Source organism: Aegilops tauschii, chromosome 5 (genome assembly GCF_002575655.3).
Source record: "Aegilops tauschii subsp. strangulata cultivar AL8/78 chromosome 5, Aet v6.0, whole genome shotgun sequence".
Lineage (NCBI taxonomy): Eukaryota > Viridiplantae > Streptophyta > Magnoliopsida > Poales > Poaceae > Aegilops > Aegilops tauschii.
Window position 1 is genome coordinate 233,502,056 of NC_053039.3, and position 144,179 is coordinate 233,646,234.

A 144,179-nucleotide genomic window follows, 5' to 3' on the forward strand; every position below is an offset into this window, starting at 1 on the left:
ATTGCCATTCTCCCGCTACATTAACTTGAGCCCCAGCTCCCAGCCATAGCCAAAGACCCACACTCATTCTCCTCTGATCCCTTCCTTCTGTCGGCACCACTTCAACCATGGCCTCCTGGCACTCCAAAGCTCTCTTGGACATATTGTCGCAGGAGCAGATGAAGGACATCGGCGGCTCCGCTCCGGGCGCGCTCCAAAGCTCTCTTGGACGTACTGTCGCAGGAGCAGACGAAGGAGATCACCGGCTCCCCCCAGCCGCCCTCCGCCGCCACGACCACAAAGCCGGCGCGCGTGCGCGGGCGCAACCGGCAGCGAGGAAGAGTAGTACACGGTAGGTCGCCGCCGCTCTGGTCCCAGGAAGGCCACCGCTCCTCCACTCAGTCGACGCCAAGCTTGGTGGGATGAACATCGGCGGCCGATTAGCCGCTTGACGGTGACGTGGAGGCAGAAATCTTCAGAACCTTGTGCTTCGGAGGAGGAGGTTATCGAGGCGGATGAGGAGGAGGCAAATGCAATGGCTGGTTTTCTCGGGTTCATGGCCGGACATGGTGGTCGGGCGCCGGCGATCGTTTAGATTAGGTTTACAGTAGGTTTTAGTACGGTTTGTGCGAAATATGTAATGAATTTGGTCCAGTTTGTAGGAAAAGTTTTCAAAATGTAATGAATTTCATCCGGTTAATTTGGAATTTACTTTGTTTGCACGAATTTCGTCCGGTTAGTTCATATAGTTGTCGAAAGGTATGCAGGTAGCATTGGATGGTATCCATCAGTGTCCTCGGACAGATGCCAGTGTAAATTTGTGGCCCAGCGCTGGGGATGCCCTAACTATCATGCTATAATCGCTAAAAGTGCTCCATTATTTCGCAGGGAACAGTTATCCCTCGATCAAAGTCAGATCCGCCGTGTTTCGCACTCCTCCCACGTAAGAGTGTAGACTCTTGCTTACATAAAAATGGAGCAAGTGGACGGCACTGTAGCACGTCATATCACTCAAACTAGCCCGCCTAACGCGCGGGAAAGCATCGCCCTCATCATTTTGTTCTGGATTTCTATCGATCGATCCCACGAAAATGTTACGGTTTGCAAGTTAAAAAGGAAAAGGCGGCACACTTACAACTCATACGCGTCGCGTTCGCGTCGCACCCCCGACAGTCCGGCTTGCACGCCGCTCACCAGAAGGGACACGCGTTGTCTTGCATTTTCACTGACATGTGGCACTGCAATTGAGTAAACCGTCGATAGCCGAAATCTAATCGCTTGGCAGGTGTCGGCTGAGAAGAGAGAGACGGGGGAGGGAGAAGAGATCGCCCGCCCGCTGCGCACGGACTCCAAGAAATATAAGCCCGTCTCTACACGTGGTCCTAGGTATAAAAAACTAATTCTAAAAAAAAGAGGCATAGAAAAACAATTGTGTCATTCGCCGACATGTGGGATGTCGACCATCCTGGTCCACCTGCCATGCACAAAATTATCCTGGTCCACCCCGGTCGTAGCGCAGGCCCAACCTTTCCCACTGTAAGTTGGTCGGACGAAGGAACCATCATGACCTCGTTGAATTCCGCTTCTTCAAGAAAACTTACTGTACCCGCAATACTGCTACCACACGCAAAGACTGGACGACACTGTACCACGTCATATCACTGAAACCCACTAGGCCAAACTAGCCCGCCTAGGATTTGTACTCCCTCCGTTTCAAAGTTAGTAGTACAAAGTTGAGTCATCTATTTTGGAACGGAGGGAGTACGTCTCTGTACTGCTATGATTTTGTGTTGTACGTCTCTGTACTTTTGCTACGATTTTCCTACCCTCTGAACCAAATGAGGCCTGAATGTATCCGTGTCGACTATTGTCTGATCGATCGCTAAGCCTACAATTTTAGGAGCTTGGGCTATTGGCCGATCGACGACAGATCAATAAAGCGTACCATGAGCTCATCAGCCCCAACATTTCTCTTTGGTGAGTGTTTTGCAAGTACTATAGCTCACACAGTAGCTAGGCTACTAACACCAAGAATCATCAAACAAGCCCTGCTGATATGATAAACAGTTCAAACTTACATATAAGCATGCCATATATTACATCAAAAGCTGGTGAGGATACATCTGTGTCCACAACTCGGAGAGGGTTCGCATGATTCACTATCAAACAAAAGTAGCAAGTACCGCCCACACAAGGCAGTGCACTAGCCGTAAGATGGTTTAATAACACGCATCGTTCTGGTAATTAAACACAATGCAAACTACCCTGAAGGATTAGCGCGACCAACTATTTCTTTTCATCGATCTCTCGGCAATGACCATAGCACGGACAGCGGCATGGGAATCAATCTCTGGGGCGATGTCCATAGGACGGACCGCGGCATCAGAATCGATCTCTGGGGCGATGTCCATAGGATGGACAGCGGCATCAGTATCGATCTCTGGGGCGATGTCAACGGGACGGACCGCGACATCGAAAACGATCTTTGGGGCGTTGTCCACAGGACGGGCCGCGACATCGGAATCATCAAGGACGTCCACCGGCACCTGCACAACCCTAACATATTAGCAAGTACATTGCAAATAATCAAAAACCACAACTTTGGTAAACCATTATTTTTTACCATGTGCAGCTCACCGGGGGATCCCATCCCTCCGGGGGCCATCTCCTCATCCTCGATGGGGGCCATCATCTTGCCAGGGGAATACTGCTTCTCAACGGCAACTATCTCCTCAAACTTGGCCTTGAGGCTCGCATAGGTGGCCATTAGAGTTTCTGGGGTAGGCACGGTGGGGCCCTTTCTGTTATTCCAACTTTCTTTGAGGAGTTCGTCCGCCAACGTCGTCAACTCTTTGGCCAGTGCTTGTTTCTTGGAGTTCTTCATCTCCATGGGTTGGCCCGCCAACATGGACAACTCATTGGTCGGTGCTAGCTTCCTGGAGATCGCTGTCTCTAGTGGGTTGTCCGCCGGCAACTCTTTGCCTAGTGCTCCAGGATCCATCAATGAACTGACAAACAAAAAAGGAATTGAAAGGAAACCACAATCGCAATGAAAACGGGAAAAGAATCGGCTGTGAGAATCGGTCGGTGCGTCGCAAAAAGAAGTTTCTTGGAATGAAAATATAGTAGCATCACTGATTCGCCCACCTTTCCTTCATCGGTACAGAAGAAAAATGGCAGAAGTGAGTAGCCTGGAGTGAGGTTTTCTTCAAGAAAGGGGAGAAAGGGCTTCAACGAGCGTTCTAGTGAAATGATGGTTGCTTCGTCCAGTCCAACTTCGAGGCCACTTTACCACTACTGGTAAAGGTGTGGGTTTTGTGATATGATGGGTCATGACGGCCACACCGAGGTGACCGATGAGTCTCGACTGTAGCACCTCGCTGTGATTTGGTGGATGGCACGCGTGCCCGGATGCTTTGATGCGCCGCATGTAGATAGAGCGGCTAGTCATATGGGAGTACTCAATATTGTGCACCGCAACCAAGGCGGAGAGAAAAACGAGAGAACTATGTATTTATTTACGGTGTAGATTCACTCATTTTGCTCCATATATGTACTACTCATTTAGGGTGTAGTCTAGTCACTAGTTGAAATCTCTAGAAAGGCAAATACTCCTTTCCGGTTTACAGGGCTATACTAGCAAGTAGTACTACAATAGTGGGCTCAAATAGCAATTTTGTCTCATGCAAGAGCCTGGCTATATGCGTGCTCCAAGGCACCGCACCATGCCCCACCCCTACACAAAGAATGCCACGCGAGTGTTCGCAACTGCCACGTTCGGGTTGCGCTTGGCTCTTCACCTCTTCGAGAAGACGAACAATGATGCTACTACTACTTCTACAGTATCGAATCCACTACTGCATGTCCGTCCACCGCGTGCAGGAGGGACAGCTTGTTGTAGTACTCTATAAGGCTAGTTGTAATGGGAGTATCATAGGTAGTACTCCCTCTGTTCCTAAATATTTGTCTTTCTAGAGATTTCAACAAGTGACTACATACGGAGCAAAACGAGTGAATCTACACTCTAAAATATGTATATATACATCCGTATGTGGTAGTCCATTTGAAATCTCTAAAAAGACAAATATTTAGGAACAGAGGGAGTATCATGCATGCCAACTAGGTAAATTTGACGAGGTGGCATAGAATTAAATGAAGAAAGAGAGGGTTGAGTATCATATCATGATACCGTATCATATTAAATGTTGTGCTACTATGTGTCATGCATTCTATTAAATGAAGTCATCTATGATACTAACATATGATACTATGCACTACGGATGTGTGGTATCATACACTAGTATCATATGCATGATACTAGTATATGATACTTTCCATTACGACCAGCCTAAGAAAAAGCCTGTCCTCGTCTGCGAGCCACCGCGCACATGGGCGAGGGAGAAGGTGTGTAGTAGTAAAATCAAGCTTCTCCTTGTTGTATGAGTTGACGCGACACATCATAGCACTGGCCCCACATGGTTGCCTCTAAACTTGGCTGAAAGACCCGCAATGTACAATATATTTGCGGCAATCTCTAACATTTACGCCACCACAAATTAAAATATATATTCTTGTCTTGACCAGATGAGCGTGCAAACTACAATCACCAGGATGACAGGTAGGGCCAGAAGATTATTTTAATAAAAAAAAGCATGGAGCCAACCCCAACGATTTTAAGCTTACCGGCACGGTACACGCTATCCTAGACTACTCTACACATGAAACTGCCACACAAGCGTCCGGGCTGCGCTTGGCTCTTCACCTCTTCGGGAAGTCAAACAATGATGGAGTACTACTGCAGTGGTGGAGCACTACAGTATGCTTCTGCCCACCTGACACCGAATGAACTGCTGCATGTCCACCGTGTGCGGGAGGGAGAGCGTGTAGCGAAAGCTTCTCCTAGTCCTGCCAGCCACTACGCTCATGGGCGAGGGAGGGACGCAGCTTCATTGACTTACTGCTCCTGCCTTTGCGTGTATGACAGTCGGGCCCAACAGGTGGGTGGCCCACCTGTCATGCAGCCAAAGGCAGGTGTAGTTAAGGCACCGGAGCTCAGTCCGCGAGGGAGAAGGCGTTGTAGTAATCAAACTTCTCGTTGTTGTACGAGTTGACGTGACACATCAAAGCACTGCACTCGATATATTTCAATAATTTGCATTTACCGATGCATTAATTACAACGCATGCATGCTTGCCGTGACTCTCCTTTTGATACTTGCATGTGTTGATTTAATGCACCTTGCCAAATTTTGACTATAAATTTAACTAACCAAATGTTCATGCATGTCACAAAAAATTACATCATTGAAAACTATGTTCAAATACGAATCAAACGATATAATTTTTGCTAACATGCACTAACATTTTGTCAGTTAAATCTTTGGTCAAAATTTAGCACCAATTACAAAGGGGCCCAATAAATATTGTACTCACATTTTTTTTGAGGATACTCCCACATAGAAAATATAAATAATAATGCATGTTGGGGCAGCCCAGGTTTCCGATAATTTTAGTCGTGGGCTTGTTCACAAAGTTTACGAGGGGGTGGTTGTTCATTTAATGGAGGGTCTTGTACCAGACTTGAACGATACAAAGTGCGACCTGGCACACCATAACACCACTTGGAATAAGCGGGTAGCTATCTCAAAAAACAATAAACAACTAAAAAAACGGCGACCTGGCATGTACACAATTTTAAACGATTGGTTTGATGGAGTGAAAAAGGAAAAGTACCCCACTACGTATATATAGGCCGGAGCCTCCGCGCTTGCTTGCTAGGGTTGCTCTATTCACACACTCTCATCCTCTCCAGATCTAAACAAGATAGCGGTGGTAACACTGTCTTTCTCCCTTCAAAAAACATTGTCTTTCTATCCTCACCGCTGGTTACAGATCCAGACGTATCCCCCTCCGCTGGTGAAGGGGAGGAGGGGCAGCGTTTATCCCGTCGTTGACAGCGAGGGAGGAGACCCACTGCCGGCCACACCGTTATCTCTGGCCGAGCGCTGGCGCGGGAGGTCCTCCGATCCATTCGTCGTTGCCCTAGTGGGGCGGATCCGGCCTCCCGCCGCCGACCTATCCACATCCTGACGACCTTCAGGTATATCTTCCTTCGAAACCGCCCTAGCTCTACTTCCCCATTTCGCTGCGTCGCTGCATGTGCATCATTTTCTACCTCTCAGCCCCTCTCGATCGGATGGTCCAACGTCACCTATTTTTTTCTTCTATTGTTAGAGGTAAAGCTACTTCATGGATTCGAATCTTGTACTTGGTTCAAACAAGAAATAAAGTGGGGGTGGGGTAATTTAGTATGTACATCAGACTTGGTACAAACAGGAAGGAAAGGGGGTGAAAGTAGTACAGACTGGTCATCCAACCGGTCTCTTGGTCGAAAAGGGAAATATAGGGGAAACGCTGTACATAGTGGTATGACCAGGACTAGATTTGCTATCCACACATAGGAGTAGGTGGCTAGAGTGAACAAAAATGGGACCAACCCAGATATGTTTCTTGGATGTTTGTTTCTCGGGGCAAAAAATTCTGAATCACTACTTTATGCCCCGGTTTAGGTACATGGTGCTGGACTGCTGGTGCACCCACTGTCCCATGCCCTTATACCAAATATTTAGCTGTTCTTAATCTAATGCCCCTGATAAAATGAAGCCATGCCACTGTTATAAGACATGACAAGTTTAGCCAAATGTTTTTGCCTGTAATTGTATGAGACTCTGACTGTTTCCTCTGTAGCTTTTTGTGCAAACAGGGATATCCATTTCACCTGGTTGTTGTTGTGACCTTTTGGTGCACTACACAAAACACTTCTTAAAAGAAGTGACTTTTGTGTTGTTTAACTGGAATGTCAGAATGGAACAGTTGGTTCATTTTGATGGAACTGCACAAAGGGAGATCTGTGTTCCAATCCTCATCATCCATATTGGCACCATAACCTTCCTTTAGGTAAGAATGATATTTAATGCATGTGTTCATCTCTATTTTGCGACTGCCATGAGAAAATAATGCTATTGTTTACTAGTACACTTGTACTCCCTCACCGACAAAACCAATTCTGAAATAGAAGGCCAAACATGTACTTTGTTTCACCAACTGGTGAGGAGAAAGAGAAACAGAGCATGAAGAGGAGGAAGAAGAAGAATAAACAGTGCCAAGGTGATCTTGCTGAAGCCAAGGCCTCAGTCGAGGACATTCAAGGGCTCCTTCAACGTTTACCTTACATGTGAGATGATCCTCCAGGGATCCCTTCCACTTCTGCTGTCTCTCCTGCAAGGTCACTTAATTAATTAGGAGTACTTAAGTACCACTAATTTATTGCTGCCTAATTTTCCTGTCGGAGTTAAACAAATCATTAGTAGCACCCTATGCTGAATCATGTACATGTGTATGTTTGCCTGTGGAGGTGAATCATGTGGTGGAGTAGGGAGGGAATCTTGGTAGTGTCATGACATAATAGTGCTATTATTTTGCATGTCAGTTTATTGCCATTGGTTCAATGATGCAATGGTTTGCATATTGTCCATCATGAATTTGATGCTACTGTTAGAGTTATATGCTAATGTCTTTCTATCCTTTCTCACTAAGCTAATGAATGTTTCACCTTGTTCCTACTTGTGCAAACAGGGATCATGTTGTGCCAATCATACATTTTAGTGGAACTACACAAGACAATACAATGAACTGTATCCCAGCCAGTGCTTTAACTCTGCTGGAAGTTCTTGATAATCTTTCGATATAATCTCAGCACTGGTAAACATGAGTGATTTCAACCATACATTTGAAGTGCACAAAAATATATACTATTGAGTGATTCCAGTGAGTGCTTTATCATCTCTTCAGGGACTACATGAATAAGCTTTTTTGCTCAGGTTGGTACCGGCCTAAGGCCTTCATCCATATTAGTTTGTTGTCATCTCTATTTGTATCGTGCTACTGTCATGATAAACTCCTTTATATTTGCACGTTAAAGTTTTGCAACCTATGATGCATGGCAATGCTTTGAGTGTTGAGCTAATTGGCACTGATTAAATAAACTAATACCTCTCTTTAAGCAAGACTACTATGTTGCTAACTTTACCCATTAAGATAATGAGGGTGCTTCTATTTGTTAGTGTATGTTTCGTCAACTAGTCCCACTATTACAGTAATCTCACTCTCTCAATATATGTGCCAACAGGGATGCTCGATTTTGGTGGAACTGCACAAAAACTTTGGGTGCTTCATTGCCTCGACAGCTTCCTTCCTTTCCCGTCAGTCGCTAATCTGGGCTTGCTTCCTTCCTTTGCTGTCAATCGCTTCGCTTATCTCGGCTCCCACTCAAACAGAATAGTAATTGATATGCTACCTCACACAAGTTGGTACTAGTCTTTATCCTTATTATTGTGCTTGTCATATGTATTGGTAATTTGGTATTGTGCTACTGCTTGCCGATTTCATAAAGGAGTAACTTGGAGCCTGAACTCGCAGGCAAATCATTACATTGGTGATATCAGTAGAACTGCACAAAAAGATCAGATGGGCAGATACTTATGATGCTGCTATGTACTCCAAAGTTCACTCAGACAAGCATCGATGTTGACAAGAAGAGGTGCCTATATTCATTCGAGTATCAACTGGTGTCAACCAGTTGTCAAACTCCAAGTATTAGGAGAGTGAACGCCAAAAATATTGCTTGGCGCACAGCCCAGAAAAACGCAGTCCAGTCTTTGGTCCCAACTTGTGCCTTTTGGTTATCGGCACATATGGTAGCGAACTGTATGGCATGGAGTCTAAAGATTCCAGACAAGTTGGTTGACGCGTATATTCATCTGGAACTTAATCAGTCTGCACGCAGGGATGCTCCATTTCAGTTGAACTGCACAAAAAATTTGGGTGGTTCATTTTCTCAACCACCTCCTTTCTTGTCTGCAATGTAGAATTTTGGCGAGCTACAGGACCAAGATGAGCCAGTAAACTAGTTGGATGAAAGTAGTGGCCAAGTTTCTCAAACCTCCCTCGGCACGAGGCCACTATTTGAGGATAAACCTACAAGCAAAGTTCAGATTGTCTGTGCTGCCTCTTACGTACTCGAAAGTTTACTCGTACAAGCATTAATTTTAGCAAGAAGTACCTCTGACTGAACACCATTTACCAATTTGTACCCTAGGTATTAAAGTTCGTCCATGGATAATATTGGCTGTGATCTCAATCATTTGGTTGCATAAACATACTGAACATGTGTATATGTGAATCTTTTTGTGAATTATCTACGAATATTGTCGTGTGATCTATCAATCATTTGGATGCATAGACATGCTGAACTTGTGTGTATATGAATCTTTTGAGTTGTTGATTGTGAATGTTGGCTATGAATATGAACGTGTCCTGTGAACCTGAGTTTGATACGAATGTTTACCTCTTCTGTTGTACTTGTGTCTGAACTTGTTAGTATGTCTACTGTGGGATTTGTGACATGTGGGTGTCAATGGCACACCTCTTCCCGAGAAGAATTGCACCTGCTTTGTTAGGGTAGCAACGGCGCATCAACTCTTATTAATCTTTTTGCTCTGTCTTCCCCCCTCCCCCGCTCAACCCCTACCGTAATGTCTTCGACCTTAAAACAAACATAGTATTGCGTTGTTTTTGGGGCTTGATGAAAAATCGAGTGCTGGTTTCTGTAGGTCGGACCGCCCAGCAAATGGGCTGCTGGTCCACCACGGACTGGGAGGCTAAAAATACAAGTTGTATGGTGTAGAGGCAAGTAAAAATTAGCCATCGAGAGCCATCCACTAAAGAAAAAAATTGTGTCTGATGTGCTTCTTCAGTCGCGCCGCCGGGCCCCTCTTTAATCCAGTTCGCTCGGGCATCTAGCTGGTATCATTGTTTTCTAGAGGGCGAACAAGTATCAGCTAGGCCTAGGTTTTCTTTTTTAACATGCGTAGCCCACGACATACGGAGACAGTGGTTTCAACTTATTTGAGGTCCATACCGGTCTATGGGCCTCCCAGCGTAGGTTTTACTTTTTCTTAAAGATCGGCAGCCCAATGTATTTTTTTAATAAAACGCAGATCTCTGTTCTATTTATCTATATATATAAGAATAATAATGCCGTGTCCAATTTATGTTTTCCCTTCTAACCACATTATATATATTTATATTATTACTATTGTCGTATATTTTATAGAGACTTTTATATACATTATAAAAACATCCCACGTGTTATTAACTTATAAGAGTAAATGTTTAACAGAAGTTGGCAAGGAAAATCCTGGTTGTTTTTGACTCACAGGCAAGGAAAATCCTCGTGATTGCGTATAAAAGCTCGCGAAGATTTTAAGGACCAATGTAATAATAACGCGCTCATTTTTATTTTGAGCAATAACTCGCTAATTTGTTAATTATATATATATAAAATGTGTCGCTCTGGTTTATTTTTTGATGTTAATTGCTCCTTCTACCCTAACATTATATATAGAACGAGCCCAGCTAATTCGTGTATTTCAAGAAAGTGCAAATGGGCTGGGATTTCTTAGAAAATATTAAATGGGTTGCATTGACGCGAAATTATTTGTTCACCCAGCCCAGCAAATGGACTGTACATTCTAGAAAACATGTGTTATATATATGCCACATTTTTGCAGGCTGACATGTGGGATAATAGGTCGAAGCCTACGCGGGGTGTTGTCAACTTGGTCAACAAATGATTATGACATCCACAGCCATTGGATTTATATCCAACGGCAGGCATGCACCTTCAATCTCTCGTCTTCTTCCTCCAGCGTCGCCGGGACCGCCTGGTCTGGCCTCCGGCGGCTAGCGGCTCTGCTTAGCACGCATCACTGTGAAGCGCTACCCCGCCGACGGCCAGGCCATCCCTCCACTCCGCACCTCCTGTTATTCTCTGCCGAGTGTAGGCCCACCCCGCACCCGAACCAGTCAAGTTTCCCACTCCTCTCCGTCTACGACTCCACTACCGCGTCTTCCCCATCTCCGGGTCATTCCAGTCCTGGGCCTCTCGGCGCGGCGTGGTCAACAAACGAGAGTCATCGGAAGAGGACTGTACGTGGAGAGCCTGACGGCTGGGACCCACGAGGTCCATGGTCGCACACAAGGAAAGTTCCTCCTTATTAAGCTGGAAAAAAAAGTTTCCTCCCCCTGACAGCTGGGACCCACCGGCTGTATCTTCGCACGGAAGAAAGTGCCACCTTGTTATGCGAAAAAACTATTCCTCCCATTAACATCTAGGACCCGTCAGATTTGGTGGCTGACTTGTGGGCCTACTTAGCGGACGTGTACGCAGGTCTTTGTCAACTTAGTCAACAAATGATTCTAGCAGCTGGACCGTTGGATGTTAATCCAACAGCCGTGCTCCTTCTTCAACCTCTGTTCCTGCTCCGGTCTCCCGTGGGCGGCAGTGCTGCCGCGCACCCGAACCAGTCAAGTTTCCCACTCCTCACCATCTGCGACTCCACTGCCGCGTCTTCCCCATCTCCGGGCTGTTCCAGTCTGGGGCCTCGCCGTCGTCCATCGGCCTTGGTGCGCTCGGCACGGTGTGGTCAACGTGCTCAACAAACGATGACTGTACGTGAGAGGCTGACAGTGGGGACGCACCACGCCCATGGACGCATGCATGCAACTGCATCCTTTTTACCCTGAAAAATAATGTTTTCTCCCCCTGACTGCTGGAACCCACCAGCTACATCTTCGCACGCAAGGAAGTGCGTCTTATTACGGGCAAAAAATATATCCCCCCTGACAGCTGGGACCCAGCAGCTATATCTTCGCACGCAAGGAAGTGCGTCCTTATCCTCCCTGACAGCTGGGACCCACTCGGTCGAAGCGTACGTACCGTTGTCTGTCTTGTCAGAACGTGTACGTACATACTGGTCGATCGGTCGCTCTGCAACGATGAACCGTGGTCGAGTAAGTAGCGGCACATGTCACAGTAGAGCCCCGCACGTAGCAGTCCAGGCTGTCCCGTCTAAACCGTGTACATGTACATACAGCCACACGCCAAAAAATACGGCCACGTACATACATATGGGGGGGACGCTCGAACGCCTACTCGCGCATACATACGGCCAGGGCTTGTGTACATGGCTGGGTCAGAATGGAGAATCTGCGTCGTCGTGTTCATCGGGAGCCAACCGGCTAGGTCGGAACGGAATGCATCGTCATGTTCATCGGGAGCCAACCGGCTTGGATGGAATAGCCGATCGAAATGAGGCCTGGCGTACCGCAAAATGGAGGAAACGGCCTTGCGTTCGACCGGCCACGGTCGAAACAGGATCCTATTCATCGGGAGGGGTCTGGTGTACCGCAAAACAGAGGAAACAGACTTCTCTTGGACCTCCTACCGTTGAAACGGGGTCCTGTTTATCGGGAGGGGTGTGCTGTATCGCAAAATGGAGGAAACGGACTTGTATTGGAGCGCTACGGTCGAAACGGGGGTCCTGTTCATCGGGAGGGGTGTGGCGTACCACAAAACGGGACTCCATGGGATAATGTTCATCTCCACCGTCGACTGCCTCCACGGGCTACTGTTCATCCACCGTCGACCTCCTCCAGCCTCCACCTGCGTCTGTTCATCCACGGGCTCCTCTTCATCGAGCCTCCACCGCTCCTCCACCGGCTACTGTTCAACCAGCCCTCTCCATGGGGTCCTGTTCAACCAACCCTCCATGGGCTTCTGTTCATCCAGCCCTCCACCGGCTACTGTTCAACCAGCGCTCCACGGGGTCCTGTTCATCCACCCCCAACCGGCTCAATCGGGGTCATGTTCATCCAGCGGCAACGGCCTCTACTAGCATGGAGTACTGTTCATCCAACCCCCCACCGGGAATTGTTCATCCAAATCCCCCCAACAATGCTCACTGTTCATCTAGAGGCAACATCGATCGGCTTCAGTTAGCAGCAGTAGCGAAGGAATCGCTCGATCGGGTTCAGTTAACAGCCATCGATCGATCGCTCGGGTTTAGTAACGCGTAGCCTATAGTGCAATCACTCGGGTTCAGTTAGAGCCCAATGCCTCACACCCACGCGCATACATGTATGAGAGAAACACGCATCGCTCCGGCCCCGACCACCCACCGTAACCGGGAACTCCCTGGTATTTTCCTCGCCCTCGCTTCTACCACGATTTTTTCCGTCATGGACGGCCCAAAGAATGTCATGCAGCTGCGTCTCCGGCCCGCCCAGGATGAAAAGCCCATTTTCTGTCATGATTTTTGTCATAGAAGTAGGAGCCCACCACATCTATGATGATACTGGATTTTGTCACAATTATAGTCATAGAAGTGTCATAAGCATGACAAAAAAAAATTCGTTCGGCCCAAAATGTCATGGATGTGTCTTTTTTTTGTAGTGCAGGCGATGGCGCGAGGCTCCTGGAAGCCCCCAGCCCCCTCGTCCTGGTGGTGGTCGTCGTTCCTTCTCGGCGCTGGTGGCTGCGGAGGGAGGCCAGCGTTGTCCTGTGGATGGTCCTCACGAGGCTGGCCCTACCAGCGTTCCTCACGAGGCTGATCACGCCACTCCTGGCGGGGGCCGCGGTCGTCCCAGCGTCCTCCATTTCGGCCTCCTCCACGGCTGTAGCCTCGATCGCTGCGCTCGGGGCGACGACCGAGGCGCCCGTCACAGATGGCCCTGAGCTCCTGACAGTCATTGGTGTTGTGGCTGTGTACATTATGGAAGACGCAGAACGGGCGGCTGCCCTTGGATGACTCCGGGTGGTCGTAGCCGTGCTTCATTTCTGGCTCAGCCGTGAGCACGGCCGCCCCCTTGCGCTTCACGTTCTTGGCCTTGGCCTTCTTGTCCTCTTGGTCGGTCTCTGGGATCTCGAGGAGGGAGAGGCGTCCTTCCTTAGCTCTCGCGCACTTGGTCGCCATGTTGAACATCTCCAGAGCCGTGCGCAGGTCCTCGTGTATATGGCGAGCTCTTCCATCATCTTGACGTCGCGGACACCATCAGTGAATGCGGAAATGATGGCCTCGTCCAACACCTTGGGGATCTTGAGACGAACGCTGTTGAAGCGCTGGATGTACTTCTGCAGGGTCTCCCCTGGCTGCTGCTTGATGCGTCACAGGTCACCCGCAGCAGGCAAGCGGTCGCGAGTGCCCTGGAAGTTGGCGACGAAGCGCTCGCGCATCTCGCTCCAGGAGGAGATCGACCCCACGGGCAGGTTCAGGAGCCACGAGTGTGCGCCATCCTTGAGGGCCATGGGAAACCAGTTCGTCACGACCTTCTCGTTGCCGTTGGCCGCCTCGATGCTCAACTCGTAGAGCTACAAGAACTCAGCAGGGTCGGGGTGCCGTCGTAGCGTGGAGGCAGGTCGGGCTTGAACTTCCCTGGCCAGATGACACTGCATAGGTCGGGAGTGAAGGCACGGCAGCCCGCGGTAGTCACGGGATCCGGTCATGGAGGTGGAGCCTTATTTTGGCGCTCACGCGCCACCACCGCTGGCGGCGCACGGTCTTGACATGGTGGTGCTGGGAGTGCGGGAGCATGTTCTTGTGGCCGCTGGACCTCCTGGCAGCTTTCTTCTCCACGCGCGGGCACCCTGCGCGGAGGGTCGTGGAGTGGGGCCGCGCACCTCCGAGGGTGGCGTCTTGACAGGGAGGTGGCGAAGGTGCTCCATGGGCTACGTCGCCCACGACAGGCGGCGGGCGAGGCAGTGAGAGAGACGGTACAGGAGAGCCCCCAGCGGCGCTGGCAAGCTCGGTGATGCGGTCCAGCCAGTCTTCATAGAAGTCGTCGACAGGGCGGTAGCACAGGAGATCGCGTGCCATGAGCAGTGCAGCCTGCGTGTCCGCCGACCCGCGACGAGCGTGAGATGACGAACCAGCCGGAGTTTGCGACAAGGAGGCTGTGCGTCCATCACGCCGCACGGAGGGATGCAACAACGAAGCTTGCTGCTTGTGCCCCGTCGGGCCGGTGGCGGCATTGGCGGCAGGCGATGGAGAACGACAGGGAGGCCCACCGGCAGGTGCCGTCTGGGCGACTCGAGCAGCGAGGGTGGCCCGACGCTCAGCACGGGCACGACGGGCGTCAGCCATGGAAGCGGTGGAGCAGCGGTGAATCGATCGGCGGAAGAGAGGCTCTGACGCACCCCTACCTGGCGCGCCAAATGTCAGATTCAGGGTTCCACAGACCCTTGAGAGGTTCAAACTCTGGGGTGTGTGCAAAGAACTCGTCCCCCCAGTCTTCCTACACATGATTCCACGGCCTAGCTCGACGAACCAAACGGACTAGAGACACGACAGTTTACCCAGGTTCAGACCACCTTGCGGTGTAAAACCCTACTCTTACTTTGTGGTGGATTGGCCTCGAGGGGCTGTGGATGAACTAGTATAATGGTTGAACAGCCTCAGGAGGTGAGGTTTTCTTGTGCTCGATGAGCTGGTGAGTGTGAGGATGATCTAAATCATTCGTCCCCTTCTATGGAGGTGGCTAGGTCCTATTTATAGTGGCCCTGGTCCTCTTCCCAAATGTAGGCAGGAAGGGATCCCACAACGGCCAAATTCAAAGGGATACAACTAGTACAAGTTATCCTGACAAAAGTAGTCTTCGCCTGCAAAAGCCTCTGGTGGTTACACCGTGGTGGGCTCCCCGATGACCTCCGTCCCGCTGTCCTGGTGGTCTTGGTCTTGTTGCACTGATATGGAAACCTTTGCTTGATTCCTCGGGACTCCGCGCCTGCGCTTGCCTCCTTAGCACCAAAGAGGAAACTGGTACACTGCACCCGCTGGCGCCCGCCTGGCCTTGGTCGTCATGGCTCACGTCATATGAACCTCACGAGGTGCAGCTTGCATAGATATCTCCGCTCCTCGGGAGCCAGCCTGGGGAGGCCGCCCCCCAGGGAGGTCTTGGTGTCGCCCGCCTCGCGAGGCTTGGCCCCTCCTGAGGGTCTTGGGTTGTTGTTGCTGAAGCTGGGCCGTACCGAGCCGTTGACGGAGCCACGCCGTGGGCCACAGACACGCAAGTCTGGGTACCCCCGTTCCCAGAACGCCGACATCAACGACCGTGAAGCAAGAAGAAAGTTTAGGCAACTAGGCTCAAGGAAGATCAAAGCAACCAAGTGGGCTTGCGTGACCACAATCACGAAGCTAGGTATTACTATTGATTTAAATTTGCTTTGTCATAATGCCGGTTGCATCATTTTGTTTATCAGGGATGTGAGACATATGAATGCATGACGCTTGAGTTTCTTTGTACTCTCTCGCATAACGTTGGTTTGGTGAAAATGCCTATGATGAGGAGAGGACCACTTTCCGTTTCCTGGACCAAGATTTCAATGTCACTTTTGAGGAGTGGTGTAACTACGTTGTATTCACCAACAATGATGATGACATCCGCTATGTTTATGATTACACTAACGCGCACCCGAGGCAATCCTTCTACCGTATGAGTCATCATGGCTCAAGGCAAAGAGCTAGTTGCATTGAAAGTCTTGTTATACATTATTTCTAATATGTTATTACTAACTCGTTGCAGGCACAAGGAGAAGTTTCTAAGGTGAATGATGAGAACATGCTAGTTCTCGGGAAAGCAACGAACCTTGACGGCGGTTATTCGCCCAGCCTAGGGGCAATGCTTTTTCTACACCTTGCGCATCAAGCAAATCATGCACAAGGAGATATCGTGTGTGGAGGAGTGATCACCATGTTGGCCAACTCCCTTGGTCTCAACTACAATCATCTTCGGTAACACTCTTGTTAATATTCACCTTCTTACTAGCGCTGGAATGGTAGTAGTTCGTAATGGTCGTCATTACATTATAATTCCTGGAGTGGCACACTTGTCGCCTACTCCAATGCCTAACCATTTCTCCATCGAGCATGGACAATTGCATTATGTTGCACATGAAGGAGATGCAACTTTTGACCAAGAAGGCCCAAAACTAGAACAAGTAGATGAAGAAGAACTCGCCACCGACAAAGAAGAGGAGCAGCCCCAAGAGAAGCCACAACAAGGAGACCACACCACCTACACGGACCTCAGTAGCCTTCAGGGCTCTATTGATGATACGAGCAACCTTGCCACATCCCTTCGAGGCACAACCGCCAATATGAACACAAACTTCTCTAACTGGAGCCAAGAGTGGGCTCCTGACCAACCACCGCAATGATCTCGCCGGTTTGGGCTTGCAAAATCCTAACCTTGGGAGAGGCTATCACCACTTCTACATCAAGATGTGGCAGTATTTTAATAATTGTAATGAGGTTGTACTTAACCTCGTGGAGCTTCCAAACACTCGAGTTGGTTTTTTCCAACACTTTGCTTTTATTTGCCTTTTGCCTTTGCGGTTTCCGTTTGCAAGTTAGTTTTCAAAAACAAAAAATAGAATAAGCTTTGCTTTGGTCTTGTTCTTTATTCTAGCCCCTCGGAGTTCATTTGCATTTTGTTTCCATAGGATTTGATCTACGCCGGACAACGAGGAATGCAAGAGTAAGGAAGAGAAGTGTGTAAATTCGCAACCGTGAATGTATGTCCTATGACCCCCTATCTTTTGCACTTGAAATACTTAGAGTAGATGTAGTAGTAGTATGTGTGTTACGTGCAGATGGGAGTAAGTCTTGATAATTAAGACAAACGTTTTGTTCTAGTAGCTGAAATAATTTTGTAGCCTTTGTTCTATTTAGTTTAGACAACCAAGAATTGTCGTGGGACTATTTTAAATGAAATGATATTAACCAAGAACAACTATGCACAAGAGAAAGTCTTTCAAGACTTGTGAGTTGAGAAAATTGTAGTAGAAGTGATGTTTGAATTGCTCAACCCCATGTTGTTAATTTTAATAGACTTAATAACACTTGTGGATTAAATTGTTTAGAGGAACTTAGTTGAAGGGTGAACGAGCTTATGCCAAAAATCTGTGTTGTATCTCCTACGTGGTTCTTCAGGTCCTTGCTGGTGCCATGGCCTTGCTACTATATGCACGTTTACATGTGTAAATATTGCTTTGTCACCTTTCTTGATATTATGCTAAGGACTCCACTTGCCAATGAACGATCCACCAAGAGTGATAGCTCGGATTTCGGCTATGGGTTTGTTATCATACATAGTGCCAACACTACAGACGCATATTATTCAACTTTCGCTTGAAATGGTGTGTATGTGGTAAATAAAGGGGACTGATCAAAAGAGCTCGAAAGATACATATATCAGAGGCCTATTGTTCCCAAACATTAAGCCACAGTGAAAACCTATGGATAATCATTTAGTTGGCATAATCCCTTCACGTGACAATCAAAGTTATAGCAAACAATGATTGAAATAAAGTGCTTGAGAACCTTGAGGAGGAAATGATTGTGGGTGTGCTTCTGAGCATTAGAGCATCATGTTTTACTACATGCTTTTCACTCCCTAACTTTTGTTTTAATGGCTCCATCAAAGAAAACTCTTCTGTGCATTCTCCGGCCCTTGCATCCTATGATAGGCGCTCCCACCCCCACCCCGGTGATCGCCACCACCTCCGGTGATCTCCTCCCCTAGCCACCAAATTTCATTTCCTCTCCATTAGATCTCTCCGGCGCACTGAGATCTACGTCCTAATACCCATCTCCATGGGTTCTGCTGATGGATCCACCCTTGGCTTGGACTTCTTCAAGGGTCTGGGTTTTGCGGAAAAGGTTTTTCAATCTACGGGTTTTCCGGTGCACCCCATGGATGACACGGGCTTCTTCACCATGGTAATTTCTTTTGGCCGGCACGATTTTCGTTTGACCGAGGATTCGGTGGCAGCGGCACTTGAGGCGGCCATCGGAGGTTCTGCTATTGAGTTCATGGTTTTTATGATCAAGGATAGGGTTTTTGGTTTTCAAGTTTCTTGCAAGGCTGTGGCTTTGATCATTCTCAAGCTACGTTCTCTCTCTTGTGATCATTTTAAATGTTTCTTTCATCTTTGGGGTAATGGTGGCCGAAATTGGGGCTGTGAGTTTAAACTTTGGAAATTGGAATGTGATGCCGAGTGGATCATTGTTAGTCCTTCCAAATGTCGAGCTACCCTTGGCATGTTGGCTATGCACACCAAGCCCCGTAAATCTTCGATAAGATCATCTCATGCCCCTGCCAAGAAGCTTTCATTTTCAAAGTTCCAGAATTATCCTGCTTGTCGTGGTTATCGTTATCCGGCCACACAAAATTGCATTCAAACTGTTGAGGATGCGGGGTACACGCTTTCTGCGCATGAAAGGGTGGTCATCCATCCCCCGCCGCCGGCTGAACTCCGGTGGACGTCGACTACCCCCTCCATTTCTTTTGGAACGGTTAGGGATCTTCAAACAGCTGCGGATGGGTCGCCGTCTATCTCGGGCGGAAATTTTGGCTCTCTGAATGTGGACGTGCCATCCCATGTTGGGCCGTCATCTTCACGTTCCACGGTCCAAGTGGAGCCGGTGTTATCTTTTGGGCCTTCTATTCCTTCCTCTCAGCAAGCAGAAGAAGATTTTGATAACTTGGTATCGGGTATGGTGGATGAAATTTTAACGTGTCAGATTTGCTTGTCTAAGGGCCATTTTGCTGTGGCGTGCACGTCTAAACTGCATTGTACCTCTTGTCTGCGGGTGGGGCATGGTAAAAAGGATTGCAACAAGTTTGCAAGGATCTTGGGTCTGGTTTGGAAACCGAAACCCGGTAACGTTGCAACTTCCGAGGATCGTTCAGCTCCCACCGAGAATATCTCCTTGACACAGCTTTTACCAAACTTGGACTCCTCTTGCACTTCCGCATTTACTGCTTCGCCCTGTTCCATCAGTCCTGGTCCCAAAACACCTTCGACCGCGCCGCCTGTGACCCCTCCTCCGCCGGAGTTCTCGCCGTCTGCTCCCAGCCCGGGTTGTACCCCTCCGATGGCCAACTTCCCTCCCGACCCCTTGCTGTATGTGCCGGCAGGCCATCACATTGTGGATGGCGGTGATGCTCGTTTGCCTCGGACCTATGTGATGCCACATACCCCACTTGTGCGCCGCCATGAGGAGTTCATGCTAGCTGAGGTAATGCCCATCCCCCCTCCCGATCAGATTGGTGTTGCTAGAGAGGAAGTGGTTCAATGGTTGCAAGCTCATGGGGTGTTGGTGAGGTCTGCTCAGCCTTGGATTAGATCGGTGGGTCTTTTTGAGCTTCGGGATGCTGCAGTCAGGTTTTCTCTTCTTCAGATGCCACCCCAACCTCTTGGCAACGATCGTTTTGTGCGTTTTATGAAACACGATGAGGGTGAATCTTTTAGAGGTGCTCAGGGTTTTCGTCAGAGACTGCTCATGTTCTTGGGGATTCCGCTTGATCTTCGCAATGAGGAAAGTATTCGGGCAGCGGTCAACACATTTGGGAAGTTTCATCATTGGATTAGTGAGGATCCATACCTTGTGCGCACTTTGGTCTTTGCGTCCTTTCCAGAAGATATTTTGGTGCCAAGAGATGTGGTGTTCATGGATTATGCTGCCTGGGGTGGTGCCAGGGTGTCTTGGACGGTGCCTCTGTATATCCTTGGGGCCAATTTTGCTGAACAGATGCCCCAAGATGAAGACTGGATGCCCATCAATGGCAATCCTCATCCCCTGCCTGGTGTACCCTTCCCGGAGATGCCACCTTTTATTCTGCCTCCATTCCCGGCTCTGGGGTGGAACGATGTGCCGCCACCTCCGCCTGAACCTGCACATAATGAGGTGCATGAGGACAATTGGGGAAACTGGGAGGAACCTGCTGCGGAGCCTGCTGTAGAGGATCAAGAATCCATGGTGTTGAATGCCTAGGCTCAACCCAGTTCGGCTCACCAAAGTTCTGATGTTCAACTTCAGGTGCCCCCTGCACCTATCGTTCTTATTGATGGGGCTCCACCTGATAATCTGAATGATCTGATGGAGATTGCACCGGACCTGGAGGATGCTAGTAACTGGGCAATTGTGGTCTATCAACCTCCTCTCATTGATGTCCAAGCCTTGGACCAGCCTGCGGTTAAGATCCCCTTTAGTCCCCCTCTGCCCCCTGAAATGATATGGAGGCGATCGTTTGAAAACCTGCTGAATGCTCCAATGGTGTTTGAGGTGCCAAAACCTCTGCTGCCTAAACCCCTGTCGCCTGTCATTTTGACCAAGAGAAACTGGGACTTTGCTTTCCAGCAAGATGATCTTCCTTTGCTGACATGGAAGGAGCCGGTACCTGCCCGACCTGTGGCTAGAGCGTTATTTGTGGATGATGCTGAGAGGGCTGCGCCTGTTGCCCCTTCTCCTCCTGCGCGTGTACCTACGAGGAGGCCATGCAAAACTCTGGTGCCAACGCCTCTTGTTGAAACATCTGTTCGAAGGTGTACCAGAAGTTCGGCCCAGCGTGATGGGTTTAAGCCCACTTTCCATGAGCTGGTTCTGCAGCCCAAGAAGAAGAAGCCCAAGGCCAAGCCCCTTTCTGCAGAGATGTCTGATGACCCTGCATTTGGAGATGCTCCTCCACCTACTCCCATAAGTCATCTGCAAGCTATTGGCAAGGAGCTGGAGATTGATGCAACTCTGCTCACGGAGGATGCACTTATGGTGGACCCTGCTGCTGCTGCAAATCAAGCCTCCAATGAATAGTGTGCTCTTCTTCTGCTGGGTTTGGCAAGCCCATAAATCTGCTTTATGCGTTTGGTTTTCATTTTCAGATCCTTGGATATGTAATAATGTTGGTTCGGAACTATTATGTGCTTTTGGGCATCTGACATTGTGTGTCATGTGCATTGGAGACTTGTTTATGATATTTATTTATGAATAATCACTGTAGAAACTGGAATGTCCTGTGCTGGAATGTCAGGGGTTTAAACTCTGAGGCTAGGCAAAGAGCTGTTAGACAAAAGATTGACGAAAGTCACTGTGCTATTGCTTGTCTGCAAGAAACTAAATGTGCTTCATTCGATTCCAGAATGATTAAAAGCTTTTGCCCCAAGAGATTTGACAGCTTTGCTTTCTCTCCTTCTTTGGGCGCCTCTGGTGGAATTCTAGTTGTTTGGAACTCGTCTATATTTGGTGGGACTTTATTGCAAGTCCAACAATTTGCAGTGGTGATCGAGTTTGTTTCTAGGCAAAACAATGAGCGGTGGACACTTGTGGTGGTTTATGGTCCTTGTCAAGGGGAAGCTAGGGATAATTTTGTAACCTGGATGTATCACCTGAACATTCCTGTGGATGAGAATTGGCTGATACTGGGGGATTTTAATTTCTTACGTTATGTGGATAACAGAAATCTACCTGGTGGTGATTTGAATGACATGTTCATCTTTAATGAGATTATTGGACACCTCGGCCTTTTGGAATTGCCCATCAAAGGACGGTCCTACACTTGGTCCAATATGCAGGATACTCCACTCCTTGAGCAGCTAGACTGGTTCTTCACTTCTGTTGATTGGATATCTGATTATCCCATGACTGAGGTGCTACCTCTTGCCAGAACAGCTTCTGACCATGTGCCTTGTATGGTTACAATCAAAACTTCTATTCCCAAGTCTAATCTCTTTAGGTTTGAGAATTATTGGTTGGAGTTGGAGGGTTTTATGGACTGTGTTGATTCCTCATGGCAGAAACAATCCAGAAAGGGCCATATTACTGCCAGGATAGCTGACAAATTTAAGTCCCTGAGAATGTGTCTCAAGAGATGGCAGAAGAACATTTCCAAACTGAAAACTCTAATTTGTAAATGCAATAATGTTATCCTGCTCTTGGATGAGCTTGAGGAATATAGAACACTCTACAGACATGAATCCAATTTCAGGATAGTGGTTAAAACCCATGTAGAGAAATTGCTCCACCTTCAATGTCTCTATTGGAGGAAAAGATGTACTATCAGATACATAAAAGTGGGTGGTGAGAACACCAAGTTCTTTCATGCTATGGCCACGGAGAGGTATCGAAGGAATTCTATTGCTAGCTTAAAATTGCCTGATGGTACTGTGGTGACTGATCATTCACAAATGGAGGGTATTATCTGGAATTGTTTTAAAAACAGAATGGGTTCTTCCAGGGGAATTAACATGGGTTTTGATCTTTCTTCCCTCATTGAACCAGTTGTGGGTTTGGATATTCTCACTAAGCCTTTTGAGAAGGAGGAAATGGACATGATTGTCAAGCATATGCCAGTTGATAAAGCTCCAGGTCCAGATGGTTTTAATGGTCTTTTCTTCAAAAGGTGCTGGCACATAATTTCCCAGGATTTTTATGAACTGGCCCAGGCTTTCTTTGAGGGTACTGCTCATCTGGAAAATATCAATGACTCTTACATAACTCTGGTGCCTAAGAAGCCCTCCCCTGAGGAGGTGGGTGACTTCAGACCTATCTCTTTAACAGGAATGGGTCTTAAGTTCTTGTCTAAGATGGCAGCCAATAGGTTTCAAGAGGTGATTATGCAGTGTGTCCACAAGAACCAATATGGTTTCATAAAAAGCAGAACAATTCAAGATTGTATTGGGTGGACCTTTGAGTATTTACACCAGTGCCCCCAGTCCAAGAGACCTATTGTGATTCTAAAGTTGGATTTTGAAAAGGCTTTTGACTCCCTTGAGCATGAGGCCATTGTGCAAATATTGAGATATAAGGGCTTTAATGAGAAGTGGATTCTTTGGATGAAGCAACTTCTATCACAGGTACCTCATCTGTTCTGCTTAATGGAGTTCCTGGTAGGAAGTTCAGATGCAAAAAGGGTGTCAGACAGGGTGATCCAGTCTCTCCCCTCCTTTTTGTCCTAGCTGCTGATCTCCTGCAGACTGTAATCAATGACATGTTCAGAAGGGGCATTCTTCAGTTACCTATACCTTGTCATGATCAGGATTACCCCGTGATTCAGTATGCTGATGACACCCTTATTATCTTGCCTGCGGACAAGGACCATCTTATAGCTCTCAAGGATATGCTCAGGGTCTTCTCTGTGTCCACTGGTCTGGATGTGAACTATCACAAATCCTTTATTATTCCCATCAATGTGGACACTGCTGTCATGACTGCATTAGCTTCTGCATTTGGATGCCAGATTGGGAAAATGCCATTTACCTACCTTGGGTTGCCAGTAGGAACTACAAGGCCTAAAATGGTGGATTTTATGCCATTGGTTGATTGCATGGAGAGGAGAATGACAGCTAGTTCATCTTTTTTGAATCAGGGGGAAAGGTTGCAGTATCTTAACTCTGCTATGTCATCTATGCCCATTTTCTTCCTTTGCAGTTTGGCTGTCCCAGCTGGAATTCTTAAACAATTGGAGAGAATCCAGAGACAATGCCTCTGGAGGAGGAATAGGGGTCAGCCTGCCCCCTCCCTAGCTGCGTGGGACCTTATTTGCAGGCCAAAAAATAGGGGAGGTCTTGCTATTCTTAACCTTGGTTCTCAGAACATTGCACTTCTGATCAAACATGCGAATAACTTCCTTAATAAAAAGGATCTCCCAGGGAACTTCTGATTGTGGCTCATTCTGGTGGAAGGATATTTGCAAGGTCATGCATCATTTTAGGGAGTGTGCTTGGGTTCAGATTAATGCAGGGGACACTGCCCTCATGTGGTCAGATAACTTGCAGTTTGATGGTCAGGTGTCTAGCCTTCAACTCAGATTTCCCAGGCTCTATTCCTATGTTAAGGACTCCTGGATCACTATTCATGAGTTCTTGGACTCTCAGGATATGTTCCAGCACTTCCACCTTCCTTTGTCCAGCCAGGCTTTTGATGATCTGACTATTCTCCAGTCCATGTTGGGTGGCCTCAATAGAACACCTGGGTCCAAGGATATTTGGTTTTGGAAGGGCACTGCCAAGGGATACTCACCAAAGTTGTTTTACTCACATACTTTTGCCTCAGCATCCTTCAACCCTTTGACAGCTTGTATCTGGAAGTCCTCTTGTACAATGAAAATCAACGTTTTTGCTTGGATGCTTATTATGGAGAGGTTGAACACCAAGGACATGGTGGATAGGAGGCATTGGCATTTGGAGGATGGAGTAAACTGTGTCCTTTGTCCTTTGCAGACTAGGGAAACAAGGGATCATCTGTTCTTTAATTGCAACTTTAGTGTCAGAGTTTGGAACTATCTGCAAATTGATTGGTCATCTGGTGACTCCATGGCTCATTTGGTTATTAATACTAGCAGGAGTTTTAAGAAGCCCTTCTTCACCGAAGTGGTGTTCATTGCTTGCTGGAATATCTGGATCATCAGGAACGCTAAGGTCTTCAGGCATGAGAGAGCTAGATTCAATAAATGGAGAACTGCATTCATCCATGACATCAGCTTAATGCAATATAGAGTGAAAGCTGCCTACAAAGATGATCTTCTTCGCTGGATTTCATTTCTGCCACCTTGAGGCCAATAGTCTGTATCTTTTAACTTGTTAATTCTCCTTCTTCCCCTAGCTTACTTTGATTACCTCTTGTAATCCTCCATTGTACTTGTACTGTATCTCTTTTTCTCAATAAAGTTTTCATATGCTGTGGGGGTTTCCCCTACAGTTCCCAGTCAAACAAAAACAAACAAGTATTGTCTAGAATAAATAGAATAGAGTGTTGCAAAGTTGTTTTATCTAGTAGATCAAGAACTTTGTATTGATTATGTTTGCTTCACTAACTTGCACTATAACTATGCCACTACTACAGCTATGCTAAGTTCAAGAAGTGGAGAGCTATCTAGACGACCTATCATAAGTGAACCAAAACCTTCTCGTTATTTCATTTTAAACAACTAAGTTCCTTATGATTCGGATTTGTCTTTATGTTGCTCGAGGACGATCAAGTTTAAGCTTGGGGGAGTTGATGAGTGATATTTTTACACTCATTTCACCTATGTTTAAACAGAGATATTTCATTTAAAAAGAGATATTCACTCCGATATTGCCACTAATGACTAATAATACAAAGGATTCCACAAATCCTCTCTTTGATGTGTTTCCACGGGAAATGGGCTAAAAAGGTAAGAAATCACGTGTGGAAATTTATTGGAAGGAAAATGGAGGAATAAGGAATCAAGAGGAGCCATTCCTGCGGAAAATAGAGCAAAAGACAGCATTCCATACGGGCGCGAGTGCCCTTATGAGCGCTTGTTTGGCGTGGATTCTGAGGCAGATCATCCACCTGAACAACTTCTATTAAAGGGACCCCGTCAAAATGTCAACATGGCAACGGGCACCGAAGCCAGAACCTCTTCATCATCATCTTCATCCATAAACCCTAGCCACCGCCATCATCATCTCCATAGCCATCTCCACCACCACCATAGTGCTCTCCCATCTAGTTCATACTTGTAATCGTGCATTGCACAAGGTATCCATTGTAAGACATATTGCAATCAATCAATCTCAAGATGTGATCTTCAATGTTTTCTTCCTGCGACCTGATCTCCATGTGTGAGTAGTTCGGTAAGGTATGGGTTGAGGCATTGCAACCCAAGGTATTTGTTGAGGGGATCAATGGAAGACTTTGACATAACGTCCTTTTTGTGTGAAGTAAAATTGTTCCGTAAAGATGTCTCTTATCTTGTCCACGATCTTCATCCCCGCAGGTACCCAGGATAATGGAGATCGAGCATCGGTGAGGCTAGGAGCAAGGAGACCGTGAAGTGTTATACTGAACACCAATGATAGTAAGGTTCAATAGGGTAACATGTATCATATCCTTGTGGATAAATGAGGTGTAGTCATTAACCGCCCAAAGCTCTTGTCTGATTTCATTATCTAAATTATTGAGGCAACCCCGCACGACGGATAGGGCCTATGGTAGGACAATTGATTCTTGATGCAGGACTCGCGCCGTTCAAGATGTTATTTGGACACATCCTCCACTTCGATCCGTAACAAGCACATCTCGATGGGTGACTTCCAACGCACAAATTAATATCCTATTTGATCCCTGAGCAAATACAAGGTTGTAAAACCTCATACACATACCTCTTTTTTACAAGTGTTTGAATCACTATTTGCTTGCCGATCCGGTCAAAATATGGATTTGACACTTTGACAAAAGCTTTCTAGAGACCATCCTTCAAGGGAGTCTTCCTCTCGTGAGTTCGATAACCCAGGGTCACCTCTGGGGAAATAGGTGCGGGATACTCTTTTCTGTACAGGATCAATAAAAGGAGGTATCAGCTAGCCGGCGGTAGCTTGGGCCATTGAACTGCATCTTGTCTGCTCTGCTTTTGGTGAAGAAGAAGTGGCGCAGATGGATGCGAGATCGAGTGGAGAGGAAGATGTAGATGGGTGGTATTTAAATAGATGTGGTTTGCCGCACTAGTTTCATGGCGTTCATTGTGGCACTGCCCTCCACTAATAATGGCAATAATAGCCCAACGGAGCCCTTTGCGTTGTTCACACTAAATCGAGGAGGTATGTCTTGCTTTCTGACTTGAGGCTGCATTAATTGCCCTGATGCAATGACATTGCGTCGTGTGGCTGCGTGTGCATGCATGGCAATGGCGTGGCTGTGCACGCATGCATGGTAGGATGAATAACAGCCCATAAGTCTGAGGAGCGTGTCCAACCAAACCCATGCACGAGCGCTCACTTTTTGTCCCACGGCCATTGACCCTTGCCCCCATTCTGCCACTACCAAGTGGGCCACTCACACCAGCTCTTTCTCCAAGCCAAGTAGCCACGGAGCACCCGATCGAATCCAGCCTATCAGGTCACCTCTCGCGGATCGACCATGTGTAACCCTAGCGCCTGATCCAAGCCGTCCCCAAACTACAATCCAATGCCCCAAAGGGTGTGGGGTTTTAGGTTTAGTTTGAGAGGTTTTGAGAGGGGTTTGAGGGGTTTTGAGAGGGTTTCAGAGGTTACGGTTGAGCATAAGTAATTTAAAAAAAATCATAAAAATGTAAAACATGCACGAATCATCATCTTAATGACTAAGTTTCTAGGAAAAATAAGAAACTTGGTCTATGGATATTTTCATGAAAATCACTTCACATAACTTAGCTATCACAAAAGAGGTTGCAGGGTTTTAATGGAAAATGAGCTAGGGTTTAGGGTTAAGCATAACATAGTTTGTCCAAATGATCCCATATTGGGCATGGACCCTATATTTGCACACTAGATGTCTAGCATTTTTTTGGGCTCGTTTAGAGAAGGTCGGAAAAAAACTGCTTAGAAATGGGGCTATTTACCCTAGTTTTGGAGCACATTTTTCATGACTATGAGTTTTACTTCACAAAAGGGCTCGGGTTGATAACCTAACGTGCATAAAAGTTGATAATGGATTGGAACATCAATACACATCAAAGCACAAATTTGAAATGTGGCTCAAATTTGAAAGTCATATCAAATTTGGAATTTGGCTCAAATTTGGAATCTGGCACTTAGTTTTCAAAATACAATACACATCAAAGTACAAATAGCATTACATCACACAAAGATAAGACTCATCGAATAATCGTGACTAATCGACACTGAAGTTTTCACTTCTGCTTTTTCTTACCACTTGATTTTTCTTGTTCTTATTACCACGACTTGTTGTTTATTTTATAACACAAAGTTCACTGATGCTCTTGGTTTTCTTCACTGGACTAGCTGGAATAGTTTCAGTTTCCAACACAACAGCTAGAATAGCTTAATTTGCAATGTTTCAACAACAAGGGGCTGGCCCGCATGCTTCCTCCTGACAAATAAAGCATGTCATTTGGTTAGTAATTGAAAAAGCAGCCAAATCAAAAACATCACATACATGAACATACTTTGGCCTTTCAGGAGTGTAACAGCATTTTGGAGATCCTTTTCGGTGCCCAAGTTCCTAGCACACCTTACATCTATTTTTGTTACCTTTTGGGGACCTTTTAGGATTTGCATCTTTCTCTCCATTCTCAAACCATGCCTTGGATATACTCTCTTTAGGCCTGGCAGCCTTTCTTTTCGTTATGGGAGGATGCATGGAAATTTTGGTTTCCACTTCAGGCCACTGAGACTGATCTGTAAGTGCTGGAATTGGAGCTGCATGCGCAGTATTGAATCTTGTGACTAAGTAATATTCATGCAAATATTGGTGCATGTTTATCATCGATTGGGAAGCCAAAAAAGTATGGCATGCTCACATGGTTTCCCAATGTGTTGCAACTTGAGGCAAGTGTAGTAATGCATTTCAGTGTTAACAACATGCCGCCTTCCAGTCTTGGTATCTCTAACTTCAGTACCCCACATTGAAGATTTTTTCAACATTCAAATGTGTAAGATTTCTGCTCCTGTTGAACACCTGTTGTACCACTACAGGAAGCTTGTCCCCTTGTAGACAATCACGAATCCTTCTTCTCAATTTCCACAAGGGCATGATCATGATTCTGATTTGGTCAACCATTTCATGCACATGCAGGTATTTAAACAGCTTCTCCTTGTTGTTAAAACTTTCTGCCAAGTTGTTGGTATGATCACACTTGATGGCAGTGTTAAATCCTGACTTGTACCATAATAGAGAATGATGGGTGTTCATCCATGGACAAAACTCAGTGCATGCTACCATTATTTTACCAAGATGATATGAATGTGTCTGATTAGTGTAAGATCTTGCTGCTGGCCACATGCTCCCAAATTCTTCTCCACTGAATTTTTTGATCAAATTCATCAACATATGGTTGAAGCACTCCCTCTACTCAGCATGTGGAGAACATTCTTGACTGCATTTTCTAGCCCTTTACACGCATCTATGTGGAATGCCAAAGGTGACACTGGCCCTATGCATCTTTTCAACTACATCATGAAGCATGTCCATGGAACCCTTGTCTCTAACAGAAATAAGCCAATATCAACAGGGAACATCCAATTGTGGCCATCTAGAGCATTGCATGCTGCCAATTGACCATTCCACTTGCTAGTAAAAAAAATGAGTTTATGCTCAAATATGGATGACCCCCTACTTTGCAGCCGTCGATGCAAGGCTTTAATGCCATAAAGAACTTAGAGAAAACGACTTTCCCATCCTCATTTACCTCAGTATCTATCTCAAAAAACACTGTCAGGTCATACATCTCCAACGTATCTATAATTTTTGATTGTTCCATGCTATTATATTATCCGTTTTGGATGTTTTATATGCATTAATATGCTATTTTATATTATTTTTGGGACTAAACTATTAACCTAGAGCCCAGTGCCAGTTTCTATTTTTTCGTTGTTTTAGAGTTTCGCAGAAAAGGAATACCAAATGGAATAAAACTTTCGCGGCGATTTTTCTTGGACCAGAAGACATCCAGAGGACTTGGAGTGCAAGTCAGAGAAGCCACGAGGCAGCCACAAGGACGGAGGGCGCGCCCCCACCCTTGTGGGCCCCTCGTGACTCCACCGACCTATTTCTTCCGCCTATATATTCTCATATATCCCAAAACCAACAGAGAGAGCCACGAAAACACTTTTCCACTACCACAACCTTCTGTACCAGTGAGATCCCATCTAGGGGCCTTTTCCGACGTCCTGCCGGAGGGGGATTCGATCATGGAGGGCTTCTACATCAACACCATTGCCCTTCCGATGAAGCGTGAGTAGTTTACCACAGACCTACGGGTCCATAGCTAGTAGCTAGATGGCTTCTTCTCTCTCTTTGGTTCTCAATACCATGTTCGCCTCAATGTTCTTGGAGATCTATTCGATGTAATACTTTTTTTGCAGTGTGTTTGCCGAGATCCGATGAATTCTGTATTTATGATTAGCTTATCTATGAATGTTTATTTGAATCCTCTCTGAATTCTTATATGCATGATTTGATATCTTTGCAAGTCTCTTCGAACTATCGATTTGGTTTGGCCAACTAGATTGTTTTTCTTGCAATGGGAGAAGTGCTTAGCTTTGGGTTCAATCTTGCGGTGTCCTCCCAGTGACAGTAGGGGCAGCAAGGCACGTATTGTATTGTTGCCATCGAGGATAAAAAGATGGGTTTTACATCATATTGCTTGAGTTTATTCCTCTCCATCATGTCATCTTACTTAATGCGTTACTCTGTTCTTCATGAACTTAATAATCTAGATGCAGGCAGGAGTCGGCCGATGTGTTGAGTAATAGTAGTAGATGCAGGCAGGAGTCGGTCTACTTGATACGGACGTGATGCCTATCTTCATGATCATTGCCTTAGACATCGTCATAACTTTGCGCTTTTCTATCAATTGCTCGGCAGTAATTTGTTCACCCACAGTAATATTTTCTATCTTGAGAGAAGCCTCTAGTGGAACCTATGGCCCCCGGGTGTATTTTCCATCATATAAGTTTCCGATCTATAAACCAAAAATACCAAAAATATTTAGTTTACCGTTTATCTATCTCTATCAGATCTCACTTCTGCAAGTAACCGTGAAGGGATCGACAACCCCTTTATCGCGTTGGGTGCAAGTTGTTGATTGTTTGTCCAGGTATTCGGTGACTTGTTCGTTTTCTCCTACTAGATTGATACCCTGGTTCTCAAACTGAGGTAAATACGTACTCTACTTTGCTGCATCACCCTTTCCTCTTCAAGGGAAAAACCAACGCAAACTCAAGAGGTAGCCGGAAGAATTTCTGGCGCCGTTGCCGGGGTGATCTACGACAAGTCAAGACATACCAAGTACCCATCATAAACTCTCATCTCTTGCATTACATTATTTGCCATTCGCCTCTCGTTTTCCTCTCCCCCACTTCTAAAACGATTTTCGAAAAGATTTGCCTTTTCTTCGCCCCTCTTCCGTTCGTCTTTCTATCGCTATGGCCGACTCTAGAAGGACTATGGGTTTTCTACCAGGTTTTAGTACTTTAGATAGCCCCTCTCTCCTTTCTAAGCTCATAAAAAATGATGCTATGGAAAGACTTACTGGGGTGGTTAAGGAAGATTCCAATAATTTTGATGAAGATGATCCCGGAATTTTTCGTTATTTGCTTGATGAATCTTTGAAAGATGTTTGGGATAGGCCGTTGAGGATTCGAGCTAGTTATGTGCCCCAATATTAGATTGAGATATATTTGAAAAGCTTTTGTATTGGCCTACCTCCTTCTTTTAAGCAAGTTTTGGATTCTATATTTGAAAATGGTTTTCTTGGAGGGGATGCCATCGACACTTATGAGAAGATCAAAACCATATTTGGGCACCCCAAGGGAGAAAATGTTGAATCAACTGCTATCATGTGTTTATTTATCAAAATGAAATAATCAAAGAGATGAAGGCTAGTTTAGATGTAAAATTTTGTAATGTGCTTAATCTTTCTTCTACTATTAACGGCCATGTGCTTTCACAAAATTAGAATGATAAATGCCATGGATAAGAAATTCTCTCTTTGTTTCCCAAAGGAGAGGGATGACAATATTTAGATCTGTTCGTGTTTTATGCCTAGCTAAGGGCGTTAAACAATAGCGCTTATTGGGAGGCAACCCAACTTTTTTTTTGCTTTTTAAGTTCTGTTTTGCAGTAAATATTTCATCTAGCCTCTCGTTAGATGTGTTTTTGTGTTTTAATTAGTGTTTGTGCCAAGTAAGACCTTTGGGATAGCTTATGGTGATAGTTGATTTGATCTTGCTAAAAAATAAAAACTTTTGCGCCCAGTCCCAGAATTTTTAAAAATCACAAAAGCGTGATAAAATTCTTAATTTTTTACAGTAGATTGATAAACAAATTTCCCCTGTTTTCCTAATTTTTCAGAATTTTTTCAATTACAGAAGTATTCGAACTATCAAGGTTGCTACAGACTATTCTGTTTTTGACAGATTCTATTTTCTTTGTGTTGTTTGCTTATTTTGATAAATCTATGGCTAGTATCGGGGGGTATGAACCATGGAAAAGTTGGAATACATTAGACATTACACCAATATAAATAAATAATGAGTTCACAACAGTACCAAAAGTGGTGATTTATTTTCTTATACTAACGGAGCTTATGACATTTTCCGTTGAGTTTTGTGTTGTGAAGTTTTCAAGTTTTGGGTAAGGATTTGATGGACTATGGAATAAGGAGTGGCAAGAGCCTAAGATTGGGGATGCCCAAGGCACCCCAAGGTAATATTCAAGGACAACCAAGAGCCTAAGCTTGGGGATGCCCCGGAAGGCATCCCCTCTTTCGTCTTCGTCTATCGGTAACTTTACTTGAGGCTATATTTTTATTCACCACATGATATGTGTTTTTCTTGGAGCGTCTTGTATGATTTGAGTCTTTGATTTTTAGTTTTCCACAATCATCCTTGCTGTACACACCTTTTGAGAGAGACACGCATGAATCGTGATTTATTATAATACTCTATGTGCTTCACTTATATTTTTTGAGCTAGGCAATTTTGCTCTAGTGCTTCACTTATATCTTTTTAGAGCACGGCGGTGGTTTTATTTTATAGAAATCGATGAACTCTCGTGCTTCACTTATATTATTTTGAGAGTCTCTAAATAGCATGGTAATTTGCTTTGGTTATAAATTTAGTCCTAATATGATAGGCATCCAAGAGGGATATAATAAAAACTTTCATATAAAATGTATTGAATACTATGAGAAGTTTGATTCCTTATGATTGTTTTGAGATATGAAGATGGTGATATTAGAGTCATGCTAGTGAGTAGTTGTGCATTTGAGAAATACTTGTGTTGACGTTTGTGAGTCCCGTAGCATGCACGTATGGTGAACGGTTATGTAACGAAGTTGGAGCATGGGATATTTTTTGGTTGACTTCCTTATGAGTGGCGGTCAGGGACGAGCGATGGTCTTTCCCTACCAATCTATCCCCCTAGGAGCATGCGCGTATTACTTTGTTTCGATGACTAATATATTTTTGCAATAAGTATGTGAGTTCTTTGGACTAATGTTGAGTCCATGGATTATATGCACTCTCACCCTTCCACCATTGCTAGCCTCTCTTGTGCAGCACAACTTTCGCCGGTACCATAAACCCACCATATACCTTCCTCAAAACAGCCACCATACCTAGCTATTATGGCATTTCCATAGCCATTCCGAGATATATTTCCATGCAACTTTCCACCGTTCCATTTATTATGACATGCTCCATGATTGTCATATTACTTTGCATGATCATGTAGTTGACATTGTATTTGTGGCAAAGCCACAGTTCATAATTCTTTCATACATGTCACTATTGATTCATTGCACATCCCGGTACACCACCGGAGGCATTCATATAGAGTCATATTTTGTTCTAGTATCGAGTTGTAATTCTTGAGTTGTAAGTAAATAAAAGTAGGATGGTCTTCATTACTAGAGCATTGTCCCATGTGAGGAAATAAAATAAATAAATAAAGAGAGAAAGTCCAAAAAAAGAGAAGGCCCAAAAATAAAAAGATAGAAGGGGCAATGTTACTATCCTTTTTCCACACTTGTGCTCCAAAGTAGCACCATGATCTTCATGATAGAGAGTCTCCTATTTTCGTCACTTTCATATACTAGTGGGAACTTTTCATTATAGAAGTTGGCTTGTATATTCCAACGATGGGCTTTATCAAATTGCCCTAGGTCTTCATGAGCAAGCAAGTTGGATGCACACCCACTTAGTTTTCTTTTTGAGCTTTCATAAACTTATAGCTCTAGTGCATCAGTTGCATGGCAATCCCTACTCACCCACATTGATATCTATTGATGGGCATCTTCATAGTGCGTTGATACGCCTAGTTGATGTGAGACTATCTCCCTCGTTTTGTCTTCTTCACAACCACCGTCTATTCCACCTATAGTGCTATATCCATGGCTCACGCTCATGTATTGCGTGAAAGTTGAAAAGGTTTGAGAACATCAAAAGTATGAAACAATTGCTTGGCTTGTCATCGGGGTTGTGCATGATTTAAGTATTTTGTGTGATGAAGATGGAGCATAGCCAGACTATATGATTTTGTAGGGATAAGCTTTATTTGGCCATGTTAATTTGAGAAGACATAATTGCCTTGTTGGTATGCTTGATGTATTACTTTTTTTATGTCAATATTAAACTTTTGTTTTGAATCATACGGATCTGAACATTCATGCCACAATAAATAAATTACATGGATAAATATGTTAGGTAGCATTCCACACCAAAAGTTCTGTTTTTATCATTTACCTACTCGAGGACGAGCAGGAATTAAGCTTGGGGATGCTTGATACGTCTCCAACGTATCTATAATTTTTGATTGTTCCATGCTATTATATTATCTGTTTTGGATGTTTTATATGCATTAATATGCTATTTTGTATTATTTTTGGGACTAACCTATTAACCTAGAGCCCAGTGCCAGTTTATGTTTTTTCCTTGTTTTAGAGTTTCGCAGAAAAGGAATACCAAACGGAGTCCAAACAGAATAAAACTTTCGCGATGATTTTTCTTGGACCAGAAGACATTCAGAGGACTTGGAGTGCAAGTTAGAGAAGCCACGAGTCGGCCACAAGGACGAAGGGCGTGCCCAGGGGGGTAGAGCGCGCCCCCACCCTTATGGGCCCCTCGTGACTCCGCTGACCTATTTCTTCCGCCTATATATTCTCGTATATCCCAAAACCAACAGAGAGAGCCACGAAAACACTTTTCCACCGCCGCAACCTTCTGTACCCGTGAGATCCCATCTAGGGGCCTTTTCCGGCATCCCGCCGGAGGGGGATTCGATCACGGAGGGCTTCTACATCAACACCATTGCCCTTCCGATGAAGCATGAGTACTTTACCACAGACCTACGGGTCCATAGCTAGTAGCTAGATGGCTTCTTCTCTCTCTTTGATTCTCAATACCATGTTCTCCTCGATGTTCTTGGAGATCTATTCGATGTAATACTTTTTTAGCAGTGCGTTTGCCGAGATCCGATGAATTGTGGATTTATGATCAGCTTATCTATGAATATTTATTTGAATCCTCTCTGAATTCTTATATGCATGATTTGATATCTTTGCAAGTCCCTTCGAACTATCGATTTGGTTTGGCCAACTAGATTGGTTTTTCTTGCAATGGGAGAAGTGCTTAGCTTTGGTTTCAATCTTGCGGTGTCCTTTCCCAGTGACAGTAGGGGCAGCAAGGCACATATTGTATTGTTGCCATCGAGGATAAAAAGATGGGGTTTACATCATATTGCTTGAGTTTATTCCTCTACATCATGTCATCTTACTTAATGCGTTACTCTGTTCTTCATGAACTTAATACTCTAGATGCAGGCAGGAGTCGGTCAATGTGTGGAGTAATAGTAATAGATTCAGGCAGGAGGCGGTCTACTTGATACGGACGTGATGCCTATGTTCATGATCATTGCCTTAGATATCGTCATAACTTTGCGCTTTTCTATCAATTGCTCGGCAGTAATTTGTTCACCCACCGTAATATTTTCTATCTTGAGAGAAGCCTCTAGTGAAACCTATGGCCCCCCGGGTCTATTTTCCATCATATAAGTTTCTGATCTACTATTTTGCAATCTTTTACTTTCCGATCTATAAACCAAAAATACCAAAAATATTTACTTTACCGTTTATCTATCTCCATCAGATCTCACTTTTGCAAGTAACCGTGAAGAGATTGACAACCCTTTTATCGCGTTGGGTGCAAGTTGTTGATTGTTTGTGCATGTATTCGGTGACTTGTTCGTTGTCTCCTACTGGATTGATACCTTGGTTCTCAAACTGAGGGAAATACTTACTCTACTTTGCTGCATCACCCTTTCCTCTTCAAGGGAAAAACCAACGCAAGCTCAAGAGTTAGCACCAGGCAACCTCTTCTCCACCTCTGCTTTGAAGTTATAAAGGATCCTAAAAGTATTTGCCCAATCAACATATAATTGTTTCATTGCTCTTTGTTTTGCCTTCCACAATGTGTTATATTTCAGCTTAATGTGGTACTAATTTTCTAAGTCTACTAAAAGTTTCTCTGCAGTAGTGTTTGGTTTCTTGGCTAAAATAGGACCGATCTTTTCTACAACCTAAAGGTGTGATGTCATGGTTGATACTCTTTGTGAAGTTGTAATGCAAGTATGTTGATGTGGGCTTTGATTAATCCTGATGGTACTTCCATCAGCTTGGCGTCTAGCAGATATGTACCACTTGCAAGGCTAGGCATTTCCATCAAAACCTCTGCACATCGCATACAACTTCTTTCTATTAGTCCACTTAGTCTTGACATCAAACTCATGTTCCACTGCATAAGTCTTGAAACACACCCTAAACTCATCCATGTTTGGCCACAACTTCCTCACTTCAATAACATGGTTTTCTTTGTCATAGACATTTACCGGCTCATCATCATGTGTCCATTATCTACATCATCTGCAGCATCTTCCATCAACTCTCCATCCACATCTTCAGAGAAACTCTATTAGCATCAGCAGGCAAAATAGATTCACCCCTCTCCTCCTTATCTCTATCATCTACGGGAATGCCAATTTTTTTGCCATCTCAGTGTTAGACATTGGTGCAATGAGAAAATCTGTAGGGTCATCTAATTCTATTGAATTCCAATCAACACAAGAAACCCTGCAACATCACCCTCCCTGTTTGTCAATGGCGGCTCCATCTCGTTCAGCCCACCCTCACCCCCTACAATCTAGATCCAAATCGGACAAAAATAGAGGTGACACAGTCAAATCTAAATTGACATGGAGTAGGGTTCTGAATTCACTCACCACATCTGCCGCCTACCGTCGAGAACAAAGAGGGGAGCAGAGCAGGTTCAGTCGGGTGCGTTTCGCTTGATGCACTGCCAAATTAAGTGGGACCCACTTGTCTTAACCTAACCTCACTTCTTCGACGACCGTTTTATCGCCCGGTCGGGCCTTGGTTATTTCTACCTTCTAAAACGTCACTTTTTGTCCAATACGCATGAAAAATGTCACACAAGAGGTAAAGTTGCCCCACTTGCCAGGATATAACGTGGCCCCACTAGTCAGGAGGTAACGGTCAAAGGCTTTGACTGGATGGCAGTGCTCCGTTTTGGCTTTTGCGAGCAGGTGGTGGACGGGGAGGGGAAAAGTGAGCAAAGCTTGTTGGCTTGGGCAAAGCTAAGCACAAGTAAGCAATCAGGGGATGAAAATAGAAATTCCATATAAACAATAAAGGACTTAGATAATGATCAAGGAGTCCCTAGATTTTTTTTAGAGTCAATAGGCTAAGGGAAATATCAATTGAGCTATTAGTGGAGAGGTAATGGGCCTTGAAGGCCCATGTAGGGATGACGCCCCCCTTTAGCTTATTGGACAAGCTAAGGGGGTGCAGGGGAGTTGGAGGAGGACTCCTCTACCTTGGCCATGCCACAAGGGAGGGTTTTCCCTCCTCCAAGTCAACCTAGCCCCTCCCTCCACCTATATATATGTGAGGGAGGCGCCCCCTTTGAGAGACACAAGTTCTCCCATGATCTTGCCCCCCTCTCTCTAGTTCTAGTTTTTTGATCTAGACTTGAACTAGTTCTAGTTCTCTCTAATCCTCATAATAGACAAGCCCCGTGAGGTTCTCTTCTCCTCCTCTGACTCTCAGGCGATGATTTGCTCTGAACGGCGAAGCGCTGCCGGATCATGAAACATGTAATTTATAAAGAGGTTGTGCTTTTGGTTTTCGGTTTGAGCGATCATCTGTGAACGGTTCGAGTGGCTTCATCAATGATCTAGACCAAATATTCTTCCACAACAACCCGAAGTTGGTAATGATCCATTCTAAACCTCTATTGCATCTTCATAGTGTTCCTGAGATCGTGATCGTAGAGCGATTTTTTGTTTTCTACTATGTTTCCCAACACTTGGCGCACGCACTAGTTTTATGGAGGTGGGCGTGCAGACAAATGCCGTTTCAATCCAGAGAGAAGGTGTGCGCAGCGGGCGACACTGCCGATCGGCAAGCCGCTTCAATGCCGGCTCTAGTGAGCGGTCGCGTCTGCTCTGGGTGTTGGGGAATGTAGTATTTCAAAACAATTCCTACGATCACGCAAGACCTATCTAGGAGAAGCATAGCAACGAGCAGGGAGAGTGTGTCCACGTACCCTCGTAGACCGAAAGCGTAAGAGTTAAGTAACGCGGTTGATGTAGTCGAACGTCTTCACGATCCAACCGATCAAGTACCGAACGGACGACACCTCCGTGATCTGCACACGTTCAGCTCGGTGACGTCCCTTGAACTCTAGATCCAGCTGAGGCCGAGGGAGAGTTTCGTCAGCACGATGGCATGGTGACGGTGATGATGAAGTTACTGACGCAGGGCTTCGCCTAAGCACTACGACAATATGACCGAGGTGGAAATCTGTGGAGGGGGCACCGCACACGGCTAAGAAATCAACTTGTGTGTCTATGAGGTGCCCCCCTCCCCCGTATATAAAGGAGGGGAGGAGGGGGCCGGCCGGCCTCATGGGGCGCGCCCCAAGGGGGGAATCCTACTCCTACTAGGAGTAGGTTCCCCCCTTTCCTAGTCCAACTAGGAGGGGAAGGAAAGGGGAAGAGGGAGAGAAGGAAAGGCCCCCCCCCAATTCGGATTGGGCCTGGGGGGCACACGCATCCACTTGGCCTCCTCCTCCTCTCTACCACTAAGGCCCATGAAGGCCCATTAACCCCCCGGGGGGTTCCGGTAACCCCCCGTTACTCCGGTAAATACCTGATACTCCTCGGAACCATTCCGGTGTCCGAATATAGTCATCCAATATATCAATCTTTATGTCTCGACCATTTTGAGACTCCTCGTCATGTCCGTGATCTCATCCAAGACTCCGAACTACCTTCGGTACATCAAAACACATAAACTCATAATATCGATCGTCATCGAACGTGAAGCGTGCGGACCCTACGGGTTCGAGAACTATGTGCACTTGACCGAGACTCATCTCCGGTCAATAACCAGTAGCGGAACCTGGATGCTCATACTGGCTCCTACATATTCGATGAAGATCTTTATCGGTCAAACCGCATAACAACATACGTTGTTCCCTTTGTCATTGGTATGTTACTTGCCCGAGATTTGATCATCGGTATCATCATACCTAGTTCAATCTCGTTACCGGCAAGTCTCTTTAATCGTTTCGTAATGCATCATCCCGCAACTAACTAATTAGTCACATTGCTTGCAAGGCTTATAGTGATGTGCATTACCGAGAGGGCCCAGAGATACCTCTCCGATACACGGAGTGACAAATCCTAATCTCGATCTATGCCAACCCAACAAACACCTTCGGAGACACATGTAGAGCATCTTTATAATCACCCAGTTATGTTGTGACGTTTGATAGCACACAAGGTGTTCTCCGGTATTCGGGAGTTGCATAATCTCATAGTCAGAGGAACATGTATAAGTCATGAAGAAAGCAATAGCAATAAAACTCAACGATCATAATGCTAAGCTAACGGACGGCTCTTGTCCATCACATCATTCTCTAATGATGCGATCCCGTTCATCAAATGACAAGACATGTCTATGGTCAGGAAAATAACCATCTTTGATTAACGATCTAGTCAAGTAGAGGCATACTAGGGACACTCTGTTTTGTCTATGTATGCGCACATGTACTAAGTTTCCGGTTAATACAATTCTGGCATGAATAATAAACATTTATCATGATATAATGAAATATAAATATCAACTTTATTATTGCCTCTAGGGCATATTTCCTTCACTGGGCCGACATGAATGCGGGCAACTGGCTTCGGGAGAAGTGTTTTGAATGGGCCAGGGCAATCAGAAGCGAGCGTGGCAGTGGTTCGGACACCGCAAAGACCCCAGTTTGTTTTCCGCTTGCGAGAAAAACATGTATGGTTGACGGACCGATACAGGACTGTTTTGGATGCAAAACACATCCAGACCGCATGACTGGTCGACAGACAGATACAGGACCGTGTTGGATGCAAAACATGTCTGGACCACACGGTCCGGATGGTTGCAGACAATTCTAGAGTCGGCGTTGACAATGCCCTAATACGAGCTTTTATGCGTCGATAAAAAAGCTTGATGTTCGCATCACCCTACCGTTCGCTCGATCACCGCTAATCTCACAACTCTTCTCCGAAGTCTCCCACGGAGATCATGATGATCATATATCATGAGATTTTTCTACTATCTTATTTGAACATCACCCAAGAGAGATCAGTGAGCATGGTTAATAGTATATGTTGGATTACGGGTTCCGCAGACCCTTGAGAGGTTCGAACTCAGGGGTGCGCACGAAGAACACTCTCTCCCTAACTCGCTCGCTCAATGATTCCACGGCTTAGCTCGACGAACCCGAAGAACAGAGAGACACAGGGGTTTATACTGGTTCGGGCCACCTTGCGGTGTAATACCCTACTCCAGTGTGTGGTGGATTGCCTCGAGGGGCTGAGGATGAACTAGTACAGTGGATGTAACAGCCTCGGGAGGTGAGGTGTTCTTGAACTCGATGAGCTGGTGGGTGTGAGGATGATCTGAGTGATCTGTCCGAATCCCCCTCCCCCTTGCTACCGTGGTGGCTAGGTCCTACTTATAGTGGCCTTGGTTCTCTTCCTAAATGTTTAGGCGGGAAGGGATCCCACAACGGCCAAGTTTGAAGGGGGACAACTAGTACAAGCTACCCTGACAAAAGTAGTCTTCGCCTACCAAAGGCTCTAGTGGTGATGCTGCTGTGGGATCCGCGATGACCTCCGTCCTGCCGTCCTGCTGGTCTTGGTCTTGTTGCACCGATATAGAAACCTTTGCCTGATACCTCGGGACCCCGCGCCTGCGCTTGCCTCCTTAGCACCAAAGAGAAAACTGGTACACCGTGCCCGCTGGAGCCCGCCTGTCCTTGGTCGTCATGGCTCACGTCACATGAACCTCGCGAGGTGCCCCTTGCATAGATATCTCCGCTCCTTGGGAGCCAGCCTAGTGAGGCCACCCCTAGGGAGGTCTTGGTGTCGTCCGCCTCGCAAGGCTTGGCCCCTCACGAGGGTCTTGCTTGTTGCTGCTGGAGCTGGGCCGTACCGGGCCGTTGACGAAGCCATGCCACGGGCCGCAGGCAGGCAAGTCTGGGCACTCCCGTTCCAAGGACGCCGATAGTACCCCCGGGCGCAAGGCACGCTCGAACTTGGCTTTGAGGCGAAGCCAAGGGGCAACTGCGGAGTGCGGCGGGCCCCAACCGCCTGCGGCCTTGATTGACGCGTGGTGATTGATGGAACGTGGGCGCCTCCGCTTCCCCACGCTGCCTCGGCAACTATTCGACTTGACGAGACCCTACTGCATGCAGAAGAAAACCACATTACCTGCGATCGTGGAGGCCGGCGATTGGCCTCCTTCTGGTTATAAACGAGGGGAGGGGCAGAGCCCCCGTTGCTCATCTCCTTCGTCTCGCCGCCTGCTTCTCCTTCTTCCTCCTCGCCTCACCGTCTTGCAGCGTCACTCATGGCGTCGATAAGGAGATTCTCTGACACTGAGAAGGAGAAAATCCCCGGCGAGGAGCAGGGGCCACTTCTGCCGAATAAGAGGTTCGGCTGCTCCCGCGACGTTGGTGTGAGGCTGGAGGGGACGAGGCCTTGGTACGATCAGCCTCCTCCTAGCTACCCGCTGCCCTTGTACGCCCAAGTGCAAGGCTCCGGAGGAGGAGGCAGCGCCCCGAGCTGCTCACGCTGCGGCCGTGGTTGCCACGCTGTGGTTGCACGAGCCTCCGGCCCACGAACCCACGTCGAGGGCTCCTCGCGCGAGTTCGTGGTATGGGCGGTGATGCCACCACGCACATGGATCAAGCTTGCGTGGTTCTTTGCCGAAGAGATGCCGCCGAGAGGGCCGCTCGAGCTGTGGTTGCAGCACGGCGAGTGCAGCATGACGGCAACGGGGGTGGAGGTTGAGGTCGTCTCCCCGGGCAAGATCTTCATGACTCCTAGATGGGGCGAGGTCGCCCGCACTTGCCGCGCGGAGGGGGCCCTCGCCATCCACTTCGAGTACGACGGAGCCTCCACGATGTTCTTCAAGGTCTTCGACGAGGAAGGCCGCCGCCTGGAGTGCTGCCCTGGAGGGGGCCGCCTGGATGGCGCAACAGCAGGCGCCGAGCCCGCCCCCGGCCCTGCCGGCAGTTCCTCCAGCAGCAGCGGCGGCTCCTGGGAGTCCAGCGAATCTCCCGAGCCTGACGAGTCTCCGGAGATGAGCGATGACAGCTACGTGCCACCGAGCTCTCGTCGTGCCCGGAGCGCGGCAGCGGCGTCTGCTCGTCGTCGTCGATGATCTGGATGGGGCTGGCATCGGCCCCTCGTGGCCCACTGTTGATGATGGCGTCGGCGGTGACGCCCGTAGCTAGGACCCCTTGAAGTTTTTCTTCTTTTGTTCCCTGCAAGGAATCGGAACGAACCCCATGGGTGTATGTAAAGAACCTATAATGCTTTTGCCCTGATGTTTATTATTCATACTTCTAGGCTGTGGTTGCGTATCTTGCTTTGGCATTGTTCCCCCTTTTCATCCTTGTGGTAGCTTATCGCTCTACGCCGGCAGGTCCCAGTCCCCGGGCAGGCTTCAGTCGTCGCTGGTATGCCAGGTCGCGATGCCATGGTCCAGGCCAGGAGGTGAGCGGCCCAAGGTCCGGTAAGAGCTGCTGAGGCGCGATGCTCAAGAGGTCCCCTTTAGCATGCAAGTAGCGTCCCAAAGGCAAAAAAGGAAGGCGGCACTGCCGGAGCAAGGCTACCTGAACCAAAAATTCCAATTGCGATGTCGTGCTAACGCGAATATGTGACTTATATTGTCGAGCCCAAGGTGGTTCCTTGTACAGCATCTGATTCGCGCTTCAGCAGCAGTGTTACTGGGTGAGGCTCACGCCGGCTTCCCCCTTCCTTGCTCATCTAAGTGCTCTGTATCCTCGGGTCCCGACCCTTGAGCAAGCTCAGCCGCCGCTGGTATGACAGGTCGCGATGTCGTGGTCAAGGCCAGGGGGTGAGGGCTGGAGAGTCAGTAGGAGCTCCTGAGGCGCGATGCTCAAGAGCCCCCCTTTAACACGCAAGCAAATCACGCGAAAGGAGGGCGACCGGCGAGGCCACCAGTAGCCAAGCTCCAGAGGTCCCTGCGGGTTAGTTCGAGGGGAGAATACAACCCGTAATCGCGTTTGCTGTCCTGCGGCTGATCTTTCCGCAAGAAGATGAAGGCACTCAGGATCTGCTGAGGTGACGTGCGCGGGGCGGCCGCGAGCCAGAGCTCGATCTCTCAGGTTTGTCAGCGTTGCAGGGACGGACCCGAGCACAAGCATCGTGCCAGCATGTGTAGCCCCCATTGTGGGATGAGCAAGAGGCCGGTCAGCAACGCGGGAGGTCGTGAAGGGCAACAGGAAAGCAGGTGATAATTATAAAGTAACTCATGGGGGGAGGCAAGCTAGCTCAGGTAAATGCGATACATGCCACAGGGACGGACCCATGCAGCCTGGGGATGATGCAGCCCGAGGGGCGCCCCCAACAGAGTAAGCTAGAGATGCAAAAGGTTACGTGTCGCAGGGATAGGCCCGCGCGACCTGGGGATGATGCAGCCCGAGGGGCGCCCCAACTGAATAAACCAGAAAATGTCACCTGGCCCCATTGCTGAAGAGGTGTTGAAGTAGCTGAAGACGCATGCCGAAGAAGTTGCTCCTCATGAGCCACCTGAGTCCAGAGCCTCGGGAGGCTTTGGGGGCCCAGGAGGCTCATGAAGAACCGTCGCCATCTCCACCAGGACTGTGTGATGCCAAGCCTCCTGAGCTGCCAGAACGCTCTGAAGGTGGCGCTGGAAGGTGACAGCCGCGTTCGGCAGGCCGAATGGCATGCGAACATAGCTGTGAGGCGGACCCTCGCACTGACCAACGCGCGAAGGACAGAAACGCTCCTGGGATGCGGCCCTGTTGAGCCCTGGGATGTTGACGCAGACGCGCAGCTCGTCATCCTCGCCAGGACAAGGAGCTGCGCCAGGTGGTGGGCGGCGGTCGCCGCGCATGGTTCTTGCCTCTATAAGCTCCTCAGTCGCCTTGGTGATGAACTCCTGAGCACCTGGCACTCCATGCCTTGTGCCCTCATGAGGGAAGCGTGCGATGAAGCATGCCTCCACGTGGTGCCCGAGCGCCTCCCTCATTACATTGGCTAAGTCAGAGGCCCTCCAGAAGAGAGCCCCTAAGCCCAGCCTGAGGAGGGCACCGGGTGCACCTTCCTATGCGATAAATGGAGGCGCCCATGCCGTGGGCGCAGGTCCTGAGGTGGTGCCGCTAGAGACACCGCTTTCCTGAGGCTCTTGACAGCACAACCGCTTCTTCTTCTTGGGGACAACCTCATGAGGGTAGGTGGCACCTTAGTTGTCTGGGTCTTCGGCCGCCGCAGCCTGGTAGGCGCGCTCGAGAGAGCACATCACATCTTTTTCCTCGCAAGCGACTGTGATGATGCCGCAGCTCCCTGGCATTTGAGGACATTGTAACCATGATGGGTCACTGTCGGTGTCAAAACCAGCGGATCTCGGGTAGGGGGTCCCGAACTGTGCGTCTAGGATCGATGGTAACAGGAGACAGGGGACACAATGTTTACCCAGGTTCGGGCCCTCTCTATGGAGGTAATACCCTACTTCCTGCTTGATTGATCTTGATGAATATGAGTGTTACAAGAGTTGATCTACCACGAGATCGTTATGGCTAAACCCTAGAAGTCTAGCCTATGAGTATATGGTAATGAATCTGTCCTATCCTGACTCTGCCCTCCGGTTTATATAGACACCAGAGAGATCTAGGGTGACATGAGGTCGGTTACATAGGAGGGAATATTCATAGTCGGTCGCCTAGCTTGCCTTCCACGCCAAGTAGAGTCCAATCCGGACACGGGTATAGTCTTCGGTCTTCGTGTCTTCACAGCCCATCAGTTCGGCCCATGGATAACAGGTCCGACGCCCGAGGACCCCTTAGTCCAGGACTCCGTCAGTAGCCCCTGAACCTGGCTTCAATGACGAGGAGTCCGGCGCGCAGTTTGTCTTCGGCATTGCAAGGCGGGTTCCCCTTCTTCCGAGCTTCCAAGATAGTCTTCGGACGTGATGATTGTATCCGGACCTGTTACACACCATGCACAACCGCAGAGAGAATATATATATTCCACACGAGTTCCATCCGCTGACAGCTTCCGGCAACGTGATATCACGCCTGTCCGGTCATAATTTCGAACCGTTGTTCTTCTGCCATCCCACGTTTCAAAACGCGGTTGCTACTGGCATGTCTTGTCGAAGCAGAGATCGTGTCCCCTTATTGCGGGATTCTCATCAATGCGGGCATGGGTAACCCAACCGTGCCGTTTACACGGCCCTTGGGAATAGGCGAGTTTAAGGCGAGTAGAGAGGCTTTTGACATTCGCGACCTCTATAAGGGGGTAAGGACTACCTTCTTCCACCCACGCCCTTTCTCTTCCTCAGCCCTTCCGTCCTTGAGCTCCAGCGCCCAAGCCTTAGCTTCTCTTGTTCGAGAAAATACTCCAAAGATGTCCGGATCCGGAGCTGGAGGTAAGTGGATGGCCTCTTCCGTCAAGAAGAAGGACATCAAGGAGCTCCGGGAGGCCGGGTATCTGGCCAAAGAGATCGCTCATCGACTCCCGGCCAGGGGACAGATCATCCCCACTCCCGAGCCCCACGAGAGGGTTGTGTTCCTTACACATTTTGTCCACGGGCTTGGGTTCCCTCTTCACCCATTCGTCTACGGGTTGATGTTTTACTATGGGCTGGATTTTCATGACCTAGCCCCCAACTTCATCCTCAACATTTTGGCGTTTATCGTCGTTTGCGAGGCTTTTCTCCGCATCCCGCCTCACTTCGGCCTGTGGCTGAAGACCTTCAATGTGAGGCCGAAGGTAGTGCGCGGTCAACAACCAGAGTGCGGAGGCGCCATGGTAGGCAAGATGCCCAACGTCACCTGGAGGCTCGTTCGCGGAGACGGTGAAGGGGTGGCAATCGGCGTGGTTTTATATCACTGAGCCACGCGACGCCAACTGGGCGGCGGCCCCCGAATTCCGATCCGGAATCCCGATGCGGCTCACTTCTTGGCAAGAGCGGGGCCTAACCTGGGGTCCCTTGGCCGAGCTGACAGGGCTCTAGACGTGCATCCAGAACATGATAGAGAACAAGATCAAACTTTTCACCGTAGTCCAGGTTATGCTTGTTCGTCGGGTCCTTCCGTGCCAACGCCGAACTTATAGTTTGTGGGCGTTCGAGCCGGCCAAGCATCAGACGCTACTGGAGCTCTTCGGCACAATGCATGAAGAAATCTGGAAGGTGCTCTTCAAGGCCGGCGAGACGCCACCGCCTGTGACTGAAGACCGCGGGCTTAGCTTAAAGCGCCAACCCAATCCGGTCAGTTCCTTCAATGTTTTCAAGGAGTACCCCCTACTAGCATATTTTGAGGGAAAACTTAAGCTTCCTTCCTCTATTTTCAGGCCTAGATTAAGTTGGCCGAGAAGATTAACTGTCCGGCTCCGCTACCTGAGGACCAGGTATTTCCATTATTGGAGAAGATGATGTTCCCCGCGCCTTATGAGGTGCCGGAGAAGACGGCTAAAAAGGCGGCCCAAGGGGCCAAGAAGGACCTTCGCTGGAGAAGCACTCTGGACGAGACGTCCGAAAGAGAGACTTCCTCTTCGTCCACTGACGGTGGCGATGAAGAGGAAGAAGAAAACGACTCCCCTCCCGTAGCGGGGAGGAAGAAGAGAGCGGCCCCCACAAGCCCGGAGGCGGAATCGCCTAAAAGTGTTAAAGCTCCCTCGCGGATAACTCCGCATGGGACGTCGACAGCAGTCCGAAACGACCTCGCCGGACCAAGCCTCGGGCCGCTTCGTAAGTACCAGAATTCACAAAAGTCTGGCCTTCCTGGTTTGTAATATTGACACATTGTAAACTTTTGTCATTGCAGTCCGGCGCGCGGTGACTCCCCGCGATCCTCGACAGAGGATTCGCTGGACACAGAGGAGATGGCTAGCATATCTCCGCCACCTGCCCATTCCGTCTCACCCAGGGGTGATGACGAGGTGGTGTCCAAAAAGGCCTTCCCAGGCCGGGGGAGGTTCCAGAGATCATCGGGGTGATGCCCCAGGATGGCTCCTCGGCCACCGGACACACGGGGGAAAAAGCCCCCATGGAGACTGGTGAGAGGGTTCGAGTTCCCTTCGGACCTCAGCCGGATACCATTCCGGAAATCTATACAGCTCCGGGGTCCAGTGAACGGCATTCCCCCCAAGGAGGGAGCGTGCCTGTTCCACCGGTGACCTCTTTCCAACCAGAGGCACCGGATAATCTGCTGGAGGCGCTGCGAGGCGCCTCTATTGTGGATGAGCATCGTGTCCTTATGGACACGGTAATAGAGAAGGTTCAGTTCGCTAAAAGCGGACTGACTGAAGCCTGCACTAGCCTACTAGGAGGCTTTGAGGTAAGTAATGTGATTATAGGAAAAATACCACCGTATAGACAGTAGCCCCTGATACTCTGTTTGGTGTTCGGGAAGAAAAGCCTAACAGAGGATCAAAAAATCACAGGAGTCCAACATGAGTTGTCTATGTGAATAAGTAGGTATTGCTACAGGCTGCCACTGCTCATGCTGCGGAGGTCTCCGGACTGAAGAAGAAATTGGAGCGGGCCGAGGAGGAGCTCGGCCATGTGAAGAAGCAGTTGGAGGATAACCAAGGTATGCGGTAACCCGTGGGTACATTTCGAAAAAATGAATAGTCCAACCGGACTGAAAGTGTCATAATCTTTATTAGGGGCCGCGGCCGAGGTGGCAACCCTGAAGAAGGCACTGGCCGAGGCCGAGGACAAAGCTTCCAGGGAGCGCGTCTTGCACGAGAAGCACGAGACCCGGGTTGGCGAGGTGCAGCAACAGCTCCAGGGCGCGATAGAAAAATTCGAGGCCCTGGAGCGCGATTGTAAGGTGCAAGAGGCCGAATTGGCGAAGGCTCGCCAGAGCGCTCAGGATGCGCGAGCCGAAGCTCAGAGCACCCTGTAGGAGATTCAGGTGGCCCAACAGATTGCAACGGGTAAGTCCTTCACCATGCTAAGCAAGTATGTAGAATTAACGTTCCTTGTACTTATCCTGAATTTCGGTTTTCCAGGGGCATTTATAGGTCTACCGCACAGTGTGTCGGATGCGGCCGAGCATTATAGGGCCGAGGAAGGGATGTCCACGGAGCAGCTGTTCTGGTACCAATATCTGGGATCCGAACATCCGGTACCCTTCAGCGACCAGCTAAAGCAGTTGGTCGAGCTGCACCGGTTGGCAGAGTTAGCCATGCAGGACTTTATAGTCCGGCTGTGGCCTGCCGATCCCATACCCGGCAGCTATTTCAGACTTGTGCGGCGGCTCGTGAGTGCCTGTCCGCGGATCGAAGACGTGAAGCGGTCGGTCTGCATTGAAGGTGCGCGTATGGCTTTTGCCTGCGTCAAGACGCATTGGGCGAAGCTAGATGCCAAGAAGCTGATGACCGAGGGGCCGCCGGAGGGCAAGGAGCATCGTCGACCCGAGCACTATTTTGATGGTGTCCTGGAGGGGTCCCGCCTTGCGGTGGAGCAGTGTTTGAAGGATATCATATTCCCATGAGAACATATGTATTTTCTTGCCCTGTGATATGAAACAAAGATGTTATGTAATATAATGTTGATGATTTTGAATTTTACCTCCTGTGCGGCTGTTTATTAAATCTGAGGGATGACCAGTCGTCGGCTTCAGCCCCCACGTAGATAGTACGGGGGTGTTCGGGATAAATCTAAACACTCTTTACTCCACATTCTGGTCCTTAAAGGAGGTGTTTAGCACAACGAACAAGGCAATCAGACTATGCGGCCTTTACCGCCCTCACTTAGCCAAAGGAGTTTGACAGTTTAATAAAGTTTGGCGAAGCCCCTGGTTTTCGGAAGGCCGAATTAGGGGCGCTATACACGCCAAATCGGAAGAACCGATTCTTCGCAAGAAGTGGGAAAAATCTCCAACTATTTGGAACCTCACGAACAGCTGACCGGCTCTCGCCGCATCATGACTGTCAGTTTTCGGCTTTCTCTAATGAGGTGCTCGTCCAGAAGAACCGGGACACAATCGCATTAGTTCTCCCTTTACTACCCTAGCCGATATAGCGGAACGTAAGGTAGTAAGCACAGGAGCCGAGCAACCCAACTATTGACCAAAGACATGATTCGGAGCCGATGCATATAACGCTATAAGTTCGGGGTGCCGAACTGTACTGAAAAAGTGTTCGGACTTTTATTGTCGTGATGCGGGGTATAATGAAGCCCCTGGCGTATTAGTACGTACCATGATGTACGTGTGCAAAGAGTGATAGATACTGAGGTGAGGAAACGGAAAAGATTGAGTAATGAGCTGACGCCACCATTTATTCACCTTTGTGATGTAATCAGTACGTCGAGGCGTACTTTGTACCAGTAATGCGATAAGCAAGTAAGGCTATTTAACATGCCGTAACCAAGGGCGAGCTGCATGCGGGTATGTAAAACAAGTATATTAAGCATTCTCTAAAGACCACCTGGGGGTTCCCTCGTACGCCAGAGCTTGTTGCCTCCTTGGTGTGTTCTGCAAACGGGTCGTCCACATAGACCTTGAAAAAGAAAAGAAAAACCCGTAAAAAGGAAGAGCAGAAGCGTGCGAATCCCAGGGTCTATCAAGCCGTACTGTGGATCGCGAGCGAGTTGTGCCTCTGTCCGTACCCATGGCGTTTCGAGTGCGTAATTTAAATGCGCGTGGTACTAACACCATTGCCTCATGGACGGAGGCCAAATTGCTAGTTTGGCTTGTGACGAGCCGAGTTGTCCTGCTGCAGTGTAGTCCGGACCCTCTGTAACATCCCAAATTTTCAATTTGGAATGTTATACATTAGATCATCATTGCATATCATATTTTATTGCATTTTGGTTTGATCCTAGAAATTCTACGCAACTCAAGGACCCACGGAGAGAGTTGGGGATTTCGTTATTTTCGTATTTGAGATTTATCAAATTTTGAAAATAGGATCATTTGGTTTTATTTATTTTATCCTCAATTATTCCAATTATAAAAATATGAGAGAGGGAATAAAATGACTTTCCCAAAATATAGGAATATTGAAGATTTAATAAAAAAATCAAATACGATTTTATTTCAGAGTTTTCGGATATTTTATTTGAATTTAGGAAAATGTGCGTTTTTCAAAATTGCATTTAGGCCCCAAATAAATATTCATCTTGTCCGGCTTGATTTTAGAAGCCGGGGAAAATTTATTTCGGGATTTTTGGAGTCCATTTGGTATTTCTTTTAATCGTTTTTTCTGCGTGTAATTATTAAAAAAACGAAACCGACTATGGGCCGTAACTGGTCAGGACTCCACCTGACCGGGGCTTTATATAGCGCCGAGCCGGCCCAGCCCGAGGCCAAACCCTAGCCGCCTAGAGCCCCCTGCCGCCCCAGCCCGACCCCGCCGTCGCCCCTCGCCGCCGCCGCGCCGACGACGCCGCCGCCGCCCCTCGCCGTCCCGCCGCCGCCGCCGGATCTCGTCGCCGGAGCCGCCGCCTCGCCGGAGCCGGTGGTAGCCGCCGGTTTTCTCGCAAAAAACCGTTCAGTTTTTCCGCGGTTTTTCATCGTTTTTTTAGATCCTTTTTTTTAGATCGGTTTTTTTCGGTTTAGGTTAATTAGCAAGCGTTCGCTCGGTCGTTCATTTTATTGAACGCGTTCGTCGTTTAGCTCCAGTTAACGAACGTTCGTTCGTTAATCTGTTCGACGTTTTTCTTTTCTCGGATTTATTCCGCGATTTTTCTGATCGCGATTTCTGATCAGATTTTCGAACTAGTATAACTTTTCGCTCGTTTATCGGAATCAGGCGATTCAAGCGCCTAGAGTTTCGTCTCGAAATTCTCTTTCCGTTTAACCAACTCAAACAAGTTTTCTGTTTCTGTAAAATTTGACCTAGGTCCAGATTAGTAAACGAAGTTTGTTTCTTTCGTCGTTTGACTTTCGTTGCTTCGTTCGATTTGATTCTTTTTGCAAACCGGAGTTCTTAAGTTGAACTTTCTGGTTAGTTCTCTTATTTGAGTTTTACCCGTGCATTAGATGAGTACTTATTGTTTGCTTGTTTGTTTACGATAGAGTACCCGAGTGCGTCGCTTGCTACTTCGAATCGCTAGGTTTCGCAGATCATCAGCAAGGCAAGTAACACTTTGATCATACCCCTTTTACTATCCAGTTTTATTGCATTAGATCAATCCTTAACATTGCATGATTAGGATCTAATTAAATTGTGGGTATTGGGAAGTAGAAGAGGTAGTACCTATCACCTGTTTCATTATCAAACCTTTGGGAGTTACTTCTACGTTTGCTTATATTGCTATGCTATGCTTGTAGATGTGGATTGGGTTTGAGAGATATTCACGACAGATGTGAGATTGTTAATTAATGGTTTACTTAAGGTGGCAACTAAAACTCACATCTGGGTGGATTGAGGGACCTGGGTATTCCAGGATTGCATGTTTTTCTTTTTGGACCGCCACCCAGGTTCAAAGGGATCATGAGATTATTCATGCTAGAAACTTCCGTGTGCAGCCACAAGCTATTATGGGCTCTAGCATAGTTGATTAAGTTGTGTGAACTCTTACAGTGGTAGACTAGCAGATGTAGGGGATGTAGGTGTACCGGTCTACCCATCGTAAGGTGCTAACGCTTCTGAAAGACTGTGTCTCGGTCATCCGTTTCTCAAACATCATGTAGTGCGAGAATCAAGCGGAGGCGATCGAGTCTTGTGGGGAAAAGTGCGCAAACCTCTGCAGAGTGTACAATCTAATCATGGTTAGCCGTGTCCCCGGTTATGGACATCTTGAGTATCTAGTACTTGGATTATCATGTGAATCTCATCATGTTACTTTAATTAATCTTGTTGGGTTAATGATGATACTTAATTGAGATTGAGATGCTGTCAACCATCTCAATGTTTAACAACCACCATGATAGTTAAATAAAATTTATTCCTTTGCAGTAGGGAAAAACTGGCTTTTCGCAAAACTGTAACCATAGAGCTTTCTACCAGCCATATATGCATGTAGTATAGCATTATTATGTTCATTATTCTCTATGTGTTACATTGCCAGCATATTCCATGTGCTGGCCCGTTTCTGGGCTGCAACGTTTCATGTTGCAGACTTTTCAGACGACGAGTAAGGTGCCTTAGGTCGTGGTCTTATACTCAGTGATGCCGTTGGAGTTGATGGACTCACTATTCTTCCAAGTCTTCCCCTGTTATCGTATTAGATGGCCTTAAGCCATATTTATCATACTTATTCTCTTTTGAGATATTCGTTGTAATAAGTGTGTGATTGCTACTCTATTATAAATCCTCCATTTGTACTGTGCGTGTCAGCATTACTGATCCAGGGATGACACTGGTGCATAGCAGCACCGACTGTTTGAGGTCTGGTCGCTACACCCTCTTAGTGGTGTCCAAGGGCTCGGTAGCCGGATTATAGTGCTGCTTGAGAACGCCACTCTGTACTTTTGCTGCTAGGGCGGCGGTGTGCTCCTCTGTTTGGAGGGAACGTTCCGTATTTCCGTTTACGGTAATGACGCCACGTGGACCGGGCATCTTCAGCTTAAGATAAGCATAATGCGGCACCGCGTTGAATCTAGCGAATGCGGTTCATCCGAGCAGAGCGTGATAGCCGCTGCGGAATGGGACGATATCGAAGATTAGTTCTTCGCTCCGGAAGTTATCCGGAGAACCGAATACTACTTCCAGCGTTATTGAGCCCGTACAACGGGCCTCTACGCCTGGAATGACTCCTATAAAGGTGGTCTTTGTTGGTTTGATTCGTGAGGGATCAATTCCCATCTTTCGCACTGTGTCTTGATAGAGCAGGTTGAGGCTGCTACCACCGTCCATCAGGACTCGAGTTAGGTGGAACCCGTCAATAATTGGGTCAAGAATTAGTGCGGCTGAACCGCCGTGGCGGATACTAGTGGGGTGGTCTCGTCGATCGAAGGTTATCGGGAATGACAACCACGGATTGAATTTTGGGGCGACTGGCTCTACCGCGTAGCCTGAGAGCGCGCTTGAGCTCCCTTTTGGGGATATGTGTAATGTATATCATGTTCATTTTTTTTACTTGAGGGGGAAATTTCTTTTGCCCCCTGGTGTTTGGCTGCCGGGGCTCTTCGTCGTCGTTCTCGCTCTGCGATTCTCCTTCTTTTCCTCTGCTATTTGCTTTGCTGGCTTGTTTGAAGACCCGGCAATCTCTATTGGTATGGTTGGCCGGTTTTTCTAGGGTGCCGTGAATTTGGCAAGGACGATCAAGTATGCGGTCCAAGCTGGATTGTTTTCCGTTGCTCCTTTTATAGAGCTTCTTTCGCTGGCCGAACTTGGAGCCACTGAACCCGGCATGAATTGTTGTGTCATCGGTGTTATCGTCGTTGCTTCGGCGTTTGTTTCTATTGCACCGGAGCTTGTTGGTGCTGTTATTGGCCTCAGAGGGGCTTGTTTCGTTGGCCGTATTGTTACTACGGGCCAGCCAACTATCCTCTCCCGCGCAAAAGCGGGTCATGAGTGCCGTGAGGGATGCCATGGACTTTGGCTTTTCTTGGCCGAGGTGGCGTGCTAGCCATTCGTCACGGATGCTATGTTTGAAGGCTGCTAAGGCCTCGGCGTCCGGACAGTCAACTATCTGGTTCTTTTTGGTTAGGAACCTAGTCCAGAATTTTCTGGCTAATTCTCTAGGTTGTTGGACTATGTGGCTTAAGTCATCGGCGTCTGGTGGCTGGACATAGGTTCCTTGGAAGTTGTCTAGGAAAGCTTCTTCCAAGTCCTCCCAGCTGCCGATAGAATTTTCAGGCAGGCTGTTAAGCCAGTGCCGAGCTGGCCCTTTGAGCTTTAGTGGGAGGTATTTAATGGCGTGGAGATCATCTCCTCGAGCCATGTGGATGTGGAGGATAAAGTCCTCGATCCATACCGCGGGATCGGTTGTGCCGTCGTATGATTCCATATTGACAGGCTTGAACCCCTCGGGGAATTCGTGATCTAGTACCTCGTCTGTGAAGCAGAGAGGGTGTGCGGCACCTCTGTACCGTGTCGTATCGCGGCGTAGCTCTGATGGAGTCCGTCTGCTGCATTCGGACCGGGCGTGGTTAGGTTTGTCACGTCCGAATAGGTAGCCGTCTTCGTGCCTGGAGGCACGTTCTCGCGATCCGTAGATCGATCTTGTATGTCCTGCTCTACCGTCCAGGGTCTGCCGGAGGTCATACGTGTGACCCCAAATTCTTCCGTCTTTATTTTTGCGGGCTGGTTGGGCAGGCTGCTGTTCGGCCTGAGTTGTTGCTTTATCCCAATCGCGTGGTGTCCGGTCGGTCGCCCTGTCTCGACCACGTGGTGGTCGTTTCGCATTACGCAAGGGAGGTGTGTGCTCCGGTGCCTCCTCATCGAATTGAGGTAGCAGTCTGCGTTTTGGGTAGCTCTTGGTTGGGCGCTTGAGGCCGTATTCTTCTGCTGTCAGGACGACAGTTCATCTGTCGACGAGCAGATCTTGTTCAGCTTGAAGGTGCTGCTGCTTCTTTTTCAGGCTCCTTGCAGTGGCTATGAGTTGAAGCTTAAAGCGCTCCTGCTCCAGAGGGTCCTCCGGCACGATGAAGTCTTCGTTGCCGAGGCTTGTCTCCTCTTCGGAGGGTGGATGGTAACTATCGTCCTCCGAGTTATCTTCTATGGCCTGTTCATCGGGGTTGTCTTGCGTGTTGTCATGTTCCTCCTGTTCGGATGCAGCGCCGACAGGGTCTTCGTTGTTTTCGGCGTTGCTCGGAGTACTATTTTCTCCGGTGCCAGTGTTGCCATCCTTTGAGCGACGAGACTTAGAACGGCATTTGGGGCGCCGGCGCTTGGACTGCGTCTCCGAGGGTTTGATCTTATCCGGCTCTTCTTTATCGTCGCCGGATCCTTTAGGTGTATCAACCATGTACACGTCGTACAAAGAGGTGGCCGTCCAATGTCCAGTGAATGGCGGGTCTTGGCCTTGCTCCCTGTTGGCATCGTCGTCCATACCGTCGGTGTCTTCGGAGCCATAGTCAAGCACGTCGGTTAAGTCATCGACGGTGGCTATGAAGTGGGTGGCAGGTGGGAAGAAAAATTCCTCATCGTCCGCCTCTAGCTTGAACCGAACATAGTTCGGTTGTGAGTCTTCCTCCAAGGACAAGTTCTTCAAAGAATTTAGTACGTCACCCAAAGGCGAATGCTGGAAGATGTCTGCGGCGCTAAATTCGAAAATCGATAACCGATCCAGCTCGGTGTCCGTAGGCGCACTTGATCCGGAACGTATAGCCAGAGACGAGTCTGGGGTTCCGTCGACGCGAGCATTGCAGGATGTCCAGTCCGTGTGCGGCTCCAACGCCGTGGACTTTATGGCCTCGGAGGGGATGATCTGCCTTGGTACTGAGGCCGTTGCGGCAACAGGATCCAACTCCTGGGTGTGCTCCGATGACAGATTTAAGTCAGGTTCATCGGGGAGAAGGGGAGCGATCGCCGCGGTCTCAAATCCATCGAAGATCAAGTCTCCACGGATATCCACGACGTAGTTCAAGCTTCCAAATCTGACCTGATGGCCAGGGGCATAGCTATCGACCTGCTCCAGATGGACAAGAGAGTTGCCCCGCAGTACGGAGGCGCCGAACACAAAGATTTGTCCGGGGAGAAAAGTTTCTCCCTGAATGACGCCATTACTGACGATCGAAGGGGCCATCGAATCCTTTCGTCGACGGCACAGTGGAACTCTCAATGAAAGCACCAATGTCGGTGTCAAAACCGGCGGATCTCGGGTAGGGGGTCCCGAACTGTGCGTCTAGGATCGATGGTAACAGGAGACAGGGGACACAATGTTTACCCAGGTTCGGGCCCTCTCTATGGAGGTAATACCCTACTTCCTGCTTGATTGATCTTGACGAATATGAGTGTTACAAGGGTTGATCTACCACGAGATCGTTATGGCTAAACCCTAGAAGTCTAGCCTATGAGTATATGGTAATGAATTTGTCCTACCCGGACTATGCCCTCCGGTTTATATAGACACCGGAGAGATCTAGGGTGGCATGAGGTCGGTTACATAGGAGGGAATCTTCATAGTCGGTCGCCTAGCTTGCCTTCCACGCCAAGTAGAGTCCAATCCGGACACGGGTATAGTCTTCGGTCTTTGTGTCTTCACAGCCCATCAGTTCGGCCCATGGATAATAGGTCGGACGCCCGAGGATGGCATTGTACGGAAGGCGTATGTGGGCGACATCGAAGTCGATGAGCTCAGTGCGGTAGTTGTCGCGCTTGCCGAAGGTGACAGGGAGGCGGATTTGCCCTATCGGGGTGGTGGAGCCGTCGGTTACTCCTGAGAAGGGCTTGGTTGGCTGCAGCTGATCATATGGCACTTGAAGGCGATCAAACGTCTCAACGGAGAGAACATTGAGCCCTGCACCGCCGTCGATGAGGGTCTTGGTGACAAGGGCATTGCTGATGATGGGCGAGCAGAGCATCGGGAGGGCGCCGATAGTTGCCGCGCACTCGAGCTGGTTGGACGAGCTGAAGGTGATGGTGTACTTGGACCACCTGAGCGGGCGCGTGGCTTTGAGCCTGGGGAGGGCCGCGTTCACCTCACGAGCGAACTGCTTGAAGATGCGTTGGGAGGCTAGGGCCTGAGAACCACCCAAGATGCAGGAGATGGCGCGAGGCTCCTGGAAGCCCCCAGCCCCCTCGTCCTGGTGGTGGTCGTCGTTCCTCGTTGGTGGTGGCAGCAGCGGAGGGAGGCCAGCGTTGCCCTGAGGGCAGTCCTCACGAGGCTGGTCCCTCCAGGCACCCTCGTGAGGTTGGTCCTGCCAGCGGTCCTCACGAGGTCGGTCGCGCCACTCCTGGCGGGGGCCGCGATCGTCCCAGCGTCCTCCACTTCTGCCTCCTCCACGGTCGTAGCCTCGGTCGTTGCGCTCGGGGCGTCGACCGAAGCGCCCGTCGCGGATGGCCCTGAGCTCCTGACAGTCGTTGGTGTTGTGGCTGTGTACGTTGTGGAAGGCGAGAATGGGCGGTTGGCCTTGGATGACTTTGGGTGGTCGCAGCCGCGCTTCATCTCTGGTTCCGTCGCGAACACGACAGTCCCCTTGCACTTCACGTCCTTGGTGTTGGCCTTCTTGTCTTTCGAGTCGGCCGCTGGAAGCTCGTGGAGGGAGAGGCGTCCCTCCTCAGCTCTCGCGCACTTGGTTGCCATGTTGAACATCTCCAGAGCCGTGCACAGGTCCTCGTGTATGGCGAGCTCCTCCTTCATCTTGACATCACAGACGCCATCGGAGAATGCTGAGATGATGGCCTCGTCCGTCACCTTGGGGATCTTGAGGCGAACGCTGTTGAAATGCTGGATGTACTTCTGCAGGGTCTCCCCTGGCTACGGCTTGATGCGCCGCAGGTCACCAGCGGCAGGTGGGCGGTCGCGGGTGCCTTGGAAGTTGGCGACGAAGCGCTCGCGCATCTCGCCCCAGGAGGAGATCGATCCCGCGGGCAGGTTCAGGAGCCACGAGCGCGCGCCGTCTTTGAGCGCCATGGAAAACCAGTTTGCCATGACCTTCTCCTCGCCGTTGGCCGCCTCGATGCTCAGCTCGTAGAGCTGCAAGAACTCAGCAGGGTCGGGGGTGCCGTCATAGCGCGGAGGCAGGTTGGGCTTGAACATGCCGTGCCAGACAACGCTGCGCAGCTCGGGGGTGAAGGCGCGGCAGCCCACTGTGGTCACTGGAGCCCGTCGTGGAGGTGGAGCCTGGTCTTGGTACCGACGCGTCGCTGCCGCAGGCGGTGCGCGATCTTGACGTGGTGGTGCTGGGAGTGTAGGAGCATCTTCTTGCGGCCGAGGGATTTCATGCAGCTTCCTTCTTCACGCGCGGGCGCCCTGCGTGGTGGGTCGCGCCGCGGGGCCGCGGGTCTTGGTGCGAGGGCGACGTCTTCATGTGGAGGTGGCGGAGGTGCTCCATGGGCTACGTCGCCCGCTGCAGGAGGCGGACGACGCAGCGAAAGGGACGGTGCAGGAGAGCCCCCCGCGGCGCTGACGAGCTCGGTGATGCGGTCCAGCCAGTCTTCGTAGAGGTCGTCGACGGGGCGGTAACGCAGGAGCTCCCGCGCCATGAGCAGCGCAGCCTGCGCATCCGCGGGTTCGCGACGAGCATGGGACGACGAGCCGGCCGGAGTCAGCGACGGGGTGGCGGTGCGTCCGTCCCGCCGCACGGAGGGGTGCAACGACGAGGCTTGCTGCTCGTTCCCTGCCGGGCCGGTAGCGGCGTTGGCAGCTGGTGATGGAGAGCGACGGGGAGGCCCGCCGACGGGCGCCGTCTGAGCGACGCGAGCGTTGAGAGCGGCTTGGCGCTCAGCATGGGCTCGATGAGCGTCAGCCATGTAAGTGGTGGAGTAGTGGTACATCGAGCGGCGGAAGAGAAGTTCCAGCGCCCCCTACCTGGTGCGCCAAATGTCGGATTACGGGTTCCGTAGACCCTTGAGAGGTTCGAACTCTGGGGTGCGCACGAAGAACACTCTCTCCTTAGCTCGCTCGCTCAACCGTTCCACGGCTTAGCTCGACGAACCCGAAGAACAGAGAGACACAGGGGTTTATACTGGTTCGGGCCACCTTGCGATGTAATATCCTACTCCAGTGTGTGGTGGATTGCCTCGAGGGGCTGAGGATGAACTAGTACAGTGGATGTAATAGCCTCAGGAGGTGAGGTGTTCTTGAGCTCGATTAGCTGGTGGGTGTGAGGATGATCTGAGTGATCCGTCCGAATCCCCCCTCCCCCCCCCGCTACGGTGGTGGCTAGGTCCTATTTATAGTGGCCTTGGTTCTCTTCCTAAATGTTTAGGCAGGAAGGGATCCACAACGGCCAAGTTTGAAGGGGGACAACTAGTACAAGCTACCCTGACAAAAGTAGTCTTCGCCTGCCAAAGGCTCTGGTGGTGACGCTGCTGTGGGCTCCGCGATGACCTTCGTCCTGCCGTGCTGCTGGTCTTGGTCTTGTTGCACCGATATGGAAACCTTTGCCTGATGCCTCGGGATCCCGCGCCTGCGTTTGCCTCCTTAGCACCAAAGAGCAAACTGGTACACTGTGCCCGCTGGCGCCCGCCTGTCCTTGGTCGTCATGGCTCACGTCACGTGAACCTCGCGAGGTGCCCCTTGCATAGATATCTCCGCTCCTCGGGAACTAGCCTAGTGAGGCCACCCCCAGGGAGGTCTTGGTGTCGTCCACCTCGCGAGGCTTGGCCCCTCGCAAGGGTCTTGCATTGTTGCTGCTAGAGCTGGGCCGTACCGGGCCGTTGGCGGAGCCACGCCACGGGCCGCAGGCAGGCAAGTCTGGGCACCCCCGTTTCTAAGACGCCGACAGTATAGCCAACTGCTGGCTATATGATGTTGTCATGTCATATATAGTGATCATTTATAGTTACTCATATAATAAGGTGAGCTATAAAGTTGGCTATAAAAGTAGTACTACTTTTTCTCATGTTCTCTCTATCTCTTTCTTCATATTTATTGCATCTGCTAGGAGTCCGCATATAGCTCTTTTGCATAAGATCCCACTTTACTTATTTTTTATGTCTTTTTTTCACTTAGACCAAATTATTACCATGTAAGGCCCTTCCCAGTGCTCCACGGTGGACAGGTACTAAGCATGCCACATAAGCAAAAAAAATGACATGGCACAACAATTAAGGAGGAGAGAGAGCACTTTGGTGACCCAGGAAAAACCAATGCCAAGCGCGTGAACCAAGGTAAACCACTTAAATGAAACAACTTGACCAATGCATGAAAAACTTTAGGTGCTAACTCATTAAATAAAGTGTGCTTAGCAACAACAAGTTGCTAACGGCGGCTATGGGATTGCTCAGCTTCTGGCCAGGGAGAGATCCCTGCTCGGCTTGCCAATGCTGCCAGTGACGGCGCCCGCGGGTGTCGTTTTCTTCTTGGAGGCGCTGCCAAGGCCTTCAGCTTTGCCCCTCTTCGAGCTCGGGGGAAACCCTAGGTCGGGTTCCCCCTGACCGGATAGCGATGGCGTCTCGGCATCGTATTCCTTCTCGAAGGTGTTATCTTGCTTGCTCACGGTGTTCCCGGTGTTGGCTTGGATGATGTTGGAATTCTTGTTGGTTCGGCGCTGCTAGTCGTGGTTCGGGCTTGACGGGTTTAGGTGTGATGTATCTTCTATTCGGGCTGAGCATCCCTTATCTCTCTGCTCCAGACACCATGTTCACCCCTGTCTGTGTTCGTGTCATGTGTTGTATCCTCTGTACTCATTCTATTCCTTCTATCAATGAAATGATACGCAAGCTTTGCGTATTCGCGAAAAAATAACAAATTGATAAGGTATTTAATACATTTAGCACCTCATTTAAGTATTTTTGCATTGGAAGAGGTCTAAGTGGACTATAAATCTACTATTGTGCTTACTTTTATATACTAGCCAAGTTTAGCTAAGTTTTCTGCCCCTAGTGCCTGGATAGGCGAAGCTCCTCGTTCGATCGCACTCTCCATGCATGTAAATAAGAGGAGATTTTATTGTAGAAAGTAACCCGCTTGTGTTACTGAAGCTGAACAGCTGTCCCGCCCGGGGTGATAAGACCGGGAGTGGGTACCGTTTGGCCTTTTGGGAAATCTGGAGTTTATTCAAAGTGGAAACTAAAATAGGGCAGTCAAATCCATGATGCGATGTAACTGTAAAAAGCTCCATACCCTCGTAGTCATAAAACTAATATAAATAGGTCCGATTAAAAAAGTCCAACGGTGCTAGTATGCTGCTGCATATCCCTCCAAACCATTCAATGCCACATTGAAGAGAGACTACTACGGAAGACGATGGGGAGAATCCGGACATAAATAAAAACGATAGGAACACATGTGTGGCATGTTTGATTTAGTGCATGAGCTGCTGTGCAACACTGAAACTTTCTTGTTGAGCACTGCTTGGAGCTGTACTAGCCATCCATCAGGATGTATCCGACTCACAACCATTGATTAGCGTGTCGTGTGCACATCGGGCAGAAAAGTATCGTGTGCACATCCATTCCGTTCTTGCTTCCAAGGCGAAGGATAGTTGCGGTTGTATACTTTTTTTTTTGGAGGGAAACGGAGGCACCTCCAGAAAATGTTGTAAATTTTCAGACCAAATATTCAGTCTTCACGGAACTGTCGCTGAATAAACTGAAACATTACAAATAACCTGAAGCTAGTTTGTTAACGAAAAGAGGCGGTACACACCTTAAAACATACTCCGTTCACAGCTAGTATAAGATATATTAGATATTTCAATATAGACTACATACGAACTGAAATGAATTAACGAACGCACTGAAACATGTCCATACACATCCGGTTCAGAAAAAAGCTAGAACATCTTATATTTGTGAACGGAGGGAATAGAAGCAACATACCATCCTTTATAACATCTGACTGCTCATGTATTGGGATTTCCCAGTAAACTAAAGCCTCTGCGAGGTAAAAGTCCCAGAAATTATCAGATTAGAATGAACATGTAAACCTGAAGAAGTGGGTTCTATTGCAGAAGGTAATTTGGTAACCTGGATAACTTTGAAAAACAGAATGCACTCAGAACAGCATTGTTTTTCATAATCTAAAAAATTATCAGATAGGCACACTCGGAACAGCATTCTTTCTACAACCTGAACTCTTTAGTTATCTTATCTTGTCTTGTGTTGCTAAAACTTAGAAACCCATCAACCACAGCATAAATCTCTTGAAGACTCCACTGTATGCAGATCTAAGAAAATGGATAAGTAAACACTATTAACTTGTCAAAGATACCGACAGATATGGAGTAAGGATCAAAGGATAGCTGTACTTGCTTCAAGATTACTCACAAGGAGCCAAAACTCGTCTCCCAAGGTTTAAAATAGAGGCGATTACCGATAAGGCTTTGATTAAAGAGAGCTGGTGGTAGTAGTGTATTGTAATTAAGCACAGAAAGTGGGGATTCTTAATACAAAACGTCTTTGCAGGCTTCCTGTAAATATACACAAAGGAAACAGGAAAGGGAAAGCAGCTCACACACCTCTCTTTCTTTGTTTACTGTTTTTAAATGTGCTAAACTTGCAAAGGCAGAACAAGAACCAAAATAACAAAGCTGCTAGGCTATAATTAAAGTGGAAACAAACACAGAACTCAGAGCTAGAGGACCTTTTCCTATTGTAGGCTGCAAAATAGTATGTTATTTAATCTAACCTTGCACATGGGCACATGGCCTTCAAGCATCCTTTCATGGGAACATAACCTAAGTGAACTAGCGTACCAGACAAGTAGCTGCACCATTTGGCTGAGGTTCGGGAACAATGAAAGTATTATATTGTTCATGTTTCATGTCCTGTCAACACTGAGCTTTAGTCTGCAGCTTTCACTAGCTGTTGCATGTTTACAGTACAAAATGGTAATGTTGCTCCTAACCTCACAACTGCATACGGTAAACATTACTCCTATAAAAGGTGCCGGAATAACTGCCTTCTAGGGCATAGGCTCCCGTGAGGTTCCTCGCGCCGCTCGTTTTGTGTGCGCCTCTCACCGATGCTTCCTTGACGTTCCCGGCTGTTCGATCTCCATGTCCGCCTTGCACCCAACTGATTTTCCTCGGAGGTCCATGAAGCATGGGCCACGGGCACGCGAGGCCACTTGGTCTGCCTCCCGCTGCCCTCGCCTTGGGTGTGGGTTGTTTGGTCCGCATTCTCGCGTGCACCGAGTACGTCTATGCGTCCGAGCTGTTGTGTTGGCGTACGACGGGCATGCCCACGCATTGGCGATGGGGTCTGCCGTACTAGATCCCAACCGACTATCCCGGTCAGAGGTTGACTAGTCGTGGACCCGGTGCGGGGCCGGTGTCTTGGACGTTGGGCAAGGATGATTCATTTTCTGGTGGGCTGGTGGGGGTCCGACCTGGCTGTGTCCCACCGGGTTAGTCCGCCCAGAGGTCGGCTGACGATGGACCCAGTGCGGAGCCGGTGTCATGCGCACCGGGTACACATGGTTGTTGTTGGGATGTTATGCTCACGTGTGTCGGATACGCCTGTGCATTTGTCGTGGGGTACGCCTTGCTTGGATGCCATCCAGCTATGCCGGCTTGATGTGTGAAAATGCTTATCGACTTTGCTTTCCCGTCCTCTTCGCACATGCATACAATGGGACGTGTAACATCCCTCGGAGTTTCCTGTGCCAGTGCTTCGATGCCCTTTCTAGACTACCCAGTTGTATGTTAGTGCTGGGCCATCATTTGGGTCCGTGTGTTAGTGTGTTTGGTCGACTGCCCGGGTGAGTGAGGACATTGGCTGGGGGTGTTCCCGTTTGGCATGCTGGGTTAAAGCGTGTCCTCGGTTGGTTGTCCAGCACCGTCTTTCTCCGTGGCTATACCCTCGTGCTTCCCATGTTCTTTTCTTCCCATCGAAGCACCCTCCTTCACGCCCGTCGTCTAACGTCGAACAAAGCTCACCGGCTTCCTCCTATTTCGCTCCCCTCGAATCGAAGGGGTTCTGTAAGATTTTTGTCGCTCCTCCTGCCAAAGCTCTGTTGCATGCCAGTCGTCTCACATAACAAGGCTCGCCGGCTTCCTCTGGCTTTGCTCCCTTGGAATGGAAGGGGTTATACGAGCGTTTTCGTCTGTGCTCCTGCCAACTTGTTGAGCTAGGGTTTGTATGCCCTTTCTTCTTTCTCTGATCTCTTTTGCACGCTAACTATCCATTTTCTTTCCCTGCTAGTTTGCAGGTATTGCCAACTTCTTCTCACCGTTCGGTTGCAACCATTCTTGGACTTCTTCTCTTTGACGTGGGCTATCTCATCGATGTGTTTGTTCTTGTCGCTCATGTCCACCGCGTCAAGGGTTGCTCGATCGATTTCTCCATGGTTGTTTCGCCACCTTTTGTGTGTCTTATATAGCCGATTCTTATCATGTTGGTTATCAGTCGTCTTATTTTTTGGTGTAGTTTCTTGCTGAATATATTTAAGTTGTATTGTTGATTCGTGTGTAAAGATGTGGTCTGTTATCGTCTCTGTAATCCCTGTTTTGGAGGGCATGTCGGTACAGCTTAGTTTACTAGTGGTTTCTTATGTGTGTGAGATTGCTGAAGGTGGGCTTGTGCTGGCCAAAATAGGGATCAAGCTACTTGGGATGTCGTCTCTCCCAAGTCAAAGATCCTCGCTCGTGAGTGCCTTCTGTGTCGTCCGATCCGCGCCCGCCTCATGGCGGTGCCTACCTGCCGCACTATCAGCCGTCTGATCGGGCCTAGGCGTTCGTCGACATTCCTACCTGGTGCCGGACGCCCTAGTTCCATCACCATGGTCTTGGGGTCCATCTCCAAGGGACATGCACATCACATATACTAAGGTGAACTCTATCCTTTATGCATGTCTAGTTGGTTATCTCATGATGGCATACTACTTGAACCTCCTCCCTTGTGCATACATAGGAGAATCACACATGTTAAGGAGGAGTGCAAACACAAGTTTACACCTACATCATCCATGAGGGAAGCTTGGAAGCAGAGAAAAAAGCACAAGACAAAGATGGAGGATCTACCATCTGGCGGTCGGACTATCCGGTCACTTTGTGCGGACTGTCTGGCTAGAAGGGCACATAGCACCCAAAGAAAAAAAAAATTAGTCGGACGTTGACCTAACTGTCTGGCCACCCAAAGTGTCCGATCACCCGAGTTTGCACCCGCATTCGACCATCTGCGAGTCCACCTCGTGCTTTCTCCAACGCCTGGACTGTCCGCACACTTTCCGGCCGGACTGTCCGGCCGAGTCTTGCCGCGCGTAGTAAAAGGCCCACGGTCCATGTATTCCCTTCTCACATACCCCTTCGTGGGTGGACCAATTATAACACTCCCCCACCACCTCTCTAGGGTTAGAAAAGACTAGAACTAAAACCATAGATATTTTCTCATGTATCTTCCCTTTGTGGGATCTATCTTCCCTAGTGGAACAATGTCCTCGTCTTGAGGAGAAGGGTTCCCCTAGCAAATCATCAAGACATCCACTTGTGGAGAAGAAAAGCTTCATAGAAGCATCAAGTCCTCTTTGTTCTAGGACTTGGGGAAGAACCCTATCTTGTTCCATCTCTCTCATAGAAGCATCAAGCCCTCTTTGTCAAGGGTCTAACTATGTGTATTTTGATTTGCATGTACGTGTGTTGATTTGAGTGTTTTCCCTCGTGTTCCCCCTCCAGTTCATCATATTCTTTGCGTTCTTCCACAAATTCACCTCAATTCATGAAGACTGGGCTAACCTTGAGGCTTTACCTACATAATTTGGGATCATGAGTTTGTACCTTCCTTTGCGTTCCCCTAGCCCAATTTTTTCTTTTTCCCCATCCATTTTGAGCAAGAAATCTCATTTTCCCGCCCCAAATCAAGTTTTTGGACCCCTTTAGGATCTGAACTTTCCTTACCCGCCCGGACTGACCAGGCATTTTCGAGCCAAACTGTTTGAACAACTCATTCGTAAAACAAAATCGGATCTAACCTGCCTGGATGTCGCCAGGACTGTCGAGCCAAGTGTGCGGCCAGACAAAATCAGCTTCAGGGTTTTCATCATTTTGGCCATAACTTTCACATCCGAACTCCGATTTAAGCGATCTTACGCTCTTTTTGAAGCTATCGACGCGCCTAAGACCCTCACATATGTGTCTACATCGTGGCAACCATGAGCACCGTTTGGAGGTGTTCCTAAGTGTTGTGCCGCAAGCCGGTGTCGTGGACCATCTGCAGCAGGCGCCTGCTTCTTGTGAGCATCACCTCCATGGATGTGGGTTGTGCTCACTTGGTCATGTGATTGGAGGGATCTCTTTTGTCCTTGGTCTAAGTGTGTAGGTGCGTGCGATCACGCTGATGGATAGAAGTAGAGGGCCGCTTTATAGGATGGTGCAAGTTGCGGTGTGTTCGCATGTGCATTGGCCATGTCGTTGTACAATCTGCTCCTCGATGCATGCTCCCCGGCATCAGTTTCCTACATGCCTTCTCTTCCATTACTCCCCTCGGCATGCGAAGTAGCTGATGTGTAAGTGCGGATGCATTATTGACCGTTCTATGCATCGGGAACTGCTTCTCCTCTATTTCTTCACCCTCTCATTCGTTTGTGTTCAACAAGTACATGTTCTACAATCTTTTAGCATTTCACGTCCTTCTTAAATAATTTTCCTATTTTCTACTCCCTTCGTCCCATAATATAAGAACTTTTTTATACTAGTGTAGTATCAAAAACACTCTTATATTACGGGACGGAGGGAGTATCAAACTAGGCACATACTCCTACTCGAAACCATAGCCCTCGGGTCTGGTCATTCCGAAGTGGGGTTTCAGGTGGACGTGGTTGCCCAGATTCATTGCTTCGATCATGGCTTGAAGATAATCGCCATCATCACCCACGACCCAGGGGTTGTTTAGGGATTATCAAGACCGTATCGAGCTCCCTTCAAATGGAGGAGATAAAAAATATCGGTTTCAATGCAGAGTTCACCGACCACGTTCGTGTAACGAAGTAAGGCGCATCGTCCTTAAGTGCTTGCCCAGCATGCCAAGTGAGCACCACAGATTTTTTTTCTTTGGTGAGGACATATTCGTCTATGGGGTGGTGATCGGCAAAGACAGTGATGTGTTGAGGAGCACCTTGGTGATTGGGAGGATTGTCGGCGCGCGTGGGGCCACCGTCATGCGGTGGCTTGGGTCGCGCACGTGTGAATTGTCACGTCCACTTTTTCGCACGTGAAGAGTGGGCCATACCCTCATGTTGGCGTCTTCGGCCCCTGAGGCAGCCCCTCGATCCCATGTGCGCCGCCCCACGCACAACCTGGTGGCCTGGTCCGTGCTTAGGTGGGGTTGTGGTCATTCGATCTTTTTCTGCTCGACACACGAAAACTTCCTACCATCACATAGCTTAACATGTTGCTTTCAGATGTGTGTGCTGCATGGTTCGCTGAGATCTTATTTCTAATGGTATGCTTAACTTTTAGGTTGCATTTGTTGGAATCTATTTCATAAGGTTACTTGCCTTCTTTCTAGGGTCGATGGACCATAAGAAAAATTCAAAGTCCATTCGCCTACTTAAGCAAATGGCTTACGTGTCGCAAAAGAAAGCAATGGAAAATGATCATCGTCGGACCAAATGCAAATGTAGTAAAAACATAATTATTTTCATATAGTTTAGAAGAAAAAACTCAAATAGTTCACTTCCTTCCAAGCTGCAGTTAGTCTTTGCGCCAATGGCGCAACTAGCAATCTATTGCTAGAAAGGGAGAAAGGGGGCGGTGTTTGTGTGTGGGATCGATAAGGACACACACACACACACACACGGAGAGAGAGAGAGAGAGAGAGGGAGGGAGAGAGGGGGAGAGAGAGCACATGTTCATGAGCGGCATAGGGAGACATGCCTACTAGATGGAAAGATCGAGAACGGCCTTTGGATTTTGTGGTCTGGCGAGATGGTGTGTTCTGGTATGTCTTCCTGGCCTTTGGATGTTACGACCTTGTCGATCGGTGTATGTGGCTACACGTTCTCATTGATCGCTCTCACCTAGCCTAATCATCTCGTCGATGTACTTGGCTTCCTTCTACTCGTGTGGTTTCGGCTGGGGGTGTGTGGTTCCAATGGTTCAGGTCATTTGTCGTGGGGGTCTGGTCGGGCTTTGTATCAATCTGGTCGTTAGGTTAAACTACCTGGACAACAAAGCATATGGTCAATGATCATTGTTTTCTGTCATTAGTAAAAATGTAAGGCAATTACAAACACAATACAAATATAATCACTTGCAGGAAATTCACCAGAAATATTGTTCAAATGGTTCACCTAATTTCAAGGTGGTTATTTTCCCGTCGCATTTACGAGATGAGTAAAGGCTGAAGCATAACAAAAATCTCAGAGTCCATTCGCCCGCTCAAGAAAATGACTTATGTGTTGCCACAGAAAGCCATGGGCAAGGTTCATCATCAAGGAAAATACAAATGTGGTAAAAACATAATCATTTGCAGACAACTGACGAAAAAAAATCCTTCAAATAGTTGGCTTAGCTTTCAGGCTGCAGTTGGTCTGTGCGCCAATGGTGTAATGTGTCATATAGTAATAATAAAGTCATAAACCCACAATGTGTGCCCGGGGAGCATGGGCGTACCCCACATGCCAACTCGGGTGCACTGAGCGTTTGCAGGCCAGGTCTGTGGCTATTTGACTGTTGGCGTGCGTCGGCTGGGTTATCCTCTACATTGTTGCCGGGTCGATTTAGGGTGGTTGCTTTCCGGCTTCATTTTACCGACCACTTTGGGTGTGCTGTCGGTTGTCGGTTAGAAGATCGTTGGGTAGGCTAGTTCTTGGTATGTCTGGGTCGGCGTTCTGGTGCTTGGTTTGTCTAGTTTGGTGTTACCTGGGTCGGCATGCACCATCTAATTAACACAACATGATCAAAGTCATTGGAATCATGTGTTTGCATATGATTGTGAAAAACCTCCTCAAATAGTTCACTTGATTCTCAGGTTGTATTTTGTTTTTGCTTGAAAGACAAGAGCGGGATGCGCGGCAAAGTTCACATATATCTCATGGTCAGAGCTGGCTGAATCAGACAACAACGCGGTGGCCAGCTAAAACTTGGGCTAGTGGACCGGCGCTTAGCAGCTGCCTTTTGTTTTTCACAATTTTGGGGGAAGAGATTAGTTTAGGGAGTGGCAAACCAATCAATACTACTAAGTACTCGACCGATTTTCTTTTACTTTTTTTAAGTTTTTAAGTTTTTAGCTTTTTTAGGAGAGTTTATTCTTTAGCTATGGAACAATGTGTGGTGTCCAGCAGCGGAGTGCTTCTTTGTAGCCCTTCTAGCGCTGAACTGGTGCGCACGCGCCCTGTGATCGTGGGCCGGCTGCCGGGGGGGTGACCCCCAGGTAGGAAACGGAACCCGAATCCTCTTTCAAAACATCAGGGCGGCTGGCGCCCCTCAATCCGGCTGGCCTGTAGGCCGGCTTCCCAGCGCGGGCCAGATGGGCGGCTTCCCGGCTCGGCCAGCGGCCATTCCATCCGGACATACAACAAAACAACTCCCCACGACGGGGCATGATACATCTCCATCGTATCTATAATTTTTTATTGTTCCATGCATATATTCTACAACTTTTACATACTTTTGGCAACTTTTTATACTATTTTTGGGACTAACATATTGATCCAGTGCCCAGTGCCAGTTCCTGTTTGTTGCATGTTTTTTGTTTCGCAGAAAATTCATATCAAACGGAGTCCAAACGGGATAAAAACTTACGGAGATTTTTTTGGAGTATATGTGAATTTCGGGAAGTGGAATCAACGCGAGACAATGCCCGAGGGGCCCACGAGGGTGAGGGGGCGCCCCAGGGGGTAGGACGCGCCCTGGGCCCTCGTGGCCACTCCGTAAGGCGGTTGGTGCCCTTCTTTAGCTACAAGAAAGCCAATATCTGGATAAAAATTCTGTCAAAATTTCAGCCCAATCGGAGTTACGGATGTCCGGGAATTTAAGAAACAGTGAAAGGGCAGAATCAGGGAGCGCAGAAACAGAAGGAAACAGAGAGAGAGAGAGAGAGATCCAACTCTTCCCTCCTTTATGAAGCGGTGTAACCCCTCTTTTACCTGCTGTAATCTCTACTTAAACATGGTGCTCAACGCTATATATTATTTCCCAATGATGTATGGCTATCCTATGATGTTTGAGTAGATCCGTTTTGTCCTATGGGTTAATTGATGATCGTGATTAGTTTGAGTTGCATGTTTTATTATTGGTGTTGTCCTATGGTGCTCTCCGTGTCGCGCAAGCGTGAGGGATCCCCGTTGTAGGGTTTGCAATATGTTCATGATTTGCTTATGGTGGGTGGCGTGAGTGAGAGAAGCACAGACCAGAGTAAGTAGGTTGTTTGCGTATGGGAGTAAAGAGGACTTGATGCCTTATAATGCTATGGTTGGGTTTTACCTTAATGATCTTTAGTAGTTGCGGATGGTTGCTAGAGTTCCAATCATAAGTGCATATGATCCAAGAAGAGAAAGTATGTTAGCTTATGCCTCTCCCTCAAATAAAATTGCAATAGTGATTACCGGTCTAGTTATCGATGGTCTAGGGACAAATAACTTTCTCGTGACAAAAAGCTCTCTACTAAAACTAACTTAGTTGTTTCTTTATCTAAACAACCTCTAGAATTTATTTACGTGCTATTTATTATCTTGCAAACCTATCCAACAACACCTACAAAGTACTTCTAGTTTCATACTTGTTCTAGGTAAAGCGAACGTTAAGCGTGTGTAGAGTTGTATCGGTGTTCGATAGAACTTGAGGGAATATTTGTTCTACCTTTAGCTCCTCGTTGGGTTCGACACTCTTACTTATCGAAAGAGGCTACAATTGATCCCCTATACTTGTGGGTCATCAAGACCTTTTTCTGGCGCTGTTGCCGGGGAGCAATAGCGTGGGTGAATATTCTCGTGTGTGCTTGTTTGCTTTATCACTAAGTGGATTTTATTTGCTGTTTTAAGTTGTTCTCTATCTTTAGTTATGGATATGGAACATGAAATACCAAAAAAAATTAGGTTTACTTGCTACTCATGGAGATGGGGAACCTCCTAAAACCCTCGATGCTCATTATGTGAAAGATATTATGCACTACTTTAATAATCCTGAGAAAACCCCATTCATTTGTATAATGGGAGACACGTTGGATCAACGTGAAACTTTAGGGATTATCGCTTGACTCAAAAAGGGAAACTATGATGGGATCAAATTTATATGTTGCATTGGTATGCTCCGCAACTATGCTTGAGATATGATTATACTTGTTTCTCTAAGATGAAGGCTCCACACCTTCCCTTTTCATGCAAATTTAATGATAATGAAACCTTATCTTCTTATGCTAATGGTATATATGATTACTATGATGTGGAACGAATAGAAGAATTTGTTGCTTTTAAGGGTGCTTGTGAAATTGAATCTTTGTTTAAAGAGTTTGAAGATTTTGATGATTTAGTTTATAGACCTGAAAATTTAGCTATCCTTAAATATTTCTATGAGAATTATAAATACAATTATGATATTGATGAATTTATTGAGAAAGTCTCCGTTGTCCGAGAAGAGACTAATATTTTGCAGGAGTCTATGGAAGAAGAAATTGATGAAACTGTGAGCTCATTGGATGAAAAAGATGATGAGGAGAGCGAAGAACAAAAGGAGGAAGATCGGATTAGCTACCCGTGCCCACCTTATAATGAGAGTAACTCTCCAACTCATAGATTATTTAATGTCCCTTCGTTCTTACCGAAGGATGAATGCAATGATAATTGCTATGATCCCATTGATTCGTTTGAAATATCCCTTTTTGATGAACTTGATGCTTGCTATTCTTGTGGCAAAGATGCCAATATGAATTATGCTTATGGAGATGAACTTGCTATTGTTCCTTATGTTAAACATGAAATTGTTGCTATTGCACCCACACATGATAGTCCTATTATCTTTTTGAATTCTCCAAACTACACTATATCGGAGAAGTTTGCACTTATTAAGGATTATATTGATGGGTGGCCTTTTACCGTTGCACATGATAATTTTGATGAATATAATATGCATGTGCTTGCTGCTCCTACTTGCAATTATTATGAGAGAGGAACTACATCTCCGCCTCTCTATGTTTCCAACACGATAAAATTGCAAGAAACTTCTTATGCTATGCATTGGCCTTTACTTGATGTGCATGAATTGTTCTTGTATGACATGCCGATGCATAGGAAGAGAGTTAGAATTCGTCATTGCTTGATATATGTTGCTTTGAGCTCGCTACTAAATGCCAAATCTTTGCTAATTCAAATTGGCTTTGATATACCTTGGGATCCGGCTGGATTCATTACTTGAGCACCTTATGCCTAGCTTAATGGCTTTAAAGAAAGTGTTGCCAGGGAGACAACCCGGAAGTTTTAGATAGTCATTTATTTCTGTTGAGTGCTTTTATAGAGTTTAAAAACAAAAAAATAAAGAGGGGAACCCAAAACTTTTCAAAAAGGAAAGTGAAAGTGAGAGGACAAGCATTGTTGAAGTGAGGGAGCTCCTTGAACTTTGTTCATGCTCACGGAAACTTTGTGAATCTTGATTACAGAAACTTTTTAACAAAAATAATTATCCCCTTGTACAATTCCATTGTATTATAAAGATAATGTGCCAAGATTTGCCTTTAGGATGTTTACATTGCTTGTTGGTTTGTGCAGTGCAAAATAGAAACGTTGGCTGTAGTGCCCAATTTTAGCTTTTTTACTGGAACGTCAAACAGTTCTGAAACTTTTTGCACTGTCTTTCTATACAAATTTTTTATTTTTACTAATTTTTTCAGAATATTTGGAGTACCAAAAGTATGGTGAATGTTCAGATTACTACAGACTGTCCTGTTTAAGACAGATTCTGTTTTTGATGCATTGTTTGCTTGTTTTCATGAAACTATCGATTTCTATCAGTGGATTAAGCCATGGAAAAGTTATATTACAGTAGCTACAATGCAAAAAAAATATGAATTGGTTTGCAAAAGTACTTAGAGTAGTGATTTTCTTTATTATACTAACGGATCTTACCGAACTTTCTGTTGAGTTTTGTGTGGATGAAGTGATCAAGGATCAAGGAGGTCTCGATATGAGGAGAAGGAGGAGAGGCAAGAGCTCAAGCTTGGGGATGCCCAAGGCACCCCAAGTAAATATTCAAGGAGACTCAAGCGTCTAAGCTTGGGGATGCCCCGGAAGGCATCCCATCTTTTTTCAACAAGTATCAGTATGTTTTCGGTTTCGTTTCATTCATGTGATATGTGCAAATCTTGGAGCGTCTTTTGCATTTAGTTTTCACTTTTCTTTGATGCACCATGCTGGTATGAGAAGTCCATGGTTGATTTATAGAATGCTCATTGCACTTCACTTATAGCTTTTGAGTATGGCTTTATAGAATGCTTCATGTGCATCACATATATCATTTGAAGTTTTGATTGCCTGTTTCCCTACACATAGAAAAATGCCATTTGTAGAATACTCTTTTGCTTCACTTATATCTGTTAGAGCATGGGCATATCTTTTGTAGAAAGAATTAAACTCTCTTGCTTCACTTATATCTATTTAGAGAGATGATAGGAATTGGTCATTCACATGGTTAGCCATAAAATCCTACATAAAACTTGTAGATCACTGAATATGATATGTTTGATTCCTTGCAATAGTTTTGCGATATAAAGGTGGTGATATTCGAGTCATGCTAGTGAGTAATTTTGGATTTGTAGCAATACTTGTGTTAAAGTTTGTGATTCCCGTAGCATGCACGTAAGGTGAACCGTTATGTGATGAAGTCGAAGCATGATTTATTTTTTGATTGTCATCCTTTGTGTGGAGGTCGGGATCGCGCGATGGTTAACTCCTACCAACCCTTCCCCTAGGAGCATGCGTGTAGTACTTTGTTTCGATGGCTAATGAATTTTTGCAATAAGTATGTGAGTTCTTTATGACTAATGTCGAGTCCATGGATTATACGCACTCTCACCCTTCCATCATTGCTAGCCTTTTCGGTAACGCGCATTGTCCTTTCTCACCTCGAGAGTTGGTGCAAACTTCCCCGGTGCATCCAAACCCCGTGATACGATACGCTCTATCACACATAAGCCTCCTTATATCTTCCTCAAAATAGCCACCATACCTACCTATCATGGCATTTCCATAGCCATTCCGAGATATATTGCCATGCAACCTCCATCATCATATACATGACTTGAGCATTCGCTGTCATATTTCTTTGCATGATCGTAAGATATCTAGCATAATATTTTCATGGCTTGTACATTTTTTTTTGATATCTTTGCTATGCTAGATCATTGCACATCCTGGTACACTGCCAGAGGCATTCATATAGAGTCATATTTTGTTCTAGTATCGAGTTGTAATATTGAGTTGTAAGTAAATAAAAGTGTGATGATCATCATTATTACAACATTGTCCCATGTGAGGAAAGGATGATGGAAGCTATGATTCCCTCACAAGTTGGGATGAGTCTCCGGACTTTACAAAAAAAAGAGGCCAAAGAAGCCCACAAAAAAAAGGCCAAAGAAGCCCACCAAAAAAACAAAAAAATGAGAGAAAAAGAGAGAAGGGGCAATGCTACTATCCGTTTACCACACTTGTGCTTCAAAGTAGCACCATGTTCTTCATATAGGGAGTCTCTTGAGTTATCACTTTCATTTACTAGTGGGAATTTTCATTATAGAACTTGGCTTGTATATTCCAATGATGGGCTTCCTCAAATGCCCGAGGTCTTCACGAGCAAGAAAGTTGGATGCACACCCACTTAGTTTCCAGTTTGAGATTTCATACACTTATAGCTCTTAGTGCATCCGTTGCATGGCAATCCCTACTCCTCACATTGACATCAATTGATGGGCATCTCCATAGCCCGTTGATTAGCCGCGTCGAAGTAAGACTTTCTCCTTTTTGTCTTCTCCACACAACCTCCACCATCATATTCTATTCCACCTATAGTGCTATATCCATGGCTCACGCTCATGTATTGCGTGAAAGTTGAAAAAGTTTGAGAATACTAAAGTATGAAACAATTGCTTGGCTAAAACCGGGGTTGTGCATGATTTAAGTACTTTGTGTGGAGAAGATGGAGCATAGCCAGACCATATGATTTTGTAGGGGTAACTTTGTTTGGCCATGTTATTTTGAAAAGACACGATTGCTTTATCAGTATGCTTGAAGTATTATTGTCTTAATGTCAAATGATAGAATATTGCTTTGAATCACTCGTGTCTTAATATTCATGCCATGATTAGATTACATGATCAAGATTATGCTAGGTAGAAATCCACATGAAAAATTCTCTTTTTTATCATTTACTTACTCGAGGACGAGCATGAATTAAGCTTGGGGATGCTGATACGTCTCCGTCATATCTATAATTTTTGATTGTTCCATGCCAATATTCTACAACTTTTACATACTTTTGGCAACTTTTTGTACTATTTTTGGTTCTAACATATTGATCCAGTGCCCAGTGCCAGTTCCTGTTTGTTGCATGTTTTTTGTTTCATAGAGAATCCATATCAAACGGAGTCCAAACGGGATAAAAACTTACGGAGATTTTTTTGGAATATATGTGAATTTTGGGAAGTGGAATCAACGTGAGATGATGCCCGAGGGGCCCACGAGGGTGAGGGGCGCATCCCAGGGGGTAGGGTGCGCCCTGGGCCCTCGTGGCCACTCCGTAAGGCAGTTGGTGCCCTTCTTTCGCCGCAAGAAAGCCAATATCCGAATAAAAATCGTGTCAAAATTTCAGCCCAATCGGAGTTACGGATCTTCGGGAATTTAAGAAACGGTGAAAGGGCAGAATCAGGGAGTACAGAAACAGAAGGAAACAGAGAGAGAAATCCAATCTCGGAGGGGCTCTTGCCCCTCCTCCGCCATGGAGGCCATGGACTAGAGGGGAAACCCTTCTCCCATCTAGGGGAAGGTCAAGGAAGAAGAAGAAGGGGGGCTCTCTCCCCCTGTCTCCCGGTGGCGCCGAAATGCCGCCGGGGCCATCATCGCGACAACGATCTACACCAACAACTTCACCGCCGTCATCACCAACTCTTCCCCTCTCTATGAAGCGGTGTAACCCCTCTTTTACCCGCTGTAATCTCTACTAAAACATGGTGCTCAACGCTATATATTATTTCCCAATGATGTATGGCTATCCTATGATGTTTGAGTAGATCTGTTTTGTCCTATGGGTTAATTGATGACCGTGATTGGTTTGAGTTGCATGTTTTATTTGGTGATGTCCTATGGTGCTCTCCGTGTCGCGCAAGCGTGAGGGATCCCTATTGTAGGGTTTGCAATATGTTCATGATTTGCTTTTGGTGGCTGGTGTGCGTGACAGAAGCACAGACCCGAGTAAGTAGATTGTTTGCGTATGGGAGTAAAGAGGACTTGATGCCTTATAATGCTATGGTTGGGTTTTACCTTAATGATCTTTAGTAGTTGCGGATGCTTGCTGGAGTTACAATCATAAGTGCATATGATCCAAGAAGAGAAAGTATGTTAGCTTATCCTCTCCCTCAAATAAAATTGCAATAGTGATTACCGGTCTAGTTATCGATTTTCTAGGGACAAATAACTTTCTCGTGACAAAAAGCTCTCTACTGAAACTAACTTAGTTGTTTCTTTATCTAAACAACCACTAGAATTTATTTACGCGCTCTTTATTATCTTGCAAACCTATACAACAACACCTACAAAGTACTTCTAGTTTCATACTTGTTCTAGGTAAAGCGAACATTAAGCATGCGTAGAGTTGTATCGGTGGTCGATAGAACTTGAGGGAATATTTGTTCTACCTTTAGCTCCTCATTGGGTTCGACACTCTTACTTATCGAAAGAGGCTACAATTGATCCACTATACTTATGGGTTATCAGGGCAGGCGTGGCAATAGTGCTCTCCCCTCCCGCACCGACGTGGCTACAACATCCCTCGTAGTGCTGACTGGGGCAGATGACGATCGGGCGATGCGGCACTGTAGCCGAGCAGTGCCAACCACTCCGTGATGCCAGACAAGATGGCCACAGTGTCGTGCAGCCGGCAGGACCCGCGCCCGGCGGACCCCACCACCGGCTCCAGGACGATGACACCAAGGCCCCGTTTCCATGTATCTTTACCATTGTATCCCTAGGGGGGTCGGCCCATAAGACCCCCCAGGAGCCCTCCATGCACATGGTCCGATCCTTAGCACACGCACACCCACTCACACGCACGAAAGGCAAGATAGAGAGCTAGCTCCTTCTTCCTCCTCCATCATACAACTCCAGGAGCACCATTGTAACCCTTGTGCATATCATCCCATTTCGGTTGGACTAGGGATGTTACCTCCCATAGAGGGCTCCGAACCTGGGTACGTCTCATGTCCCACACTTACGCGTACCAACCTCGCCTCCGAAACCCACCAGCATCCTCACGTAGCCCCCCCCCACTTTTAGCCATCTCATGGCATCTACCATGAGAATACCACGACAGTTGGCGCCCACCATGGGGCTGTGATAACCCACAAGTATAGGGGATCAATTGTAGCCTCTTTCGATAAGTAAGAGTGTTGAACCCGACGAGGAGCTAAAGGTAGAACAAATATTCCCTCAAGTTCTATCGACCACCGATACAACTCTACGCACGCTTGACGTTTGCTTTACCTAGAACAAGTATGAAACTAGAAGTACTTTGAAGGTGTTGTTGGATAGGTTTGCAAGATAATAAAGAGCGCGTAAATAAAATCTAGGGGCTGTTTAGATAAAGACACAACTAAGTTAGTTTTAGTAAAGAGCTTTTTGTCACAAGAAAATTATTTGTCCCTAGGCAATCAATAACTAGACCGGTAATCATTATTGCAATTTTATTTGAGGGAGAGGCATAAGCTAACATACTTTCTCTTCTTGGATCATATGCACTTATGATTGGAACTCTAGCAAGCATCCGCAACTACTAAAGATCATTAAGGTAAAACCCAACCATAGCATTAAAGTATCAAGTCCTCTTTATCCCATACGCAACAACCCCCTTACTCGGGTTTGTGTTTCAGTCACTCATGCAACCCACTATAAGCGAATCATGAACGTATTGCAACACCCTACAACGGGAATCCCTCACGCTTGCGCGACACAGATAGCACCATAGGACAGCACCAATAATAAAACATGCAACTCAAACCAATCACGATCATCAATTAACCCATAGGACAAAACGGATCTACTCAAACATCATAGGATAGCCATACATCATTGGGAAATAATATATAGCGTTGAGCACCATGTTTAAGTAGAGATTACAGTGGGTAAAAGAGGGGTTACACCGCTGCATAGAGGGGGGAAGAGTTGGTGATGATGGCGGTGAAGTTGTTGGTGTAGATGGCGGTGATGATGATGGCCCCGGCGGCGTTCCGGTGCCACCGGAAGTGAGGGGGAGAGAGCCCCCTCCTTCTTATTATTCCTTGAAATTCTTCCTAGATGGGAGAAGGATTTCCCCTCTGGTCCATGGTCTCCATGGCGTGGGAGGGGCGAGAGCCCCTCCGAGATTGGATCTGTCTCCCTGTCTCTCTCTGTTTCTGCGCTCCCAGATTTTGCCTTTCACCGTTTCTTTTATAACCGGAGATCCGTAACTCCGATTGGGCTGAATTTTGGACACGATCTCTATCCAGAAATTAGCTTTCTTGCGGCTAAAGAAGGGCTCCAACTGCCTTACGGGGTGGCCACGAGTGTCCAGGGCGCGCCTGACCCCTTGGGGCGCGCCCCCTGCCTCGTGGCCCCCTCAGGCATCGTATCGCGTTGATTCCACTTCCCAAAATTCGTAAATATTCCAAAAAAATCTCTGTCAGTTTTTATCCCGTTTGGACTCTGTTTGATATGGATTTTCTACGAAACAAAAAACATGCAACAAACAGGAACTGGCACTGGGCACTAGATCAATATGTTAGTCCCAAAAATAGTATAAAAAGTTTCCAAAAGTATATGAAAGTTGTAGAATATTGGCATGGAACAATCAAAAATTATAGATACGACGGAGACGTATCAGCATCCCCAAGCTTAATTCATGCTCGTCCTCGGGCAGGTCAATGATAAAAAAGATAATTTTTGATGTGGAATGCTACCTAGCATAATCTTGATCATGTAATCTAATCATGGCATGAATATTAAGACACGATTGATTCAAAGCAATAGTCTATCATTTGACATTAAGACAATAATACTTCAACCATACTAACGAAGCAATTATGTCTTATCAAAATAACATAGCCAAAGAAAGCTTATCCCTACAAAATCATATAGTTTGGCCATGCTTCATTTTCGTCACACAAAATGCTCCCATCATGCACAACCCCGGTGACGAGCCGAGCAATTGGTTCATACTTTTTAACGCGCTTCAGCTTTTTCAACCCTCACGCAATACATGAGCGCAAGCCATGGATATAGCACTACAGGTGGAATAGAATATGATGGTGGAGGTTGTGTGGAGAAGACAAAAAAGGAGAAAGTCTCACATCAACGCGGCTAATCAACGGGCTATGGAGATGCCCATCAATTGATGTCAATGTGAGGAGTAGGGATTGCGATGCAACGGATGCACTAAGAGCTATAAGTGTATGAAAGCTCAGACTGGAAACTAAGTGGGTGTGCATCCAACTTGCTTGCTCATGAAGACCTCGGGCATTTGAGGAAGCCCGTCATCGGAATATACAAGCCAAGTTCTATAATGAAAATTCCCACTAGTATATGAAAGTGATAACTTAAGAGACTCTCTATATGAAGAACATGGTGCTACTCTGAAGCACAAGTGTCGTAAAAGGATAGTAACATTGCCCCCTTTTTTTCTTTTTTTGTGGCCTTCTTTGGCCCCCCTTTTTTTATTTAGGCTTCTTTGGCCTCTTTTTTTCTTGGGGCAATGCTCTAATAATGATGATCATCACACTTTTATTTACTTACAACTCAATATTACAACTCAATACTAGAACAAAGATATGACTCTATATGAATGCCTCCGGCGGTGTACCGGGATGTGCAATGATCTAGCGTAGCAATGACATCAAAAAACGGACAAGCCATGAAAACATCATGCTAGCTATCTTACGATCATGCAAAGCAATATGACAATAAATTCTCAAGTCATGTATATGATGATGATGGAAGTTGCATGGCAATATATCTTGGAATGGCTATGGAAATGCCATGATAGGTAGGTATGGTGGCTGTTTTGAGGAAGATATAATGAGGCTTATGTGTGATAGAGCGTATCGTATCACGGGGTTTGGATGCACCGGCGAAGTTTGCACCAACTCTCGAGGTGAGAAAGGGCAATGCACGGTACCGAAGAGGCTAGCAATGATGGAAGGGTGAGAGTGCGTATAATCCATGGACTCACATTAGTCATAAAGAACTCATATACTTATTTCAAAAGTTTATTAGCCCTCGAAGCAAAGTACTACTACGCATGCCCCTAGGGGGATAGATTGGTAGGAAAATACCATCACTCGTCCCCGACCGCCACTCATAAGGAAGACAATCAAAGAAACACCTCATGCTTCAAATTTGTCACACAACGGTTACCATACGTGCATGCTACGGGACTTGCAAACCTCAACACAAGTATTTCTCAATTTCAGAGTTACTCAACTAGCACGACTCTAATATCACCACCTTTATATCGCAAAACTATTGCAAGGAATCAAACATATCATATTCAGTGATCTACAAGTTTTATGTAGGATTTTATGACTAACCATGTGAATGACCAATTCCTGTCAACTCTCTAAATAGATATAAGTGAAGCAAGAGAGTTTAATTCTTTCTACAAAAGATATGCCCACGCTCTAACAAATATAAGTGAAGCAAAAGAGCATTCTACAATTGGCGGTTATCTATGTGAAGAGAAACAAGCAATCCAAACTTCAAATGATATAAGCGAAGCACATGAAGCATTCTATAAAGCCGTACTCAAAGGATATAAGTGAAGTGCAATGAGCATTCTATAAATCAACCAAGGACTATCTGATACCAGCATGGTGCATAAAAGAAAAATGAAAACTAAATGCAAAAGACGCTCCAAGATTTGCACATATCGCATGAACGAAACGAATCCGAAAACATACCGATACTTGTTGAAGAAAGATGGGTTGCCTTCCGGGGCATCCCCAAGCTTAGACGCTTGAGTCTCCTTGAATATTTACCTGGGGTGCCTTGGGCATCCCCAAGTTTGAGCTCTTGCCTCTCCTTCTCCTCACATCAAGACATCCTCGATCTTCGAACACTTCATCCACACAAAACTCAACAGAAAGCTCGATAAGATCCGTTAGTATAATAAAGCAAATCACTACTCTAAGTACTGTTGCAAACCAATTCAGATTTTGTTTTTGCATTATAGCTACTGTAATATAAATTTTCCGTGGCTTAATCCACTGATAGGAATTGATAGTTTCATCAAAACAAGCAAACTATGCATCAAAAACAGAATCTGTCTTAAACAGGACAGACTGTAGTAATCTAAACATTCACCATACTTCTGGTACTCCAAAAATTCTGCCAAAATTAGGAAAAATAAACAATTTGTATAGATAGACAGTGCAAAAAGTTTCAGAACCATTTGACGTTCTAGTAAAAAAAATGTAAAATCACGCATTACAACCAAAGTTTCTGTCCTGCACCGCACAAACCAACAAGCATTGCAAACATCGTAAAGGCAAACCTTGGAACATTATTTTTATTATACAATGGAATTTTACACGGGGATAATTATTTTTGTTGAAAAGTTTCTGTAATCAAGATTCACAAAGTTTCCGTGAGCATGAACAAAGTTCAAGGCTAGCTCCCACTTTAACAATGCTCGTCTTTCTCACTTTCACTTTCCTTTTTGAAAAGTTTTGGGTTCCCCTCTTTATTCTTTTGTTTTTAAACTATATAAAAGCACTCAATAGAAATAAATGACTCTCTAAAACTTCCGGGTTGTCTCCCTGGCAGCGCTTTCTTTAAAGCCATTAAGCTAGGCATATAGTGCTCAAGTAATGGATCCACCCAGATCCCAAGGTATATCAAAGCCAATTTTAATTAACAATGATTTGTAATTTAGTAGTGAGCACAAAGTAACATATATCATGTAATGGCGAAGTCTAACTCTCTTCCTATGCATCGGCATGTCATAAAAGAACAATTCATGCACACAAAGTAAAGTCCAATGCATAGTATAAACAGTTTCTTGCAATTTTATCATATTGGAAACATAGAGAGGTGGAGATATAGTTCCTCTCTCATAATAATTGCAAGTAGGAGCAACAAGCACATGCATATTATATCTATCAAAATCATCATGTGTAGTAGTAAAACGCAACCCATCAATATAATCCTTAATAAGAGCAAACTTCTCCGATATAGTGTAGTTTGGAGAATTCAAAAAGATAATAGGACTATCATGCGTGGGTGCAATAGCAACAATTTCATGTTTGACATAAGCAATTATAGCAAGTTCATCTCCATAAGCATAATTCATATTGGCATCTTGGCCACAAGCATAGCAAGCATCATCAAAAAGGGATATTTCAAGAGAATCAACGGGATCATAACAGTCATCATAGCAATCATCCTTCGGTAAGCACGAAGGGAAATTAAACAATGTATGAGTTGAAGAGTTACTCTCGTTAGAACGTGGGCACAGGTAGCTAATCCGCTCTTCCTCCTTTTATTCTTCGCTCTCCTCATCATCTTTTTCATCCAATGAGCTCACGGTTTCATCAATTTCTTCTTCCATAGACTCCTGCAAAATATTAGTCTCTTCTTGGACAGCGGAGACTCTCTCAATAAAATCATCAATATCGGAATTGAATTCATAATTCTCATAGCAATATTTAAGGGTAGCTAAATTTTCAGGTCTATAAACTGAATCATCAAAATCTTCAAATTCTTTAAACAAAGATTCAATTTCATAAGCACCCATAAAAGCAACGAATTATTCTATTTGTTCCACATCATAGTAATCGTATATACCTCTAGCATAAGAAGCCAAGGTTTCATTATCATTAAATTTGCATGAAAAGGGAAGGTGTGGAGCCTTCATCCTAGGGCAACAAGTATAATCATATCTCAAGCATAGTTCCCGAGCATACCAATGCAAAATATGAATTTGATCCCATAATAGTTTCCCTTTTTGAGTCAAGCGATAATCCCTAAAGTATCCACGTTGATCCAACGTGTCTCCCATTACTAAGTTGAATGGGGTTTTCTCAGGATTATCAAAGTAGTACATAATATCTTTCACATAATGAGCATCGAGGGTTTTACGAGGTTCCCCATCTCCATGAGTAGCAAGTAAACCTATTTTTTTGGTATTTCGTGTTCCATATCCATAACTAAAGATAGAGAACAACTAAGAACAACAAATAAAAATTACTTAGTGATAAAGCAAACAAGCACACACGAGAATATTCACCCCACGCTATGACTCCCGGGTAACGGCGCCAGAAAAAGGTCTTGATAACCCACAAGTATAGAGGATCAATTGTAGCCTCTTTCGATAAGTAGGAGTGTCGAATCCAACGAGGAGCTAAAGGTAGAACAAATATTTCCTCAAGTTCTATCGACCACCGATACAACTCTACGCACGCTTGACGTTCACTTTACCTAGAACAAGTATGAAACTAGAAGTACTTTGAAGGTGTTGTTGGATTGGTTTCAAGATAATAAAGAGCGCGTAAATAAATTCTAGTGGTTGTTTAGATAAAGAAACAATAAGTTAGTTTCGGTAGAGAGCTTTTTGTCACGAGAAAGTTATTTGTCCCTAGAAAATCGATAACTAGACCGGTAATCACTATTGCAATTTTATTTGAGGGAGAGGCATAAGCTAACATACTTTCTCTTCTTGGATCATATGCACTTATGATTGGAACTCTAGCAAGCATCCGCAACTACTAAAGATCATTAAGGTAAAACCCAACCATAGCATTAAAGCATCAAGTCCTCTTTATCCCATACGCAACAACCCCCTTACTCGGGTTTGTGTTTCAGTCACTCACGCAACCCACTATAAGAGAATCATGAACGTATTGCAACACCCTACAGCAGGAATCCCTCACGCTTGCGCGACACGGAGAGCACCATAGGACAGCACCAATAATAAAACATGCAACTCAAACCAATCACGATCATCAATTAACCCATAGGACAAAACGGATCTACTCAAACATCATAGGATAGCCATACATCATTGGGAAATAATATATAGTGTTGAGCACCATGTTTAAGTAGAGATTACATCGGGTAAAAGAGGGGTTACATCGCTGCATAGAGGGGGGGGGGAGAATTGGTGATCTGTCTCTCTGTCTCCCTCTGTTGATGACTGTTATATAGTGTTGAGCACCATGTTTAAACGCACGTTGCAGAACCTCCGCATCCCCATCACCAGCGACACCGATGCAACCGCTGCTACAACCCGGCTCGACGAGGATTGCCAGCGCCTGCTTGACGAGGCCACGAGGCTCGCCGCTGCGCTGCGCCACGCTGGATGGAGTCCGCCCAATGGGAGCACGATGCCGCGCATTGAGGGAGTCCTGGATTAGGGGGTCCTCGGGCGTCCGGTCTATATGATGTGAGCCGTACTGATGGGCCGTGAAGATAAAGCAAAAGATTGCCCCCTGTGTCCGGGTAGGACTCCTATTTGCGTGGATGGCAAGTTTGGTGTCCGAATGTACTATTTCCTTCTCTTCAAACCGACTCAGTACAACCCTAGGCCCCTCCGTGTGTATATAAACCGGAGGGTTTAGTTCGTAGAGGCTATCAAAATAATCATAGGCTAGACAGCTAGGGTTTAGCCATTACGATCTCGAGGTAGATCAACTCTTTGGTGCTAAAGAGGCAAGCGCAGGCGAGGAGTCCCGAGGCCTCAGGCAAAGGTTTCCATATCGGTGCAACGAGACCAAGACCAGCATGTAACGCCCCGGATCCGATGCGCCAGGTGCCATCCAGTTATTCGCCGTCCTTGCCATGTCATTTGGTTGCGTGTTGCATTTTGCCATGTCATCATATGCATCTCATCCTCTTGTTTTCAAAACTTGCATTCGGCCTTTTTCCCCGTTGTCCGTTTCGCGACCCGACACTCCCACACGCGCCCGTCGCCCCTCTCAGACCTTGTTTCATGAGTGGGAGAAAAAACGTTCTCGGAATGGGCCGAGATTTGCCGAGTGGCCTTGGTATATCACCGATAGACCGCCCGTCAAATTTCGTTCCATTTGGAGGTCGTTTGATGCCCCAACGGTTAACCGCGTACCCCGAAAGCCCCTTTTGTCTTGCAGTCCAACACCCCTCCAAATCATCCCACTAGCCCATCCAAAAGCCCTCCACGCTCTCGGTCGTTCGATCACGATCGTGTGGGCAAAAACCGCACCCCATTTGGACTCTCCTAGCTCCCTCTGCCTATATATTAGCCTCCCCCTCCTCAAATCACGGATGAATCCTACCCTAACCCTAGATCCACCTCCCCTCTCCGCGCCGGACACGTCCGTCGACGTCGGACGCGTCCAGCCGCCGCCCCCACCAAATTAGAGAGTACCATGTGTCCCCGCCAGCCTCCTCTCTCTTCCCGTGCCGCTGCGGCCCGCCCGGCCCGCGGCAGGCCCGCCCCGGGCCGCGACCGGGCCCGAGCGCGCCCGCGCCCCGCTCCGGCTCTGCCGCCTGTCGCGCCGCCGACCCCGCCTCCCGAGCGCCGCCGCCTCCCGCCACGGTTCTGCGCCACGCCGTCCCGGTTGCTCGCCGCCTCACCGCAGGCACCCGCGCGCCCGAGCCGCCGCCGCCTTCGCCGGACCTCGCCATCCCGCGCCTCGGCTCCGGCCGCCGCCGCGCCTCGTCGCCCGGCCTCGCCGGACGGTCGCCGGAGGGCGCCGCCTCCCGGTCCGCCTCGCCTCGCCTCGGCCTCCTCTTCGTCCCGCCGACCCTCTCCGGCCCGGATCCGGCGGGATCCGGACGAGCCCTGCCCGGGACTCCTCCGGCGAGCCTCGCGTCTCCGGCTGCCGTCTTCCTCCACTTCGGCAAGATCCCGGAGGGTGGACGAGATCTACCACTCCCTCCATCCAAACGCGTGCCCTCGTCCCCGGATCGCTCCGTCCCGGATCCCCTCGTCCCGTTTCCCCGAGGTCTAATTTTTCACTAAGTCCCCAGATCAGCTACATTTTGTGCCTATGTTCATTGCATCATATCTTCATGACTGTAGCATCCGTTTTGCATGTATAATATGTCAAAATGTTCAACATGAGATGCTCTTCATTTCATTACACTGTGCCATGCTTGTTTGAGTTCATCTTGATGCCCTAATCATCATTGCAAGACTGCTATGTGATGTTAACTGTTGTCTGTTAACAGAACTTGCTGATTTGTTATTTTCGTTGCATCTTGTGTGTGCATCCTATGAGCATGAGCTCTACATGTGTTTTGAACTTAATCATTCCATATTTACAGGGGTGCTTGTCTTGTATTTTTGTGATCTATGTGGTGACTAGCACATGCATGCAGAGTAGCCTCCATGATGTTGCTGATTTCTGTGACTTAAGTCATTTCTGCTAAATCTGTAGCTGTAACATTGTGATGCCATGTGAACCTGCTGTCACCATGAGTTCTATGCTTAATCTGGAGATGTTCAGTAAGGGTGTTTTGTTATACATGTTATGCTATATCCATACATGCCCTTGGTTGCATTTATAGCCTGCTCTAGATTGTTGCAAACTTGCTCTCAAATTGCTAAATAATGTTGCTGTCAGCCTGTTAAGATGATGTTCAGTTTTGACATGTGTTTTGCTAGTGATCCATGCACCCTATGACTATGTTATTGCCATGTTTAGTTTCATAAATGTGCCTTCTTACTGTTGGTCACCTTGTCATGCCATGTAATGCTCTATGGTGAGTGGTACAAGTTCACCAACATGCCTACTTATCGTTGTTTCTGCCATGAACTGTTATTTTCACCAAGTCTGAATCTGTTTATGAAACTTGCTATGTTTACATGGGTGCCATCTTATCTTCTGTACCTTTTTGGCTCATAATCAGTAAGGGAGTTTTGTTCTATGCAATTAGTAGTTTCATTTCATGCCTTTGTTTGCTATGATATGTTCCTGTAGCATGTTGTTTGATAGCTCCAAACTTTGCAACCTGATGTTATTTCTGCCATGTCCAGTGATTTCTGCCAAGTCTGTGAAACTGTTATTATTTGCAATCTTGCCATGTCCTTTGGAGCATGTTCTAGTGATTTTTTGGAGATAGCTCAGTGTTCATGTTTTGTTGTGCTTTACCTGTACATCATGTCCATGCCTTTTGTTTTCATTCTGGGGTCTTGTAGCATATTGTTTTGATGCTTGCAAGATGCCTAGTTGCTGTTTTGGACAGATTGTTGCTATATCTTGTTTGGAGTGCATGTGTTGCACCGTTGCTCCGTTTTGAGCATGCTCTATATGAAACTTGCTTAGTTTTGCATGTAGTTTCATATTCCCTTGTTGCATCCTTGTTTTGAGGTGTTTGCTTGATGTTTGAATGCATTTTGCATCAATGCCATGTTTAACTTGTTTTGCTCATATCTTCTAGGCCGTAGCTCCGAACTAAATGAACTTTATATGTAACTTGACTAGAATTTCGTGTAGATAATCTTGGTGCATTTTAACTTGCTGTTTAACAACTTGAACATAAGGTTTATTCAGATCTGGACCAATTTCGAAATTCCCATATGAGGACTTACCGGAATTGTCATACGTTGTTTCCGGCCTCATTTAAACTTGCTTTGATGTGTTGTTCTTGTATGCATCATCTCTTGCCATGAGTAGCTTCATGTAGCCTTGTCATACATCATACTTGGTTGAGCATCATGTCTTGTTTATGTGTTGAGTGTTTACCGTGTTGTTTGCTTCTTTCCGGTTGTGCTCCTTCTTGTTAGTTCCTGTTTGGTTGCGATCGTGAGGATTCGTTCGTCTTCGTGGCTTCATCTTCTTCATGGACTCGTTCTTCTTCCTAGCGGGATTTCAGGCAAGATGACCATAACCTTGGATCTCATTACTATCATTGCTATGCTAGTTGCTTCGTTCTATCGCCATGCTGCGCTACCTATCACTTGCTCTTCAAGCCTCCCAAATTGCCATGAAACCACCTCTAACCTTTGTCACCCTACCTAGCAAACCATTGTTTGGCTATGTTACCGCTTTTGCTCAGCCCCTCTTATAGCGTTGTTAGTTGCAGGTGAAGATGAAGTTTGCTCCATGTTGGATTATGTTTATGTTGGGATATCACAATATCTCTTATATTATTAATGCATCTATATACTTGGTAAAGGGTGGAAGGCTCGGCCTTATGCCTGGTGTTTTGTTCCACTCTTGCCGCCCTAGTTTCCGTCATACCGGTGTTATGTTCCTTGATTTTGCGTTCCTTACGCGGTTGGGTGTTATGGGGACCGCTTGACAGTTTGCTTTGAATAAAACTCCTCAAGCAAGGCCCAACCTTGGTTTTACCATTTGCCTATCACCTACTTTTTTTCCCTTGGGAGTCGCGCTCCCGAGGGTCATCTTTATTTTAACCCCCCCGGGCCAGTGCTTCTCCAAGTGCTGGTCCAAACCGAGCGATGTCCGGCGCCCCCTGGGCAACCAGGGTCTATGCCAACCCGACGTCTGGCTCATCCGGTGTGCCCTGAGAACGAGATATGTGCAGCTCCTATCGGGATTTGTCGGCAAATTCGGGTGGTCTTGCTTGTCTTGTTTTACCATTGCCAAAATGTCTTGTAACCAGGATTCCGAGACTGACCCGGTCTTCCCGGGAGAAGGAATATCCTTCGTTGATCGTGAGAGCTTATCATGGGTGTTGAGGATATAACCATTAGAGTCACTTGCCCAGGAGGGGCCGGGTTACGTCATAATGATCATCACATGAAGCCCAGTACCAAGCTTGAGGACGGCGGGTCAGTAATGGGCTTAAGACCCGGAGATGGCTTAAGGCCCGTAGTGATAAACCGCTGTTATGGTGAAACTTGTAGTGTAAGGCAAGAATAGTTAAGAGTCCAAGCCGGGCACTGTTATAAGCCGGCCGGGACTCTGAGAGCCGCTGGGCGTCAACCTCTCTATATAAAGGGACGACCCGGCGGCGGTTCAGGGACAAGTAAGATCAAATCGATAACCAGGCAGGGCGGTTTAGCTCCTGGTCGTCGAAACCCTAATCAATACAACCTCAACTGGACGTAGGCTTTTACCTTCACTGTAAGGGGCCGAACCAGTATAATCCTCGTGTCCTTTGTCCTGCTTAACCCCTTTAAGCTTCCTAGCTGCGATGGCTCCACGACTAAGTCCTTGCACGAGGACATCTGCCGTGATAATTCCACGACAGTTGGCGCCCACCGTGGGGCCAGTGCACAGTGGATTTGAGTTCTTGAAGGGCAGCTTCGAAGGGCTCAAGGGATACGCTGTGGGCCGGATGACCAAGAGTCATCGTGGCAAGCTCTACATCGATGATGCAAACTGGGGCCCGGACGCCGGCTCAATCAAGTACAGGTACCGGGTCCCCTTCGGCGGAATCCATGTCTTTATTGGCAAGATTGGTGAGCCGGGCCTTGAGCCGGACCTCTGCGCCGATCTCATCGAGACGGCTCAGCGTGCACGACCCGCCCGAACTCCGCCTGCCTTGAAGCATGCTTTCGTGGGATGCGTCCATGGAGGACTCTCTGAAAGATCTGGATCTGGCGAGGAGACGGCCGCTCGCTCTGACGGCGAGTCATCCTCAGAGGAGACCGACTCGTTATTCCAACTTCAAGATGGCAGGCTTAGGGGTTGTTCCGATGGCGACAGTATTTCGGACCCCTTCGAGCCGCCGAGCCGGGTTGGAATCTTCATGGCTGGCGCACAACCTGTTCAAAACCCCGCCGCCGGGGCAGGAAGCCCTGTGCCCTCGCCAGCTCAGGTGCTGATGGATCTCACAGACAAGATGACGGCCCTGTTAACCGCTATGGTCGCCCCAGCGGATCAAGCTCAGCATGACGCGGAGGTGGCATAGTTAAAGTTGGATCTAGCAAAAGCCAAGGAGGATCTGGCGGCGGAAGGGATCAGGATGGCTGCGGAGAGGGCGGCTCTCGACGCCCAGACTCAGCTGATTCAGGCACAGTCTTTTCGGCTCACGATGGATCAGAACGCGTCCAATGAGGTCATGAGAAGGAGGCATCAAAAGGCCCAATCTCGACTCCCTCCGGTTTACGATCCTCGAAACCTCTTCAACACGCCTAGTGCAGGGCCCAGTAACCCGCCAGAGATCACGACGCCCGGGACTGGAACGTCAATTCAGCCCCAAGTGATGGGGCCTCCCCGGGTGAACGCTGCCCCGCCTCAGTACGTGCCAATACCACCGGGTCATTATGCCAACCCGTTGGAAAACATGGTCGCTGCGGCGGCGCGACTGGCGGCTCTCCCAATCGATGGCGACTCTCCAACGGCGGTTGAAACCCGCCGGGTCAGAGAACTCCTTCAGACGGCTCTGGCGCAGCAGGAGGCATATTCTTATAGCCGGGACAGGATTCATTCAACCCCTCGTCCAGGCCGGAGCCCGAGTTATAGCAGACACATGGTCTCAGCGACCGGCTCAAGCAATGTCCGACGCCATGATTTGCCTCCTGGCCACGGCCCAGCTCATAACGGAGCCTTTCACGCGGTAGACCAAGACAGAGCACGGCAAGAGGCGGAGCAGGCGCCTCAGTTGACGGTTTACCAGCCACCCCCGGCTTATCCGACGGCTTCTGTCGATGCGGGTATACCTACGAGGACTGGAGGTGTCCCTTGTCTGGTGCCGGCTCTCCGTAATGAACGTCTTCCCAAGGATTTCAAAGGGCCTAGGAAGGTGCCTAATTACACGGCTGATTTACAACCCGGAGCATGGATCGAGAGTTACGAGATGGCCATGGAGTTGCTGGAGGTCAGTGAAGCGGCAATGGCCAAGTACTTCACCATGATGTTAGATGGGACTGCCCGCACTTGGTTGAAAGGACTGCCGCCTAACTCTATCGGGTCTTGGGCTGAGCTAAAAGCCCGGTTCATCCAAAATTTTAAAGATACATGTAGGCAATCTATGTCAATTGTGGATTTGACTAACTGCAAGCAGCAGGAGGGTGAGTCTACAACCCATTGGGTTCGCCGGGTCAAGGAGATAATACATTCATTTGATAAGATGGATGCCGGCTCTGCAGTCTTAATGTTGGAGTAGAATTGTCATTTTGCGCCCCTGAAGATGAAGCTCGGGCGGCTCAAGCGCGACTGCAATGATATGGGTACGCTGATGGCGGCTCTGGTCAAGTACGCCGATTCTGATAGTACCAAGGATCCCGCGTCGGATGATGAAAGGACAGGGAAGGGAAAACGGAATGGCAATGGCAAGGGCCCCCAGCATAACCCGGCGAACCAGGGAGGTAACAAACGTAAGGCTGATGGCAGTATGGAGTTTGTGGCCAACGCCAATTCACAGGGTAACAACCATCGGCGTAAGGGGAGACTACCTCCCCGGGCCGGCGGGTCAGGCCCGACGCTTGAACAGTTGTTGAATGAGCCTTGCCCAAGGCATGGCTCTAGGGAAAAGCCAGCCACTCATTTATGGAAGGACTGCGCAATCATGAAGGCCTTTAAAAATTCCAATGCTTTCAATGGCAACAGTGGCCCGGGCGGCGGCTCAGGTGCTGGCGGCTTTCATGGCCCGGGCGGCGGTTCAAATTCCAATTCTCAGAATGTTCAAGGGGGCTTTAATCAACAGCCCGGCCAGGGTCATCAGCAGCAGCAGCAGGGGGGATACCAGACCAATCCAAAGCAGCTCAATGGTGGACAGTATCATGTGTTTACCACCAGTCTGTGCAAGCGAGATCAGAAGCTTCATAAAAGGGCTGTGAATGCTGTTGAGCCGGCGGTTCCACACTATTTAAGATGGTCTGAGCAGCCTATTGTGTGGAGTAGGGAAGATCACCCTCCCCGGGTTGATAATCCGGGTCACCTGGCCCTGGTGGTGGCTCCTCAGGTGGGGGGATATAAATTCACTAAAGTGCTCATGGACGGAGGCAGCAGCATCAACATCCTCTATTATGAGACCTTCCGTCGTATGGGGTTGATTGATAAGAACCTCAGCCAGTCCAATACTGTTTTCCATGGTGTGGTGCCTGGTAAGTCGGCATATCCAGTTGGTAAGATCGAGCTGGAAGTGGCTTTTGGAGATGAGTACAACTACAGGGCGGAAAAATTAACCTTTGAGGTGGTTAAGATAAGAAGTCCGTATCATGCTTTATTTGGGCGGCCGGCTTACGCCAAGTTCATGGCACGGCCGTGTTACGTGTATTTGCAGCTCAAGATGCCGGGTCACAATGGGACCATTATGGTTCATGGCAGCCGAAAGATAGCCTTGGAGTGTGAGGAAGGTGACGCGGCTTACGCGGAATCTGTTTGTGCCACAGAGGAGTTGAAGTTTTACAAGGACAATGTTGACCCGGCAGATATGACGTCTTTGAAAAAGCCAACCACGGAGCATGAGCCGGTAATGAAATTTAAATCAGCTGATGAGACTAAACTTGTTGACTTTGTTCCAGGTGACTCATCTCAGCAGTTCAGCATCAGTGCCAATCTGGATCCGAAATAGGAAAGCGCGCTCATCGAGTTCATCCGTGAGAACAGGGACATCTTTGCGTGGAAACCTTCTGACATGCCAGGTGTACCTAGAGAACTCGCTGAGCACACTCTCAACATTGATCCGAAATTTAAGCCGGTCAGGCAATTCCTCCGGCGGTTTAAGGAGGAGAGGCGGAAAGCCATCGGTGAGGAAGTAGCGCGGCTCTTGGCGGCCGGGTTTATTGTTAAAGTTTTTCATCCAGAATGGTTAGCTAACCCGGTGCTCGTGCTCAAGAAGAACGGCACCTGGCGGATGTGTGTGGACTACACGGATTTAAACAAGGCTTGTCCGGCTGATCCTTTTGCTCTCCCCTGTATTGATCAGATTATTGATGCTACGGCGGGTTGTGAGCGCTTAAGTTTTTTGGATGCTTATTCTGGATACCATCAGATTAAAATGGCAGTTAAGGACCAGGAGAAGACGGCGTTCATCACTCCCTTTGGAGCCTTCTGTTATGTGTCTATGCCTTTTGGGCTCAAGAGTGCACAGGCGACTTACCAGCGTTGTGTGCAGAATTGTCTTCATAACCAGATTGGGCGCAACGTTCATGCCTATGTGGATGATATCGAGGTTAAGTCCAGGGAGAAGGAGACCTTGGTAGATGATCTTAAAGAAACCTTTGACAATCTCCGGGTTTACAAGATGATGCTTAACCCGGCCAAGTGTGTTTTTGGTGTTCCCGCAGGCAAGCTCTTGGGTTTTCTGGTTTCTCACAGAGGCATTGAAGCTAACCCGAAAAAGATCAAAGCAATCACCTCTCTGGCTAAGCCGGCGTGCATAAACAACGTCCAGCGTCTGGCGGGCCGCATCGCTGCCTTGAGCCGGTTTATAAGCCGTTTGGGTGAAAAGGCCATGCCACTGTACCAGTTGATGAAGAAAACAGATGACTTTATCTGGAATGATGCTGCTAATGCTGCTTTTGAGGATTTGAAGAGACAGTTGGCTGAGCCCCCAGTCCTTGCTGCTCCTATTGACAAGGAGCCCTTATTGCTGTATGTAGCCGCTAACACACGAGCTGTCAGTGTGGCTGTGGTGGTGGAGCGTAAGGAAGCAGGTAAGGAGTATCCGGTTCAGCGGCCGGTTTACTACGTCAGCGAAGTACTCATTGAGTCCAAACAACGGTATCACATTGGCAGAAGCTTGTTTATGGGGTATTCATGGCAAGCCAGAAGCTTAAGCATTATTTCCAGGGTCACCCTATCACTGTGGTTAGTTCTGCTCCCTTGGGAGATATCATCCAAAACAGAGAAGCCACGGGAAGAGTGGCTAAGTGGGCTATAGAACTTGGGCCTCATGGTCTGAAATACGTGCCACGCACTGCTATCAAATCTCAAGCATTGGTGGATTTCATCAACGATTGGACAGAGTTGCAGGTGCCTGAAGAGAAGCCGGATAATACATACTAGACTATTCACTTCGACGGGTCTAGGCAATTGGAAGGCTCAGGGGCTGGAGTTGTATTAACTTCCCCTCGAGGTGACAAGTTTTACTATGTGCTACGGTTGATGTTTCCCTGTACTAACAATGCGGCTGAGTACGAGGCCTTGCTCCATGGTCTTCGGATGGCTAAGGAGATGAGCTTAAGCCGGGTAAGGTGCTTTGGCGACTCAGATTTGGTGGCCCAACAAGTGTCAGGCAAGTGGGATTCCAAGGACCCTCTCATGGCGGCTTATCGCCATGAAGTTGATGCCATTGCTGGACATTTTCAGGGTTACCAAGTAGAGCACATCGATCGCAGGAAGAACGAGGCGGCTGATGCATTAAGCCAGCTGGGCTCTTAGCGAAAGCCAGTGCCGCCTAATACTTTCTTGGACATTTTGCATAACCCTTCTGTTAAGTTGCCTACAGAAGAAGACTTGGCTGTTCCTGACCCGGAGGCACAGTTGGTGGCGGCTCTCCACATTACCCCAGACTGGACAATACCATACTTGGCTTACATGACCCGGGGAGAATTGCCTGAGGATGAAACTTTGGCCAGATAAATAACCCGGCGGTCTAAGTCAATGATAATTATCAATGGCGAGCTGCATCGTCGCACTGTCACTGGAACTTTCCAGCGTTGTGTTTCCCCTGAGGAAGGTCAAGAAATTTTACGTGAAATTCATGAGGGGGATTGTGGCCATCATGCTGGCTCAAAATCCCTTGTGGCCAAGGCTTTTCGTCATGGTTTTTATTGGCTGACGGCTCATGTTGATGCAGAGGATTTGGTCAGTGAATGTGACGGTTGCCAGAGGTTTTCGCGACGGGCTCATGTGCCGGCTCAAGAATTGAGGATGATTCCAATTACTTGGCCATTTGCGGTCTGGGGGCTTGATATGGTTGGGCCTTTTAGAAGATCCAAGGATAAGAAGACCCACCTTTTGGTGGCAGTCGACAAGTTCACAAAGTGGGTTGAAGCAGAGCCAGTTAGTAAGTGTGACGCAGCCACAGCGGTTCAGTTCATGAAGAGGGTGATATTTCGCTTTGGTTTTCCACACAGCATTATAACTGACAATGGTACCAATCTGTCTAAAGGCGCCATGGAGGAGTTTTGTCAACGAGAGCATATTCGGCTTGATGTTTCATCAGTGGCTCACCCTCAATCCAATGGTCAAGCCGAGAGAGCCAACCAGGAAATCTTGAAGGGCATCAAGCCCCGGCTTTTGGTCCCTTTGCAACGGACGCCGGGTTGTTGGGTGGAGGAGTTACCCTCCGTGTTATGGAGCATCAATACTACTCCTAACAGGTCTACGGGTTACACGCCTTTCTTCATGGTTTATGGAGCGGAGGTGGTCCTCCCTAGCGACATCCGTCATGACTCGCCTCGAGTGGCGGCTTATGTTGAGGCGGATAATGAGCGGGCGCGCCAAGATGCTCTTGACTTGTTGGACGAACAGCGTGATGTGGCAGCAGCTCGCTCGGCGATTTACCAACAAGACCTGCACCGCTATCACAGCCGCCGGGTTAAGTCCAGGGTCTTCCAGGAAGGTGATCTGGTGCTCCGGCTCATCCAAGATCAAACAGATGCACACAAGTTATCCCCGCCTTGGGAAGGGCCCTTTGTGGTCAGCAAGAACTTGTACAACGGGTCATACTACCTTATCGATGTTCGCGAGCACAAAGATTCACGTAAGTCGGAGGAAGAGACCCGTCAGCCGTGGAACATAGCTCAGCTTCGGCCTTATTACACTTGAGCCACCGGCTCTCATAATGTACATATTTCTATAGCCATGTATATATTATGATAAATAATAAAGCAGGACCTCTGTTCTTTTCTCCTCCAAAGGTAAATGTGTTATTTCCATTACAACATTACATGGTCACTTGGAGGTGGATCCGTCTTACGATCGTATTCGAATCTAGCCGTTAACAATATGATCACCTGGGGGCTTCCTGTTCAAACATAGGTCGTATTCGAACCAAAGAGAACATAGCTGTCGATACCCACTTGATTGGCAAATTGCCGAGCTCATTGGGGAGTTTTTCTTGATCATATTTGAATCATGGCTCAACCCCCTTTGGGAACCGACGTGGATCGTATTCGAATCAGCGTCGTTAAACAACTCTTAAGGTCATTTGGGGGCTTCCTGTTCAAACATGGGTCGTATCCGAACCCAAGAGAACATAGCTGTCGGTACCCTCTTGATAGGCAACGCCAAAGCCACCGGGGGCTATATGATTGCATTCGAATCTTAAGCTTAACCCCTTTGGGACGGTAAAGTGCTCAGATCAGTAGCTTACCGCCGGAGCCGGGTTAGCTTTGCAGAATGGACTTAAGCCAGTCCTCTCGCAATCTGCTAAGCTCTCGTTCAGAAGGGATTTGGTCATGTCATCAATGACGTCTTCAGGTAAGTCGTTGGGGCTGTGCCGAAGAGGATCATCCTTCCGGCCTGTGTAATCACACATTAAGCCGGGGCGGCGGCTTAGAGGGATCACCCGCCAAGCAATCCAGACCCGGACCAGATCAACGCCGTTAAGGCCGTTTCCCAGAAGAGCTTTGATTTTGTTGATGGTGGGGATAAGTGGTTGGCACTCAGCTTGAGATAATTTGTCTGACAGGGGGTGGTTTGACTCCAGACGCAGGGCGCGAAAGCCGGGCAGAGGGTTCTCATCAGCCGGAGAAGTATCCTGGCAGTAGAACCATGTCTGATTCCAGTCCTTTGGGTGGCTTGGCGGCTCAGCATAAGGAAAGAGACAATCCCTCCGTCGTTGAATTGATATTCCACCAAGTTCCAAGCTAGGCCCGTTGGCGCATTCATTCTGGCGGTTCAGGTAAAATAACTCCCTAAAGAGTAGCAGGCTGGGTTCCTCTCCAGGATATACCTCACAGAACACTTGAAAGTTACAAATGTTCGACACGGAATTGGGTCCAATGTCTTGAGGTCGCAGATCGAAAAAGTTCAGAACATCTCTGAAGAATTTTGAGCCAGGAGGAGCAAAGCCTCGGCTCATGTGGTCAGCAAATACAACAACCTCTCCATCTTTTGGTTGAGGTCTCTCTTCGGACGGGTCAGGCGCACGGTAGGACATGACCTCCTTTTTGGGCAGGTAACCCGTTTTTACGAAGTCATCTAAGGTGCTTTCAGTAACGTTGGACCTCACCCAGTTGCACGTAATGGGTGCCTTGGGAGCCTTGGGCGGCATTGTGGAAAACGGAAGCCTATGACAAAGGAAAATTTCCGGTTCAAATTTAAGCCGGAGAAAAATTTCAGTTCAGTATTCAGGACGGCGGTTCATGAAGGGGCCTAATGATATATGACTAATTGTGTCAGGTTATTTAAGCCGCCGTGGTTATTATGATCAATTTAAGTTATTTAACTCTATTATGAGTAAGCCAGAAATTTCACAGAGCATGGCCTCTTTTAAGCCGGCGATATGAGCCGCCATGGCTCACAGAGGCAGTTTTTGTCTAAGTGTTGCACAAACAAGTTTCACAGATTGCAGGGATTATTTTGGATCAAACGGTCGTTTAGAAAGGAAAAATTTCTAGACCTAAAAACTGGCATAGAGAAGTTCATAAGTTCTAATGAGGACTTTTTTCAAGCAAGAGGGATCTGCTAGTATGGGAAATGGGTGCGAAACTACTACCGCAGGAGTTCTATCCTACTTTCCGGATCAAAAGAGGCCGCGGTGGAAGAACTGTGAAGAACTCGAGATGAACTACGAAGAGCAGGGGAGAACGACAGAACCCTAATGCGAATCTACTGTATGGAGTGGCAAGAACTTACTGGCGCTGATGAGCTGCGGAGGTTGCCGCCGTTTCTCTGGACCAGTTCAGGGTGATGCAGCGGCCGAGGTTGAGGAAGACAAGGGGCGCGGCGGCGGCGGCGGCGGAGCTCGAGCTCTGGGGCGTCAGAGGAGGAAGACGAGGGATCGAGAAGTGACGAAGGCCTATGGGCCGGGCCTATTTATAAGGGACGGTTCATAAATGGGCGCGAGAAATGAGGAGGCTGGAGACATGATTATCTTGCCGCAGAAACGCCTCGATTCTCGGGATGGTTATTAAGATAAGATCCGTTGGGATATGACAGAATAAAAAAATGAGTTTAATGGAAGAAGACGTCATGGCGGGTTACCAGGAATCCAGAAGATGACGTCACGGCGGGTTATAACCTTCGCACAACCAGAAGCCGGAAGATTTTCTCTTAAAGGGATTGAAGATTGACATGAACCGGTTCAAATCAATCTGGGGCCTAATGTTGAGGATATAACCATTAGAGTCACCCGCCCAGGAGGGGCCGGGTTACGTCATAATGATCATCACGTGAAGCCCAGTACCAAGCTTGAGGACGGTGGGTCAGTAATGGGCTTAAGACCCGGAGATGGCTTAAGGCCCGTAGTGATAAACCGCCGTTATGGTGAAAGTTGTAGTGTAAGGCAAGCATAGTTAAGAGTCCGAGCCGCGCACTGTTATAAGCCGGCCGGGACTCTGAGAGCCGCTGGGCGTCAACCTCTCTATATAAAGGGACGACCCGGCGGCGGTTCAGGGACAAGTAAGATCAAACCGATAAGGCAGGGCGGTTTAGCTCCTGATCGTCGAAACCCTAATCAATACAACCTCAACTGGACGTAGGCTTTTACCTTCACTGTAAGGGGCCGAACCAGTATAATCCTCGTGTCGTTTGTCCCGCTTAACCCCTTTAAGCTTCCTAGCTGCGATGGCTCCACGACTAAGTCCTTGCACGAGGACATCTGCCGTGATAATTCCACAACAATGGGCTAAGTTGGGACACCCCTGCAGGGTTTGAACTTTCGAAAGCCATGCCCGCGGTTATGTGGCAGATGGGAATTTGTTAATATCCGGTTGTAGTTAACTTGAAGTAAACTCTTCTAAAATACACCAACTGCGTGCGTAACCGTGATTGTCTCTTTTCGGGGTTGTTCGAGAGGAGAACACGGTTTTTGGGTTATGTTTGACGTAAGTAGGAGTTCAGGATCACTTCTTGATCACTACTAGTTGACGACCGCTTGCTAAGCTCCTCTTCTCGCTCTTGTTTCGTAAGTTAGCCACCATACTTTGGTTAGTCGTTGCTGCAACCTCACCACTTTACCCCTTCCTTACCCATTAAGCTTTGCTAGTCTTGATACCCATGGTAATGGGATTGCTGAGTCCTCGTGGCTCACAGATTACTACAACAACAGTTGCAGGTGCAGGTTGCGATGTTCATGACGTGAGAGCAATGTTTACTTGTTTGGAGTTCTTCTTCTGCTTCTTCCTCGATTGAGGGATAGGTTCCTGGTCAGCAGCCTGGGATAGCAGGGTGGATATTGTTTGATGTTTCTATTGGTGTGGCATCCGTAGTCGGATGTTGTTCTCATGTATGATCTATTGTTGTATTCATGTGACATTGTATGTCTTGGATGTATCCCCACTATTATGTAATGGTACGATGTAATGATATCCACCTTGCCAAAGCGTCTTCAAGATGCGCTTCTATCCTTAGTGGGACCTTCGAGCTCCTTTAGGATAGGGTCGCATCTTGGGCGTGACACAGCAGGACGACAGGACGGAGGTTATCGTGGAGCCCAAGACGACGTCAGCACCAGAGCCTTTGGCATGCGAAGACCACCTTTAGTCAGGATAACTTGTACTAGTTGTCCCCCTTCGAATTTGTCCGTTGTTGGATCCCTTCCCGCTCAATATTTGGGGAGAGGACCAGGGCCTCTATAAATAGGACTAACCACCACCATAGGGGGTACGGATCATTCAGATCATCCAAAACCACACAAGCTCACGAAGCACAAGAACACCTCTCCTCAGGAGGCTGTTCTTCCCTTGTAACTGTTCATCCTCAGCCCAAGAGGCAATCCACCACACCACACTGGAGTAGGGTATTACACCACATCGTTGGCCCGAACCAGTATAAACTTGTGTCTCTCGTTCTTTGGGTCCGACGAGCTAGGCCTTGCGATAGTTGCGAGAGCGATCTAGGGAGAGAGAGATCTTCGTGCGCACCCCAGTGTTCGAACCTCAAGGGTTTTGCCGGAACCCGAAATCCGACATTTGGCGCGCCAGATAGGGGTGCGCCGAAGCTTTCCTTCCGTTGATCTGCGCTTTGCCATCCTCGCGCTTCGCCCCCATGGTCGGCACTACTCTTCTGGCTGCGACGACAGACGCCCGCGGCGGGCCCAGGGGGCTCCGAGCCTTGGCCCCCGCCTTGCGGCGGGTGCAGTGGCCTCCCAAGTTCAAGCCAGAGATGCCGCCGCGCTACGATGGCGTGACGGACCCGTCGGCTTTCCTGTTGGCATATGAAGGGGCCGTCTTGAAGGCTGGGGGCGACCACAAGGTCATGGCCAACTAGCTTCCCATGGCCCTCACTGGGGCACCGCGGGCCTGGCTGCTCAACCTCCCAGGATCTACGGTGACATTTTGGGAGGAGCTGAGCAACCTCTTATCTGAGCGCTTCGCGGTACCGGCGCCCCGCACTGTCGCGGCCCTCCTCGGCGGCTCACAAGCGCCGCCCTCGGACCGTCACGCCAAGCCGTTCTTTCGCCAGATCGGCGCCGCCTCCATGCGGCAGGGGGCTCCACCAGGTTGGGCGGCGCCCAAGGCCGACCTGACCTTCGACTCGGGAGATCACCCCGTCACCACCGTCGGCTCGGGCATGCTCCCAATGCTTTGCATGCCCACCATCTGCAGCGTGGCAGTTACCAAGACCCTCATCGACGGCAGCGCCGGCCTCAACATGCTCTCTGTGGAGGCTTTTAGCCTCCGTCACGTACCGCTTGAGCGGCTCCGCCCCAGCAAGCCCTTCTCCGGGGTCGGCGGCTCCTCTAGTCCCCTGGGGCAGATCCATCTTCCCGTGACCTTCGGCACCCACGACAACTACCACACGGAGCTGATTGACTTCGACATCGCCCGCATCGGCCTTCCGTACAACGCCATCCTCGGGTACCCAGCTCTAACTCAGTTTATGGCGGCAACCCATCCGGCCTACAACCTCATGAAGATGCCCTGGAGCAAGAGCGTCCTGACCGTAGTTGGAGATACCAAGGAGGCTCTAGTGGCGCTCAAGCTTGCCCTCAAGGCCGCCGCGACGGCGCGCCCGGCCGACGAGGCCACCTCTGGAGTTAAGGAGGCTGCGCCGGCCAAGAAGAAGCAGTTGTTCACTCAAGATCGGGCGGAAACCAAGAAGGTGTCGGTCGAGGAAGATGGGTCTTATGGAGCCACCTTCACCATAGGTGCCAATCTCAACTCAGATCAAGAGGAAGCATTGGTAAATTTCTTGCGCGCAAACAAGGAAGTATTCGCCTGGGAGCCCAATCAACTGGTAGGAGTCCCAAGCGGGGTGATCGAGCATCACTTAAGGGTGTGCCCTAATGTGCGCCCTGTGAAGCAGAAGGCACGACAACAGTCCACGGAGAAGCAGTCCTTCATCGTCCAGGAATCCCGCAAGCTGGAGGCAGCAGGTGTCATTCGCGAGGTTCGGTACCCCGAGTGGCTGGCGAACCCCGTAGTTGTGCCAAAGAAAGGCGGGAAGGAGCGCATGTGTGTCGATTTCACCAACCTCAACAAAGCGTGTCCCCAAGATCCGTTCCTGCTTTCGCGCATCGACCAGATCATTAACTCCACCGCCGAGTGCAACCTGCTGTGCTTCTTGGATGCGTTTTCAGGCTATCACCAGATCAAGATGGCAGTAGAGGATGTGGAGAAGACGGCCTTCCTGACCCCTTGCGTGGTGTACTGCTACACTTGCATGCCGTTCGGGCTGCGCAACGCGGGCGCGACCTTCCAACGGCTAATGCACATCGCCCTGGGCCAGCAGCTCGGGAGGAACGCTGAAGCCTACGTCGACGACATTGTGGTGAAGTCTCGGGAGGCAAGAACTTTGATTCAGGACCTGGAGGAGACCTTCACGAGCCTGCGCCAGGTGGACTTGCGGGTCAACGCGGAAAAGTGCGTATTTGGTGTCCCCTCCGGCAAGCTGTTGGGCTTCCTCGTGCCAACCCAGATAAGGTCAAGGCGATTGAAGACATGAGCCCACCACAAACCCTCAAGGAGATGCAGAAGCTTGCCGGCTGCATGACTTCGCCGGGACGCTTCATCTCCAAGCTGGGAGAGCGCGCCCTACCATTCTTCAAGCGAATGAAGAAGAAGGGCCCGTTCGAGTGGACTCCAAAGGCTGACCAAGCGTTTCAAGATCTCAAGAGATATCTGACCAGCCCTCCAGTGATGGTGGCGCCCCGCCCTCTCGAGCCCCTGGTGCTTTACCTCGCCGCCACTCCTTATTCAGCTAGTGCAACTCTGGTAGCAGTTCGGGAAGAGCGTCAGGCCAAGGACACATCGCGCCGAACCGCGCCCCCAGCTGGGGCGGCGTGAGACCTGAAGGACACCGCGGGGGTTGCAGCAACGCCAACGGATGACCCAGCTCAGCAGGATGGAAACCTTAGGCCCGTCGAGGCCCCAATGGGCGACCAGTCTCCGGAGGTCCCATCGCCTCAGGAGGCGCCCCAACCTCCGACAGACGTGGGTCCTGTTGACGCGCCCGCCCTCGTCGAGCACCCAGTGTATTTCGTCAGCACGGTACTGCGGGATGCAAGGGCAAGGTACCCCATGCCTCAGAAGCTCTTGCTCGCGCTTTTGGTGGCCTCGCGTAAGCTATGGCACTACTTTCAAGGTCACCCAATCAAGGTCGTTTTGGCCTACCCCCTGGAGAGGGTACTCAGGAGCCCTAACGCTGCTGGAAGAGTCGTCGAGTGGAATATCGAGCTGCAGGCGTTCCAGCTGGAGTTCAGCACAACCAGGGTCATCAAGGGAGCCGCGCTCGCCGACTTTGTGGCAGAATGGACGGACGCCCCGGAGCTTGAAGCAGGCGAGGATCGGTCCCTCTCGCCAGGAAGTGAAGCGCCGGACGGCTGGGTGATGTATTTCAATGGCGCATTTGCGCGCCAGGGCGCGGGGGCTAGAGCAGTGCTCATCTTGCCCACTCAGGACAAGCTCTACTACGCCGTGCAGCTCAGCTTCCAGTAGGGTGAGAAGCTCTCCAACAACATAGCGGAGTACGAAGGTCTCATAGTTGGCCTTAAGGCTGTGGTGGCCCTGGGGGTGAAGCTCCTTACCATCAAGGGCGACTCGCAACTTCTCGTCAACTTCTCCAACAAGGTATACGAGCCGAGGGACGAGCACATGGAGGCATACCTCGCGGAGGTACGCAAAATGGAAAAGCAGTTCTTGGGCCTGGAATTGAAGCACGTGCCACGCGGCACCAACAAGGAAGCTGACGACATCTCCAAGAGAGCATCCAAGTGGCTACCCCAAGAGCCCGGCGTCTTCGAGGAGCGGCTCTTCAAGCCATCAGCAACACCACCACTCTCAAGACCGGTGCTGCCTCGGGAGGAGCTCCCCCAACCACCTGCCTCAGGAGCCCCGGCCTGCGGCCCAACCTCGGGAGCGCGCCTACTCTGGCGCTCGAGCCTCAGGAGGGGTGCTGCACCAAGGAGTTCAAGGAATACCTGATGCAAGGGACGCTACCGGAGAAGGAGGAGGATGCGGAGCGCGTGGCCCGGCAGGCCACGGCGTACTGCATCCAAGACGGTGAGTTATACAGGATGCGGTCGAATGACGTTTCCCTGCGTTGTATCTCAAGGGAATAGGGGAAAGAGCTGCTAGCTGACATACACAGCGGGGACTGCGGGCACCACTCCTCGTCATGAACCCTCGTCAGCAAGGCGTTCTGCAGCGGGTTCTACTGGCCTACGGCGCTCAATGACGCGACTGAGCTGGTGAAGTCCTGTGAGGCCTGTCAATTCCACGCCAAGCAGATCCATCAGCCAGCTCAGGGCCTCCAGACCATCCCACTCTCGTGGCCATTCGCGGCCTGGGGGCTGGATATCTTGGGCCCGTTCTCTCGAGCGCCTGGGGGCTACCGCTACCTCTACGTCGCCATCGACAAGTTCACCAAGTGGGCGGAGGTAGAAGCCGTCCGCACCATCCCACCCGGTTCTGCGGTCAAGTTCATCAAGGGTCTCGTAAGCCGGTTTGGGGTCCCCAACCGCATCATCACCGATAATGGCTCGCAGTTCACTAGCAGTCTCTTCAAGATATATTGTGCTAACCTTGGAACGCAGATCTGCTACGCTTCGGTGGCACACCCCAGGAGCAATGGTCAAGCTGAACGCGCCAACGCGGAGGTCCTGAGAGGACTCAAGACCAGGACATTCTAGAAGAAGCTCGAGGCCTGCAGCAGGGGCTGGCACGATGAGCTCCAGTCTGTGTTGTGGTCCATCCGCACCACCGCCACCAAGCCAACAGGCGAGACCCCGTTCTTCCTCGTCTACGGAGCAGAGGCGGTTCTCCCTCACGAGGTCAAGCATCGCTCCGCGCGGGTCCTGGCGTTTGATGAGGCGCAATAGGACGCCATGCGGGGGGTGGACCTCGTGCTGGGGAAGGAATGCCGCCGTGAAGCCACGCTCTGGGCGGCAAGATACCAGCAGGCGCTGCGGCGGTATCACTGTCGCAGCGTCTGCTCCAGGACGCTCGAGCTAGGCGACCTCGTCCTAAGGCGGGTGCTCTACAGGGAAGGGCTGCACAAGCTCTCGCCCATGTGGGAGGGCCCGTTTAGGGTCGCCCACGTCTCCAGGACTGGCGCCGTGCGCCTGGAGACGCAGGACGGGGTACCTATCCAGAACGCCTGGAACATCCAGCACCTCCGGAAGTTCTACCCATGAAGAAAGGCTCGACGCCTGTGAAGCAAGGCCAAGTGCCTTTGAAGGTCTCCGCTCGTGACACTCTCACGTAATAATGAGTGGGGCTGTACACGCCCCGGAGTCTTAGGAGTGCCGCCCTCGGGCCTCGGGGGCTCCCTCCCACGTCCTAGTGGCAGCACTTAGCTCCGCGCTAGTGAGAAGACAAGAAGACTAGATTAGGTGCCGGACGCGGCTTTTCATTTGCTTTCTGTAGTTGGCTTGCCCCTCTTTAATGAAAGTTTGCTTTCTGGTGTTCCTTGTTGGTTTGGTTCCATCGCCTTTTGCCTCCGTTTCTGCTTTCGATTCCTTGTTTCGACCTGTACTCTCTCTCGCATGCCTCGCGAGGGGGCCAGACAGGTGCCCTTGTGAGGGTTTTTCCTGTTTTTTACGAGGCACCCTCGTTCGAGCTCGGAAGATGGTGCACTTCTCTCAATCCATGCCCCTCGGGCACCGCGATGCGAAGCGCTGGATCATGGCCAACGGCGCCTGCGACCAGGGCTCGGAAGAACAAGAGTTTCCTAACGAATTTTTGCAGTTCCTAGATGCCTCCCAGGCCAAGGAGGCCTCGCCAGGTACTGGGAGATGCACGCTTCACGAGGCGAAAACTACTTCGAGCGCGTCAAGCTAAGTTATCTCTACGCGCCTACATAAAACGTTGATGCTGCAACGCGACACAAGAACAATAAACATAGCATAGCAACTTGGAAACCATGATTTGTTGCACGCCCCTGTGGGGCCCCATACTTGTCTCTCTCTTAATGCAGGAAGAAAAGAAAGAACGAAACAAAAGTGGCGCGTGCCCCTGCAGCAGCTCGCGAGGATGGACCCATGGCGCTCTCTTGAGCTCAGCCGGACACCTCCTCGCGCTTCACCGGGGTGCGGCGACGAGACGACCCGCTGCCACCCTCGAAGCGGGCGCGGCGATGTGGCGGCTGGTCGTAGCCGCCGCTGCTGGAGTTGTCGCCGGAGGGAGAATCGCCGTAGCTGGGCGAGCAGCGGCCAGCGCCGAAGGCAAGACCACCCTCACCCTCGTCTTGACCGTCGCCAAGGCCAAGCACCTCGCCGCCGTCGTTGTCCTCGGGGCAGCACCCACCGCGGCGGCCGTCTTCTCTGAACACCCTCACGTAGAGGGTCGCGTTGCCGTCGTACTTAAAGTGGAGGGTGCACCGCCTGCCCAGGCCACGTGTGCGGGCAAACATCTGCCAGCCGCGAGCCAAGGCTGCGTTGCCCGCGACAGAGACCTCGACCGTGACCCATGAAGCCTTGCTGCAACAGTCGTCCGCCTACAGCCAGAGCCCGCCTGGACCCGTGGCCGGTAGCTCGCCGGCGAAGAAGCGTGGGAGCTGAAGCCAGGTGCCGGCCGGGTTCTCCGACCACACGACGAACTCCGGCAACACCTCCGCTGAGTGGAAGCATGGCCGAGGAGGTCGTGCGACCATGGCGCGCCTCCCTTCATCGACGGGGCTGCCACTACCTGGGCGACTCCCACCATGTGAAGAGGCGCCGTCGTGGTGTGCTTGCGGGGACGGCCGCGCCCCCTCTTGGGCGGCGGAGAGCTGGGCCCCTCCTGGCGGGCCTTCCCCTTCTCTGTAGCCGAGAACCTCTTCGTAGGCGCCATGGGAGTCGCTACTAGCAATGAAGCGAGGAAGGAGAAGCGAGTGGAGCAGGAAGAGATGAGCGACGGGGGCTTCGCCCCTCCTCATTTATAGTGGGAGAAGGCCAACCGGCGATCCCCACGATCACAGGTAATGATGATTTCTCTCTACATGCAGCAGGGACTCGTCAAGTCGGGCAGTTGCCGAGGCAGCGTGGGGAAGCAGAGACGCCCACATCCAATCAATCGCCACGCGTCAGGCAAGGCCGCAGGCCGTTGGGGCCCGCGGTGCTCCGCACTTGCCCTTTGGCTTCGCGTCGAAGCCAAGTCCGAGCATGCCTTGGGCCCGGGGGCTACTGTCGGTGTCCTAGGAACGGGGGTCCCCAGACTTGCCTGCCTGCGGCCCATGGCGTGGCTCCACCAGCGGCCCTGTACGGCCCATCTTCACCAGCAAACACTCACGACATTCGCGAGGGGCCAAGCCTCGCGAGGCGGACGACACAAGACCTCCTCAGGGATGGCCTCACCAGATCGGCTCGTGAGGGGTGGAGAGGTCAAGGCAAGGGACACCTCACGAGGTTCCTGTGACGCAAGCCATGACGACGGGAGCCAGGCAGGCACCAGCGCGTGAGTGTCCTCATTTCCTCTTTGGTGCTAAAGAGGCAAGCGTGGGCGAGGAGTCCCAAGGCCTCAAGCAAAGGTTTCCATATCGGTGCAACGAGACCAAGACTAGCAGGACGACAGGACGAAGGTCACCGTGAAGCCCAAGACGGCGTCACCACCAGAGCCTTTGGCAGGCGAAGACCACCTTTAGTCAGGATAACTTGTACTAGTTGTCCCCCTTCAAATTTGGCCTTTGTTGGATCCCTTCCCGCTCAATATTTGGGGAGAGGACCAAGGCCTCTATAAATAGGACTAACCACCACCATAGGGGGACGGATCATTCAGATCATCCTCAACCACACAAGCTCACCAAGCATAAGAACACCTCTCCTCAGGAGGCTGTTCTTCCCTTGTAACTATTCATCCTCAGCCCAAGAGGCAATCCACCACACCACACTGGAGTAGGGTATCACCACATCGGTGGCCCGAACCAGTATAAACTCTTGTGTCTCTCGTTCTTTGGGTCCGTCGAGCTAGGCCTTGCGATAGTTGCGAGAGCGATCTAGGGAGAGAGAGATCTTTGTGCGCACCCCAGTGTTCGCACCTCAAGGGTTTTGCCGGTACCCGAAATCCGACAGCCACCTCCACGTACGATATATATATAGTGGATACATCCAAAGACGGCGGCGATGACGGTGGTAAGGATCCAGTCAAGGACAATAACGCTGATAAACCACCGAAGCGGCGGCATCAGCGGCGCCGTTCAAAATCACGTCGTGACAAAGAAAGCAATACCTGCACCAGAGAAAATAATACTCCGGAGAACGCCGAAAACCAAGACGCCCTCATCGAACCAGCTTCCGAACAGGAAGATAGGGAGGAAGGGCAGAGTAATCTCGACGAGCCAGTTGGGAATGATGACTCGGAGGACAGCAGTTATATGCCACCCTCCGAAGACGAAATAAGCCTCGGCAACGAAGACTTCATCATGCCAGAAGAACCCCTCGAGCAAGAACGCTTTAAGCAACAGCTCATCGCAACTGCGAGGAGCCTGAAAAGGAAGCAGCAACGGCTTCAAGCTGAACAGGATACACTCAACGACAGATGGACCGAGGTCCTAGCAGCTGAGTACGGCCTTGAGCGCCCCGCAAAAAGCTACCCAAAGTGCAAGCTGCTACCCCAATTCGTCATCGAGGCGCGCGAGCCAATAGCACCAGCGCATAACACAGCTGATAAACCAGACCGGCCACCGTATGGCCGCGACAAAACGGCTACATAAGCCAAACACCAGCCCACATTACCCCGCCATAAAGGAAGGGAGACAGTGGCCCAGGATTACACCTATGACCTACGGCAGGACCTGGACGCTAGGGCAGGCCTGGCCAGAACAATTTATGGGTCAAAGGGACGTGCCCTAACACAAGAGGACGGCTATCAGGCCCGGCGCGACCAACACAACCTCCCTTGGGGCGAAAACCACATAGGGACGTCCGCCGAACTCCGCCGAGACGCCTCCCGCTACAGAGGCGCCGCTCACCCCTTATGCTTCACCGATGAGGTAATGGAGCACGAATTCCTGGAAGGGTTTAAACCCATGAATATCGAATCATATGATGGAACAACAGATCCCGCAGTATGGATTGAAGATTTTCTTCTCATATCCACATGGCCCACGGTGATGATCTCCACGCCATCAAATACCTCCCACTAAAACTATAGGGACCAGCGCGGCACTGGCTAAACAGCCTCCTAGAGAACTCCATTGGCAGCTGGGAAGACTTGGAAGACGCCTTCCACGATAACTTCCAAGGTACATATGTCCGGCCTCCGGATGCCGATGACCTAAGTCACATTATCCAGCAGCTCGGGGAGTCAGCCAAGAAGCTCTGGACTAGGTTCTTTATTAAAAAGAACCAAATTGTCGATTGTCCGGACGCCGAAGCCCTCGCGGCCTTTAAACATAGTGTCCGAGATGAGTGGCTTGCCCGCCACCTCGGTCAAGAACAACCAAAATCCAAGGTAGCCCTCACAACACTCATGACCCGCTTTTGCGCGGGAGAAGACAACTGGCTCGCTCGTAGAAACAACATCACCCGTGATCTGGGCACTTCCGAAGTTCAAGACGGCAACGGCAAGCCACGACACAATAAACACAAGCGTCGAAATAATAATGAAGGAACGCAAGACACGGCGGTCAACGCCGGATTCAGCGGCTCCAGACCCGGTTAACGGAAAAAGACATTCAAGGCAAACAGAGACGGACCATCCAATTTAGACAAGATACTGGATCGGCCCTGCTAGATTTATGGCACCCCCGATAAACCAGCCAATCATACCAACAGAAGCTGTTGGGTCTTTAAACAAGCCGGCAAGCTTAATGCCGAACACAAGGGGAAGGGGCCGCCCAGTGACAGCGATGACGAAGAGACTCGCCAACCGAACACCGGGGGTCAGAAGCAATCTCCCCCCAAAATAAAAACAGTAAACATGGTATACATGACGCACATCCCTATAGGGGAGCACAAGCGCGCACTACGGGACGCCTACGCCATAGAGCCGGTCGCCCCAAAATTTAGCCAATGGGCGGCATGCCCGATCACTTTTGATCGCAAGGACCACCCAGCCAGTATCCGTCACGAAGGTTCGGCAGCTCTGGTCCTCGACCCAATTATCGATGGTTTCCATCTAATGAAAGTCCTTATGGACGGCGGCAATAGCCTTAATCTACTTCACCAGGACACTATCCGCAAAATGGGCATTGATCCTTCAAGAATCAAGCCCACCACAACTACCTTCAAGGGAGCAGTACCCGGCGTAGAAGATCACTGCACGGGCTCAATTACATTGGAAGTGGTTTTCGGTTCGCCGAACAACTTTCGAAGTGAAGGCTTGACCTTCGATATTGTCCCGTTCCGCAGTTGCTACCATGCACTGCTTGGGCGTACCGCTTTTCCTCGTTTTAATGCGGTCCCACACTACGCCTATCTAAAGCTTAAGATGCCCGGTCCACGTGGCGTCATCACGATAAACGGACATACGGAACGCTCCCTCCGTACAGAGGAGCATACTATTGCTACTGCAGCCGAAGTACAAAGCGGCCTCGTCAAGCCGCGTATCTCATCGGCCATCAAGTCGCCGGTCTCTATTAAACAGGACCAATCAATCTCAGAGCTGGATTAGCAGTTCGGTCTCCGTCGTTCGCCTCATATAGCCGCGAAGTTTGTACCGCACATACATAATTATGCACTTAAAATACCATGGTCATCGGTGGAGGCACAATGCGGACAGCCCTACAATGCGGTCCACACTCCCATAGCCTTTTTCCTTTTGCTAACTATTTTTTATCTTTTACCACAGGTGACTCAAAGCCTGGTCATCTTATGGACTCTCTCTGAGTTCGGCTTCATATAAATAACCAAAGGCTATTCCTGCTAAGGAGTCCCTTCGCCGAGGCAAGGCAGCGCACACGTGCGACAGGAGGTCCAAATGATTTTTTGTAGACCGCACTCTTCATTTCAAACCTGTAAAGTGCCTTCTTCCTCAGCCTTCGACCCCCGGCATGTCAAATAGCTCGGATAGTGGCGTTATAATCTGTAAGATTGTGTTTGACGTGTCATAATCAGATTCCAGTGAACATAATCCGTATTCAGTATTCGCTTTTTCTAAGAACTGAATTTTGCTTCTTCGGTTGTTTCACGCACGCACCTCGGCACAAATTGCCAGGGGCTCGATATGGCAACATATGAGTTGCCGACAAGTCCGAACAGCTTTATAGCACACTTCAGCGTCACGAGTTTGGCCTTATATGCATCAGCTCCGAATCATGTCTTTGGTCAATAGTTGGGTTGCCCGGCTCCTGTGCTTACTACCTTACGTTCCGTCCTATCGGCTAGGGTAGTAAAGGGAGAACTACTGCGATTGTGTTTCCGGTTCATCTGGTCAAGCACCTTAGTAGAGAAAGCCGAAAACTGACTGTCATGATGCGGCGAGAGTTGGTCAACCACTCGATGACTTATCAGAATCTTTCGCGATTCCTTCCGTATTACACGAAGGACCGTACTTCTGGTCACCTATGTAACACACCCTATTCAGATAACCGCGCACATACCAGGGGCTATATCGTAGACCCACCATCAAACTCCTATGGCTATGTGGAAATGTTAAAGCCCTATAGTCTGATTGCCTAGTTTGCCGCATTGACACCTCCTTCACGGACCAAGACGTTGGGTCAAGAGTGGTGCTTTTCCGAACACCCCCGTATTATATGCGAGGGGGCTGAAGCCGACGACTGGTAAACTTTCAGATTATACAAAAAACGGCCGCACAGGAGGAACCAAAACTTTCAGGCAAAAGTATGAAAAACACAGCCTTAATATATCATTGTTTTTACAAATTTCGGTACATTCACTCGAATATCATATCCTTCGAGCACTGACCCTCTATCAAGCGGGCGCCCTCTAGGACATCCTTGAAATAATGCTCTGGCGTGCGATAGTCCTTGCCCCTGGGTGGACTCTTTGCTGCAATATCGGTGGCCTTCATCTTCGCCCAGTACGTCTTGACGCGGGCAAAGGCCATCCGTGCACCTTCAATGCACGTTGACCGCTTAACGGCGTCGATACGCGGCACCACATCAACAAGTCGCTGCACCAAACTAAAATAACTATTCGGAATTGGCTCAGTCGGCCACAACCGGACCACGACGTCCTTCATGGCAGATCCGGACATCTTGTGGAGCTCGGCCCACTGGGCCATCTGTTCGTTCAGCAACAGCGGACGCTTTGGCATGCTGAATTGCGACCAGAAAAGCATCTCCGTTGCATGTCCTTCTTGCGCTTGGAAAAACTGCGCCGCATCAGAGACACTCTTCGGCAAGTCCAAGAATGCGTCTGGAGAACTCCACATTTGATTAAGCGGGGCATACTTCAGACCGCCGAATTTAGTCTGTAATAAGAAGGGCTTACCGGCCGCTATCTCCCCAGCTTGTCGGATCTCCTCCCGAGCCGCTCTAGACTCGGACCGTGCTTCTCTCGCCTCTTGTAAGGCCTTGTCGAGATCGGCCGTTTTGGCTTTGTTATCCTTCTCGAGGAATTCGCATCGGACAGTGGCATCCTTTAGCTCGCGCACCATGGTAGATATTCTCTCCTCGCACTAGCGCCGAGCAGCCTGTTCGGCCTTTAACTCAGCAGCTGCCTTCTTGACAGTCGCATTACTCGTCCAGGCCTGTTCCTTGGCCCAGGTGAGCCCAGCCCGAAGGGTCTCAACCGCGGTAGCACTATCTGCAGTTATGCATATCTTAGTATATGATTCTCAGCTTCGTGCTCATATTATTATACATACATATACTGACCGCTCCAAAACATACCTTGCGCCTTGTCGAGCCGCCTGTTAATAAGCGTGATGTCAGCATCCACCACATCAAGTTTCTGCTTCAGACCTGCAACCTCTGTAGCGTGGGCAGTCGCCATGGATGTAACAGCCTGTGTTCCAATTAATTAGATTATTTCCTGGGCATATCTTTTTTGATCCTCTGATCGCCTCCCTTTGGACGCCAACCAGAGTCTCAGGGGCTACTATCTATACACAGGTGCATTTTGCACGAAGAGTGCAATTGAAGATATTACATTGCATACCTCGAAGCCTCTTAGCAGGCCCATGAAGGCTTCATTCAATCCGCTTCTCGCGGACAGAATCCTCTCAACTACCGTACCCATTAAGGTACGATGTTCCTCTGAGACGGACGCATGTTGCAACATGTCCATCAATGTATCCGGTGCCTCCGGATTCCTGGAAGCGGCGGCGGGAGTACGGACACCCTTCGAAGGGATAAGTTTACTCGACCTTAGAGTCGTCTCCGGCTGTAAACCGGATAGTCCGGGGCCTTTATTGTTGGTTCCCTTAGGGGCCGCACGCCCCGGACCCTGGACTACCGAAGTATCACCTTCGGGCATGGTCTTCATTGTTCCTCTCACCACTTGTTGATCGTGAGAGATCCTCCGGGACGACACCTCGAAGTCGTCCGCCCTATTGGGCGAGGAGGTCTGTGGAGGCGTCTCGATTTCCATCATCTCCGGAAGAAGATCTCCCGAGGAGGAGGACTGTTGCAGAAGACTGCGTGCCGGACTGCAAACATATATTTTAGATGCTACCCTTGTAACCGGAAAGGAACGGGATATGTTTAGGATACCCTTGTTCACTTACAATTCGGCTAAGGGCTTGTCCTTACGGAGGAACTGCGTGACAACATCGTCTTCCGAACCTGAACCGCCTGACAGGGACATCTTCCCTCGCTTAGGAGCCTTTACCTCCAAATCTTCAGAGGCGGTCCTTTTCTTCCCATGGGGAGAAGGGATGTCAGCTTCTCCTTCTCTTTTATCTTCGGAAGAGGGGGTTCCAATCTCCCCGGACATAGTGTCTGGTGTACCTTTAGAATGGAGGCCGCCTTTGGCTTTCTTGCTCTCCTCCTTGTCCTCCTTCGCCGGCACTTGATATGGCGTCGGGGCCAGCATCCTTGTTAACACGGGATCAGCTGAGTCTTCAGGAAAGGGAGCCGAACACCTAATTTGTTCCGCCTTCTGTATCCAGCCCTGTCCGAAGATTGCTTTCTCAGTATATTATTACATGATATTTAACTAAGTTGTGTTCGGGAGTCGAGTGCTTACCGAGGTATCCGGATGATTGCAATCGAGGCCGATGTCCTCGGAGGTATCCGACCACTGTTTTCGTGTACCGAATAATAACTTCCACATTCCTCTATGCGTCGTGCCGAAGAAGTGCTGAAGGGTCTGTGGTCCTTCCGGATTGAACTCCCACATGCGGAGGGGCCGTCGCTGGCATGGCAGGACCCGGCGGACTAGCATTACCTGGATTACATTGATGAGGCTGGTGTCCTTTTCGAGGAGGCTCCGGATGCGGCTTTGTAGCGTCTGCACTTCGTCAATTGATCCCCAGTCCAGCCCTTTATTAATCCATGATGCGAGCCGTAATGGAGGGCCAGATCGGAACGTGGGTGTAGCTACCCACTTGGTACCACGGGGTTCAGTGATGTAAAACCACTCCCGCTGCCATAGGTTGGAAGTTTCCGTGAAAGAGCCTTTTGGCCACAGAGTATTGGTGAGCTTGCCCATCGTAGCACCACCACACTCCGCTTGCTTCCCCTCGATTACCTTCAGCTTCACATTAAAGGTCTTGAGCCATAAGCCGAAGTGTGGGGGAATGCAGAGAAAGGCCTCGCACATGACAATGAACGCCGAGATGTGAAGAAAGGAGTCTGGAGCTAGATCATGAAAATCTAGCCCGTAATAGAACATGAGTCCGTGAACAAAGGGATGGAGAGCGAACCCTAGTCCCCAGAGGAAGTGGGAGATGAATACGACCCTCTCGCCGGATTTGGGAGTAGGAATAACCTGCCCTTTAGTTGGGAGCCTGTGGAGGATTTCCGCGGTCAGGTATCTTGCCGCCCGGAGCTTCGCGATATCCTCCTCTGTGACAGAGGAGGCCACCCACCGGCCTTGAGGGCTAGGTCCGGACATGACTGGGAGGCTCGGAGCAATTAAGTTGAAACCTGGGTGCTGGAACTCGAGGTTGGACAGGTTGAGGAAGAGGTAGGCGTAGAGGAGAAAGACGGGTCTGTGCCCCTTTATAAAGGCGATGAATATCAGACGCCTCCTCATGGGCCTTAAAGCCTGCCTATTCCCAAGGGATCATGCCAACGGAACGGTTGGGTTACCCATGCCCGTATTGATGAGAATCCCGCATTAAGGGGACACGATCTCTGCTTCGACAAGACGTGCCAATAAAACCGCATCTTGAAACGTCGAGCGGGAGGCTAAAAATCGGTTCGAAATAATGACCGGGCAGGGACGTGATGTCACGCTACAAAAGTTGTCAGCAGATTGAACTTGTGAAATATTATACTCTCTGTGGTTGTGTGTGGTACTTGTTTTGCAGAACCGGCCACGTTTTCTATGTTCGAAGGATGCTTTGGGGTATTCGGAGAAGGAACCTGCCTTGCAATGCTTTAGACAATCTGCGCGCCGGACACCTCGTCATTGAAGCCTAGTTCAGGGGCTACTGAGGGAGTCCTGGATTAAGGGGTCCTCGGGCATCCGGCCTGTTGGACGTGGGCCGGACTGATGGGTCGTGAAGATACAAGACAGAAGACTCTCTCCCGTGTCCGGATGAGACTCTCCTTGGCGTGGATGGCAAGCTTGGCGTTCGGATGTGAAAATTCCTTTCTCTGTAACCGACTTTGTACAACCCTAGTCCCCTCCGTTGTCTATATAAACCGGAGGGTTTAATCCGCAGAGTCAATCACAATCATATAGGCTAGACTTCTAGGGTTTTAGCCATTACGATCTCGTGGTAGATCATCTCTTGTAATACTCATATTCATCAAGATCAATCAAGAAGGAAGTAGGGTATTACCTCCATAGAGAGGGCCCGAACCTAGGTAAACATCGTATCGCCTGTCTCCTGTTACCATCGACCTTAGACACATAGTTCTGGACCCCCTACCAGATATCCGCGTGTTTTGACACCGACAGGGACCAAAATAATTGCAACAGGTAACAGAGAGTTTGCAAGCCCATCTCGATGAGACCGAGGTCCCATCGGTGAGACCGAACTGATTAGGGTTTTTGGCAATGGCTATGTCAAGTGAACTCGGTGGCACCGGATAGATCAAATCGGTGGGGCCGAGTTTGACTTTAGGTTTAGGACATATGTGGAAATGAGAAAGTGGTTGAGGGCTTTGGAGCATATCACTAAGCACTTTGAGCAAGCAAGCCATTAAGCAACAGCTCGCCCCCTTTTAATAGTATTGGCTTTTCCTATGGACTCAATGTAATCTTGGATCACTAAAATGAAAATGAAGAGTCCTGAGCTTTTGAGCTTTTGCCAATCCTTGTCCTTAGCTTCTTGAAGGGGTTCCACATCCTCTTGTCCACGCCACTCCACTGTTGATCTCATCTGAAATATAATAGATAAAAGTATTAGTCCAACAAGAGATATGTTGACATTAATTACCAAAATCACCCAGGGAGCACTTGTGCTTTCAATCTCCCCCTTTTTGGTAATTGATGACAACATACATCAAAGCTTTAGATAGAGATATAAAGAATAGCATGTACAGATTTGGAAGAACATGTAACATGCATAGGCTCCCCCTACATGTATGCAATCATGTAAATATGGAATATAAGAGCATGTGAATGCATAAGCATGACAGAGCAAGCAATGAGTTACATGTATCTTGGCTATATGCATCAAAGTAAACGATGTGAATACAGGAAGTGTACCTTCATGTTCATGAGTCGTTCTTGCAAACAATATGTACATCAACAAGAGATCATCATGCACATGAGAGTGATGCATATACTTACATTGTGGTCTTGAGCTGGCTTTGGAAGAGATGAACCTGAGTAAACAAGGTTAGATAACACAGAACCATCTACTAAGCAGGGCAAACGGTAAACCACAAGAGTACCGAGATTGGGATGACATGTAGAGAGTGAGTACTAGGTACTCTATTGAATATAGACATGTCCCCGGAAACAAAGATATGCAATGAATTCGAAGATTTCCTTCCCTAGGATGTCTTTCTCCCCCAGAATCTTATATTGGATAATGGGAGAATATAGGGAAAAGAAAATCAGAGCACAATAATCATAACACAAACTAACATGTCTTTCCCCTCTTAAAGACATGTGACTTCTCTCCTCTTGAATACCAAGCATCTGTGTTCTTTCTTCATTTGATGTGATTAAGCATTCTCCCCCTTTGATGTGATTAAGCTTTGATGCGAGCTCTCTCCCCCTTTGACATCAATTTCCAAGAAGGGATCTTCTGGAGTGTGAGTCAAATAGGTTTGGTCCTTGAGTCACAAAGCAAAGCAGCATATAGAACATGATGCAGGTAGAGGACAAGAATCATTGAGTGGAGCTGGAACAAATATGCAGGATGCAAACGGCAAATTGTCTTCTCAACATTGAAATCGGTAACTTAGACGCATAGTTCTGGACCCCCTACCAGAGATCCGCCTGTTTTGACACCGACAGGGACCAAAATAATTGCAACAGGTCACAGAGAGTTTGCAAGCCCATCTCGGTGAGACCGAGATCCCATCGGTGAGACCGAACTGATTAGGGTTTTTGGCAATGGCTATGTCAAGTGAACTCGGTGGCGCCCGATAGATCAAATCGGTGGGGCCGAGTTTGACTTTAGGTTTAGGACATATGTGGAAATGAGAAAGTGGTTGAGGGCTTTGGAGCATATCACTAAGCACTTTGAGCAAGCAAGCCATTAAGCAACACCTCACCCTCTTTTAATAGTATTGGCTTTTCCTATGGACTCAATGTAATCTTGGATCACTAAAATGAAAATGAAGAGTCCTGAGCTTTTGAGCTTTTGCCAATCCTTGTCCTTAGCTTCTTGAAGGGGTTCCACATCCTCTTGTCCACGCCACTCCACTGTTGATCTCATCTGAAATATAATAGATAAAAGTATTAGTCCAACAAGAGATATGTTGACATTAATTACCAAAATCACCCAGGGAGCACTTGTGCTTTCAATCTCCCCCTTTTTGGTAATTGATGACAACATACATCAAAGCTTTAGATAGAGATATAAAGAATAGCATGTACAGATTTGGAAGAACATGTAACATGCATAGGCTCCCCCTACATGTATGCAATCATGTAAATATGGAATATAAGAGCATGTGAATGCATAAGCATGACAGAGCAAGCAATGAGTTACATGTATCTTGGCTATATGCATCAAAGTAAACGATGTGAATACAGGAAGTGTACCTTCATGTTCATGAGTCGTTCTTGCAAACAATATGTACATCAACAAGAGATCATCATGCACATGAGAGTGATGCATATACTTACATTGTGGTCTTGAGCTGGCTTTGGAAGAGATGAACCTGAGTAAACAAGGTTAGATAACACAGAACCATCTACTAAGCAGGGCAAACGGTAAACCACAAGAGTACCGAGATTGGGATGACATGTAGAGAGTGAGTACTAGGTACTCTATTGAATATAGACATGTCCCCGGAAACAAAGATATGCAATGAATTCGAAGATTTCCTTCCCTAGGATGTCTTTCTCCCCCAGAATCTTATATTGGATAATGGGAGAATATAGGGAAAAGAAAATCAGAGCACAATAATCATAACACAAACTAACATGTCTTTCCCCTCTTAAAGACATGTGACTTCTCTCCTCTTGAATACCAAGCATCTGGGTTCTTTCTTCATTTGATGTGATTAAGCATTCTCCCCCTTTGATGTGATTAAGCTTTGATGCGAGCTCTCTCCCCCTTTGACATCAATTTCCAAGAAGGGATCTTCTGGAGTGTGAGTCAAATAGGTTTGGTCCTTGAGTCACAAAGCAAAGCAGCATATAGAACATGATGCAGGTAGAGGACAAGAATCATTGAGTGGAGCTGGAACAAATATGCAGGATGCAAACGGCAAATTGTCTTCTCAACATTGAAATCGGTAACTTAGACGCATAGTTCTGGACCCCCTACCAGAGATCCGCCTGTTTTGACACCGACAGGGACCAAAATAATTGCAACAGGTCACAGAGAGTTTGCAAGCCCATCTCGGTGAGACGGAGATCCCATCGGTGAGACCGAACTGATTAGGGTTTTTGGCAATGGCTATGTCAAGTGAACTCGGTGGCGCCCGATAGATCAAATCGGTGGGGCCGAGTTTGACTTTAGGTTTAGGACATATGTGGAAATGAGAAAGTGGTTGAGGGCTTTGGAGCATATCACTAAGCACTTTGAGCAAGCAAGCCATTAAGCAACACCTCACCCTCTTTTAATAGTATTGGCTTTTCCTATGGACTCAATGTAATCTTGGATCACTAAAATGAAAATGAAGAGTCCTGAGCTTTTGAGCTTTTGCCAATCCTTGTCCTTAGCTTCTTGAAGGGGTTCCACATCCTCTTGTCCACGCCACTCCACTGTTGAACTCATCTGAAATATACTAGATAAAAGTATTAGTCCAACAAGAGATATGTTGACATTAATTACCAAAATCACCCAGGGAGCACTTGTGCTTTCAATCTCCCCCTTTTTGGTAATTGATGACAACATACATCAAAGCTTTAGATAGAGATATAAAGAATAGCATGCACAGATTTGGAAGAACATGTAACATGCATAGGCTCCCCCTACATGTATGCAATCATGTAAATATGGAATATAAGAGCATGTGAATGCATAAGCATGACAGAGCAAGCAATGAGTTACATGTATCTTGGCTATATGCATCAAAGTAAAGATGTGAATACAGGAAGTGTACCTTCATGTTCATGAGTCGTTCTTGCAAACAATATGTACATCAACAAGAGATCATCATGCACATGAGAGTGATGCATATACTTACTTTGTAGTCTTGAGCTGGGTTTGGAAGAGATGAACCTGAGTAAACAAGGTTAGATAACACAGAACCATCTACTAATCAGGGCAAACGGTAAACCACAAGAGTACCAAGATTGGGATGACATGTAGAGAGTGAGTACTAGGTACTCTATTGAATATAGAAATGTCCCCGGAAACAAAGATATGCAATGAATTCGAAGATTTCCTTCCCTAGGATGTCTTTCTCCCCCTGAATCTTATATTGGATAATGGGAGAATATAGGGAAAAGAAAATCAGAGCACAATAATCATAACACAAACTTACATGTCTCTCCCCTCTTAAAGACATGTGACTTCTCTCCTCTTGAATACCAAGCATCTGGGGTCTTTCTTCATTTGATGTGATTAAGCATTCTCCCCCTTTGATGTGATTAAGCTTTGATGCGAGCTCTCTTTCCCCCTTTGACATCAATTTCCAAGAAGGGATCTTCTGGAGTGTGAGTCAAATTGGTTTGGTCCTTGAGTCACAAAGCAAAGCAGCATATAGAACATGATGCAGGTAGAGGACAAGAATCATTGAGTGGAGCTGGAACAAATATGCAGGATGCAAACGGCAAATTGTCTTCTCAACATTGGAATCGGTAACTTAGACACATAGTTCTGGACCCCCTACCAGAGATCCGCCTGTTTTGACACCGACAGGGACCAAAATAATTGCAACAGGTAACAGAGAGTTTGCAAGCCCATCTCGGTGAGACCGAGATCCCATCGGTGAGACCGAACTGATTAGGGTTTTTGGCAATGGCTATGTCAAGTGAACTCGGTGGCGCCGGATAGATCAAATCGGTGGGGCCGAGTTTGACTTTAGGTTTAGGACATATGTGGAAATGAGAAAGTGGTTGAGGGCTTTGGAGCATATCACTAAGCACTTTGAGCATGCAAGCCATTAAGCAACAGCTCACCCCCTTTTAATAGTATTGGCTTTTCCTATGGACTCAATGTAATCTTGGATCACTAAAATGAAAATGAAGAGTCCTGAGCTTTTGAGCTTTTGCCAATCCTTGTCCTTAGCTTCTTGAAGGGGTTCCACATCCTCTTGTCCACGCCACTCCACTGTTGATCTCATCTGAAATATACTAGATAAAAGTATTAGTCCAACAAGAGATACGTTGACATTAATTACCAAAATCACCCAGGGAGCACTTGTGCTTTCAATCTCCCCCTTTTTGGTAATTGATGACAACATACATCAAAGCTTTAGATAGAGATATAAAGAATAGCATGTACAGATTTGGAAGAACATGTAACATGCATAGGCTCCCCCTACATGTATGCAATCATGTAAATATGGAATATAAGAGCATGTGAATGCATAAGCATGACAGAGCAAGCAATGAGTTACATGTATCTTGGCTATATGCATCAAAGTAAATGATGTGAATACAGGAAGTGTACCTTCATGTTCATGAGTCGTTCTTGCAAACAATATGTACATCAACAAGAGATCATCATGCACATGAGAGTGATGCATATACTTACTTTGTGGTCTTGAGCTGGCTTTGGAAGAGATGAACCTGAGTAAACAAGGTTAGATAACACAGAACCATCTACTAAGCAGGGCAAACGGTAAACCACAAGAGTACCGAGATTGGGATGACATGTAGAGAGTGAGTACTAGGTACTCTATTGAATATAGACATGTCCCCGGAAACAAAGATATGCAATGAATTCGAAGATTTCCTTCCCTACGATGTCTTTCTCCCCCTGAATCTTATATTGGATAATGGGAGAATACAGGGAAAAGAAAATCAGAGCACAATAATCATAACACAAACTAACATGTCTTTCCCCTCTTAAAGACATGTAACTTCTCTCCTCTTGAATACCAAGCATCTGGGGTCTTTCTTCATTTGATGTGAATAAGCATTCTCCCCCTTTGATGTGATTAAGCTTTGATGCGAGCTCTCTCTCCCCCTTTGACATCAATTTCCAAGAAGGGATCTTCTGGAGTGTGAGTCAAATAGGTTTGGTCCTTGAGTCACAAAGCAAAGCAGCATATAGAACACGATGCAGGTAGAGGACAAGAATCATTGAGTGGAGCTGGAACAAATATGCAGGATGCAAACGGCAAATTGTCTTCTCAACATTGGAATCGGTAACTTAGACACATAGTTCTGGACCCCCTACCAGAGATCCGCCTAATTTGACACCGACAGGGACCAAAATAATTGCAACAGGTAACAGGGAGTTTGCAAGCCCGTCTCGGTGAGACCGAGATCCCATCGGTGAGACCGAACTGATTAGGGTTTTTGGCAATGGCTATGTCAAGTGAACTCGGTGGCGCCCGATAGATCAAATCGGTGGGGCCGAGTTTGACTTTAGGTTTAGGACATATGTGGAAATGAGAAAGTGGTTGAGGGCTTTGGAGCCTATCACTAAGCACTTTGAGCAAGCAAGCCATTAAGCAACACCTCACCCCCTTTTAATAGTATTGGCTTTTCCTATGGACTCAATGTAATCTTGGATCACTAAAATGAAAATGAAGAGTCCTGAGCTTTTGAGCTTTTGCCAATCCTTGTCCTTAGCTTCTTGAAGGGGTTCCACATCCTCTTGTCCACGCCACTCCACTGTTGAACTCATCTGAAATATACTAGATAAAAGTATTAGTCCAACAAGACATATGTTGACATTAATTACCAAAATCACCCAGGGAGCACTTGTGCTTTCAATCTCCCCCTTTTTGGTAATTGATGACAACATACATCAAAGCTTTAGATAGAGATATAAAGAATAGCATGTACATATTTGGAAGAACATGTAACATGCATAGGCTCCCCCTACATGTATGCAATCATGTAAATATGGAATATAAGAGCATGTCAATGCATAAGCATGACAAAGCAAGCAATGAGTTACATGTATCTTGGCTATATGCATCAAAGTAAATGATGTGAATACAGGAAGTGTACCTTCATGTTCATGAGTCGTTCTTGCAAACAATATGTGCATCAACAAGAGATCATCATGCACATGAGAGTGATGCATATACTTACTTTGTGGTCTTGAGCTGGCTTTGGAAGAGATGAACCTGAGTAAACAAGGTTAGATAACACAGAACCATCTACTAAGCAGGGCAAACGGTAAACCACAAGAGTACCAAGATTGGGATGACATGTAGAGAGTGAGTACTAGGTACTCTATTGAATATAGACATGTACCCGGAAACAAATATATGCAATGAATTCGAAGATTTCCTTCCCTAGGATGTCTTTCTCCCCCTGAATCTTATATTGGATAATGGGAGAATAGAGGGAAAAGAAAATCAGAGCACAATAATCATAACACAAACTAACATGTCTTTCCCCTCTTAAAGACATGTGACTTCTCTCCTCTTGAATACCAAGCATCTGGGGTCTTTCTTCATTTGATGTGATTAAGCATTCTCCCCCTTTGATGTGATTAAGCTTTGATGCGAGCTCTCTCTCCCCCTTTGACATCAATTTCCATGAAGGGATCTTCTGGAGTGTGAGTCAAATAGGTTTGGTCCTTGAGTCACAAAGCAAAGCAGCATGTAGAACATGATGCAGGTAGAGGACAAGAATCATTGAGTGGAGCTGGAACAAATATGTAGGATGCAAACGGCAAATTGTCTTCTCAACATTGAAATCGGTAACACCGAGTTGTTTTCTTCGGTGGCACCGAAGTGATTCGGTTTGACCAAAAGAGACAAATCGGTGTGTCCGAGTTCAATACAGAAAGAACATTTGTCATCTCAGCTCACTAGGCAAATAAGATCTCACAAAGATTTGCAAGGAATTAACTGAAGGATTTGCAATGAATTGGATGCAAGGAATGCCGAACAAAAACAGAAAAAAAAACATAAATCTAGATGAAGTTTTGTTAATTAATTAAGAGGGGAACAAATATGCAAGAGACAAATGCAAGAACACAGAGAAACACTAGGGAACTTCATCTAGAATTGGTCGGTGACAAAGTCACCTATATTAGAGTATATTGACTGAGGAGTCAAGTGAGAACACTTGATCGTAGGTCATACTCATCGTTTAAGCTCAAAATGGGGTTACCATTTTTTGTTTAAGCATTTTGATGTATTCACATGTTGTTAAGCTGCTTTGACCCATGACTTGGGGTAAAGCTTCTCTAAGATGGAATAACATACCTTGGGTGGTGATGTTGAACTTTATCATGTAGTTGAATTTCTGTGGGATGCTCAAGGTGGATGTAGCTCATCAATGATTGGGAGCACCACTTGTAGTTTGAGTTCATCTACCTACATGGGTTAGTTTTGCAAGGAAAAGCACTTGTGTATCCAAAATGACAATCTTGAAATTGATACCAAATGACATTTGATATAGAGAAATTGTCAAAGGATATGTTGAAAGGTTTCATGCTTCCTTGTCTTCATCCACCATATTGTAGAGACTTGGTGATGTAGAGATTGCTCAAGATGTGAGTGATTTGCAATCTCATAGATTTAGATTCAACCAAGTACCTACAAGGGTTAGATAGCATGCAAGGGTGCAAATGTATCCAAGACATATGATCATCATCATAAGAGAAATATCAAGTATTAGTCAAAGGCGCATGCCTTGCATGTATCCAAATGGAGTTTCTACTTCAAGTTTGAGGCACCAATAATGTTCAATTCACCTCTCAAACGGCAAAATACTTTCTCATCAAGCAGTTTGGTGAATATATCCGCCAATTGCTTATCGGTACGAACATGCTTAAGATCAATGTCCCCTTTAGCAACATGATCTCGAATGAACTGATGACGAACTTCAATATGCTTAGTTCGTGAATGTTGCACGGGATTATGAGCAATCTTAATAGCACTTTCATTGTCACAAAGCAATGGAACATGTTTCACATAGATCCCATAATCTTTAAGAGTTTGGGTCATCCAAAGTAATTGAACACAACATGAACTGGCGGCAATGTATTCCGCTTCGGCGGTGGATAAGGATACCAAGTTTTGTTTCTTGGGGGACCAAGACACAAGAGATCTACCAAGAAATTGACAAGTACCTGAAGTGGACTTTCTATCAACCTTGTCACCGGCATAGTCCGAATCGGAGTAGCCAACAAGATCAAAAGAAGACCTCTTAGAATACCAAATGCCAAAATTTGGTGTATGAATTAAGTATCTCACTATCCTTTTCACAGCCTTAAGATGACATTCTTTGGGGGCCGCTTGATATCATGCACACATGCATACACTTAGCATAATATCGGGACGAGAGGCGCATAGGTATAACAATGAACCAATCATAGAGCGGTAAACCTTTTGGTCAACTGGCTCACCATCCTTGGTCAAGTCAAGATGTCCACTAGTAGGCATGGGTGTATTCATACCTTTGCATTCTTGCATGTTGAACTTCTTGAATAAGTCCTTGGTGTACTTTGTTTGAGAATCAAAGGTGCCTTCCTTAGTTTACTTGATTTGCAAACCAAGAAAGAACTTGAGTTCACTCATCATAGACATCTCAAACTTCTCCGACATTAGCTTTCCAAACTTTTCACTAAAATGAGGGTTAGTTGAACCAAATATGATATCATCAACATAAATTTGGCACACAAATAATTCACCATTAACCCTTTTAGTAAAAAGATTAGAATCTATCTTTCCAATCTCATAGCCTTTTTCTACAAGGAACTTGGTCATGCATTTATACCACGCTCTAGGAGCTTGTTTAAGACCATAAAGAGCTTTGTGAAGTTTATAAACATGGTCGGGTTTCTTAGGATAAACAAAGCCGGGAGGTTGTTTAACATAAACTTCCTCCTCAATTTCACCATTTAGAAAAGCACTTTTGATGTCCATTTGGTACAAGGTGATATCATGGTGATTAGCATAGGCAAGTAAGATGCGGATGGACTCAAGTCTAACAACGGGGGCATATGTCTCACCATAGTCCGTACCTTCGAATTGAGTGTATCCTTGGGCGACGAGACGTGCTTTGTTGTGAACGACTTGTCCATCTTCGTCTTGCTTGTTGTGAAACACCCGTTTGGTACCGATGATGTTGTGGTTGTTGTCGGGCTTCTCGACCAATGTCCACACTTGGTTCCTCTCAAAGTTGTGTAGCTCTTCATGCATGGCATTTATCCAATTTGGATCTTCCAATGCTTCTTCAACCTTCATAGGTTCAATGCTAGAGATGAATGAATAATGTTCACAAAAATTAGCCAACCGAGTTTTAGAGCGAGTGATTCTCCCAGTTTGGATATCATTGAAGATTTGCTCGACGGGATGGTCTCTTGAAACTCTTGCTCGAACTCGTAAGAGCTTTTGCTTGGCTTGGGGTGGAACATCTTCTTCATCATCTTGTTCTTCTTCTTGGCCTTCTTCATTGTTGACGTTGTCGTTCTCTTGTCTAGGTGGAGAAGGAGGTTGATGACGTTCATCTTGGTGTACTTCCTCGTTTTCTTCATCTTGGCGTGTCCCACTTGTGGATGCTTCCATTTCAACTCTTGGTTCACCTTGTCATGAGGTAGAAGCTTCCACTTGGACGGACGAGGTACTCTCCTTCACCTCCATTGGACGAACCTTGCCAATAGACAAGTCTCGGATTGCTTCCGAGGGGTCTTTGTCTCCTACATCAATTGGCAATTGCTCTAGTTGTGAGCCATTAGATTCATCAAACTTCACATCTACCGTCTCTTCAACCTTTCGGGTGAAATTTTTGTAGACACGGTAAGTGTGAGAGTTTGAGCCATAACCAAGTAGGAAACCCTCATGAGATTTAGGAGCAAATTTAGAACGATGATGCTTATCAAGAATATAGCACTTTGAGCCGAATACCCACAAGTATCCAACTTGGGGTTGTTACCGGTGATAAGCTCGTATGCCGTCTTGCCGAGTAGCTTGTGAAGATACAAGCGATTTGTTGCTTGAAAAGCTATCTCAACCGCTTCCGCCCAAAAGTGTTTTGGCGTCTTGTACTCATCAAGCATCGTTCTCGCCATCTCAATAAGAGTTCGGTTCTTCCTCTCAACAACTCCATTTTGTTGAGGTGTGTACGTAGCCGAGAACTCGTGTGGAATCCCTTCTTCGTCAAGAAAGGTATCGACATTTGCATTCTTGAACTCCGTTCCATTGTCGCTTCGAACCTTCTTGATATTCACTTCAAATTGATTTTTGGCCTTCCTAGCGAAGTTCTTGAAGATCTTTTGGACCTGTGATTTATCATCAAGAAAGAACACCCACGTAAATCTTGAAAAATCATCAACTATGACTAGACCAAATGAGTTTCCACCGAGACTTTTGTGGGCATTGGGACCAAAGATATCCATATGAAGTAGCTCGAGCGGTCTTCTCGTGGTCATGATGTTCTTCAGAGGGTGGCTTCCTCCAAGTTGTTTTCCTGCTTGAAAAGCACTGCACAATCTATCCTTGTCAAATATAACATCTTTTACTCCAAGGATATGATCACCTTTAATAAGCTTATCACGATTTCGCATGCCCACATGACCTAACCTTCTATGCCACAACCAACCTTTAGAAGATTTAGCAATTAAGCAAGTTCTAGGTTGAGCCTTTTTAGTGAAATCAACAATGTAAAGATCACCTCTACGTATACCGGTAAAGACCATATTGTGGTTATCTCTACGAAACACTTGGCAATCTACTTCAGTGAATAGGATATTGAAACCAAAGTCAGCAAGTCTAGATACAGAAAGTAAATTGTAGCCAAGCGATTCAATGAGCATAACATTTTGTATGGAGCTATCATGTGAGATGGCCACCTTACCGAGGCCAACCACCTTATCGTTTGAGTTATCACCAAAAGTGACATACTTTCGAGGGTCGTCGTTTTCAGCTAGCTCATGAAACATATCCTTATCTCCGGTCATGTGATCGGTACATCCACTATCAAGGACCCATTCCTTTCCTCCAGCCATGTAGCCGCGAAGATTAGCCATAAGACCAAAGTGTCTCATAGACTCATCGAGATCAAAGTCACTATCATCATCCTCATCATAGTATCCATGTTCAACATCGTCTTGTGATGGATCAATTCCTAGAGAGAGTGATTCATTAGATAAGTGATCATCACAATGTTCTTCTTTATGAATTCTAATGGCTTCGGAGATGATACTGCTAATGATTCCAACATCTCCTTTGGCACGCATGAGGTTAGTATGCTCAAATAGACAATCACCCAACTTAGGATCATTGGAATTCGTCTTACTCAAGGCAATGGACATATGAAGAATTTCATCTAAGTTTTGCAAGGAATAATTTGTAAATCGTTCCTCAAGAAATCTCCATATAGTGTAGGCACAATCAAGAGTAGGCAAGCAACCAATCAAGTTTCTAGGGAAACCTCTAGTGATAAGATTAATAGTTCTAAGGTTGCGGATCATGTCAATAGCCTCATCAAGGGTAGGATGCAAAGGATCAACATGGGGTGCACAAGGGCTAGTAATGTACTTGTTCAAATGATATTCATTGAAAATCTCAAGCATCTCAATTTTCCATTCATGAAAGAACTCTCCATCAAGTATAGGCACTCTACGTCTAAGACTCCCCAATGTAGACTCATCCATCTTCCTCAAATGGTGATTAGAACAAAGCAATGGAGACCAAAGCTCTGATACCAATTGAAAGGATTGAGAAGAGGTGTCTACAGGCGGGTGAATAGACTCTTAACAAAGAAAAGTAGCAGTGTTTAATTTCTTCAAGTTAAGGTGGAGTTTTAGCACAAGTTTAAACATTCACAATACATTTCAAGCAAGCATGGAAAGAGTATATGAGCAGCGGAAAGTAAAGCATGCAAGTTGCAAGAACATAGAGGGATGGGATTGGAGTATGCAAATGCAATTGGAGACACGAAGATTTTTTTCCGTGGTTCCGATAGGTGGTGCTATCGTACATCCACATTGATGGAGACTTCAACCCACGAAGGGTAACGGTTGCGTCAGTCCACGGAGGGCTCCACCCATGAAGGGTCCACGAAGAAGCAACCTTGTCTATCCCACCATGGCCATCGCCCACGAAGGACTTGCCTCACTAGGGTAGATCTTCATGAACTAGGCGATCTCCTTGCCCGTACAAACTCCTTGGTTCAACTCCACAATCTTGACGGAGGCTCCCAAGTGACACCTAACCAATCTACGAGACACCACTCTCCGAAAAGTAATAGATGGTGTCTTGATGGTGAACTCCTTGCTCTTGTGCTTCAAATGATAATCTCCCCAACACTCAACTCTCTCACACAGATTTGGATTTGGTGGAAAGATGATTTGAGTGGAAAGCAACTTGGGGAAGGCTAGAGATCAAGATTCTTGTGGTTGGAATGGAATATCTTGGTCTCAACACATGAGTAGGTGGTTCTCTCTCAGAAAATGTATGCTGGAAGTGTAGGCACGTTCTGATGGCTCTCTCCACGAATGAAGAGTGGGTGGAGGGGTATATATAGCCTCCACACAAAATCTAGCCGTTACACACAAATCACCAAACTCGGTGGGACCCTGATTCCGATGGGTTGTCCCCACCTGGCGCGCCCTTGACTTTTTTGGCGAAGCGTCACACTTGACTCTTTAACGTTTTGAACCGTTTTCACGCCTCCCGTTCCGCGTTTCGAGGCTTAGCCTCCATTGGCACGTCTTGTCAAAGCAGAGATCGTGCCCGTCGATTACGGGATTCTCATCAATATGGTTTGGGTAATCCAACCACGCCTTACGCACGATCTCGTTGGGAACAGGCGAGGTTTATGGCTTGAGAGGGGGGTGTTTGGTATTTTCACCGCCTATAAGATGGTAAAAATCCCTTCTTTTTTCCCCACGCCTTCTTCTAGCTCCTGCCTTCCAACCTCCAAGCTCTAGCGCCCCCGACTCCGATCTTTCCCACCACCACCACCCTTCCCTAGCAATGGTCGGGTTCGGTTCCAAGGGTAAGTGGGAGACCTCCTCCGTCACCGAAAAAGACGTCAAAGAACTCCGGAGCGCGGGTTATCTGACCGCGGACATCACGCATAGGATCCCTGACAAAGGTCAGGTTATTCCAACTCCGGCGCCGGGCGAGAGGGTTGTGTTCATCCCCCACTTCCTCCGAGGGCTAGGGTTTCCCCTCCACCCCTTTGTCCGTGGTCTCATGTTCTACTATGGGTTAGATTTCCATGATCTAGCCCCAAATTCCTTCCTTCACATATCGGCGTTTATCGTCGTGTGTGAGGCTCTTCTCCGCATCCCCCCACACTTTGGCCTGTGGCTCAAGGTCTTCAATCTGAAGCTGAAGGTGGTTGACGGACAACATGCGGACTGTGGCGGGGCCATGGTAAGCAAGCTTCCCAATGCCATCTAGCCCAAAGGGGCATTTGTAGAGATTGTCAAGGTGTGGCAGCAGGAGTGGTTCTATATCACCGAACCCCGCAACGCCAACTGGGCAGCCATGCCTGACTTTAGATCCGGACCCCCACGAGACTCACCTCATGGACCACCAAGGGCTTTGATTGGGGGTCCCAACCGGAGGTGAAGATGCTACAGAAGCGCATCTCCAATGTGTTGGGCTCAAACACCGGACTCACAAACGTGATTCAGGTGATGCTCTTCCGTCGCATCCTTCCCTGCCAACTCAGGGCCTCCACCTTGTGGGAGTTTATTTCGGAGGAGCCACGGACCTTGAAGCGCTTCTTCAGCACTACGCACGAAGATATATGGAAGCAGCTCTTCAAGTCCCAGAAAAGTTGGCCTATGAAGACCGAAGACATTGGACTCGACATCAAGAACCCGGCCTCAGCGGTAAGCATAATCTTCCCGAATACCTATCCGCTCAATACTTCAGATATAATAAAAACTACATTGTCTGCCTTCTATACAGGGCTGGAAGACAAAGGCGGAGTGGATCAACTGTCCGGCACCGCTTCCCGAGGACCTGGCCACACCCCAGCTAATGGAGATGCTGGTCCCGGCGCCCTACCAGGCGCCGGAGAAGAAGACCAAGAAGAAGAAGGGCAAGGAGGCCAAGGGTGGCCCCTGCCATAAAGGTCCTTCGGAAGCAATGTCCGGAGAGACCGAAGCCCTCTCTTCCCACGAGGGAGACGAGGAAGAGGAGGAGGTGGTGGTGGAAAGTGACTCTCCCCGCAAGGGGAAGAAGAAGAAGAGGGAGACCTTCGAAGACCCGGAGGAGGCGCCCAAGAGAGGGAAGGTGACCCTTCCAGACAGTTCGGAATCAGAGTCCGAACTGGTCCCCAAGAGACCTCCTAGGGTGAAGCCCCTGGCGGAATCGTAAGTATTCGGTATCTTTGGTCTCCCTCCTTTCATCATATAAGCTATTTTTGTTGTTTGCCTTTCAGCCCTCCTCGCGAGCTCCCGCAGACTCCATTATTGGAGGGGAACTCTCTGCCACCCAAAATGGCAGAGAGTGACACACCGCCACGAGCCCCCTCGCCTATCACCATGGAGGACACCGAGGTGTTGCCCCGAAGGACCTCTCCTTGCCGGGGGGGGGGGGGGCGGACGAGGCCGTCAAGAAAGCGCCCAAGGTTAGTACCTCAGTCGCCGAAGACCTAGGGGAGGCGACCCCTATGACAACCGACGGTGGGGACCCCCAACAATCCGGGCCCCAGCCGGACACCATTCCGGAGACCAATGCGGCTCCGGATCGGATAAGCAGCCCCCTTCGAAAGAGGGGGGAGGAGCATCATCTCCATCGGCGGCCTCCACTAATCTGGAGATGCCCAACGCTCTGGAGGAAGCACTGCAGCGTGCTTCCATCGTGGCGGAGCACCGCACCCTGATGGGTGTGGTGGTGGAGAAGGTTTATTCTGCTAAAAGCGGACTGAATGAAGCCTTCACCAACCTACTGACAGGCTTTGAGGTATGTGACGTAATGTTCTAAACATTTTTTCGTATAGAGGAATATACCTGTGTATAGATAGTAGCCCCTGAGGCTCTGTCTGGTTTAAAAGAAACCGGTCAGAGGATCGATATAGTATTCGGGAGAGTAACATGCCGTTTTGTTATTGTAACAGGCTTCCCTGTTGGCGGCAACCGCCCAGGCCGCAGAAGTTTCCGAACTCAATCGGAAGCTTCAGGTGGCAGATGAGGAAATCGACCACATTAATAAGCGGTTCGACGAAACGCAAGGTATGCGTACAATGTTAAAAACTTAGTTGTATATCAGAAGTGATATGTATATTAAGAGGTTGACTCATAGAATGTTTTTTATTATGAGAATAGTTGGCGCAGCAGAGGTCGAGACCCTCAAAGGCGCCATCACCCAAGCCAAGAAAGAGGCGGAGGCGAACAAGGCAGACGCTGACAAAGCGACTACAGAACTAAAGACCGAGCAGGCTGCCCGCCGCCAACATGAAGCTCGGGTGGCCGAAGTCGAGCAGGAGCTGAAGGATGCCATCAGCAAATGCGAGACTTTGGAGGAGAAGGCTTCGGCCCAGTCATCTGAACTTGCCAAGGCCTCCATGATGCTAAAGAGGCGCGGATCGAGTCCCGGAGTGCTCGTGAAGAGATCCATCAAGCGAGGCAGATAACGGCTGGTAAGGCCTTTCTTTTGCAGAGTATTTTTGGAGGTCAGAGGTATGCTTTGATCACTCGAGTGTGGAGTTCTCCAAACGCGTTTGCGGATCTTCCGAGGAGTGCCGCCGATGCCGCACAGTTCTTCCGAGCCCAGGAGAGGAACTTGACCGAGAAGTTGTTCTGATCGCAATTTCTTGTGCTGGAGCACCCGACAACTTTGAACGACCAACTGAAGCAGCTGATGGAGCTGCATAGGGTGGCAGGCCTGGCCATGAAGGATCTAATAGTCCAGCTCTGGCCGGCCGAGCCAATTCCTAGTAGCTACTTCGGTTTAGTGAAGCGGCTCGTCGACGTGCGGCCTCATATTGATGCTGTGAAGCGCTCGGCCTGTATAGAGGGTGCCCGGATGGCCTTCGCCCGCGTCAAGATGAAATGGGCAAAGATGAAGGCCACCGAAGTGGCAACCGCAGGCCCACCCGAAGGCAAAGATCATCGGAAGCCAGAGAGGTACTTCGATGACGTCCTAGCAGGAGTCCGAGTGATAGAGGGTCAATGCTCTAAGGACGTAATATTTGATTCAATGTGTTCGGGTTGTACAAACAATGTGATGAACCCATGTTGTTTATATATCTATGATTGCGCCTTTTGTTTCAAGCAATTTTCCTCCTGTGCGGCTGTTTTTTATTTCTGAAAGTTGCCAGTTGTCGGCTTCAGCCCCCATGTAGATGCTATAGGCGTGTTGGGTGTAACGCGTGACCACACTTTATCCAACGTCTTGGTCCGTAAAGGAGGTGTCCGCTAGGTTAACCAGGCAATCAGACTATGTGGCTTTATTACTTTCACTTAGCCATAGGAGTTTGACTACGGAGAGTACTAGCCCCAGGTGCGTGTGCGGCTATTCGAACTATGGTGCCTTTTCCACGCGGGTGGACGAGGACCAGCCCCTCATATAACATGGGGTGAATCGCTAATGATTTGTAGTATAATACTAAGTCGCCGGATCGCCGACCAACTCTCGCTTATCATGACAGTCAGTTTTCGGCTTTCTCTACTGAGGTACTTGACCGGACGAACCAGAAATACAATCGCAGTAGTTCGCCCTTTACTACCTTAGCCGAACGAGCGGAACATAAGGTCGTAAGCACAGGAGCCGGGCAACCCAACTACAGACCAAAGACATGATTTGGAGCCGATGCATATACTACAATATCCGGGACGCCAAAGAGTACCCTATAGGTGTTCGGACTTGAAAATGTGTAGGGCCGAATACAGCCCCCGGTGTTAAGGCCGGACTAGAGCATGTGTGGCAGTCTGAAGTAGGGAGGGAATACAGATGACAATATGCAATAAATGAGTACCAACCAAAAGTGGTGATCAACTGCTTCCTTTATACCCTGATTAATACGTCGAGACGTGTTATTACAGATAATGCCATAAATATCACGGCTGTTTTACAAGCCAAGAGTTTTACACAAGGGGAAGGTTTATACAGGGCCTAAAAGTAGTGGTTTGAAGATCCCAATGGTGCCCTGCTGCACGTCTGCGTCGTTTCTCCTTGGTGAGAAATCCTTTGAGAGGAGGAGTCGACGGTCGCCTGCAAGAAAGAGGGGCCTAGAAAAGAGCCCCTATACAACCGTAGAGTAGGCAGGTTTTTAACGAACCTGTAGTGGGAAAAATATGTAAGGTCCGCATAGGGTCAAGCCATACTATGGACCTTTTCCGCAGTGTGCCTCCGGCGCTGCCAAGGTATTTTAAGTGCGTAGTTATGTACGTGCGGTACGTATGCCATAACCTTATAGGGCGATCGGTGGAGGCGAAACTGTTATTCAAGCTCGGGATCCACCGAGCTACCGCACTGTAATGCGGATGGGACTCGCTTAGCAGTGTCCTGGGTCTTGATGACTGATGAATTGGTCGGCTTAATGAGGTCGCCGTGTACCTCGGCTGCTAGAGCCGCGGTGTGCTCCTCTATACGGAGGGAGCGCTCCATATTTCCATTTACTGTGATGACGCCACGTGGTCCGGGCATTTTGAGCTTTAAATAAGCATAGTGCGGGACTGCATTAAAGCGGGTGAAGGTAGTTCGTCCAAGCAGCGCATGATAACCACTGCGAAAAGGGACGATGTCGAAGATCAATTCTTCGCTTCAGAAGTTGTCTTGAGAGCCGAATACTACTTCTAGTGTTAAGGAGCCTGTGCAGCGGGCCTCCATGTCGAGTATCACTCCTTTTAAAGGTAGTGTTGCTAGCCTTGATTCTTGACGGGTCGATGCCCATCTTACGGACAGTATTTTGATAGATCAAGTTGAGGCTGCTGCCGCCGTCCATAAGGACTCTAGTAAGATGGTATCCGTCAATGGTAGGGTCGAGTACCAGGGACGCCGAACCTCCGTGACGGATACTAGTTGGGTGGTCCCTGCAATCAAAAGTGATCGGACAGGCCGACCATGGCTTGAATTTTGGGGCGAGAGGGTCTACGGCGCAGACGTCCCTTAAAGCACGTTTGCGTTCCCTCTTGGGGACATGGGTGACATAGATCATATTCATAGTTTTCACCTCGGGGGGAAACTGTTTTTGTACCCCGGTGCGTGGTGGGCGAGGCTCATCATCGTCCTCGCGTTGAGGTTCTTTCCCCTTATGTTCGACATTTAATTTACCGGCCTGTTTCAAAACCCAACAGTTTCTGTTGGTGTGGTTGCCAGGCTTGTCGGGGGTGCCATGAATCTGGCAGGGTCGATCAAGTATCTTGTCCAAGTTGGATGGACCGTCCTTATTACCTTTAAATGGCTTCTTCCGCTGACCGGGTTTAGAGCCACTAAATCCGGCGTTTACTGCCGTATCCTCTATTTCCTCGTTGTTGTTCCAGCGCTTGTTTTTGTTGCGTCGTGGCCTTCCATTGCCATCCTGGGCCTCAGAAGTGCCGGGGTCGCTGGTATTGTTGCTTCTACGAGCCAACCAGCTATCTTCGCCTGCACAGAAGCGGGTCATGAGTGCAGTAAGAGCTGCCATGGTCTTCGGCTTTTCCTGACCAAGGTGTCGGGCGAACCATTCATCACAGAAGCTGTGCTTAAATGCCGCTAAGGCCTCGGCGTCCGGACAGTCCATGATTTGGTTCTTTTTAATTAAGAAGCGATTCCAAAGTTTGCGGGCTGACTCTCCGGGTTGCTGGATTATGTGACTCAGGTCATCAGCATCCGGTGGCCGGACATAAGTGCCCTGAAAGTTATCCCGAAAAGCATCCTCTGAGTCTTCCCAGCTTCCAATGGAGTTCTCTGGGAGGCTGTTCAACCAGTGTCGTGCTGGTCCTTTAAACTTTGAAGGGAGGTATTTAATGGCGTGGAGATCATCTCCGCGAGCCATGTGAATATGGAGAAGAAAATCTTCAATCCATACAGCTGGATCTGTTGTTCCATCGTATTGCTCGATATTCACGGGTTTAAACCCTTCCGGAAATTTGTGCTCCATTACCTCATCGGTAAAGCACATAGGGTGTGTGGCACCTCTGTACTGGGCGACATCGCGACGGAGTTCGGATGACATCTATGTTCGGTGCTGATCCCGGACTTGGTTATGTTTGTCGTGCCAGGCTTGATGGCCGTCATCTCGTGCAGGGGCACCTCCTCTTGATCCATATATTGATCTGGTCTAGCCGGCTCTATTGTTCAGGTCCTGACGTAAGTCATACGTGTAGCCCGGAGCCGCTGTCTCCTTGCCTCTATGGCGAGGGGGCGCGGGCTGGTGTTCGGCATAATTAGCCGTTTTATCCCGTCCACGTGGTGGTCGGTCCGGTTCATTAGCCTGATTGTATCTTGACGGTATTTGTTGAGTTGTATTTTGTGTTGCATGTATTACGTTTTGTGGCCCACCTCCTAGTTGTGTATAGTTGAGGTTGAGGCCTACCCTGTACTTATATATACGTGCACCAGCACCCCATCAATACAACGATTATTCTATTACAAAACATCTCTCTACATGGTATCTATCACAAGTCGATCCTAACCCTAGCTAGCCGCCGCCGCCGCCGCGACTCCGTCGCGCCACCGCCGCCGCCGCTCCCTCCACGCGCTGCCGCCACCACCAGTTCTCTCCGGCCACCGCCGCCGCAGGTCCTTGCCGCCGCCACCACAGGTCCTATCCTCTATGCGCCGCCGCCGTCGCAGGTCCTTGCCATCGCCGCCGCACTCTATCCTCCCGCCGCCGCCACACCCAGCCGCCGCCGCCTCTAGCCGCCGCCGCTGCTCATCCCCATCGCCATTGCCCTCTTGCAGCTGTGCCAACCCCGTCTTCTCCAGCCGCCGCCGTCACACCGGGCCGCCGCCGCCGCATCCAGCAGCCGCCCCCGCCCGTGCCGCCGCCGCTGGCCATCCCCACCATGCGCCGCTGCTACTCCCTGTCCGCCGCCGCTGCGATGTCTTCTGTCGCGTCGTCTCTCTTCGGCTACATGTCCGCAGACGCGCGGCTCCCTTCACCCACATGCAGCCGACCCCGCTAATGGCCGGCGGCCATGCTCCGCCGCCCCGTCGATGGATTCTCCGGGCTACTTCACCACCTACGGTGTCCCTGCTCCACCAGCCGTGCCGACCCAGCCGCGTCCTCCCGCGCCCGCTGGGTGTTACCCGTTGCCGCCACCCGCGCCTCCCCAGCAACAGCTGCAAGGAGGAGGGGGCCGACGCAACCGTCATGGCGGCGGCCGCCGCCGCCTGCAGTAGCAGCCGGCCCAGGGCGCCGCACTACCCGCAGGCTATCCCTGCGGGCCACCAGGCGTTCATCGGCGCGCCTTACCAGTTGGTTGGCGCCGGCTATGGCGCCCTCCTTGCGCCGCTGCCCGTCGGTGGTTATGGCCCGTGAAAGCACAAGTGCTCCCTGGGTGATTTTGGTAATTAATGACAACATATCTCTCGTTGGACTAATATTTTTATCTAGTATATTTCAGATGAGTTCAATAGTGGAGTGGCGTGGACAAGAGGATGTGGAACCCCTTCAAGAAGCTAAGGACAAGTATTGGCAAAAGCTCAAAAGCTCAGGACTCTTCATTTTCATTTTAGTGATCCAAGATCACATTGAGTCCATATGAAAAGCCAATACTATTAAAAGGGGGTGAGGTGTTGCTTAATGGCTTGCTTGCTCAAACTGCTTAGTGATATGCTCCAAAGCCCTCAACCACTTTCTCATATCCACATATGTCCTAAACCTAAAGTCAAACTCGGCCCCACCGATTTGATCTATCTGGCGCCACTGAGTTAACTTGACATAGCCACTGCCAGAAACCCTAATTAGTTCGGTCTCACCGATGGGATCTCGGTCTCACCGGGATGGGCTTGCAAACTCTCTGTTACCTGTTGCAATTATTTCGGTCCCATCAAAATAAGCCAATCGGTCCCACCGAGTTTGACTGACCAATTCTCTGTATAGCTTATTACCAAAATCGGTCCCACCGAGTTTGTGTAATCAGTCAAACCGAGTTGAGGTTTTACCCTAACCCTACCACATCGGTGTCGGTGTCAAAACCGGCAGACCTCAGGTAGGGGGCGGACTATGCGTCTAAGGATCAAAGGTAACAGGAGGCAGGGACACAATGTTTACCCAGGTTCGGGCCCTCTTGATGGAGGTAATACCCTACTTCCTGCTTGATTGACTTTGATGAGTATAGGGGTTACAAGAGGTGATCTACCACAAGATCGTAATGGCTAAACCCTAGATGTCTAGCATGTATGGTTATGATTGTCTCCACGGACTAAACCCTCCGGTTTACATAGACACCGGAGGGAGCTAGGGTTGTACATAGTCGGTTTACAGAGAAATGAATCTTCATATCCAAACGCCAAGCTTGCCTTCCACGCCAAGGGGAGTCCCATCCGGACACGGGGGAACGCCTTCCATCTTGTATCTTCACGGCCTACGAGTCCGGCCCACGTATCATAGCCCGGACGTCCGAGGACCCCCTAATCCAGGACTCCCTCGGTAGCCCCTGAACCAGGCTTCAATGACGATATGTCCGGCGCGCGGATTGTCTTCGGCATTGCAAGGCGGGTTCCTCCTCTGAGCACTTCAAGGTAGTCTGGTAAAAAAGAACTATATCCGGCTCTGCTTAAAAGTTATGACCCATTATTGCGGGATTCTCATTAATACTGGTTTGGATAACCCAACCGTGACGTTTGTACGACCCTTGGGGAATAGGCGAGCTTTAAGGCTCGTGAGGAGGCGCTTGGTATTCATTGCCTTTATAAAGGGATAAAGACCAATCTTTCCCCCCTGCGCCTTTCTTCCTCCTCAGCCCTTCCATCCCTGAGCTCCAACGCCCAAATCTCGACTTCTTCTGTTGCCACCAAGCACTCCGGCCATGTCCGGGTCCGGCTCTCAAGGCAAGTGGGTGGCCTCCTTCGTCATCGAGGAGGACATCGCGGGGCTCCGAGAGGCGAGGTACCTGACTGCGGAAATCCCACACAGGATTCCTGCCAAAGGGCAGGTCATCCCCACACCAAAGCCCGGTGAGAGGGTTTTGTTTATCCCTCACTTCCTCCACGGGTTAGGGTTCGCTCTTCACCCCTTCGTTCGCGGCCTTATGTTCTATTACGGGCTAGATTGTCATGATCTAGCCCCGAACTTGTTCCTCCATATCTCGGCATTTATCGTCATGTGTGAGGCTTTTCTCCAAATCCCTCCACACTTCGGCTTGTAGCTCAAGACATTCAATGTGAAGCCGAAGGTGGTCGACGGGGAGCACACGGAGTGCGGCGGCGCTATGGTGAGCAAGCTCGCCAACGTCACCTGGCCAACAGGAGCCTTCGTGGAAACCGTCAAGGTATGGCAGCAGGAGTGGTTCTACATCACTGGACCCCGCGGCACCAAATGGGCGGCCGCCCCTGCATTCAGATCCGGCCCTCCACTACGGCTTGCATCGTGGACCAATAAGGATCTGGACTGGGGATCGTCCGACATGGTGTTGATGCTGCAAAAGCGTATCAAAAGCATCATCGACAAACACACCAAACTTACCAACGTGATCCAGGTGATGCTTGTCTGCCGAATCCTTCCTTGCCGGCGACGGTCTCTCTGTATGTGGGAGTTTAATCCAGAAGGGTCGCGGACCCTGAAGCATTTCTTTGGCACAACGCACAAAGGGATCTGGAAACTGCTCTTCAAGACTCAAAAGTCATGGCCGAATACATCTGAGGACATCGGCCTCGACTTCAACCATCCGGACACCCCGGTAAGTGCTTATAGCTTAGTCTACTAATCTAGGGTGATGTACTGAGAATCCCCCCCCCCTTTTAATCAGGGTTGGATAAAGAAAGCGGAGTGAATCCGGTGTTCAGCCCCTCTTCCCGAACACCCAGCCGATCCTCTGTTAATGAAGATGTTGGTCCCGACGCTGTATCAAGCGCCGGCGAAGAAGGACAAGAAGAAGAGGAACAAGAAAGCCGAAGGTGACCTTCACCTTGAAGGTACATCAGACGCTAAGTCCGGGGGCCGAGTCTCCCTCCTCCAAAGATGAAGACGAAGAGGAGGAAGAAGGTGAGAACCCTCCTCCCCAGGGAAGGAAGAGGGCGGCCTCCGAAGACCTGGAGGTGGAGGCACCCAAGAGGGGAAAGATAATCTTGTCGGATGGCTCAGATTCGGAAGCCGAAGCCGTCCTAGAGCACCGCCCCATGGTCAAGCCCCTCGCCAAATCATAAGTAGCTAAGGACGCTTTATACACATCCAGTTCCTTTCAAACTTGTGGAACTAATATTAAATTACGTGCTGCAGCCCGACCCGCAATCTCCCTCAAGTATCATCGTCATCGGGGGAACTACCGCCAGAGATGATGGAGAGCGAGACGCCGCCACAAGCTTCCCCGCCTCCAAAGGCGGACGACATTGAGGTGTCATCCCGGAGGACTTCTCCGGATCGCTGAGCGGTACAAGGGACCCTCAACATGGCACCGGAGGGGAATGCCTCGGTTGTTGGGGGCATAGGAGGTGCGGCCCCCGTGAAGACCAACGGTGGGGGCCCTTGATCTTTCGGACCCCAGCTGAATACCACTTCGGAGACGGATCCGGAGTCAGGTGAGCGGCCCTCTACAAAGGAGGGAGTGCCTAATACTACGGTGACCTCAATGAATCCGGAGGCGCCGAATACCCTGATGGACGTACTGCAGAGTGCGCCGTCATGGAGGAGCATCGTACCTTGATGGGTACGGTGTTTGAGAAGATTCAGTCTACAAAAAGTGGGCTGAATGAAGCCTTCACGAGCCTACTAACTGGCTTCGAGGTATGCGATGTAATGCCCTTAGCCGTCTTGCATATGAACAAATACGCATGTATATAGATAGTAGCCCCTGAGACTCTGGTGGTTCATGAAAAAGGGCGAGCAGATGATCTATAGATATCTGAGGGAAGTAACATGCTTATTGAATTTGAAAAAACAGGCTTCACTGTTAGCGGCAACCGCCCATGCCGCGGAGGTTTCCGAACTAAGGCAGAAACTGAAGCTGGCCGATGAGGACATTGTCCTTATTAACAAGCGGCTCGATTAGGCGCAAGGTATTCTTCGAACACTCCTTTTATGCCTATATGAATGTGCGAATACTAGTATGAAATTCAAACGCTATTATTTGCGTAACTGCAGATGGTGCTGCCACGGTTGAGACCCTCAGGGGCGAACTTTCCCAGGCCAAAGAACAGGCTAGGGTGAGCAATGCAGCTGCTGATAAAGCGGTTGCGGACTTGGAGGCCGAACAAGCCACCCGGCACCAGTGCGAGGAGCGGATAACCGTCATGGAGCAAGATCTCAAGGACGCCGCCCGCAAGTGCGAGTCCCTCGAGAAGGAGAATAAAGCGAAGGCAACCAAACTCAACAAGGCCCTTCAAGAGGCCAAAAACGCGTGATCCGAATCAAGAGCGGCTCGCGAGGAGATCCGGCAGGCCGGACAGATAGCGGCTGGTAAGCCCTTTCTTTTACAGACTAAGTTTGGTAATCAGAGATATGCCTTGCTTAATCGGCTGTGGAGTTCTCCAGACGACTTCGTGGATCTTCCGAAGAGTGCTGCCGACGCTGCACAATTCTTCCAGACCCAGGAGGAGACGCGATGAGAAGCTATTCTGGGCACAGTTCGCGGCGCAGGAGCGCCCGGCGCTGCTGAACAACCAAATGGCGCGATGGGCCGAGTGTCATAAGATATCCGGAGCGGCCATGAAGGATGTTATAGTTCGGTTGTGGCCAACCGAACCCCTTCCGGGCAGCTATTTCGGCTTGGTGTGGCGACTGGTCGATGCAGTGCCACGACTTGATGTCGTCAAGCGGTCGGCGTGCACAGAAGGTGCGCGGATGGCCTTCGCCCGCGTTAAGATGTACTGGGCGAAGATGAAGGCTGCCGATGTTGCCATTAAGGGCCCTCCCGGAGGCAAGGACCACCGGATACCGGAGCACTATTTAGACGACGTCCTAGAGGGCGCCCGCTTGATAGAGGGGCAATGTTCAAAGGAAATTATGTTCAAATGAATGTACCGAACCGCCTGGATGTTTTGGTCATGCATTAAAGCTTTATGATATGTTTGTGTCTTTATTTGAAAGCTCTATCCTCCTGTGCGGCCGTTTTTGCATTCCTGAGAGTTTTCCAGTCGTCGATTCAGCCCCCACGTAGATGCTACGGGGGTGTTCGGAATAGCACATGGTCACACTTGATCCAACGTCTTGGTCCGTGAAGGAGGTGTTAGTGCGGCGAACCAGGCAATCAGACTATGAGGCTTTATCACTCTCACTTAGCCATGGGAGTTTGACGATGGGTCTACTAGATAGCCCCTGGTATATGCGCGGCTATCCGAAAGTGGATGCACTACATATATGCCGAAAAGCAGTCCTTCGTGTAATACGGAAAAAATCGCTAGAAGATTTTACTGAGTCGTCGAGTGGCTGACCAGCTCTCGCCGCATCATGACAGTCAGTTTTCGGCTTTCTCTACTGAGGTGCTTGACCGGACGAACCAGAAACACAATCGCAGTAGTTCTCCCTTTACTACCCTAGCCGATTAGACGGAACGTAAGGTAGCAAGCACACGAGCCGGGCAACCCAACTATTGACCAAAGACATGATTCAGAGCCAGTGCCTATAATGCCAAGCTCGGGACGCCGAATTGTGCTGAAAAGTTGTTCGGACTTTAGTTTGGCAACACCTATGTTGCCATATAGAGCCCCTGGCAATTTGAGTCGAGGTGTGTGCGTGAGGAAACTGAAGAGACGGAATAAAGTCTATAAATAAAGATGATACCGAATAAGAATTTTGTTCACTGGAATTCTGATTGATACGTTAAAATATAATCTTACAGAGGGTGCCATAATCACCAAGGTCATTTTACATGCCGGGGTATTGGACTAAGGAAAAAGCTCTATACAGGTTGGTGGTTTGCAAAATCCTTTGCACCTTCCTGCCACACGTCTGCGCCGCTTTCGCCCAAGAAAGAATGATTCCTTGAGAGGAATGGTCTTCGACTATTTGTACGACACCGGGCTCGGAGAGAGTCCTTGTGGGTCTGTAGGATGAGTAGGTTTTGATTCACCTGAGGTAAAAAGAGAAAAATAATAATTAAAGAAAGGGGAAGGCCATATAGGGTCGAACCGTACTATAGGCCTGCCCATATTGTGCCTCCGCGGATGCCCAAGGTATTTTGAGTGCGTAATTATGCACGCGCGGTACGTATTTCAAGGATGTACATGGCGGCCGATGGAGGCAAAACTGCTAATCCAGCTCTGGAATTCCCGAGCTGTCAGTATGCGGAATTGGCCGGCCTTGTGTAATAGAGCCCGGCGGCTTAATAGCCGATGAGGTGTGCGGCTTGAGAGGGCCGGTTTGAACTTCGGCCGCGATGGCCGCGGTATGCTCCTTAGTATGGAGGGAGCATTCCATGTTTCCGTTGATTGTAATGACGCCACGTGGACCAGGCATCTTGAGCTTTAAATAAGCGTAGTGCGGGACCGCATTGAAGCGAGCGAACGCGGTTCGTCCGAGCAGTGCATGGTAGCCACTGCGGAAAGAGACGATGTTGAAGATCAAGTCTTCGCTTCGGAAGTTGTCCGGTGAACCGAAGACGACCTCCAATGTGTTTGAGCCCGTGCAGCGGGCCTCTACACCGGGTATTACCCCCTTAAAGGTGGTTTTTGTGGGCTTGATTCTTGAAGGATCAATACCCATTTTGCGGACTGTGTCCTGATAGAGCAGGTTAAGGCTGCTGCCGCCGTCCATGAGGACACGCATGAGGTGGAATCCATCAATAATTGGATCGAGGACTAGCACGGCCGAGCCTCCATGACGGATACTAGTCGGGAGGTCTCTGCGATCGAAAGTGATTGGACAGGCTGACCATGGGTTGAATTTTGGGGCGACTGGCTCGATCACGTAGACGTCCCTTAACGCGCGCGTGCGCTCCCGCTTGGGGATGTGTGTAACGTATATCATACTCACCATCTTAACCTCGGGGGGGAATTCCTTTTGTCCCCCCGTGTTCGGTGCGTGAGGTTCCTCAACGTCATCCTCGCTGGGCGGCCCTTTCTCCTTGTGTTCGGCATTCAACTTGCCGGCCTATTTGAAGAACCAACAACTTCTGTTGGTGTGGTTGGCAGGCTTGTCAGGAGTGCCGTGGATCTGTCAAGGTCGATCAAGTATTCGGTCCAGGCTTGATGAACCGTCTTTGTTTCTTTTGAATGGCTTCCTCCGTTGACCGGATTTGGAGCCACTGAATCTGGCAGTGACCATCGTATTCTCTGTATTATCATTGTTGCTCCGACGCTTATGTTTCTTGCATCGGGGCCTTCCGTTGCCATTTCAGGCTTCGGAAGTGCCGGGGTCGCAGGTACAGTTGCTGCTACGGGCTAGCCAGCTATCTTCGCCCGCGCAAAAGCGGGTCATTAGTGTTGTAAGGGCTGCCATGGACTTCGGCTTTTCTTGGCCGAGGTGTCGGGCGAGCCATTTGTCATGGATGCTGTGCTTGAAGGCCGCTAGGGCTTCGGCGTCCGGACAGTCGACAATCTGGTTCTTTTCAATTAGGAA